This window comes from Silurus meridionalis, chromosome 10 (genome assembly GCF_014805685.1).
Source record: "Silurus meridionalis isolate SWU-2019-XX chromosome 10, ASM1480568v1, whole genome shotgun sequence".
NCBI lineage: Eukaryota > Metazoa > Chordata > Actinopteri > Siluriformes > Siluridae > Silurus > Silurus meridionalis.
This window is the reverse complement of record NC_060893.1, coordinates 6,744,498-6,888,676: the sequence shown is the minus strand read 5'-3', so window position 1 is coordinate 6,888,676 and position 144,179 is coordinate 6,744,498. Positions and strand designations below refer to the sequence as shown.

General features: G+C 37.8%; 4 protein-coding genes across 5 annotated transcripts; 2 read left to right on the top strand and 2 right to left on the bottom strand.

Annotated features, from left to right (window-relative positions):
- Positions 1-37,012: 37,012 nt before the first annotated feature.
- LOC124392501 (neuronal acetylcholine receptor subunit alpha-7) lies at positions 37,013-59,437 on the bottom strand. The gene is made up of 10 exons (XM_046859597.1): positions 59,291-59,437; positions 57,998-58,137; positions 51,392-51,436; positions 47,921-48,030; positions 47,274-47,353; positions 44,308-44,475; positions 43,188-43,382; positions 40,322-40,408; positions 39,676-39,785; positions 37,013-37,959 (listed from the first exon to the last, which is right to left on the bottom strand). Exons 1-10 carry the CDS (start codon positions 59,349-59,351, stop codon positions 37,441-37,443), a joined length of 1,515 nt encoding a protein of 504 aa, XP_046715553.1. The 5' UTR covers positions 59,352-59,437; the 3' UTR covers positions 37,013-37,440.
- A 5,151-nt stretch (positions 59,438-64,588) lies between these two features.
- spg11 (SPG11 vesicle trafficking associated, spatacsin) lies at positions 64,589-102,798 on the bottom strand. Of its 2 annotated transcripts, none has more exons than XM_046858874.1 (41): positions 102,413-102,798; positions 100,490-100,659; positions 98,876-99,103; positions 96,042-96,243; positions 95,758-95,895; positions 94,121-94,494; positions 93,891-94,036; positions 93,546-93,675; positions 91,616-91,771; positions 91,292-91,470; positions 90,796-90,972; positions 88,953-89,024; positions 88,705-88,832; positions 85,638-85,813; positions 84,839-85,049; positions 83,457-83,666; positions 83,226-83,332; positions 82,432-82,577; positions 81,961-82,125; positions 78,750-78,816; positions 77,852-78,017; positions 77,518-77,726; positions 77,289-77,397; positions 76,988-77,147; positions 75,437-75,709; positions 74,906-75,106; positions 74,639-74,746; positions 73,743-73,911; positions 73,416-73,630; positions 72,669-72,818; positions 71,942-72,482; positions 71,062-71,207; positions 70,716-70,920; positions 70,008-70,145; positions 68,902-69,035; positions 68,598-68,705; positions 68,332-68,500; positions 68,117-68,193; positions 66,449-66,604; positions 65,363-65,514; positions 64,589-65,238 (listed from the first exon to the last, which is right to left on the bottom strand). In XM_046858874.1, the coding sequence occupies exons 1-41, from the start codon at positions 102,625-102,627 to the stop codon at positions 65,058-65,060; spliced, it is 7,164 nt and encodes a 2,387-aa protein (XP_046714830.1). In that variant the 5' UTR covers positions 102,628-102,798; the 3' UTR covers positions 64,589-65,057. The 2 variants fall into 2 exon arrangements, with proteins under 2 accessions (XP_046714830.1, XP_046714831.1); XM_046858875.1 differs by having other exon boundaries at positions 70,008-70,142.
- A 136-nt stretch (positions 102,799-102,934) lies between these two features.
- On the top strand, positions 102,935-110,076 carry ciao2a (cytosolic iron-sulfur assembly component 2A). Its single transcript, XM_046858876.1, is given in 6 exon segments — positions 102,935-103,324; positions 103,327-103,350; positions 103,660-103,824; positions 107,536-107,585; positions 107,715-107,760; positions 109,687-110,076. Coding segments are annotated over 6 exon segments (471 nt in total). The 5' UTR covers positions 102,935-103,239; the 3' UTR covers positions 109,788-110,076.
- Positions 110,077-134,197: 24,121 nt separating this feature from the next.
- Positions 134,198-137,291, top strand: rxfp3.3b (relaxin family peptide receptor 3.3b). Its single transcript, XM_046858709.1, has 2 exons — positions 134,198-134,829; positions 134,917-137,291. Exon 2 carries the CDS (start codon positions 134,968-134,970, stop codon positions 136,066-136,068), a length of 1,101 nt encoding a protein of 366 aa, XP_046714665.1. The 5' UTR covers positions 134,198-134,829; positions 134,917-134,967; the 3' UTR covers positions 136,069-137,291.
- The last annotated feature ends 6,888 nt before the right edge of the window (positions 137,292-144,179 follow it).

Below are 144,179 nucleotides of genomic sequence, written 5' to 3'. Positions count from 1 at the left end.
TGGTGTCCTGACTTCCAGGAAAAGAGCTTCAGGCTCCCCTGTGACCCTGTGTAGAGTAAGTGGTATAAAAAATAGATGGATAAAATGGATGTCTGGTCAGTCATATAAGCATTCTTAGATCCATTATGACTTTGTGCAAAAGCTGTATGATATTGAAAAGAAATGAGAAGCATTAAAATATTCCAAGCACTTTCATAGTTATAGAAAATAACAGTCATTCACTTTACTGATTCAATTATAGAGAGAATGTGAAAGAGAGAGAAAGACTGTAACCAAAACATAACACAAGATAGAGCTACACTTACCTAACAGAATGGTAAAAAGGCACTCCAAGATAAATTCGACTCCAAATTTACACACACACACACACACACACACACACACACACACACACACACACACACACATACATGCCAAATGCTTGGTGTGTGTGTGTGTATATATATATATATATATATATATATATATATATATATATATATATATATATATATATATATATATATACACACACACACACACCAAGCAGTTCGCAATCTATCAATCAATAAAAAATTCTACTAGAAGAAGATAAACCTTGCTGTGTTTTAGCAGCGCAATATTTCTCAGCCTGCCATTATTACAGGGACAGTGAGAGAGCTGGCAGGCACTTGTGCTCCTTCTAATCCTTTAAATTTTCCACTCTTTTTTATTTATTTATTCTATATATAGTGGCATTATATTGTTTTATTATGTTGCTTGCAGTTTCTTTTAATCATTTTAATATATACAATTATATATATATATATATATATATATATATATATATATATATATATATATATATATATATATATATATATATATATATAAAAAGTATTGTGTTTTATTTGATTTTGTCATTGATTTTTTTACATTTTATTTCTACTGTTTGTTGCATTACTCTTTTCTTGTAGTTGCTTTGTGCAATACGAACGTACAATTCTTTCTTCCAATAAAAAAAATGAAAACTGGACCTGAAAACCTGAGAGAGTGAGAGAGAGAAAGAGAGAGAGAGAGAGAGAGAGAGAGAGAGAGAGAGAGAGAGAGAGAGAGAGGAAATCCCCACAGACACTTGATATTTTCTTTGTGTTAGTCCATTTCCCCTATTGTAGAGACTAAAAGCAGAAAATATCGATATGAACCATTTTCAGTCCTCTCCACATCCATATCTCTGCCATCCATCTCTTTGTTCAATGTAACAACGGGCATCATTATGAATCTGCACATCATTACATTCATCATCCCTACATGCGCTAAACCAACCATAGTATATACCAGATATGATTAACATATTCCCGAAAACTATACCATTAATATAATTTAATAACTATGTCAGTATGACACAGAGTCTGACAAAATATGGTGGATGAGCCTCTCGCTGTGTTCTAACTGTGGTCTAAGTGTTTCCAGATGACAATGAGGCTACAGAGTTTTTCTTCTCCTCGCTTGGACAGTGGAAGTTGACTCGGCTCCAGTGGAAACTCTCTTTAGCCACCGCTTATGTGTAAGACACTCTGTGGTCACCACTCAGCAATTTTCTCCTTAGTGTTTTCTACTCCGGGTTGTAAATACCCTTTTCTGAAGTGTTTGCTTTATAATCATGTTTTTTTTTCCTATTCCATGGAAGTGTCAATGTCAACTCTTTTAAACACCTAAATACAATAAGAGACTCTTACAGATCCTTTCAGAACTTCAGCTGTGTAATTTTCCACAGTAATTGATTGTTAGGAATGCTTTCCAGCTGACTCACCATAGATATATAGCCAGTGTTGGAGTCTGCTGCCCATCCCCCACGTCTTGAAAGAGTCAAACCCGGCAGGAGACTGAGTGAGTAAGAGTAAAGAGAGGCTTTATAGCCATGGCTCTTCTCTACAAAGCATGCGGTCAAAATGTCAGCAGAGCAGTACAGCAGGAAATGTCCCTTACTCTGGGATTAGACTGGAGGGAAGAAAACCCACAAGGCATTTTCACCTCACACAGCGAGCAATGAAGATGTTGAAATTGTGTTCGAATGGAAAGGATATGGGGAGTATGAGAGAGAGAGAGAGAGAGAGAGAGAGAGAGAGAGAGAGAGAAATGAAATTACAGAGATTTGTCACTGGATTTGGAGTGTTTCAGCTCGAGTCTTGCATGGGAGATTTTTTTCTCATGTGAGGAAGGCAGCTGAATAGCAATGCTGTTTGATGTGCTAATATAAATGACTTCAAAGTAAGCCAGGCTCTTTGTCTCCTCTTTCTCTCTTTCTCTCTCTCTCTCTCTCTCTCTCTCTCTCTCTCTCTCTCCTCGCTATCACACACCCACCTAGTACATACATTATGTATGTATGTATATACAAGCTGCATATATAGAAATTGAATGTGGCAAAGTGTGTGTATGTGTGTGTGTGTGTGTGTGTGTGAGTATATCAGGTGATGCTATGAGTTTTATAGGATTCAAACTCTTTCATTTTGCAAGGTGTGCTTTTTTTGGGTCTATAATGACATTCTTAGCTCAATCCATTTGTATCCCACTTTATGTAGAGTTTGGACGGTGGACCTCTTTGAATGTTTAAAGGCTCTGGAGGCATGGAGTAGTTCATGTTGGATCTACTATAAAGGCAGTACACTACTCTATAAGATTGTAGAAGGACATTACTCATAATCTCACACTCTGGTACTTAATGTGGTTCATTGTAATATGTATTGTTTTTAAGATTCCTCTCAAGGTTTCTTCCTCATAACATCTAAGAAATGTTTTTCTTCACTTTAATTCTTACATTTCTGTAACGCTGCTTTGAGACAATATCCATTGTGAAAAGCGCTATTGAAATAAACTTCACTCCAATCCATCACTCACTATCTATCAGTAATTGCTGTATCCAGATCTGGGTTCCAGAGCCTAACCTGTAACGTGGAAGAACTCACTCTAGATGAGATGTTAGGGCTTTATGTACACAAGCTACTTGCGTGTTTTTGGGCAGTGGAAGGAAACCGGTGAACCCAGAAAATGAATACAGCAAAAAATCTGACGTTTCACACACATTTTTACTGTTGTTTTTATATTAAATATGCAATTCAATTTGTAACTGAACTTGATGTTAAGTGTACAAGCCAAGTGGCTTTTATTGTTATTTCAACAGTGTACAGCTGGTCCAGTACACAGCTGGTACGCTCCTCCAGGACCACGGTGCTACAAGACTACACTAGTGCACGTGTGCAAACATGCAAACAACACAACACAGTATGATAAGAACAACAGCCTGAAAGCACAGGGTGGTAATTTGGAGGTAGAATGCAGTGTACAGCACAGTGAGCATTATAATAAATACTGTATATGGAAAGAAATATGGTTTAAGTAAATATGATTTTTAATGCTCTTAATTTTAATGTTCTCAAGTAGTACACTGATACCACTGAGACACACAATAATATTTTATTTATTAGTGCTGAGATAAGTCCACCATCCAAATAATATCTGCTCATATATGTTGGACATGTAATCCTTTACTGCCAATGAATACACATAAATAAAATTCAAATAGTGGAAGTGGTAGCTCAGTTCTGATCACAATGTTTTGACGTTCCTGAGCTTTAAGCAAGGCTCTAAACGGCTCAGTAAGTAGATAAGATAATCATAAGTAGTTTGGGATAAAAGCGTCTACCAAATGCCATAAATGTAAATCTAAATATGTCTGTATTTGCTACCTGAACCAGAGTTCCCTTCTCTTTCTGAGGAAAAAACTGTGTTCCTCATACTGTTGGGTTTAACCTTCTCTTGTTTACTGGAAGAAGGTGGGACACTGCAGTCCATGTTAAGGTCTTCTCATTCTGCTCTAGTGTTTTTGTTAAGCCCTGTGCTGTTGTCGAGTGCATGAACTTTTGAACGTCTGGCTCCCCGAGGCTGCTGTTTTACTCTTATATCTGAAAGGCTTTATACTCAGTACAATGCGCCAGCACAGCTGGGGAAGCTCAGGGATAGAGCCTGTGTGTGTATGTGTGTGTGTGTGTGTGTGTGTGTGTATGTGTGAAAGAGAGAGATTTGGGGTAATATACCGGCCATACTGGTCCCTGGGGAATTACTCCATAACACTAAATGGTGCTGATTTCATTCACACCAATTTTATCAACCGGTGTTTTCATTTGCACTTTCAACCTGCATGTTATTAAATATGTTCATTTAAATTCCAGAGCCAGTGTGTGTTAGAAAGCCAAAGCCATTAGCCACCTGGACTGATGACATACCTGAACACATCTGCTGACAACCCAGTAGAGCAATTTCCAAACGGCAAAAAAAATCTGTGTCTGTGTGTGTCCTCGAGCTCTGGGTCTCTGCAGGGAAATCCAAACACACCATTCAGAGCCGAAGCGGTTTATACTCTGGAATATCAAACAACGTCTTGGACTCATATAAATACGAGACTATTTTTACATTTTCCTCTCTTGGAGCGCAGCTTCTATTGTTCCAACTGCTCTTAAACGACTACACAAAAACAGGCTTTTGTGAGTTCCAAGAGCTCCTTTGCAGAGACATTTACACATGTACACAAATTATTCCATTTGTCTTTAGCGATTAATCAGGCGCTAAATAAATCTGTCACTTTTATTTTGCGCCAAGACAAATAAAATACATTATGACCATGATGAGGAGTGTTGGTCAGACGGCTTGTCCTCCTGCAGTTCAGCCAAAATAAATTAACATGAAGTGTTTCCAAATCTGACTGGAATAATACACTCAGTGCAATGGCACTTACAGCACAAACCTCTCCAGAGGCACTAGATATCAATCAATTTTAATGAGTCTGAAGCTGTCATAATGTGTGAATATTGCAGTCAGCGCCTTTTTATGGTAGACTTCATGCATAGTGTTACAGTGTGGGACAGAAATAATTAGTTGGCATTAAAAGAGGGATTAGTCTACCAGTCTAGTAGTAATTCACACATGTATAACCATTATAATAGCATTGTGAGGGTTTTTTTTGTTTAATAATGCCATCAGTTGTGTTTATTCTATAAATGCCTGAATCTCCATACAGATATATTAGAAAGAAAAAACTATTCATTTACTGTACTAAATAAATTTTCACCTCTCTAAATATGAAAAAAGGAGCAAAAAAGCCAGATTGAGAGGTATATTGGCAAGAAAGATGGTGTACAGAAGGATGAAACCAGCATGTTTTGAATGTATGTTATTGTAGAAGCTTTGGGAAGATGAATGAGTCTCTGCTTTTGTCTTTTTTCCTCTTATACTCTGCTGTTTTACTATGTAACTATGTTTTCTCTGGATGCCTCTGGGCATGACTGTTTGTTGCAAAGAATAATCCCACTGAGTTTTCCGATGCCTGCCATAAATAAAAAAAGAAAGTCAGGAAAGGAAGAAAACTCAATTTGACAGCGCAGCACACGGAAGCTATAAAGAACAGCACACTGAAGGACAGCCGAATATTTTTATCAATTTCCAAAGTTTTGGGCTTCTAGACTTTTTAGTAAAAGCTCCACGGTGCAGAAAAAAAAAAAACCTGTAGTTCAATTTTCCATCATTTCATGACAATAAAATTATGATTTTAAAACAGGGTTCAGTAATTGATTTTATTTGACAAGTATGAAATATGTAGAACAATGTAATGTAGATAAAAAGGTAAGCGCAGTGTTGCCCTCTTAGAGGTCTAGGGTCACTGATTGCACATGTTTTTCTCATGTCAGGGTCCACAGGGTTTCCTCTGGGCTCTCTGGTTTCATCCCATAAGCCATAAACATGCCAGTAGATGAATGAAATAGTATGTGCATTGGTATTGACTGTAATCTCATCCAGGGTGTATTCCTCGCTTCATCCCCAGGGTTCCCATAGTAGACTCCAGATCCACTGCAAACTAACCAAGAAATACAGTCTCGTATAGATGAATAAATTAATAAATAAAAGTACTTGTACAGTTCAGAATATTTCTGTACATTTGCCTCACTGTGAACAGAAAACAATTTTGTTGTGATCTTTTGTGTCGAAATTGACAAACGTCCACAAAGGGACACAAGTTGAACCTATGTAACAGCAATATCTAGTAAAGCAAAGCAAAAAAACCTACACAGAATAGAACAGATGTGGACGGAGGCAACAGATCGTCCGGAAATAAAGCAAACATATGCAACTGGAGTGGGTGTATTTATCTCCTACTCATCAAGTACCTGCTACTAGCATTCACACAGTTTCATGGATATAGATTCATCCCACGCCACTAAGATGTTACTGTCGTTTTTATACTCATTTCACACGTAAATGCAACGAGCGTATGCGAATTCAGACAGTTTCATTACAGTGTTTACACCTTTGCACCTTTCTGCTTATTACAGTTTGCACAATGTACATTGCAAAAAAAAACATTTGGTTTTAGCAATACACAATCGGGATGAAAAGAGAACAAATAATTAGTACATTTTATATGTTATCGAATGACAAAAATAGGCCCAAAAGGTCAAATATTAATTTTTCTTCCCTTATTAAAACCTTGCTATTTTGCAGAAAGCACTTTTTTTACACAAGTCAGCCCAACAACAGCATGTGGGTGTAATGACACCTTACTGCAAGAACCGCAATCACTTAATAAAAGTGAATTGTAAATGTAATTAGGGTTCTTTGTAAGAAGCCTTCTATTTGACCTCATTGACTGAACAAGTGACTGCATATTTCCCATAGTACTCGCACCACAACTCTTTTTTATTATTATTTTTTATTATTATTCCTTTCCTTGCCTCTCTCAGCTTGATAAATTGAGGTTGAGGGCGAGTGGTCTGTATGCCTGCATGTTAGTGCATAAGTGTCCTCCTCCCGGGGAGAGAGCAGCAGCTGTCCTGACTAATGGCACACAAGCAGCTCCAGCTGGCAGTGCACAATGCACAAAGGCTGGTCTCCAAATAAAATGGCTAAGAAATGCTGCCAGTGAAAGTGGCATCGAGCTAGGCTCTCAACACCGATCGAAATAACACCACTAATGCTGTTATGAATTACTTCAGACATGTTTTGGCAGATATAGAAACAGCCAAGGGAGGGGGTGGTGGTGGTGGCAATGGGGAAATTTAAATGTCCCATTATGTTAGCGTACACAAGCACACGCAGCAGGTACGTGTGCGAGCAGACATCCCAGTATGACGGTTCAGTCCAAACAGCAGTGTGGCAGCTTCATGATGACAGGGAGTCTCATAGAGATAGAGGACTGACTTATCTAATGCACTCCCTGTAATCACAAGCAAAGAGTAGAGTGGGTGGTGTGTGTGTGTGTTTGTGTGTGTGTCTTTGTGTCTGTTTAAAAGCCTGCATTTAGGAAGAATTGCTCATCACAGTGTGCCAGTGCCAGAGAGCCAAAGAGAGAGTGAGAAAAACAAAAGATTTCTCAGAAGCAGTCAGATTTGATCCTCTGTAGGCTTTTTGTGCAGTGGCTCACCTCCATACCACCACTAATCTCTCTTTCCCCTACCAACGGCTTTCCATCTGTGTCTCACCCACACACGGGGGAAAAAAATGAACACACCATTAAACCACAATCCCGGTGAAGACTGACAGACAAATCTTGTAGCGTTACTTCATAGGCAAAAAATATACCAACGCGAGCTCTCCAAAAACATCACGGCACCAAGATTAATAAGTAATAAATAAAGTTTCTCGACCAGAAAATCCTGTATGTACAATCATTCCGGGAATGTAAGCATGAGTGACATTGGATGCTTAGTCTCAAGTTTAAAAAAATGAAAAACACACTTCTTCACAATCCTTATGTGTAGAGTTTTCGTAACAGATCTCTCTCTCTCACACACACACACACACACACACACACACACACACACACCTTCATATATATATATATATATATATATATATATATATATATATATATATATATATATATATATATATATATGCTGAGGTCTCAATGTCTTTGTTGAAATCTTTACCATCCTATTCCACATTTAGTCTCAATTTGCTGTTATAATAACCTCCATTCTTCTGGGAAGATGCCTAGATTTTGTCCACTAGATTTCGGAGGGTGCTTGTGGACATTTGTGCTCATTCAGCTGCAATGGTGTTAGTACACTCAGGTACTGGTGTAGGTGAGGAGAGGAAGCCTGGGGTGCAATCAGCATTCACATTTCTCCCAAAGGTGTTCAGTAGGGTTGTGATCAGAGCTCTATAGCAAGCCACTCAAGATCTTCCCCTCCACCCCATGTACACCAAATCTTCATGGTGCTCGTTTTGTGCACACATTTTGTCATGCTTGTACAGGTTTGGGTCTCTTAGTTCAAATGAAGGGAATACTTTCAGCAAGGTCTATTGAATAGTTCTAGAGTGCTGAAATATACTGCCGAGGCTGAAACAAGTTATTATAGGATAGAGATATCGTAAGTTTTAATGGAGGCACCCCACTGAAGATATGTCACCATGCTGTTTACAACATCTCACATAAAATGGCCTGCCATGAAACAAAACGAATATGTGAGGACGAAATACTAAACATCGCTGATCTATGTGAAATTACTGTCACCTTTATCTCTAAACATGATCTATAACTGAATAATTAAATTGTGTAGCTCTTTGCAGTTTGCCTAAACAGGTCAGCTCAGTATAACCAGCATTATGTTTTATGCATATCTGTATACCGCAAACACTTTACTACTGATATGATAAAGTGTTTTATACTTGCAATATTCCCAACATCATAACCATTTCTGCCTTTATGAGTGAGAGTCTGAGCTGCTATAGCCCATAGCTTTTTGTGTCAGTGTTGCTGAGTCATTTAATTTTCTCTCTAGTTTTATGATTCAATGGCTTATTATAGTGTACTTTTCTTGTTAAGTCATAAAACAGAAACTAACCTTTACAACCACGTAGCAGTTTGGTTTTGTTGCATTTGGCTTGCCCAGCCTAGAATTTCTTGACCTACTGCTTTTTATATTACTGTTGTTCAAGACAATGTATCAGTTCTAAAATTTTCAAAATAAAAAAAGATCACTGAAGCATTGAAAACATTAAGAAAAAAGACCAATTACTATTAAGATTATTACTTAAATAAGCATTTAAATTCTTACTGAACTACACTGATCAGGCTTAACATTATGACATTATAACATTATGAGAAGTGGAGTGAATAACGCTGATTATCTCTTCATCTTATTAATTATTAGGCAGCAAGTGAACATTTTGTCCTCAAATTCAATGTGTTAGAAGCAGGAAAAATGGGCAAGCGTAAGGATTTGAGCTAATTTGACAAGGACCAAGTTGTGACGGGTCAGAGCTTCTCCAAAACTGCAGCTCTTGTGGGGTTTCCTGGTCTGCAGTGGTCAGTATCTATCAAATGTGGTCAAAGGAAGTAACTGTGGTGAACCAGCGACAGGGTCATGAGCGGCCAAGGCTGAGTGATAGGCGTGGGGAGCAAAGGTTTACCCGTGTGGTCCGATCCAACAGACGAGCTCCTGTAGCTCAAATTGCTGAAGATGTTAATTAATGCTGTTAATGCTCAATGGGTCAGAACTGTTTTGGCAGCAAAAAGAGAACCAACACAATATTAGAAGGTAATAATGTTATGCCTGATCTGTATAGCTGGTTGATTAAGGAGTCTGTTAAATGCAATGCAAATGATTAAAGGGCAACAAAAGCCTTACATTATCATTTATTCTCTACTACAATGCTCAATGCTAAAGAAACAATTTCCTAAAAATCTTCTCCACTGCCTGGTGACCTTCAGGTCTGTGAATAAGCTGACTCTCTCCATTTTGCCAGTATCTCCACCAAAGGGGTCTTTCTTGGCCCTTCAAGCGAGTCATGCAGTCTCAGCAGTCTCCTTACTAGTGGGCCAGTGGCTAAGAACGGCTAACACAATTATGTGGTCTCACTTAATTTACTGCCCGCTGTTGAGATTGCTATATTATCCACTATGTTCCCTTAACATCTTCTCCATGCCTTCTCCAACCCACAGGCCTGTGGCTAAGCATCTGTGGGAGGCCGCGTTCATAGCTTTCCTACTATATTAGCTGGATTGGTATGAACACACTGGGGCTAGTGCCGAGGTTCTTTTGCTAACTCCCCATTCTCTTTGCCAGGGCATTTTTTCCTCTCACAGTGGTTCATTCCCCAGCCTCCTCAGCTTCCATATGCCATGCTATCCAAAGCTTAGTGGGCCTACGGCTACATTCTGTTCAAGTGTTTTTTCCCTGCCACAATGCATGCTTTTCATGGAAGGTTAAGTTATCCAAGAACTGTTGTGCACAGCTGTGGCTTTGAATGACTAACCAGCCATAGTACAGGACTCAGACAGGATTCACAGATGCAGTTCAGTTGAACATTTTAATCCTTGTGCCACACACAGTGGAAGATTCTGCCCTCCTTATAGCCTGTGAGCTACAATCCCTCTTGTGCTCCATATACAAAAAGCATGAGAATGCTGTTTGTGGCCGTGTCTCTGAGACTGACACTTTGACAGTGATACAACATTTGAAATGTGATGTTCAACTTCAGCCTTGGCAGTGTCCAGAAATGAATCTGAATTGGCTAACCCAGCTTGAATGCACTACTGGAAGCAAACAGGCTGTGACAACCACTGTTAAAATGGTGGCAGCCTGAATTTGACTACATACTGACACAAAGCCTGTATCACTGAATGGTCATGTGCTTGGATTTCACTGTGCCAGTTTTGGACTGTATGCTACTGTGTCACAAACTTTAGCTAACTTGGGTTACACCCCTGCTGTTGACACAATTGTGTCACTAACTATTTCACATACAAGCATTATGTTCAGACATATGCTGCCCAGTGCAAAATGGACAGAAGCACATAATACATATGCAATAATGATATTTTGGTGAACTGGTGATTCCTCAAGCAGAATATAAATACAGATATGGTTCAGCAACTGATTGTACTTATGAGTTATTTTGGCAGAGGTTTTAATATTTGACCCTGAATTAACTTGGCCTCTTGTTTTTGTTCGTACAACAGTTTGTGTCTACAAAGGTTACTAGTTGATAAGTGTAAGACCTTAGAGGTTATGGACCTAGTAGGTCCAGTGCCACTGAATGGCAACTTGGAATGGTCCAAGGACCATCTGGTGGCAAATCCAGGAGAATGTAGCACCTCATCCTTTATCTCACGTGTTTTTACCCCACTAACAGTATATCTACAACACTGTATCATACAGTCTTACAAACTGAAATGTGTTTCTGTATAATACAGCCTTTAAATATATCTCAATAAAAATATGAAAAATGTAACCATAAATGATCAAAAACGTTATTTCTACTGTTATACTGAGCTCTCCTTTTTGGATTGGAAAATTGGAGATTGATACATTGGCATTTATATGGCACATGCAAGCTATTCGTTATTTATTTTGTTGGTTGCATTTTTTGACCTCTCTTTGCCTGAGCTTATCAAAAACTCACTCCTGGCAGTGAGAAACCTAGGGCAAAATAAAGGGTGCCAATCTGGTTTATAGTTGGCACAGTTCATGCTGCTAGACATGTGTAAATCAACCCTGTGAAACCTACCCTGTCTGCCAGGTTCACTCTTTAGGGCCTGTGGCCAAAAGATCCTGGAAAGAAGGGCACAGGTTTCAAAAACTAGAAACCAGCAGAGCTGAACAGACCAAGCATAGGCAAACTCACATTGTCACAGCCTGGATTTTACAATGGTTTCCAAAAGCCCTCCTGTTTTGCATGTTATTCAAACTGTACAGCCAATGGATCATGTCAGAACATTTGTACAATGCATATTTTCAGGCTCTCAATGCTCTAGGCAGTATGTTTTTTCAGGTTTGCTTCTTGGACATTCATTTTAATTCAAACTCCTAGACTTTGCACTCTCTTTAGCACCATGGGTGTTCTTGCGACGAATAAAGAAGGTATTGTTGTCTCTGATGGCCAGAGGCATTAGGATACTGTCATATTTGGACAATTGCCTCCTATATGACCCTATCTTGGAGCAGACCATTCAGGTCAAACCTACTGATCCAGCAAAGATTTACAGCATTCCCACAAGGAACAGGACACAAAATTCACTATATAACCAAAATGGCATGACCCTCGTTTTATAGCACCTCTGCAAAGATTCGACTGTAAAATTGGAAGTTGAATAAGACTCCTCCTATACAAGCATCGAATCTTCAACAGTTCACCCCAGTATGGTTCTGGATTCTGCAGAGGATGCTAGATTTTCTATCCGCAACAGTTAAAGAAATTAAAGAACTTTCTAATGGGCATTATCAGCTTATGAGATGTCCTCATCTCAGCCAAGGAGCCAAGAGTTTTAGCTAACTTGAGACATAGGGTTGTTCTCATAATCGGGGTCCCTCGGTCTGGGAGGCTGTGGTGCCACAGAGGACGAAGGAGCCCCAATTTGGAAGAAGAGTTTATCCACAAGTTAAACAGAGGGTAATCTATCTAGCTGTCAAAATGTACTTACGAGTTCTAAAGTCTACTACAAGCTTGTCCATTCAGACAACAGTTGGATATGTCAATCAACATAGCAGGATGAGGTCAGAAAGTGCCCTTTTCCTTGCACAAAGGGTCAGCAGGTGGGCACACCCACCACAGTTAGCATCATTAAGAGGAAATTGGCTTGAGAATGCAAGAGGTCAGCAGATGGTGCACTGTCAAGACATGTGCATGCCTGGGTGGCCAGATGACCTTGTGGTTGAACCCAAGTTTTCTGCCTAAAGTCATATTATGTACAGTACATTTGTTAACCCAGAATATTTCAATGAGCATGAGCATCTGGAATGTTCATTCTTACACACAATATGCAAGTACAATTAGGACTGGATGATGAAAGTTCTACTGCCACGGAGGTACGTCACAAGCAAGTCCTCCCATAAAAACAAAGAATAGTGCATTTGGTGATGATGTCATCACCTTGCACTACAGGCATGCCAAATGCCTAGCTCGTACTATGACATGCCACTGTATGTGTCTCAGTCTCATGGGAGGAAGTCTTGCTAACTGGGTGCCACTATGCACATTCTACATGGCTAAAAATCACCTTTTCCAGTAGTAACAAGTAAGTTTGTTTCCATAAGAATGGTTCAGGTGTATTGACAAATCTTTCTACTGTATGCCAAATCTTTCCAGGCATTAGCTAAACTCTAGGATAAATGTATGTAGCAGGGGAGAATGTCAAAAAAAAAAAAAATACAGTTTCCATTTGTTCTTCAATTTTATAGACTCAAATAGTCCTGGTTTGACATGAACAACCCCAAAGGTGGGAAGTAATGAGGTACAAATACTTCGTTACTGTACTTAAGTAAATTTTTCTGGTATCAGTACTTCACTATTTATTTTCCTGACTTTTTAACTTTCAATTACATTTTTACACAAATATCTGTTCTTTCTACTTCTACTTCGTTACTTTAGTTTTAACCGTTTTCAGCCCATCAACCTGTTTCCTGTCATTGCACGGCTTTTTAAACCTACCGCTGGTGTATCATTTCCTGGCTCTCACACACCACAGACAGAAGATAACAATGAACAAGGCAGAAGACAACAAGTAGGTTGGGGTTAATGTGGATGAGGCAGAGTGAGTTAGCGATGTTCTGCCTGAATACATTCATTAGGTAACAAAATGTAAAATTCTTGTTGTATTAATATATTAATATGACGCGAGGTCCAGTTACCAGCGTGACACTTAAACAGGTAGTAATGGCTTTTTTTCTTAAGTACACGTCAGAGCCCAAACTTCTTAACTTTAACTTGAGTAAATAGTGTAGTCAGTACTTCAATTTTTACCAGAGTATTTTAAAACATGAGTATCTGTTCTTCTACTTAAGTGAAGGATGTGTGTACTTCTGCCACCTCTGAACGCCCTCATATATAACTACAGTACTATGAAAAGTGAATGACTGCCAAGGTTTCAGAGGAATGATAGCTGTATGACAATTACATTTATATCAAATCCCATACAGACACTTTGTATTAGGGTCTAAGCATATGTGTATGCACATAAGACGGTATACAGCTGACATCCACCACCCCTGGCACTTACCAGTTGTTCAATAAACCACTTACATAACCACAGTTCTGAAAAGCTTTGGAGTGCATTCACAGACTCTAAAGCACATTTTGAGCTTCGTAATAAATTCTGGGATACATTTTTAGACAGTTAAATAAAAAAAAACATTCCTACAGGGAGGCAAGAGTGATGTTACACACAGGCGCACACATAGACACAACTACACACTCACATTAACGTGGGAGGGAGGATAAAGAGACAGAGAGACAGACTGAAACAGTTCATTAGCTTCTACAGCTAGAGGCAGCTCTCCATCTAAATTAGCATAAACATCACATAATTTGGAGTTTCTAGCATATTAATATTTACTGCTCAAAGTTCACACATACTGAATGATTGTAGAAGCAAAAGATTTCTTAATTCAGAAATCAACAAAGCAAATCAAGTTGAGTGATCCTGGGTCTATGTGCTCCTGGTTACCCCTTTATTAGTTGCTACAGTGTGTTAATCCATTGGCATCTGGCTATGACATCAGACATCCTTGAAGGTGTGTGTGTGTGTAAGGAGATCTTTCTCCACTTACATTACACCTTACTTGCCTGGGCCCCAGAGTAAACAAACATCTCTGTAAATTAAAACACACAGCACTTAGTTAGATCATGATGTGGTTGGACTAAAGCTCAGGTAACCCAAATGGCAAAGAGCCTCTCAGTCTCACGGTGTGTCTGAGAATAAGCTCGCCATTTTTGGATCAGTTTTGCTTTTTCAAAGTCTAACTTGAGATCACATTTGAAAGGCTGAGTTGTTAGTTGTTTTCCACATGGTACCTCTTATGAAATATTAAACTCTGCTGTGATTCTGTTTTCCACAGCAGTACTTACTCTCATGTTTCCATCAGCTCGATTGAAAGAGAAGTGAAGACTGAGCAGCAGCAGCAACAGCAAAGCAACGTAAAAATCCATATGCTAGAGGTCATACTGGCAGAACCCACACACATACTCTCAGCGGCTGTAAATAGCTCTTATACAAATAAATAGCCATGCTACAAAGAAAACTGGTTCAAGCAATGCAAAATTGGCATCTTCTAGCTTGATAGCGATGAGTCTAAAGGATCTATTCAGCTTTATGTCAAGAGAACAGAGCCAGTGATCCCCACCTAATACACACTATAGCACAGCAGCTCCACAAGCCCCCTGCAATTACAGGCCAGAGACAAGCAATCTACCCACTGTGGGGCTGCTGTTATGAAGCCGTGCAGCCAGTCAGGCTGCCTGGCTGCACTCAATCTCAGGCAAATAAAAGCGCCTCTGGCAACTGGCCTTCATGGTTCAAGGGAGAGACTGTGAAAGGAGGAGGCCCTCTTCTAGAAATAACAGGGAAGAAAAAAAAGAGCTGAAAAAGCCTGAGTGTAGAAAAGGGGCCTCTGTCAGCATGGAGACTGGGACTGAATGGCAAACATGCAGATGTGCAAATGAACCCCTGTAGAGAGTGGGTAGTGAGAAAGAAACAGCGAAAAAGAGATGGCAAGGGAGAAGGAGGGGAGGGATGTTGATTCCGCACTAATCTGGGAGAAACACTGAAAGCCCCAGAAGTCTCTGGTCACAGACGAGAAAAGCCTCTTAATAACCCCAATTTAACGTACATTAACTCAGAGGCAAACACACAACCCAAACACACAAACACACACATGCAACTATTCTTTTATTTATTTTGTAATCATGTCCAGAATATTAAATCCTCTCACTGTGTCAAATTCCCCAAATGTTATTCCATTACCAAGAACCAAAATATTCTCCTTTATGCATCAAAACCCACACAAATAGAATTGCACACTGCATATCAATTGTAAAACAGGGTACAATTTCTGGGCAAAATCTTGAAAATTCTTTAACAAAGCCTGACACTCAGAGTACATATGCTTTTGTCTTTGTTAGTAACGTTAAGGTTCTTCAAAGAGGCACGAGGGTTTTTGTTGTTGTTTTGTTTTACAATGGATTCTGTGTTTTCTTTCTTCGCCTATTAAACACTGTCAAACTGTTTCTTTTCCTGCAGTTGTTCCAGATCACTTGCTAATTCATTTGGAACTTTCTGTGTATCCAAATCATTTGCCAAGGCAGCTATGTCATCAGCTGAGCAAAACAACATTCACATGAGACAGAGGTCCAGAAATACAGACGGGTTGAGGATATGCACATGGTCCCAGTCAGCCGTAATCACTCTGGGGTGGACAAGCACAACACTGTGGGAATAAATGACATGGGTACACGCTAATCGGTGTAGCACAACAAACGAGAAAGTAGGCCATGTTCGTATTATTATAAATAGATATAATTGTTGTGCTTAGGGGTTGTGTTTTTTAAAAAAAACAATGACATTCTTGCAGCAAATGCCAAAAGGAATTCTTGCAGTTTCCCTTGTAGTGCCGACATGGTTTTTACATAGAAATGTTGTTTAACCTGGTATGTATGTATCGAATTTCAGGAGAAACATATTTCAATCCATATTTTGTGTTTCTAGCTACAGTTTGGTCCATCAGTATTTTGACAGCACTACATTAGATTTGAAATTGAGCAACCAAGATGCGATTCAAGTATAGACTTCCAGCTGTAATTATTTAGTATTTAGGAATCACAGCCATTTTTACTTTTTTAATACTTAGATTTGTAGTCAATGATTGGAATCCATAAACATCACCACCTTTGCAATCAAGCTTTTGCATTGGGTTTAGTGCAGCCTTCTATAGTGGCTGGTTGTTTTCTGGTCTTTCTGTCTTCGGTTTTGTCTTCAGTAAGTAAAAATCATGCTCACTTGGGTCGAGTTCAGGTGACCAACATTCCATTTCTTTGCCTTAAGAAGCTCTTGGGCTGCTTTTGCAGCATGTTCAGATCATTATACACCGGATCTGTAGAGCACTCTTGTGTCAGTTGTCTAAATCTGAGCAGAAACTATAACTTTATACACTTCATGATTCATTCTGTTACTTCTATAAGCAGCCATATCATCAAGGAGTGATCCAGTTCCTTCATCTAAACACACTCATGCCATAACACTGCCCCTAGTGTTTGACAGATAATGTGACATGCCTTGGATCAAGAGCCCTTCCTTTCCTTCTCCATAATTTTCAATTCTTATCATTCTAGTACAAACAAGTCTAATCTGGATTTCTCTTTTCTTCAGTGTTTGAATGGTCTGCATCCTGAAGTGAACTTTAACTCCAGACCTTTGATTTTCTTTAATTTGTCATTATACATATACATTTGAGTCTATGAAATAGCTAATACAATATTTTAACCTATTCAAACCAATTATGGTGGTGTATGTCCATATATTGTATCATGGTAAAAGATAATGTATAGGATAACTTCTTTTTAACAACTCTTTTATGACATGCTGTAGCATATTGCATTGGATATAAAAAGTCAATTCACACCTGTTGAAATAAAATGCTGTTCTGATATAATGTGAATAATATTTTTCTTCTGGACCATTAAATTTACATTACACAAAGCTGTCAAGAAAATCCCACAGAAACACAACTATACATCTTTATTTTGTAGTCATCAAAATCATTTCATTGATTACAAATGTATGATTATTACTTTGAGCAGTCATTTGAATGGGGTTCTAGGCAGAGTCACATGACCCATCATAAAAGGGACTAACATCCAGAAGATTGTGGTTTTTTTTACTTTTAAACATTTTATTTTGTTTTTACTTCAGTTTTGCTGAAAGATAAAGATCTGCTAAGATTTTTATTTTTCCCACAAAAACTAATTAGCTTCAATGACTTGAATTACCAAATGCTTTATAAAGGCCAAGTCAATTAAAGTAAAAATAATGTGTATGTATAATGAAAAACTACTGTTTTTAAGATTTTATAAAATACAGATGAAAAACCTATTAGTAACACTTACATTCACTGAAGATCACTTGCTCTTTCCATATAAGCTCTCTCTTTTTTTTCCATTACTAGGCTGCCTCAGGGGCTCGTGTTGGAATGACAGCATGAGCACCAGTGCTCTACATAAACCATGTCCTACTGGCTTCACTGTCATCATTTTACGGTGTTGAAAAAAATTACATTTCAAAGCGAAATCTGCGAATATGATTACCATTACCACACTTTATAGTTAAAAGATGGACATTAATATTTCACCATTACTTTTTTTTTAGCTTTAAGTGATTGTGTTTTAAAGAAATTAAGTTGATCTTATGCTGTTAGCTTTTGGAAAACAAGACTGGAGAAGCCTATACATTTTTTTTCTCCTTGCTGGTCTAATTTTAGTGGCCGTTTAGACTTCCATACACCCATAATAAATAACAGCAATCAATGTAAAGGTTCAATTGTATTATTAATATAGTTTATTATTTCTTACATAGTTAATTTGGGGGGGCACTCAAATTCCAGCAATGTCAAGCTTAACCCTCAGGATTATAGACAGAGACTTTTTCCCAGCAGCCATTGCACCCACAGAAGACTTTGTCGCATGTCACTAATCACTCATATATATATATATATATATATATATATATATATATATATATATATATATATATATATATATATATATATATATATATAAAATAAAAATGTTGTTGATCGTTTGGTGCTAGCCTACGGACTTTTTGAGTGTCTGCATCACGTCATTGTAGTGCAGGTTTGCTGTGAAATGCATGCCAGACAAAGACTTTCTATTATTTCCATCCCTGCAAAGGAGACAGAGTGAGAAAAAGAGACAGAGAGAGAGACAGAGTGAGAACGAGCCAGAGAGTGAGTCTTACTTGTAAGACAGTGACGGATTCAACATTTTAGACTCCTTTCTCTCCCCAAAAAATTGCACATTTAAGGGTGTTCTCCGGAAGAAATGAAACTTGACTACATGAAATGAAGGAGACTGAACAGAAAGACAAGGCTTTCTTTCTGAATGATTCACAGTAATTGAGTCACTGGCGGAGGCAGATAGTCTCCGTTTGGTTGTATTTCACGCTCCTGTGAGCTTGTGGCAGGCTGGTTCTGTCAGACAGCCTGCAGACTGCAGCCCTCGCCCAATTCTCTCCTCTACTGTGCTGCAAAATAACACGCTGAGTGACCTCCTCATGGCAAAATGCCTAGGAAAATGGAGGGAGAAACAGAAAAAGATGGAGCGAGAAGAAGGAGGGTTGGAGTGGGATGGTGGGGGGGTGGGGGTGGCCGTACTTCACTGCTGCACACAGCAGATAATGAAGCCAACTGCAGAGAAAATCAGAGAAGAGAGTGAACGAGGGAGAGAGGCAGAGAGAGAGAAAGAGACAGGGAGAGGGAGGGAGGAAGGTTGACAGAAAGAAAGCTGCTGGAAGCTCCATGAAACCTGACAGTAGAGAGAGCAGACCAATGATCAGTACATGCTCTAGCTCGACTCACGGCTGTGCTTCTTGGCTCTTAGTTAAAACTGGTTATGCTGCATCTCAATAAAAAGTTACAACATGCTGAATCCATATAAACCCCTGCCCGATCTGTCACTGGGTCCAGATATACCCATATAACCAGTAGTTTTATTATAGCTACTGAAAAAATACTCTTTGAGGCAGAATAATAAGCCGGCACTTTTTTTTTTTTTACTGAAGCCATAATCAGCGTCATGAAAAAAAAATGTAATATCATTATAATAATTAATTCAAACTTAATAAAACTAAATAACTTTTTTTCTGATTCTAGACTTTTGATGTGATGATCTTTTCCAGCAACGTGCCAACTTGAAAAAGTGACTTGTTTCTCTAAAGAAGGCTTCACAACACCAATATACTAAAGGTCACATTCAAAGTCAGTATTTACACAGAGAAGGTTCTCTGTAGGTTCCACGGTGCCCATTAAAATCATTCAAATGACCTGCAGGTAGCTCACCTGCACGGATTTTTCTTGAGCTTATGTGTTAAGAGTGAGTTTCACCTTTTAGAAATTATAGAAAAAAAAAATCCAATCAGGTGATCAACAAATGCACAACAAACCTGGAGAAGCATAGTACGTTTTTTCTCCTTTATAACTAAATGTTACTGGGCAGTTAGGGATCTATACACCAATAATAAATAACAGAACATGATATACCGTAATTTCCGGACTATAAAGCGCACCCTTGTATAAGCCTTGTTTTTACAAATATTTTTATTTTTAACATAAATAAGCCGCACCTTGTGTATAAGCCTTCACTGAAACTAATGAACTTTACACAGGGTTTACCGAAAGACAGTGTCTGTTACACGGTGTAACGGGTGAAATATGTTGTGGCTCCTTTAAGAGCAGAGCGGCATTTTGGGAACAGCACGTCACTGCATTCTTCCGGTATTACTGCGTGTGTGTGTGCGTGTGTGGAGACTGAGGATTATGTGCTCATTATTTTCTGATGCTCATTTCTAAGTTTCTTTGACTAACCCTTAACGCTGTTGCCAAGAAAAATAAAAAAGCAGGAGTTTTGGAAACCTGTCTGTGCTTATATGATTTCATTTGCAACTGGAGTTAGCGAGCTCTCCCTTCCATAAATCCATAAATTAGAACTTCGTTGTTTAAGCCGCGGGGTTCAAAACGTGGGGAAAAAAGTAGCGGCTTATAGTCCGAAAAATACGGTAAATGGTCAACCGTATTATTTGTATAGGTTTATTTATCTATGATTTCTTATTTATTTCATTTTAATGAAATGCAAAATTCAAGCTTGTGTGTTCCAATTCCAGCTTGAGTTTAACCCTTAATGGTCAGGATTGTGATCAGAGCCTACTGTATTTCCCAGCAGACACCGCACGTCTCACCTTTCACAGTCCTCTGTCTCACATTTATCTTTCAAAATTGTTGTGTGATATTTTGTGGTTAGTTTCTTGGTCTTATTTAGTTTCTTCCTCTTTATTGCTTTTTTTTATATATAAATTTGGAGTTCTGATTATTCCATAACCTCCATTCTTTATTTGTCTGTATTAAATATATAAATTATTGTATAAAAAATATAAGCATACCTTGTATATACACATTTTCCTATATGTATCTTTATATATTTTATATTTTACATAGTTTATTCTCTTTATTTATCTGCCTTCGTTTTTTTTTTTCTCCCCATCCTTTTCCCTCATTTCATAGCATTTCACTGCATGTCGTACTCTGTATGTATGTGTATGTGACAAATAACATTTTATTTCATTTCATTTGATATAAGTTGCCCAGGAGAAGGTCATCTAACAATCGTGATGCACTTCAGCTGTCACTTTTCTATATAACAGTCAGTAAGCTTTCCACCATGGGAGAGTTTTCAGGAGTGAAAAGAGTGGCAACAACTGCTTACATATATTATAACAAAGTGTTAACAAGAACTAACAAGCCTTACAGATGTTTCATAACATCACAAATAACAGTAAAGGATTAGAATACAGCATGAATTGTTCATTCATAAATACAAAAAAGGAATTTTGTGACACTGAATTATATGAGCTGAATTAAACACTTTTGGATCGTAAATAGGATTTGTTTGTCACATATATTTTAAGTAGTGTGAAATTCCTTATCTTCACATATCGCATCTTGTTAGAAAGCTTGAGATATGGTGCCTTTAGGGAAGAGAGGGTCAAAGAACTTTACAGAAGTGCCGAACAAAATTTGAAGTTCTGTGGTATGAAACCCCGACTACTGCTCCATGTAATGTTGGGATGTATAGTGAAATAATACCTTTCTCTGTGGGCCACATGCATACAACACTTTTTGTTGATTGTTTTTACAGAAGCACATATTTCAATTCAGGAAAGTCTGCAGTTCTTTCCAAACTTTGTATAGCAACATGATTATGTGAAGGGATTTCCGAAGCCGCCGTACAGTTGCTGGTGAGTGACTGGATCATGAGATGATCTCCACATCTGACAGAGATAACAGCATCCATTGAGGCATGAAGAACACCACGAAGTAAACCAGTTACAATCAGACATAAACGAAATGACTCCCCCAAACAAGATTACCGAAGCCTTTGTCGCAAAGGTCAAATCAATTCACCAGTGGAAATGTTATTGCTTTTATAATACCTAGATTCTCACTGCGTCAAAAGAATTATGCATAGCACAGCAAAACTGTACAACTGTACCCTAGGAATAAATCGATAACACAATTTGTAGCATCATATTTAATGCTGGAACTAAAAGAATGAATAAAAACAAATGAACGAATAACTCTTGCTCCCCTGAGAGCCCTAAAGGACAGATGGAGAATCTGCACAGCCTTCTAACACGTGAAATTGCCTTGGGGATTGATATTCAGTATCAGCCCTGACCTTTGACATCATGTTGTTGAGACAAGACTGTAGTAGTTTGGGCTTGATTCATGAACATAGATTATAGACCAGAATAACCGGTCATTTATTACCATTTAGCCGTACAATAAGGCATGACACGAGAGAGGAGAGTGGAGATAGATGCGTTAAGACAATTAGTTGAGCTGAGATCTTCGTTGTGTGGGACGACTGTGTGTATGATTATAAAAAAAGAGAGAGAGTCTTTTGTATGTTTGTATGTCTGTCAAACTCAGAGCTATCAAGAGCTACAAGGGAGAAAACAAGATGACACAAATCACAGTGTTTATTTTCAGCACGTAATTATTGACGTTCAGCTTCAAATGGCCACCCAGTGTGACTCAGCTGTGGGTTGTAATTGAAATTTTTTCCCCCTTCATCTGGATAAGACTAATTGTTAATGAAACGCAGAAGCCGTGATAAGACTCTGAGCGAACGCAGCGGAAGAGCAAGACAAGCTGATTTACACAAGTAAACACACACCTGGATTTTTAACTACATCGTCCAGTGAACACGCTTCTACGACAATGCAGCAGTATGCAACTTAACAAGGCAGCAAGGAAATGGCGTCGTTCTCGTTCACACACGAACATCTCGTCCATTAGGGTTTTTCCAGCCGACCTTTTTCAGTGGCGTTGGAAGGCTGGATAAATGCCTGCTCGTTCGGTTTTCCTCTCAATCGCTTGTGTTGTTGGCCTGACAGGCGCAGCAACAAAAGGCACTTAAGGGCCAGGCGCACACACTCCACTCACTGAGACTCAGACACAGATAACTACAGACAAGGATGGCTGCTAGGAGACAAGCGTAGGCGGGTGAGATCTGTGCTCGGGGGGAATGATCAGTTTATCCTTGAGAGCATACACACACACACACACACACACACACACACACACACACACACACACACACACACACACACATATATGTATGTTTACATTTGTCTTACTATCCTATCAGTAGTAACCTTCAGTAACCAAGGAACCATTTAGGCTATTATTCCAATTACTTTTATTAAATAGTAAAAAACAAACCCAAAACAAATGTTTTTCCTCATGAGGCCCGAGGTGAAACCTGATATACATTTCCGTCCTTGTGCAATCCTCACCAAGGTTCCCAACAAGATATAACACATGCACTCCCACACACACATAAATACAAGTACCCTTACAACAAGACTTAGCAGCCCAACAATACATTATTATACGAGAAGGAGGAAAAAAGAAAATCTCTTAGCGCTGTATCAGGGAAGAAAGATCGAGACAGACTGAGAGAATGTGCTGAACAGCTTCAGTAATCTGATTCGAATAATAACAACGAGGGTAATTACCCGGTGATTTGCACCTCTCTTTAATCTCATCTACTTGAGGGCTTTTAAAAAAAACCCAAAAATCACGACGCAGGTCTTTATCTAAAGAGAACGGGTTCGGAGTGTTTGCTGCGAGCACCTTCATGGCCCTACGAGAGCAGGGAAAGCTGTCATCAGCCTTCACACCCCTGGAATTATCTGGCTACGATGTAGCGAGGAGTAATCGTGTTTAAACAGGAGTTTCTTCACCCTGCCAGCGGAAAAAAATCAGTGTGCAGCCTTTAAACACATCCCTCCGGGTCAATTTGTTATTGAATCTAATGTGAAGTAGCTGCACGCACACACACACACACACACACACACACACACACACACACACACACACACACACAGAAAAAGGACAGGAGAAGAGGAGAATGCTGGGGAGGGGTTGTGTCTACTGTGTGACGGGAGCAGATGTTAAAGCTGTCATAGCCACATTTTCCAATTGAGTGAGCGGCTGAAAGAAAGAGAGAGGAAGGAGGAGGACGGGTGGATTTTCGAGAGGGCAAGGAAGATGAACAGAATAAAATGATTTTCTCTCAGGCACAAAAACTCTGCGTTCCCGCTCTTACCGACTACCGAATCTCCCCAGCACAATACCTATACTCAGGAGTCATTAAGAGGTTGAATGTATTATTTTATGGGTGGCTAATTTGTGCCTGTTATGTGAAGGCAATATCATGTTTACTGCAGTAAATAGGCTAAAGTATATAAAACTGAACCTTTTGACAAGAATGCTCAGAATCACAGCTAGAAACTATGTGGCTACTTGTAACCTTGTAGCCTTTGGCTAAGACATAAATTCTAATAGTAAAACTGTTTATTACTTGAGCTTGGTGCTTGTTTTCTGGCTGACAAGGATGGCATTGTACACACTTCTGTCACTAGCTATTGCCCTTCCACACTGCATGATTAGCACGGATAAAGTGTGTATTATCCCTAGTCTTTGTGATACTATGTAATAAGTGTGACTAGTGAGAAGCATAAATACACTTTGGTGTAAGAATTTGTGTTTCTATCACATTTTCACATCTTAAGAAGTGCCCATCTGTACTGCAAAACATGGCCGCCAGTCTCCCAGCAAAGAAAGGAGCAAATGCGCCATCTGGTGGCAAGAAATGATCAGTTGGATGTTGAATGCCTGGTATTACCTCCTGACACACAATGACTAATTCACTCAGGAAAACATAATGATGAAAAGGTGAAAACTTTATATAAGAGGTCTGGTGAAACCTGTAGAAAATGATGGCAATTCAGACTGCTTAGCTTCATTCTTAATGCCAGGATTCTGTCAAGAAACACAGGCTACGCTTCCCAAGCACCGTGCCATCTGTTTGTTTATTTGTACTTGATCCATTCTTTTCTGATAATTAGCACATGTATATACACTGCACTCCTTGTCTTTTATTTGTATTTCATTTGTCCTTGCTCTGTTTATCTTCAGGTTAACGTTCTCTTCTAAATATTTGAATTTAAAATATCCGATTGGAATGCCTGATTTTTCCAGCCATATGTAATTCTTCCCCAAACTGTTACCACAAATTTGGAAGCACACAATTGTATAGGATGGATTTGAACAAGGTGGTTTATTTGATCCCTTTTGATCTAGAAGACCCAAACCTCTTTAATGCACCTGTGCACAAAGCCAGCTCCATGAAGATATGCTATACATGCATAGGAGTGGACGATCTTAAACAGACTTCAATAGACCCTACTGAACACCTTTGGTATGAATGTGAACGCTGACTGCATCCCAGGCTTCCTCACCTCACCTACATCATTACCTGACTTTACTTAACCCCCTTATAGCTGAATGAGCACAAATCTTCCAAGCACACTCCAAAATGAGGCTGCTTACTCAGTAGACAAGAGCATGATGAAGTGTTTTATTCCCCCTCATACCATATATTACTACAATAAACCTAATAATGTATAAAATGTCATTTTATGACAAGGTACAATACATGTTAATTCCTGTCAGTTGAGCTGAAAAGTTGGTACCATGCAGTCCTTCCATAAATGTTGACTAAACGAAAATAAAATTTGACATGGATTTTACTTTGTTAAATTGCGACCCAAATCCATTATTATCCTTGTAGAGCGCAATGCATATCTCGCTTAATCAGCTGTTACTATAGAAACGATAATAACTAATATTAGAACCGTTTAACCACATGACGAGACCTCTACAGTTTCTCCTGTCCTTGTACTAAGCTCAAGTCTGAGGTGCTGCGAGTGAGCACTAATAATTTATTGGCATGTGATCCTCTCTCGGTCACACGCCGAGTCTGTTACAGGTTGATTGCTGTAAAGGACATCCATCACATAGGCACACTGCACAGCAGACACGGCAAAACCATTACAGTCTCCCTCATTTCTTACCATTTCTAAATAATGCTCCTGAAAGGACATTAAATTACTGAAGTCCTTTTAAATGATGCACTTATTTTGAATGAGCTAAAAAACTAAAAACAACATATAGATTTAGCGGATATCTTTTTCTTTGAATGGGCAACAGCGATGCATAAAGCCTACCAGCCATTTCAACCTGCTGCTAATAAATACCTGCAAAAGAAATGGGACCAGGAGCACTATGAAGAGCATCGAAGGAAGGTATGTAGCTGGGTTAAAATGCAACATACCTTCATAGCAAAAGAATCATGTTTGTGTTGAATTGTTTTCAGTGTAGACCTGAAGAGCATTGATTGTTAAAGACATGTAACAAACACATCAGAATTTTGCTTACTGCCATCGCGACTGTTGACTAAAATGCAGCAGGACATTGTATCTCTTTATAACCAGGGAATTCAGATTTGTGGTGTGAATAAGGAAATATCTATTAACATATATTATGGTAGTATCCTTGCACAATGCCACAACAGTCAAGACAGTGACTATTATTCTATCCTATACCATTTTTCTATTCTATTTAACTATTTTCTTTTAGTCTGTTCAAGTGTATTGTATTTATTTCTATTCCATACTGTTTTTTCTATTGTATTATGTTCTGTTTTTTTTTATTTTTTATTCTACATTGTTTTTTTTTTTGTTGCTTTTTTTGCTTAATACTGCTATGGGCAATATTAAGCCAACCTCATTATCAGCATGGTCTGGAATTGCATTGGCTCATGATGACTTATTAATGAATACAATTAATTAATAATTCATTATTCCAACAACAAATGACCCAAACAACCTAATTGGTCTAAGCTCTGTTGTTTTTTTGTAAAGTTGAAGAACAATTTGTTATTAGTTTCCCGTTAAAGGCTTAAATATGTTGTGATCAATGTTATATTTCAAATGTTTTAAATGTTCTGCCATGAGGTGAGGGAAGCCAAGCCCGTGGTGGACACCAAAGGCATCCGGACCCCAACCCATATTCAAGTAAAGCTAAAGAAAGTACAGGTATGTACATATACAGCAATAACAAACCATCTCTGTTTAAGCTTATAGCTTGAATAATCTTATATTAACTAAGATTAAGATGTTCTCAATTTCAAGAATATTAAAACATTTAGAAACTAAATGATCAGCTATTGGTATACAACTAATATTTCAGGCTTGTAACAAGAATAAGGAATAAGTGAATTGAAATTCATTGAGTAAATTATTAATCATAATTAATAATAATTTCATACTAAATAATTACAATTAATTAAATTAGAAATCTTGAACGAAGTATTTCCCGTTAACATTGCAATAAACTTTAAAATAAAATATAAAGTAAAATAACATTACAGAACAAAAAATATGACATTACTACTTTATTGTTACAACTTTTGAGCTTGAAACAGCTATTATCTGCCATAATATAGAAATAACTAAATTTAACTCGTGAAGATGCCAAAATGATAAATACTACTACAGGTTTCTTAGAATAATAAATACTAGATAATAGTATTTTTGACCTATCTAGCCATAGGTGGTTCTTCCCCAAACTGTTACCACAAAGTTGAAGGCATGCAATTGTGTAGAATGTCTTTAGATGCAGGAGCATTACATTTTACCCTTCACTTGAACTAAGAGACCCAAACCTGTTCGAGCCCAAAGCCAGCTCCATTAGGATTTTTTTATTTTTTATTTTTAGAGTTGAACATCTTGAGTCTCCACAACCATGCATTTAAATGTATAGCACTTGGCAGAAGCCCTTATCCAGAGCAACTTACTAATATCTCGTACAAACAACTGAGCAGTCGCGGCTTAGTAGTGGTGGGCTTTGAACTCACGACCTTCTGTTTAGACATCCAACATCTTAACCACTGAGCTACCCCTACCCTGAAAAAGTAAATACATGAATACATTCTGAAATGAATTCCCAGTATAGAGGTGTCCACAAACTTTTGCCCACAGAGTATACTGTACATTTTACTATGTTCTAAATCTTTTCAGTTGATAAATTGCTATTTTATTTCATGTACATTTTAAATTCACGATATTCTTCACACCTGGACATTTTGCTTAAACAAAGCAGTCAGTTCCTGAGTTAAATAGAGCCCTGATGCTGTTACTCTTGATTTTTATATAACTGTTATATTTTTATAAGGTTCAAGAAGAGAGACAAGCCATCATTAACAGAGATAACCAACTGCTGGCATCCAAACTGGCAGATATCCAGCATTCTAGAGGGCGAATAGATCATAGGAACCTCTATATAGAGCGTAGGTAAGAAGTATTCCTGTGTGTGTGTTACCATTGTCTTACCATTTTTTAAAAAAAACAAAAAAAGAGAGATAATTTTAGGCATACAGATGTCACTGAAGACATAGTACACATTACAGTACATTCATAATACCAGTTGTTTAAAGTATCACTTTATTATGTGACACTAGCTATGCTCTAAATATGAACTGGTTTAATGGTGTTTGAATTATCAGTAAATCCATATTACTCTTCTTTAAATATTACAGAAACATATATTACTCGTATAAATAAGAGCGCTGATGAGCTATTATAAGTTTCTTTTGTATAGTTCGAATTTTAGTTATATTTCTTTAGTTGAATTCGCTAGAATTTGTCCACATTCTTTGCTAGCAACTGTATTTAGGCTCATGATCTCTGACTTCATCATCTGAAAGTTTTTGCTGGGCAACATTTATTATTTGTTATGGCTTTTTTTAAAAACTGTAGTTACTGTTTTTTCTGCGGTTGGCTTTATCACCATTTATGATGTTTCAAAAAAGTAGTCACCAGATTGCTAGGGTCAGAGTTGGAGATAAAATAAAGTTTACTTTCCAGCTTAACAACTAAGAGTTCTCCAACTTTTCTCTGAAACATCCCCCCAGATTTTTGTATATTTGACAGGATTTGGTTTGGCCGCTAGGTCATTATTAGTTTGAACAGTCTTATATTTTAAAGAGCTGGTGTAGGTGAAGATATGTGGCCTCCACAACTGGAGAAATTAAAGCATGCCTTGGTTAAAGCTTTGTTTACAGCATGTTTTATGTTGACTCATTTCACCCCTGAGCTGTGGGCGTAAATTGTTAATGCCTCTTTCGGCAGGTTTCTCATGGATTACTGAGAAGCAGATTCCACGATGTCTAGTTAAACCCTGCCGAATTTGAACCTTTGTATCTTTCTAGACAGCAAAGATCTTACTGCAGTCTTGCACAGGCTATTAATAATATGTACGATCTTCATGGAATAAAATTCACAGAGCGTTCCGAGCTTGGGGTGAAATGATCCATAGAGGTATTAACAATTGCTAACAAGGATCTTTTGGTAATTTTTCACGCGTCTGTGCAGAAAGCTGTTCATTGTATACCGCGGAATCTACATCGATCAAAACGCTGCATGCACTGTATTTCAATCAACAGTAGTGTTTATATAAGAAGAATACTGTTGCTATTACCAGCAGATCCATGATTTTTATATGAATATCTGTAAAGTTTGGAGTACAATCATTTCCAGTTTGGTTTCCTGTTAGGTTTATGAAATACTACACTATATGGACAAAGGTACTGGAGCACCTGACCCTTGAAGCCATATCTGTTTTTTTCCCCCAAACCTTTTTACTAGTCAAGTCAAGTCAAGTCAAGTTTATTTGTATAGCGCTTTTCACAACAGACATTGTCTCATAGCAGCTTTACAGAAATCAACAGTCAAGGTGAATGGTGTGCATTTATCCCTGATGAGCATTGCCATGGCGACTGTGGCAAGGAAAAACTCCCTTAGATGTTATGAGGAAGAAACCTTGAGAGGAACCAGACTCAAAAGTGAAACCCATCCTCATTTGGGTGACATCAAGAGTTTGTTATACTACAAATTGTATACGTAATTGTACAGGATGTCTGGTTGTGTTAGCATGACATTTTCCTTTTACTTGAACTAGGAAACTCAAAACAGGAACATATGTTTTACATGGTTTGGAGTGCAAGATCTTGAGTAGCCTGCAATAGAGCTCTGACCTTAACCCTACTGAACACCTTTGGGATAAACTGGAATGCTGACTGCACCCCAGACCTCCTCACTTCACCTACATCAGTACCTGACTTTACTCACACCCTTGTGGCTGAATGAACACAAATCTCCACAAACACACTCCAAAATGTAGTGGAACATCTTTTTTTTTTTTTAGACAAGGTTATTATAACAGCGAATGTGGACTATATGTGGAATGGGATGTTCAAAAAGCACATACAAATCTTATGGTCAATGCACCACAAACTTTTGTCCATATAGTGTAAGTGTAGTTGTAAAGTATTTCTAAGAAAATAATGTAGCATTTATAGGCTTTGTAGCGATTGTGATAAAGTTTACTCAGTTTGTTAGTGGCCATGTTGGTCCTACAGTCTCAACTTGGAGAGGAGGAGGGCCGAGCTTCAGCAGGTGACTCGTGAGAATCAGGTGATTTATGAGCGGATCACAGCGCAGGAATCTCAATACAGACGGGAGCTGTGGGAGGAGGACTGGGCAAGGGGCGAGCAAAGGCGTGACAAAATTACACGCTATCCACGGGGTGTGGCTGAGAAACAGGTAAAGCACATGATTTTGTCAACCCTTTAAAAATCTGATAAAAAAAAAAAAAAAAAAACAGTAAAAAAAACAGCTTTCTTCATTTTTGTCCAAAAGACAGACATTTCAAATTGAAATCAAGCATTAGACATGTATTCAGGAGCAAGTCACAAGTATCAACAAATTAAAGATAGTTCGATATGGTACTTCTATTACGCTTGGAAAGCCATGTTGCTCACATAGTATGAGTCCACTTGCCCTGAGAAGAAGGTGTCATTGCAAATCCATAAAACTAGTTAAGCTTTAAACCCTTTAACCTACAATGACACTGCTTTCATCCTGATGGGAGAGATCTCTTCCAGGATGACTGCTCCATCCATGAGACACCATGTGATCACATTCACTAGATCTCAACTTAAATAGACATTGATGGGAGATTTTAAAAGCAACATTTTAGACATCTTTACCACCACCTCCATTATCATCATCATCATCCTGAGGTGAGGCTCAGTGATGCACGTGGGGCATGAAGGCTGGTCCGTGTGTTCCCCAGACGAGCTCCTGTAGCTCAAACTGCTGAAGAAGTTAATGATATTAATGCTTGATGGGTCAGGACTGTTTTGGCAGCAAAAGGGAGACCAACACAATATTCAGCAGGTGGTCATAATGGTAAGCCTGATCAGTTGTTCATCCTTCTGTGACAGACAGACAGACAGACAGACAGACAGACAGACAGATAGAAGCAGTATAGTGTTTTGTGTGGACATTGCTGATATACCAGAAGACTTGAGGTGAATTAAAGTGCAAACAATATCAAAGTGAACACTGTAACCACTGCAAAAACAGAAGAACTGTAAATGGCATATCTTTTTGAGAGTCTAAATTCTCCGCAATGACTTTTTTTTAATTAGGCAGATCTACAATTTATGATCAAGTCGATCAGTTCTACTGGATCAAAATACTATAAAATGAATGCTTAAACGAAGAAATGCAAGGGTGCTCGTGACAGCCTTAAATCACAGTAACACACGCCATCTTGTCTTTCGCATTACACAGAAGCTGAAGAAACGTGTCAAGTTTTCAGGAGGAGAAACAGAGCGGATGCTAAGCTCATCCAGCAAGACAGAAGATGGAGAAACTACAGACGAAGATCTCCAACATCAGTGATTGCTCATTCCTCCAATGTCCTACCACCATTAACTAAACAATGACACGCTACTATTCAGTAAATGAAGATTCTCAGTGTATGTCTGTGATTAAAGGAACTCCTGAAGGAAAGCGTTCTCACTAATTCTTAAATCCTGATGGTTTTCATAGCCAGTGTTAGTTGACCACTGGGTGGCAGTATGATTCTCTAAAACTGGGGTCTCCGACCTTTTTGTGGCTCCCAAGACCAATTCAATAATCTAAAAGGTTATATATTTGATATACTAAAAAAATATATATAATTTATTATAAAATAGATAGAAAAATATATATTTCAAAATATTTATTTGGACTACATCATATGTAGTCATGTCACCTTATGCAGTCTTGAATCTAGGTTTGTTTTACTTAGTTTGCTGTTAAGCTGTTGTATACAATGCCAATGTTGTTCTTTTTAAATTTTTCTGTTAGTAGTATGAAAAAATAAACGAAGGAAAATGAAGGATTAAAGATGAGGCAGTTAATACTATGCCTTTGTCTGATTTATACCTTTTTCTCCAGTGGAATGACCTGGGGTTATCAATAGTCTGTTAATTGAAAAGGCTTGAAGGGCAGGTAGAATCTTCTCAACCTTTCAGCTGCTCCTGTTAAGGGTCGCCACAGTGGATCGTCCGTCTCCATCCGTCTGCCTCTTTTAAACCAACCGCCTTCATGTCTTCTCTCACCACATCCATAAACCTTCTCCTTGGCCTTTCTCTGCACATGACCAAACCATCTCAATCCAGCTTCTCTCAACTTGTCTCCAAAATGTCCTACCTGCTCGGCCCCTCTAATAAACTCATTTCTAATTTTGTCCATTCTCGATGAAAATCACAGCGTCTTCAACTCTGCCACCTTCAACTCCGAGTCCTAACTTATAGTCTCTAAACCATGCAACAGTGCAGATCTCACCACCATTTTAGAAACTTTCCCTTTCACTCTTGCAGATACTCTTCAATTATAAATCACTCCTGCCACTCTTTTCCTCGCACACTACCCTGCCTGCACTCTATATATATCTGAATTTCAATTGTTATATACTGCATAACAGGAATTAAAATTCCTGACACCATTTTCCTCCAATATCTGCTTGTGTTGATGCTCTCATTTACATACTGTGTGTTTTCTATACAAAGTGTTTTTTTTGGATGGTCATTGTCATCACACGTCCAAATATTTAGCTCTAGCTAATGCGCATGATGTTTTTTTATTTAGATTTCATGACCTTCATGTATCAGACCTGGATTGGATGAAATTAATTGATCGTTCAAATAACTGCACTCATGAAAGGCGAAAACTCTCTGTAATTCAACTCTCCCAGCTTTTGTTATAAATATGAATACCGTATTTTTCAGACTATAAGCCGCTACTTTTTTCCTACGCTTTGAATCCCGCGGCTTAAACAACGAAGCGGCTTATTTATGAATTTTTCCTGGGTTTTTCCCGGTTTCACAAACTTCAAGCCAAAAAACTGAGCAACATAACATTAGACCAATGAAATTTTCGAACGGAAACGAAAAAACGCCCCTCACCTTTGTTCTGAGCTGCATGGCATCGGGAGAAAAAACTTTTTTTTTAAACGCACGACGATGCCAAAAGATAAACTCCCGAGAGAAATAGTTGTAAAAGGAATGAGAAGGACAGTAAACAATGACTTTCTTGGTAGGCTACTGTTTAGATACAAGCCGTTGTAGCGCGTTGAGTCTGGGTGAAGGGAGAGCTCGCTAACTCCAGTTGCTACAGAAATCATATAAGCACAGACAGGTTTCCAAAACTCGTGCTTTTTTATTTTTCTTGGCAACAGCGTTATGGGTTATTCAAAGAAACTTAGAAATGAGCATCAGAAAATAATAAGGACATATTCCTCGGTCTTGCACACATGCAGTAATACCGGAAAAATGTGGCATGCTATTCACAAAATACCGCTATGCTCCTAAAGGAAGCGCAACATATTTCACCCGTTACACTGTGTGTAACGTGTCTTTCGTTAAAGCCTGTGTAAAGTACATTAGTGTGGACATGTAGACAGGTGCGGCTTATTTATGTTAAAAATAAAAATATTTGAAAATTCAGTGGGTGCAGCTTATATATTGGTGCGCTTTATAGTCCGGAAATTACGGTAAATATAAATATGATCTCCTCATCACTGATTTGTGTCCCAATCTGCCTAAAAACATATGCTGTGAAGTACAAATTCAAAAGCTGAACAGCTGGACGAATAAATATTCTTCTGATATTGGCATCTTCTTATTATGTGCTTGAACTTCTAAGTGTCTCTCTGACCTTTTGTGATTTGTAGTGTCTCACCAGGGGCAGAGTGTCAGGAAGAGGTCACACCTCACCGATTCGGGCATTATTTAATCAAACCAGTGAACGAGATGAATACTTGAGCAAGATGTCTCCATAGAAAGGCACAGATCCAGGTTCTCCAGGTCCCCACACTGCTGTGCTATTAGACACATGTACCGGAGAAACAAACAATATGGTCACGCACTTGAATACTAAGGTTTTAGACATGACCTTTGTAACACGAACAATGGAATTGTTCAGAGACATTCCTTTTGACATTTAGAAAAATACATTTATTGGTAAAGGGCATATGATAACACAATAGACAATCTCTTAAGCCTGTGAAGTAAAAAACATGAAGAGGTTTTTAACTCGGTGTCCTTACTATTATAGTAATAACATTTAATCTATGAAGCTTTCTGAATTTTATCCAGGTTTTTAAAGTTCTTTGAAACATTTTATTTTATATAAGGTTTTAGAAATGATCATAAAATGACACATTTTATTTATAGGAATATTAAAAGAATCTTTCCCATACAATTAGTGTTTTATTTAACAGGAAACATTAAGACATACAAATATCACATATAAAACATATAAAGCTCTATTGAGCAGGATTGATATTTTTCTTACAGTCAAATATTTATAGAACTTCTAATTACATTAGTGAATTTCCCTTATATGTCAGTCTCTTATAGCTGGAATTTCTTTTTACCTTCTTTGCCAGATTAGATTTAGACAAACAATCATTAGTAAAACGATTACCGTGCATTTATTGCACTTATTACTATTGTGTAATAGGCCATTTATAATTGTTTTTACATTAAAACCACTGTGCTAAAAAATAATGGTGGAAATGAAATAAGTGGGAAAGTTTCTATATAATATATAACTTGTGAACATCCTGCATAAATGATTTTGCTTATTGCAATAATATGTAACAAACATTATGCATTATTATAAATATAAGTATAGGTATAAATATAATTTAAGTATATAACATAAGTATAAAATAGGGATTAGAATGTTTCCACTTTAATAAATTCAGGATTCTACGTACAAAATTCAGGGGAAAAGAGAATTTAATATATAACAGTTGTCTATTAACAACTTTAAGACAAATTTAGGTTAACAGAGACTTACAGTCTGGACAAGTGTTAAACAAATGAATTAGCACACCTAAACTATGAATATTTAAATTTCTGTATTTAAATGTATTGGTTTTTTTGCCATAATAATGTAAGTAATTATTTAATAATTGAATAGTCTAAAGATAGTGAAAAGAATTTGTGCTATATTTAAATGCTGTGTGCTATATTTATACTTTACTTCATGTGAATGTACATACAGTATATACACAAACACTGACACGCTGTGGCCTCACACAGTGATGAACTCCACCTATTTCCACCATGAAATCTACCTTGTGAATCCACAAACCTACAGAGCACACAGTGACGTCGATACTGACAAGTGAAAGAACACCTTTATATTTTCATTCTTTATAATATTTATGTGAAGTAGTATTGGGATTCCTTTTAAATGAATGTGTTCAACAAAATCTCTACTTACCACACACACACACACACACACACACACACATACTATATTTACAAAAGTATTGGGTCACCTGTACGGTATGTGATTTTTGAGCAATTTGCTCTTCTGGGAAGATGGTCCACTAGATTTTGGAGTGTGCTCATGGATATTTGTGTTTATCAGCCACAAAAGTGTTACAAAAGGCAGGTACTGATGTAGATGTGGAGGCCTGGAGTGCAGTCAGCATTCCAATTCATCCCAAAGGTGTTCAGTAGGGATGAGATCAAAGCTCTAAAGCAGGCCACTCAAGATCTTCCTCTCCAAAGCCTGTAAACCAGATCTTCAAGGAGCTCACTTTCTGCACAGGGGCAGGTTTGGGTTTCTGAATTCAAGTGAATGCAAAATTTTATTATACTGCATCCATAGACATCCTATAAAACTGAGTGCCTCCAGCTTTGTGGTAACAGTTTGTAAAAGAACCACACATAGCAGGAAAGGTCAGGTGACCCAATACTTTTGGCAATATAGTATATATATACAAATATAGATTTGTAAGCATTCAGCCACAGGGTTTTAGTAAAGTCAGGTACTGATGTAGGTGAGGTGAGGAGGCCTGGGTGCAGTCATTTCAATAAGGTGGTCTATAGTAATATCTTTATGGTGACGTCTTTGTGCACGGGCATTGTCATGCTGGAACAATTTTAAAAAGTCTCCTAGTTGAAGTGAAGACATTCTATGCATCCAAAGATATTCTATAAAATTGTGGGCCTCTAATTTTGTGTCAACAGCTTGGCGAAGAACGACATATTGCTGGAAAAGTCAGGCGCCCCAATACTTTTGTCCATAACCCATTTCTAATTGAAGTATAAGAGATGGCAGATGTTGCCTCTAAAGGTCTTTGTAAATTAATTCAAACATCTGCATTATTCTCTAATAAATCTGTCTGCTTTATTACAGAGTAACAGATTTGTATGTATATGTAGAGAATAGTTAAGATAGACACAGAGCCCATCCCAGAAACACTGGGAGTAAAGCAGGAATACACTTTAAATGGGATGTAAATACATTATCGGACTGATTACATTTGGCTCTGTGCAAATACTAAGCACAGACATGGTATATAGAGATTACTGTATTTTCCGGACGATAAGCCGCTACTTTTTTCCCACGCTTTGAACCCTGCGGCTTAAACCAATGAAATTGCCGAACGGGTTCCAGTAAACCAATGAAACTCTTTATATTAAATCAGATGCGCTCTCACTGAATCGGGCCGCACCACATCATAAATATGGATGAGGTTCCTCTGACGTTTGACCTGCCGCTCACTCGGACTGTCTACAGGAAATGCGAATCATTCGTCACGCTGAAAACAACCGGGTATGAAAACACGCACTTCACCTGTGTTCTGAGCTGCACGGCATCGGGAGAAAAGCTTCACCGATGGTGATTTTTAAACGCACGACGATGCCAAAAGATAAACTCGAGAGAGAAATAGTTGTGAAAGGAAGGAGGAAGACAGTGAACAATGACTTTCTTGGTAGGCTACTGTTTAGAAACAAGCCGTGTAACTGTCTTGCATTAAAGCCTGTGTAAAGTTAATTAGTTTCAGTATAGACAGGTGTGGCTTATTTATGTTCGAAATAAAAATCTTTGTAAAATTCAGAGGGTGCGGCTTATATTTGGGTTTATAGTCCGGAAATTACGGTAGTTTAAAAGATGTGCGATTTTTCACCTGTATACTTACAAAAACACTCATGACTGCGCATGCTAGTGTTGTGGAAGTAACGGTGCATTACAGAGATATAGTGGCGTGTGTATAAGAAACATTTGAAAAAATAGCTGAGCGAATATGGATCTTTTTACGAACTGAAGAAGTCTTTAGAGATCGCCTCCACGAAGTTGGGAGCAGACATAAGAATGCCAAAAGTGCAGAGTATTGTGAAGAAAGAGAACGCCATTAGACACATGCGATCGATAACTGCTGCGGCGAACTTCCACTCATTGCACATGCTCGCATTTTCATCCCGGCTCCGGAATCTCCTCGTGATGTACCTAACTTCCTCTAGAATTTTTGTTACATCAGTCACAGCAGGCCCTCCTACGATACCTCTGGGGTGCCCGTCTCCAAGCCTGGCCCCTAACGGACCACAGATCAGCGCTGGCTCAGCTGAGCTGGAGCAGTGAACTCCCTCTGTGCCTCTGAAGCCGATGAACAGTGAGTTGGTGTTGGAGGTTTGCACTGTTCCCTGGTCAACACACAGCTCCACACTGGAGACGCTGCTTCTGTGAAGCGGTTTGTTGTGACAGGCTGATTGATGCTCACCCGGGCGTCGCATACGTAGGAACCAGGCACACCAGTTCAGCAGCACCACACGAGTCTATACGCAACAGCAAGATAACACTGAATCAAGCAGGACATAAGGAATGATGATAATTTTACTACATATTTGGCAACTTTTAAGAAAACAAAACCAATGAAGGTCAAATATGCCGTATGTGCGATTAAATGGCGTAATTATAACATTGTGAATTGGTGTTTGTTAAATTCAATTACAGTTGCTTTGGAGCATTTCTTGAATTATTCTTATTATTTGCAAACCAGCAAGTGCATTCTCCAAACTATTTGTACAAACAGCACCACACATTGGATTCCTTTAAAGAAGCCTGTACTTTTTGCTAAATCCTTAGTTCATCTCTTAAAAGTAAGTATTTGTGTCAATCAACAAATCATCGAAATCAGAACTGATTGCAGGAGACCTGGCAGGATTCACACTTTTACTGTACTGCACTAGTGTTTGTTCATTTCCTGGTTGTTCATCAATTTTTAGAAATTGTAATTCTGTGTTTTGCTATGTCTATATATGCTTGGCAATTGAAGGTTCACAAGATTCATATTTGACCGATTTTGGGAAACTAGTTGATCATTGGTTGATCTGATGCCGTTGACTCGCCTTTCGAAATTCGAAATTCATCTGCACAATTGATCAATTCAAGACATGTTTCCAAAAGCCTGGGTGTTTTAGGGGTTAAAACTATTCAGGTGAGAATCAGCTTAATACATTTCAATCAACTTGATAAACAATTGATAATATGGGAAACGGCAAACAATTGTACATAATCAAATGATTGTACTTCGCAATTTATTTTCTACGCAATCAGAAACGGAGAAAAACTATACGAATATAGATTCGAATTTTTTATTTATTTATGGATTCATTAAAGGCATGCTATGCCTATATGAATAAATACAAGTTAAATGTGGTGAATATGTATTGTGTTGTTTTTTAAATGTTGTATTGATGTGATACATGTTCATTCCAAATCAGTACAGGGTAACTCTGAAATCACTAAAAGGTCATTTCGAATCAGTACAAGCTACCCCTAAACCAGTGTAAAGTAATTCCCAATCAGTACAGATAGTCCTCCACTTATGATGGAGATACGTTACGACGACCCCATCGTAAGTCCAAAATATCGTAGATGGTATTATGACTGTGACAGTCTTTCCTGCTTCATGCTAATTTATAATTTATATTTTCTCCTCCAAACTGATGGCTTTCCTCTTCCAGCAGGAGACATACTTGGGCACTTTTTTCTATATATTTTTTTCAATAACTAAAAATACTGTTTGAAACTGTTTAAAACAGAAATAAATACACATCTTTATTCTGTCGACTGCTAGTGAGAGTGGTGAGATTCGCTCATCCCAGCTGCGAGTCCAACTTATCGTACATCCTACGCTGCTGCCTGTGGCACGAAATTGTAAATATTTTACAATTTTGTCGTATCACTATCATCATCGTAAGATCGAAAAATCCTAAGTCGAACCATCGTAACTCGGGGACCATCTGTATATGGTAATTCTTCATCAGTATAAGATATCCCTAAATCAGTGTAAGGTTATTCCCAATCAGTACAAAGAAAATGTAAACCAGTACAATGTAACCCTAAATCAGTACACTGTACCTCTGAAGCATGAAGTATCTCTGAATTAAGACAAAGTGACTTCAAATCAGTACAAGATAACTGAACTACTGTGTATAAAATAATTACTGTATATAAAAATAATGTAAAGTTTTTTATAAAATACCTACCCATTTTGGCATCTTTCCACCTTCTGGGTCATGGAAATGATATTGTAGCACAAGTACTGTTGCAATAACTGAGAGCCCAACAATGACCATAGTGGTGGCAAAGTACTGAGCTGGAATGATACAAATAATACAAACACACGAAAAATATAAAAAATTGGCTGTGAAATAAATCATTGAATGTGAATAAAGACTTTCTAAAGCAGGTTGTTGAGATTTTTGGAAGTGACTAAAAGCAGTTAAGTTACGCTACTCTTTCATGGACTTTTACTATTTATTCTTTGGTAAATGCTTTATTCAGGTCATTGGATTTGGAGCTAGGTTCAAGGCAGGAATTCATCCTGAACGTGCCTCTGATCAACTGTCAACTTGCTAATAAAATAATCAGTGCAATCTTAGTTTACTAGGAAGCTCTTGAACATTGGAATAATGGTAATAATTTCAAAACCTGAACTTGAAATGGAAGCTGATTGCGTCTCATAGAAAGTCATACTGGTCCTTCTAGGAGTGACTGAATGCGTATATTTAAAAAAAATTGCCCACAGAGGTTGACTTTTACTGCTTCAGATGAAGAATGAGGCCTCTTGGGAATCTCAGTTCTCAATAACAGAGGCTGGAAAGCGAGCAACTATTGGAATATTTTACTCACCAATCAGAGGCACTGAATCTGATGTCGCTGGCATGATTTCAGCTACAAGCAGCATAAAGACAGTCAGCGACAGCAAAACAGTGATTCCTAAAAAAAAAATTAAAAAGGGTAAGTATATTAAATTATACAGTAAAGCCAATTTCAACAGTTCAGTTTAAGAATAATAGCTGCATCACACAGACACCTCACATGTTTAACCCAACAGAGTGAAAAAGGTTAAGCTCCTGCTTTTGGTGATGCTTGAAAAGCATCTCAAATGAGCCCAGTGGATCAATAAACCTCTAGAAGCCCATACGATAAAACTGATAGAGTGACTTCAGCTCATTTAAAAGATAATCTGGAGCAAAGCAGCAAGGTCAAAGACACACAAATTCTCACACCCACCCACCCACATCTGCATATACCATATCTATGTAAAGTATGTACACTAGAGTTATGGCAAAAAGAGTGTAGAAAAAAAGTGACAGCAGCAAATTAATATTTAATTAATTTAATAATTGAAATGAAAATTGCCATTTTGACCCCCCCTTCATATGACTGAGTGGAAAAACACACAAGCATTTCCCCCTTGTTCCTAAAAGCATAAGCATTGTAAACTTGCTGAGTCAGCACAATACACTTGCGTCCTTATACAGAAATCCAGTGCTCTTCTCCCCTAGTTCATGCAGCCTATTCTTGGTAAAGCACATTGTGTTTTCCTATTCACAGACACATACTCTCAAGTGAGATGCTTCCCGACTGCTGCTTCGTGAGCCGAAATTTTCCTCCCCCTCCACTTTTCCCTGGCCACATCTGTACCCATTAAATTCCCAATCACTGCAAAGCACCACATTTACACCTCATGAAGTTAAGCCACTGTGAACACATAATTATGGCATGAAATGAAACTTCACTTAGAGAAAAAAAACAGGGTGTCAGATTGCAATATTAGAGGGTTGAACACTGCTCTACATGTTCACGTCTCTATAGCTCGTCTTCTCGTGACCAATGCCTGAATTTTAAATACTGGAGAATGCAAATGAAGTCTGGCAATGAAGATGATGTTATCTTATCCACTTCTGCTCGGAAGGTCATGGGTTTAAATCCCAGCATAACCAACCTGCCACTTTGGTTGGTAAGGGCCCTTGAGCAAGGCCCTTAACCCATAATTGTTTAGCGGTATATCTGAGATAACTGAAAGTCGCTGTGGATAAGGGCGTCTGCCAGATGAATGTAACTCCTTGCCAGCTTTTGACTAAAGTTCAAACATTACTAATCAATTTAGGATCAAGTACTGAGAGCTCCAGCAGTGGTATTTAAACTCAAATAATCAAAAATTCAATTTATGAAGGTTACCACATACACTTGTACTGAAGAAGCTTTTCACAAAGCTGAATAAAAGCTTCTAGACTGATTTTGACTCAGTAAACACACCACTCAATCTGTCACAAGTGATAATTCAGTCTTCACTTCATTATAATCCTAAATTCAAATGAGTTTTTTTTCACTTTTGCCTTAATTAATGTTTCATACTGTAATTACATCCAAGCTGACCTGTTGGTTTATTAGTTACAACATCTAGCTTTACACAAATTGTACATTCAGGAATCACATGACTGCTTGCTAGAGGTCGTTCGATTAATCGGTAGTTAATTGTTGGAACTAGCGGCTATCGGTCAAAATCTATAACAATAGTTTTTCCCGCTTTACAATCTGTTTGTTTTTACACGTGAGATGGCGTGCTGCACGGAGAGGACTATATTATAGTTATTTATAATGAACTATATTATTATTCACTATATTAACTATATAATTATATTAATTAATATATTTCTATTTATTTAATTTAGCACATTTTCATGATTCAGTCTAGGTTTTTTTTTTGGTTAGTATTATTTTACATGGAGTGTTTTTTCTCTAGAGTAGAGTAGAGTAGACCTCTACTACTTGCTTTTCTGGTTTGTAGCACAAACAACAATTGTAAGCATTCGTTAAACATAGACATGTGTGTTAAAATGAGCAAACAGATTAAACCTGAATGTGGCATATGATATGTGCCGAATGTTTATAATTTGGAGAATTTTATACGCAATGTTTCCAAAGTTTTCCAAAAATGATGCAAAATAAACAAACAAACTAATGTTTTGAATGCAGAATGCAGAGCTTATTAAACTTTATCTGGACTGGGCTAGTAGCTGTGAATAATTGCCAGTACCTTCAAAAAACGTTCATCTGAGGAGTGTAAAAAAATCAGCCGAGGCAAATCGAAGTTTCTGTTGCATTACGCTGTTTGAATAATCCGAATAAGCCCCTGATAACAAATGAAAAACATCTAAAGAGCACAAACATCTGACTGCTGAGCAAGTAGGGGTAGATTATCCACATTTAGATAGACACTGTTAGTCCATTAAATCACAAGCAATGAATTATTACCCAGTGCTCCATGATAAACACCATAGTCCTATTCTTTAATACTCAATTTCTTCGGTGACCTGCACTAACCACAGAACCCAGTAGGCCAGGTCTGCAAATTTATGCTGTTCTAAAGGTCAACCAGTTGCAAAATGTTAAGAGATACAGGTGTTGCTGTATAATCAACTGTCAAATCACTATAGACCAGGAATTGGAATAATTACAATATAAAATACACACAGAGTCTTCCGAACTAATTGGAAAGGCAGTGCCACAAGTAAATATCAGGAAATGAAAGCTGAAATTCTGAAACCAAACAACTGCAGTGTATGACGACGAATGCAAATCAAATAAATACACCTTGCCGTTCCAATACTTTGAGAGGGAACTTTGTCATAGATGTGTTAGAATGTCAAAACATTGTGTTTGTGTGTGTGTGTGTGTGTGTGTGTGTGTGTGTGTGTGTGTGTGTTACCTAAAGAGATCTTTTCCCCTGAGTCAGCAGGCAAAAGAAACACCAGCAGTGCGAGGGTGGAGATGAGCACACAGGGGATGAGCAGGTTCAGGCCGTAGTATAGCGTTCTCCTTCTCATCACCAATGTGAAGGTAATGTCAGGGTATGGCTCCTTACAGCAGTCATAAAACCTCTCATTCCTCCGTCCTGGAACCTCTAAGATAAGCAAGAACTCTTGGTTTACAATGAAGCAAAACTACTACAAAACAAAAAAAATACTACACATACTAACATGGTATAGTAGATACCTAATTTTGAAGATGTAAATGAACAGATCCCAGGCACATTAGACCTCTATTGCGTGCCCACTCACATTGTGTTCAAGGCAATGGAAAATTAAGTTTAAGGCCCCACAATTACTTGTATTTTCAGCAAAATTCATCAAGGGCAAACGCTCGGACCATCACAAAAACAATATAAAAGAGGAATAATCTAATTTTCTCCAGTGGATGCTTGTATCTCGAGATGATTTTCAATTATGTGGGTGTTCTTTGGTTCACTGACTCCAGGCACTTGTTCCTTCTCCCTCCCTGATTTCCCTGAAGAAATGAGGGTACTTTATCTCTTGACTTAACCACAAAGCAGGATTCCAAATCTTTATATCCTATTACTATTAGCCCCCTCATTAATGTATACATGACCAGAAAAGTGGATGAAAAATCAATCAGCGGTAGAAAAAAAACCCATTTTCAGCTTGTCTTTGATTTTCCTTGAACAATTGGTAACGGTTATTGCATGGAATGTGTTTTAGTGAATAAAGGGACAGAGCATGTAGGACATTTTGGAGACAAAGTGAGAGAGTCTAAATTGAGATGGTTTGGACATGTGCAGAGGAGGGACATGGGGTATTTCGTAGGAGAATGCTGAAGATGGAGCTGCCAGGAAAAGCGGAATGCCAAGCAGGAGGTTTATGGATGTGGTGAGGGAAGACATGCAGGTACTTGGTTTGAAAGAGGCAGATGTAGAGGACAGAGTAGTATGGAAACAGATAATCCGCTATGCTGACCCCTAACGGGAGCAGCTGAAAGAAAGAAGAGGGTCCTAGGGTCCTTTTATAGTCTATCAATCTGTATAAACCTACCCACTAGATCCCACTCTCCGTTAGCTATGTAGCCTGTGACATCTGCTTCCATCATCTGCAGATCCAGAGACCAGCCTCCATACGTCCAAGATCCAAACTTCAAATCACAACGTTGGACATCGAAGGGGAACCAGCGCACATCGATGTAGCAGGTGCTCTTAAATATTCCTGTAATTGAACCAATAAAATAAATATTATCACTACTGTACATTATTACTGTAGTCACAAGCACGGTAATACAAATATTATATAGTAATATATAGTATTATATATTTAATAACACAATGTGTGTTCTTCAGAACTATTGGCAACCTTCCTTACCAAAATTTTTTATTTATAATAAAAAATACATACAATAACTTCATTTCCCACTTAAACTATGCATTAATGTATATTTTCAGTCGGTAAAAAGACCGTCTAAGACCATGACATTTTTCCAGCCATTAGATCTATGAAACCTACAATGAAACCAGGCAATGAAGAGGAAGAACACACACACATATACAAGCCACATATTTATAAATTGTGTAAAATCAACACTGGAAGAACATCCAACTCTCAAATCAATTCAATTCATTTTTATTTTTATTGCGCTTTTAACAATAAACATTGTCTCAATGCAGCTTTACACAGATAATGTGGTAATAAAAATGAAAAAAGATGTTCTTTATAAGTGTAAGTTTGTTCCTGATGAGCAAGTAGATGTCTACTGTGGCAAGGAAAAACTCCCCGAAATGGCATAAGGAAGAAACCTTGAGAGGAACCAGACTCAAGAGGGAACCCATCCTCATCTGGGTTGCACCGAATGTCCATTTATGTTCAACTCTATTTCCCAGAACACACCATGTCCTACAACCACCAATATGGCTGCCAAGAAATAGGTCATCCACAATTTCATATACCGTAATTTCCGGACTATTAAGCGCACCCATATATAAGCCGCACGCACTGAATTTGACTAAGATTTTTATTTTGAACATAAATGAGCCGCACCTGTCTATAAGCCGCAGTTTCCTACATTGAAACTAATGAACTTTACACAGACTTTAACGAAAGACAGTGTCTGTTACATGGTTTGTATCTAAACAGGAGCCTTCCAAGAAAGTCATTGTTCACTGTCATCCTCCTTTCTTCCACAACAATTTCTCTCGAGAGTTTATCTTTTGGCATCGTCGTGCGTTTAAAAATCACCATCGGTGAAGCTTTTCTCCCGATGCCGTGCAGCTCAGAACACAGGTCAAGTGCGTTTTTTCATGCCCGGTTGTTTTCAGCGTGACGAATGATTCCCATTTCATGTTGACAGTCCGAGTGAGCAGCAGGTCAAACTTCAGAGGAACCTCATCCATATTTATGATGTGGTGCGACCCGATTCTGTGGGAGCGCATCTGATTTTATATAAAGAGTTTCACTGGTTCACCTGAACCCGTTCTGCAGTTTAATTGGTCTAATGTTATAGGGCTCAGTTTTTTGTCTTGAATCTTGTGAAACTGGGAAAAAGCCAGGAAAAATCCATAAATTAGCCGCTTCGTTGTTTAAGCCGCGGGGTTCAAAACGTTGGAAAAAAGTAGCGGCTTATAGTCCGGAAAATACGGTAATGTCATTTTCACATACTGTAGTTAACACCTTTAGAAGATAAATGCTCATGAATCTAATTTGCTCCCAACCACTGAAGAGCTACACAGCATTTCAGAATAATTTTTCTTTCCACAGTGTAGTGCTTGCTCCTCCATAGTGCTTTTCCAAAGCTATAGTTTTCTCTACTCTCACATTTCCTGCAACAATTACTCACTTGCATGCATCCCATCATGCATTACTGATATGAACGCATTTAAGAATTTGCATCTTCAACGCTCTAGAACACACACTAGCAGGAGTCTAGAAGGTTTAGATGCGTGGTACAGGGTGAAGTGTTCCTAGATAGGAATTCGACCAGATAAGATGAGCCTGATGGAGGATCTCAGGTTAGTGTTATACTCCCTATCCCGTATAAGTGCATGATGGGTATTCGCTACTTTTTATTACTTTATATGGGCACTAAACTGTTTCAGTGTATTGTGAGGCTCAGTGAGGGAACTTCATATTCTCCATTATATCACTGGATGTGACGCCGACATGGCAAACCTCCCAACGGTCCACAACATTTACATACATTACATCGTTTTTCTTACAAACATGAACATACATTGATAAGTATGATTTTCAGAGGTAAAAAACAAGATACAGTAATGATTACTAATGTATTCAGCCACAAATTACAGATACTGGCAAATTAAAGTAATCAGAATCAGGCTTATTGGTCAAGTGTGTTGACACACACCAAGAATTTGGTTCCAGCCGTTAGTGAAAAGTACAGACATAAATAACACTACACATCTAGCTTGGACTATACAAGACAAAACAGACAAGGCAAGACAAAAACAGACTATACGAGACAATAGAGACAATGTGAGACAATATAGACAGTACTAGTATTAAATAGAGATACAGGGTATCCCTATCCCAGAGTATGCAAATATTGATGTTGGAAATTACAGACATTTATATTAAGAAGTAAATCACTTTTGCAGAATATTGTTGTTTAATATGGAGGCCCATTTCTCTTGCCATATTATCTTCAATTTTCCAAATCTATCTTTCCTTTATATTCGAGGTCACACACTTGTTCAAACATCCATCTTCTTCCCCGATTGTTTCTTGGCCCATGAGATTAAATAAACCTGTTTTTTCTTTTCTTTTATTATGAATACATTTGTATGTTACATCAAAGTGAATATATGCACAAGGGGTATGTTAAATAACTAAAACTAATTTGTTAATACTTGTTTCCCCTCACAATATGAACAAGTTACAGAACACACCTGAAGATTACAGTGTCTACATGACAGAAATGTCTACATGACACAATCAAACAAGCAAAAAATAAATAAATAAATAAATGAAGAATGATTGAATGTACCACAACTTACCTGGGGGTAGATATTGGCAGTAGCCAGATGAGTTGACCAGCACATTGGTATGAAAAGTGGCATCAAACCTCTCATCAGCACTAGGCAAAAACAGTGTAAACTAGTAAACTAGGATCAGTAAACACTTAACACGTGCAAGTCTCTTTCAACCAGCCACTGGATTGAAATATTATTGTATACAGTAACACAAAGTTCTCAATCAGCTATAACAGTCAGTGCAACTAGGATGCCTAACTACTGCAATTTGCCTTCATTACTAAGTGTAACCAATTAATAGCTATATCAAATTTCTTGGAAATATCGCAAATCAGTGTACACATATATCCACAGTACATTCCAGTGTGATAACTATCTCTACAGTATATGCAAACCATCTGAAATACACAGTCTTTACACTGGACCTTTTTGTCAGACAGTATTCAATTGTTTCAAGATCAAGAAGTTTTGGCGCCGTGAACATGTCTGAACGTGTTAGCTTTATTATTATTTGTCGTTTAATGTAAGGCAGGACAGCTTGTGCCACCATTATGTACAAAAGTGGGAAAAAACAAAGTTTGATAAAATTATAATGTGACAGAATAGAGAAGATCTTGCAATAAAAATGTGAACTGTGGTCTCCAGTAAGAAACGGTTAAGAAAAGTTCTACCTGTTATAGAGCAGAATGTCAGGTCTCCAGATCTGATTATCAGGAAACCTTACATTGGACACTCCGGGATAGTCACTCAGGTTCCACTGCAGATAATAATCCGTCCAGTACTGAAGATCCAAACAGAGGGAGTTTTAAAATATCATAAATTCATAATTGTCTCAGAAGCAAAACATTGCTATACATATGACATATTTGTTTTCATTTTTTACAGTGAGATCTTCAGATTTATATTTTTTTACTGAAGAAGTGGAAGATTTTTGGACATTTTCTAAAGTCAAGGCTAATGATATTATGTTTATTTTACAAAAGAGAACTCAAAATCTCCAGTGGCTCGAGCAGGCTGAGGTCAGTGTAGAGTGAGTGCACCATTGCCTCAGCAACCATTTTGATGGTTATCATATTAAACCTCCAAATCCTGTGCAGCATGACCTCAACCACATACTCACTCCACCGTCATCAACTGTAATCAGGCTGAGGCATCGGTTCCTAGCAGAGGTCCGATCCAATCCAATTTCTTTAATATTGTTCCTAATTACATAATGTGCATCTGGTGTTCTGTTGAAGGGGAAAAAATGGGGGTCTGGAGAAGTTCAGGTATTTGCTAACAGCTCATTCTTTTGACACAAGTGAGCTGTCCAAATATTATCATGAAGTCTAATAATAGAACATGTTTATTAGACAGACAGTGCATGTAGGACGTTTTGGAGACAAGGTGAGGGAGGTGTGATTGAGATGGTTTGGACATGTGCAGAGGAAAGACATGGGGTATATCGGGAGGAGAATGCTGAGGATGGAGCCGCCAGGAAGGAGGAAGAGAGGAAAGCCAAAGAGGAGGTTTATGGATGTGATGAGGGAAGACATGCAGGTGGTTGGGCTGAAAGAGGCAGATGTAGAGGACAGGGGGGTATAGAGACGGATGATCCGCTGTGGCGACCCCTAATAGGAGAAGCCAAAAAAAGTAGAAGAAACATCAGCATGTGTGTTTTTTTGTTTTGCTACCACGTTCTCTAAATACAGTGGTACCTCGGGTTACGAGTGCCCCTGGATACGTAAAATTCAGGTTAAGAGTCGCAATTCATAAAAAATGTTGCCTCTAGTTACGAGAAATTTTTTAGGATACGAGCGTTGCGCACGGAAAAATCGCAGGCAGGTTAGTTTTTTTACGTATCGCCACGTGCTCTCGCTGCGCTCTCGTGCAGCACATACACATCTGCTCGTTGCTCTAACAGTGTGGAATTACTGAACTTTAAATCGTATTCGTAATTTGTATCGGGATACAAGCTTTTCAGGTTAAGAGTAAAGTGATGGAACCAATTAAACTCGTAACCCGAGGTTCCACTGTACTCTATACTGCATGAAACTGGGATCCTGAGTCTCTACAGCAACAGACACCAACACAGCTGTAATATCTGGATAGACATTATATTATAGCGGTGGTGTTGGACAAAAAAGTAGAAGTGGTAACTAGATAATTGATCCAGCACACTGGAGCCATAACTGTAGCATTGCAATGAAGAAATATAAACCCTTAGGCTTAAATAAGTCATTTTCACAAATTAGGAGAAGGGCTGCTTCCCAAACCACAAATATTCACAGGCAATTAAACTAAAAAAAGAATGGATGGAAAGGAAGGCTATGGGAATGAAAGCCTGTGAGAGAAAAAGACTGTGTGTGTGTGTGTGTGTGTGTGTGTGTGTGTGTGTGTGTGTGTGTGTGTGTGTGAAAGAGACAGAGAGAAAGAGAAAATATAAGAAGCTCAGTCATATTAGCTTTATTTTGACAGGACCTTTTGAATGTGTCAGAATCCGGTTTTGTGCCTTGCACACTGAGAGGACCACTGATAATAAAGTAATTAAATTCAAGCAAGTGTGTCATTTAGGAACAGGTGCTATGAACTAATTTTTTGCCTGTGGCATTTGTGTATATGTATGTTCTTGTATAAAAAATTAATTCTCACACTGGCCCAAATTGCCATGAATAAAATATCAAAACACCATTCACGCACATTAATTCCTTTGATGATAAGAAAAAGCTTGACCAGAACAATGCAATAATGCGGAGGTTGAAAACACAAAGAGCTGCATCTTATCTGGGTAAAGCACATAGCAGGCTGCATTAGAGAACTAAACTGTACACAAAACTAGGCCATTCGGTTATTAGGAAATTTAATTTTAGCCTTTTTGCATTCAGTTCATTAAGCCTATGCTTCTTCTGGGGTAATCAGTAATGAACCCCGACTATGAGCTTAATGTTCTGAATGCAGCTACTCATACTTGGTCATTAAGGCCTGGACAAAGAAGACCTGTCTAAGACAATTAATTTCTTCTTTAGTCCATGCTACTATATGCAATAAAAAAAAAAAGAAAAAAAAAAAAAGAAATCACATTCTCCGATCAGCCAATCAAGTGACAGCTGTGCAATACATAAAAATCATACAGAAGCAGCTCATGAGCCTCATGTTAATGTTCACGCCAAACCTCTGGATGAGAAATAAAAGCCTCCATGACTGTGACCATGACATGGTATGGCACTCATGAGACCACTGAGTATTTTAAAAACTGTTGATTTTTTTGCAATTTCCACACATTAAATTCAGGAGGGTTTAACACAGAATGGGCTTAAAAAACATCCTGTGAGCAGCTGTTCTGCAGGTTGTTGATGAAAGAGGTCACAGGCGAATGGGCAGACCTATTTGAGCTGACAGCATAATACAAATAACCTTTCAAACCCTATCAAAAGGCCAAAACATGGGATACATGGGATAAAACAGCAAAAGACAGCAGTCAAATAACTGGAACATATGTTCAATGGGCACAGGCTCACCAAAAATTTGGAAAAATATTGTCTGTTTTTTTTCTTATTCTTCAGCTAGAGAATGTTGTGGATGAAAATCCCCAAGATATCAGCAGCCTCAAATATTCAAAGCAGCCAACAACTACTGTCAAAGTCACTGTCAAAGTCGCTGAGATACCTTTTCCTCATTGCATGATGACGCATGATTCAAGCGCGATTAATGCAGCGTGCATTTCTGTGACCATTTTTAATGCAAAATATAAATAAATAAATATAAAATAAGCTAAATTAAAATCTTCGACGCCACACACACCTTTTCACGACGTCCTTTCTTTACTCAGATATATATAAAAAAAACTCCACCGGAAATATTCTTTTAATCACTAAACATTTGTATCAGTGATGCGCCAAAATCCCAAATCAAGCACCAAAAGCCGCCATGATGTACATATCCGGCAAATAAAACCGTCCGTGTGGAAACAGAGCAAAAGTTCCCTTTGGTGTCCTGATTAAGTATTAACTTGAAAAGTATTTATAAAAACGTGTGATTGAATATTTTATTCGATTGAAGGCCTATATATAAAGAAAAACACACAAACACAAATCCATATATATAAACATACATGAACAAGAACATAAATGTGATGTAATGTTTGTGTGATTAATGAAGCTTACCAGTTGCAACCAGATGTTAGTTGTTAAAACCTGATTCTTCTCATCCTGGAAAACACAACGAATAAAATAATAATGATTTCTAATGCATGTGTTCGTCTTCATGTCACTTCAGTACACATAATATATTGAGCTGCCATTTTACAATTGTTCAATGCAGAGCAAAATCATTACACCCAAGGTTTATCAATGAATGTCTGAAATGGGGGAATTAGACCAAAATATTTTTTTCCATGAAACACATGCTTGTCAGCTACTTTAATGTTTGTTCTTTCAGTAGCTTCAAAAGTAGCTTTGTTAAGGTTCAGTCGTGGTAATGTTACGTACTATAAATTCTTACTGACGATGCTTTTCAGTGTTGAAAATATTAACATGTATTTACATTGGATTACATCTGAATGCTGTATCTTATTAGAGTGGAATTTATGGCTAAGAATCGGACATTTATTACATGTTATATAGAGTGTTCCTTTTATTAAATCCCTGCTTATATTCGTAGTCGGAATAAATGCTCAACTCGGTTTAAAGATTCAGTTCCAAATAAAAAAGGCACTGAACTTGCACTCGGACAGTTTCGTCCTAAAGGAAAGCAATGATGCTTGATGCCGAGTGAATACAGAGGAAATTAATTTAAAACGAAGATACTTATTATAGTAACACAGTTTTAGCAGCAACCATCAGGGCCTTGTCTCCTAAAAGCATTGCATCTTACTGTTCATTGGTAGAAGCGAGCAAAGAGAGCAGGATTATATTGTTGGAGCTCTTCATAAACCGAAGCCCTACCAGTGATTATGTTTATCCAGATCAGCAATTGAATATAGTCAGTTTGCATGTTATTTTGCTGCTGATCGTAACATCTGCATCAATCCCCACTCAGCGTGCAGTCAGCAGAATGACATTAGCGATGGATTCTAGACAGCTGACGAGCTCTGCACCGAGACACGAGACTTACAAGCAAACTTGTTCTCATTCCAAGTGATCGGACTTCTGATTGCACACGGCGCCTGGCAATAAGCTCCCAAGCTTTCCTACGTAATATAACGTTTTCCTTTCTGTACTGTGTAATCACATTTGAATCGGAATCAGAAAGCGCTTGATTGCCAAGTATGTTTACACAGAAATTTGTTTTGGTGACAGAAGCCTCTTGCTTACATCCAATTTTTTTTCAATAAAAGATAACCAAAAGTTACAAATAAATAAATAGTATTAGTGCACAGAAAATTACAAAGATAAATAAATAAAAAGTGGCATTGCACATATTTTTATTCCACATTGTGGCGAGCATTGAACTGTTTAAATATCAATAAAAGTCGATATATCACCCAAAAAGTCTTTCTGCTTGGTTGAAGTAAAAAATCCTTAACAATAAATACACAAAGAGAAAAATGGGACCTTGATGGCACATTGCACTAATGTTTTTTTTTCTTCCTTTTTTTTTTTTTTACATTTCGTACATAAATGCGCATTTTATCCCGCAAAATGTAATTTTTTTTCTCCCTAATCGCTTTTTGTACCATTTTTTTCCAAAACATGACTGGCTCATGTAAAACACACATTTATTAGCATTTTGTAGAGGTTTTAGAAGATCCATTTCAAACATACAGAAAATTTGAATAGAAGCCATTTCTCCTGAGCCGTCTGTTTTGCTAGTTGTCATCCTTGCCTTATTAAGCAATAGATCATTAAGTCGCACACACACACACACACACACACACACACACACACACACACACACACACAACAAGACTCCCTTGAGAGCAAAACCAGTAATGAGTGCAAGGAAAAACCTTGTGTAGGTAAAACCAGGATCACCAGGAAAATCAATTCATACAGTTTTGGAATATAAATATAATTTTTTATTTCATTTTTAAAACAATTATTCTTCTTACCAGTAGTAACTTTTACAACGATGCTTTTTACACCATCGTTAAACCAAACACGTTTGTTTAATACAGCTTTCTTGTGTTCAATTAAAACCTTCATGCAAAAGATAATGTTTGCATGTTTGGGATTTTTAATTGTGTGCCATTTTTGACCTTGTTTTGACACCATTCACAGTATCTTGCCTAGCTTATGCTTGCTAATCGCCTGTTTGCCTTCCCTAGTAATATTGGCATTGATTTCTCTTAAAACCTTTACTTGAATCCCTCGGCCATGACACTGACTCCGATCAGACCAATATATAGCTGGGTGTGACTGAAATCGATGTGCTTTCTGCAGTTTTATTACTGAAGCCATCAGTTAACAATTCAGCACTAATTTTCATGCAACTGCTCTGGAAGGGATCTGCTATTGTGAACATATACAGTGAAATTTGGTGAATTCTATGTACAGGATGACCCATTACAGTATATGAACAGCGTATTGATTTTAGTGTCATTCTAATGAAGAATATCAGATTTGAAATTCTAAGGCTGGGTCGTTTGTATGTATGTATGTACCCAATATGGCACAAATATTAGGACACCTGACATTTCCTGCCATACGTTTTTTTCCCCCCAAACTGTTACCACAATGTTGGAGGCACCCAATTATATAGGATGTCTTTGGATGCAGTAGCATTATATTTTCCCTTTTGAACTAGAAGACCCAAACCTGTTCCAGCATCACAATGCCCCTGTGTACATATGGTGTAGATGGGTTTGGATTGAAAAACCTTAAGTGGCCTGTTAAAGAGCTCTGACCTCAACCTTGAATACCTGTTGGACGAATTGGAACACTGACTGAATTTATAAATGTATTACCTACATTCAGCAATAATTACCATGCTGTTATTGTGAACATATACACTGAAATTGGGTGAAATTCTTCCTCTGTAATCGAAAGCACTTTGGATTTTATTTATTTATTTTTTTCTAAAGAATGACCCATTACAGTATATGAACAGAGTAGTTACATTAGTGCCATTTATGTCATTTCAAACCAGGAGCAGCTGAAAGAGAGGATCTTTGCGGTGGGTTAACTGTGTCTAATCGCTTCCGAGTCGGTCAGACATTGCGCTTTGTTGCGCTGTCAGGGGGCAGCTACAGCACCATCTCCTTTCATCCACAACACAGCTGCGCATACACACGCATCTAACGAAGAATATCGGACGTAAAAATCTGAGGCTGGGTCATTTGTATACTGTATACTGCGTGTATTTTATGTAAAAAAAAAAAAAAAAAACTATTATCACAAAGCTGAAGGCACACAATTGCATAGGATGTCTTTGGATGTGGTAGTTTTAAATATTCTCTTCACATGATCTAGGAGACACAAACCTGTTCCAGCATGGCAATGCCCCCCTGTATAACGCGAGCTCCATGAAGATATGCTTCACATGGGCTGTATTAGAAAATCTCCTTCTATAAAGAACTGATCTTAACTCTATTGAACATCTTTGGGATGTATTAGACTGCTGACAGCACCCTAAGCCTCCTCAACTCACATCCTTGTGGCTGAATGACCACAAATCTCCACAAGCACACTCCAAAATCTAGGAGAACATCTTCACAGAAGAGTGGCGGTTATTATAACAGTAAATTGGGACTAAATATTGCAGTCAGATGTTCCAAAACATTTGTCCATAAAATGTATGGATGTATGTATATATGTATTCATGTATATTACTGTCAGGGATCCACCAGCCACACCTTCACCTACTCCACCTATCACTCCAAGCAGCTCACTTACCTACTAATCATCCACACCTGGCACTCATCAGCCCCCTCGCTATATAACACTCGTTCACCCACCAGCTTATTGTCCGTTCTACAGCTTAGGCTGATGAACATTGCTGGACTACCCAAGCTACGGATACTACGTTTCTGGTTTGGTTACTCTTTGTTTGCGGGACTCTGTTAGTTCTCACTTTCTGGTCATAGCTTTCACCAAGTTTAGTAAACCTGGAGTTTTCGTTCTGGTTGCCATTTTCTGCCTTGCCCTTTTGTTCTTCATTAAAAACCTTCCTGAATTGCACTTCGGTTTCCGTCACGTTCTTCCGCCTGACAATTACATAACGTGCTTATTATGTATTATATACTAATACAAGGAGTATATTATTAACTTGAAGAGGTTCAGTATATGAAAAATTTACAAAGCTCAGTTGACTCTACTAAGCAAGACAATTATGGCCAGAGATGCAAAAGTACCTTTTGAGGAAGGTTAACTGAGACATATTAATTTCCATCACAGATATGTATATGTATATTTATAATACACCGAAACTGCACCTTATATCTAAAAAAAAAAAATGCTTCCTCGTGTCTTCTTTACTCTGCTGAAATTGCGACCTTGTGTTATGACACTGCAAGAAGCATGGCAGCCTTGAAAACCAGTTGTAGCCATATCTTATTTGCAGCGGTACTACATGTGGTTCGCCATTTGGCCATATAGAGCTGTTTGGTCCTTTGGGCAATTATTAACAGAGGATCGTTTATTTATTTGACTATAAATAGGCAATTCGTGTTTGACATTTTTGACATTGATTATCTGTGAAGCAAATTCTTATAGTGATGAATTATTGCAGGAAATTGGCATTTATCTACTAAAGATACCATGTACAATTTTTATTTATGGATTTATATACTGTTTATTTATTATACTGTTTATTTACATTACTGTAGCAGCACATGGGAGGTACATTTTTACAAAAAAGTTGTAAAACATAGCTTTTACTGGGGTTCTTGGGAAGATCAAGATCATACATTTTTTAATATATGCAATTTTATTCTCCTTTTTTCTATTTAATTTACTATTTACTGGCAGAATCTATCATCCAAACACTTCCATTCTTTCATTGTAGTCCTCATTAGAGTGAGGCTGGATTCTGTAAAAAAAAAAATTGTCATCTACAATAAAACGTATCTACTCATGGCTACTAAGGTGCCAAGTATTTTTCAGCACTTATATTCCTGCTTTTTTAAATTAGATTATTTGTAGCAGCAGCAGGCTGCAGCAGTCATGTAAATGGCTACTTTAATCACTCTGCAGAATTGCCTTTCATTTTCTCTTATGACCATCAGATCGCAGGTCATGCGACCTTATAACACGTACATTTTAAAAAACCTCCACAGGGCTAGTTGTTTTTTTTTTTTATATGGGACGTGCTTGATATATATATTATACAGGCAAAAGTTTGTGGACACCTGACTATAAGATTTATTAGCGATTTTTGACAGTGGGCCACTCTAGATCTTCCACTCCAACCTATGTGGAGCATATCTTCATGGACCTCGCTTTGTGCACAGGGGCACTGCCATGCTCATACAGGTTTGGGCCTCCTAGTTCATGTAAAAGGATGTAATCCGACATGCATCCATGACATTTTATACAACTGTGTGCCTCCAACTTTGTGGTAACGGTTTGTATAGTATATTATATGAAACATTTGGTTAGGAAAAGTTATTTTCTTCTCCCTATAAGTGGGTGTTTGGATAATCTTTTTCAATGATTGAATTATTCACAGAATTTTCTTGGGTTTTTTTTATATGTAGACTCAACATGCTTAAAGTGAGTGCATAGAATCATATGGTACTTTATCCTGTTCAGGATTGTAGTAAATCCAGAGCGAATTCTATTGATACAAGTGTGAGAAAACCATACACATACACCTTTACACCTAAAAGCAATTTCTATATGTATGTTTTGGGAAATTGGGAGGAACCTGGGATCCCGAAACCCAGATTTGTTGAGTTAATGCCATCAAATGTAATATAGTGTATATACCAGGTGTCTCCGAACTACGGCCTGCCCCCAAATAATAAATGGTCCTCTGAACAATACTAGAGACGAATTTTGAAAATTCAATTTTAAATATATGTTTTTACTCATATCATATCTGTATTTGATATTAAAGTTTGGCTTTCAAAACTTACATTTCCCTTAGTTATTAACATAATTATTTGTTAGATTCAACCACCAACCAACAGAATGGTACATAAACAAAAATGTAAATGTTTTGATTTCACTAGCAAGTTATATGAGAAAAAAAGTTATGATAGTAAAGATGCTCTTTTAATAGCCTATACATCTCTTGAAAAATGTACGATCATTTCACGGTGTAAAACAAAATTGTAAACTAATCTAGCATTAGGAGGCATATTAAATACATTTAAAATCATAATAAAATTTCCACAAATAATAGTCACTCTGGCCAACATAAATCTCTGTTACAGACGGACCAGGTCAACCATTAAAGAAAGGAAAAACCATGTGGCCCTCACAGAAAAAAGTACGGGGACCCCTGGGTATATACTATCATATACTGAGTTAATCTTTGGAATTTATGAACTGTAGACTTGTAATAATTTGGCAGTCAGTCTGTGTACCTAAAAGAATGTTTTTTTCTAAAGATAAAATCAGTTTCCACATGCTCGTCATGCCTGTGTGGAACTCCTCACCCACTAGAAACTACAAAAGGTTTAAATGGTATTTTTATGTTTCATAAATTTCTGATTGCCTTCATTTTGCCTCAGTTTTTCACAGCTCCTTACTGTAAGTGTTTCACCATATCATGTACAGAAAATGTTAACTACTGTAGCTGCAATTCATGGGGCGTAGTGTGTATGTGTGTGTGTGTGTGTGTGTGTGTGTGTGTGTGTGTGTGTGTGTGTGCGTGCTGCAACTCACCACATCCATGATCTGCATAAGGCTGAAACTGAAGTGAACTGTCAGGGAGTGAGAGTCGTTGTAAACAGGTCTCTCCAAAGGATTATAATGCTGCATGAGATCCTTATATAGACGCCGCTGGTGCTCCCCTTGCAAGGTCACTAAGGTCACAGGACACATATCAAGAACAAGGGAATGAAATCAAGAACGAAATCAGTTCATTACATGGTTTATGTTAGATTACATTTTTAAAACAAAAAGAAATAAAACAAACCTTGAATTTTCAATTAAATATGATTGCAATAACTTTATTCAGGTGCACAAGAGCTGCAAAGCTTTCTATAACCTGCAAACCGAAAATTCTTCAGAAATACCGTTAGCAACTTTTGCGAGAAAGGTATTGACCCTGAGTATATTTTCTGAATGCGAGGGAGCGAAGGGCGTACAAATCAGACAATGCACATCGTCTGCAGTCAGCCCAGATGGCAACATATTGATCTGGGAATTTCATCAAGCGTCTCCCGTCTGTACACTTGCCCACATACACAATATATATATATATATATATATATATATATATATATATATATATATATATATATATATATATATATAAAATGGCCCAAATGCAAGAAAATGTGTATGTTCACTTCAAATACAAGTTACATAACCTTACTCCTCTGTACATTCTCTAGACTTTTTTTTCTTTTAGTCTTTTTCAATATGTTGCATTTATATCTCAATGATCATTGGGGTTGTGCATCTCGAGCACTTCGGCTTCTCATACAGCTCATAAGAGCCGAAGAAACACCTTTCTAAACCCAAATCCTAAAATGTCCAGATAAGAAGAAACGGTGTGTTTATAAAATTTAAAAATAAATAAATAATAAAAATGTATAAAAAAACATCAGTACTATAGATTTCAGATTATGGTTCGAGGTGGGAAAAAAGAAGGCTAAATTGCATATAAGATAAAACTAATATTGACATGTTTGTAGATCATTATTGGTTCTTGTTACGACAAACAATGGTTGAATTTATGAAAAGAAGAACTTCCAGAGCATCTCAAGGTGTCCTACAAGTCTAATTTATAAGGTGTGTCAATTTCTATCTACTACAATCCAATTCAAAATTGCAGTGTTTTGGTAAAAAACAAAAACAAAACATAATACAAATCATCTATACAACAAAAGCTCAAATGTATTATAAATAAATGACATTTATATAATATAACCTGAAGCCTGCATTTAAAACACTGTAGTCCAAACTGAAACTGAAGAGACCTGGACTACTGAGCACATCATAAAAGCTTACCGTGGACCAGGAAGGCAGCAGACACCAAATACACTGTCAAAGGACTTCTCCCCATCCTCATACTGAGAGAGCAGAGCGTGCAGGTTCACTCTGTGGAGAAGGAAAGTCAGAGAGAGCGAGAAAAAAAAAGACTCCACCGCGGAGCTGCCAGAGACACAGTAACGAGCAGAGACTCGGGAATGAATCGACTCTTTTTGAACAACTCTTTTAAATGGTTCACGCCAATCGATTCGCAAAATGAGCGATCGATGGATACATGTAGATAGATAGATAGATAGATAGATAGATAGATAGATAGATAGATAGATAGATAGATAGATAGATAGATAGATAGATATTATATTCATAAATAAAAAGGGGATGGAATCTGAGCAGTTAAAAATGTGCAAAGTTGATTTATTTAAAAAAAGTTGATTTATTTTAGTAATTCAATACAAAAAGTAAAACTTGTATATTATATTGATTGATCACACACAGACTGATATATCAAGTGTTTCTTTTCATTTTGATGATTATGGCTTACAGCTGATGAAAACCCAAAATTTAGTATCTCAGAAAATTTGAATATTACTCAAGACCAACAAAAAAATATATATTTAAACACAAAAATGTGAAAAGTATGGACATGTACAGAACTCAATACTCGGCTGGGGCTCCCTTTTCATGAATTTCCGGAGAGCAGTCTGTGACGCTGCTGACGTGTTATGGAAGCCCAGGTTGTGCTGATGGTGGACTTCAGCTCTTTTACGTTGTTGGGTCTAGTGTCTCAAATCTTCCTCTTTACAATACCCCATAGATTCTCCATGTGGTTTAGGCCGAGCGAGTTTGCTGGCCAATCAAGTACATGGATACCATGGTACTTAAACCAGGCATTAGTATTTTTGGCAGTGTGTGCAGGTGCCAAGCCCTGCTGGAAATTCAAATCAGCATCTCCATAAAGCTGGTCAGCAGAAGGAAGCATGAAGTGCTCTAAAACTTCCTGGTAGACGGCTGTGCTGACCTGATAAAACACAGTGGACCAACACCAGCAGATGACACGACTCCCCAAACCACCACTGAATGTGCAAACTTTACACTGGACCTCAAGCAACTTGGATTTTGTGCCTCTCCTCTCTTCTTCCAGAGTCTGGGACCTTGATTTCCAAATGAAATGCAAAATGTTCTATTCTTTCATCTGAAAAGACGATTTTGACCCACTGAGCAACAGTCCAGTCTTTTTTGTCCTTTGTTCTGGTAAGACACCTCTCTGGTTCAGGAGTGGCTTGACACAATGAATGAGTCAGTTCTAGCTCATGGTGGCTCTTGAAGCACTGACTCCAGCTGCAGTCTACTCTTTGTGAATCTCCCAAAAATTCTTGAATCGGCTTTGTTTCACCTTTTTCTACCACAATTTTTCCTTCCATTCAACTTTCCATTATTGTGCTTGGATACAGCACTCTGTGAACAGCAGCTTCTTTAGAGATGACCTTTTGTGTCTTACCCTCCATGTGCAGGGTTTCAATGATCATCTTCTGGACAACTGTCAAGTCAGCAGTCTTTCCCCATGATTGTGTCACCTGAACCAGACTGATACACCATTTAAAGGCTCAGGAAACCTATGCAGGTGTTTGGATTTGATTAGCTGATTAGAGTGTGACACCACGAGTCTCCAAAATTTGAACTTTTCACAGTATAAACATTTTCTTAACGATATTTTAATTTATTGAGATGCACCTGTATGCATATATGAAAATAGAAGCACCTAGTATTTTTTTTTATATTTTTTACACCAAAAAGGACAAAGCGTGAAAATACTCTTAATTGTAAGAAAAGTGTGACCATGTAGATACATAAGCGTGGGTTCATGTCAAACATTATTTGCTGTTTGTAATAACCTCCATTTTTCAGGGAAGGGTTTCCACTACATTTTTCTTAGCATGACGCTGTCGATTTGTTGAATTGTTTGTGTTCATTTGCATCACTTTTATATTCAGCTTTGACAATATTGTTAAATCATTTAAAGCCAATGAAACACTATTAACTGAACTAAACTAATAAGATCACTCATTGATGTTGGTGAGGAGATCTGGGGTGTCATCAGCATTTTCTGTTCATCCCAACGGAGGTTGAGGTCAGTGCTCTGTGAAAAAACTTGGCATAACAAGTTTTCATTGAGCTTGCTTCTGTGCACTGGGACCTTGTTATACTGGAAGAATGTTTTGGCCCCTTAGTTTCCCAAAGGAAATTGTAATATTACAGCATATCGACATTTTGGATAATTTACTGCTTCCTGCTTTATGGTAGGAATGTGGGAAGAGCCAGATACATTCAAAAAGAAGTATTTTGTACAAAAAACAAACAACAATGTAGTTTTCATTTGAATTTCAGAAGAATCCAGTGTTCATGTACTCCACCTGATGTTACCTCATGAAGCTGCTTGAGAAAAGTTGCAAATAGAAACGTTAAAAATGCAAAATGTTGAACACCTTTTTTGGTTGTGAGATAATCCTATGAAGTACATCACAGTGTTGATGTGTTCATTAACAATTAATCCTAGAACATAGTCAAAAAAATCCACTAAACCCTTCTGTGAAAGTATCCAAACCTTTTACTTTTAATGTGCCTCACTTTATCACTCCAAGTTCCTTCGAGAAGCAGCTTCTAAAGAATTCAAGATGCAATTTCACTCACAAAAGCTTAGACATACTGATTTCAAGCTCATTTCCACTCTTCATCTGCTCACAGTCTTCCAGTCAAACCTCCTGTAATGAAAAGATCCTCTTGAAGCCACGGGAGTCTCTGTTTCTTCTGCTGAACCAAACTAACATCATGCTGATCTGAGATCACTGCCGTCACGGCTCCCCACGCAGAGAAATGCATTTCAAACGCACATTCTCTCGAGAGCAGTGCAAGCTGTATCACGGGTGAGGCTAATTGTCTGTGAAATACATTTCTAAACCACAAATATGTGCTTTGAAACACAATGGACACATGAAGAGAATATAAAACACTGAGATGTAGCTGTATCATATTCAGAAATTAGAATAATTTCACACTGACAAATTCTAAAGAAAACATAAGCCATGAGAATGTTTTCTTGGCACACTTTAGGCCTAACCTGTCACCAGATCTGAATCCAATTGAACACCTGGGGATGTGGTAGAACGTGGAGCATGGAAGCGTGTCTGAGATATCTGTGGAAATTGCGTGATGCAATCAGGTCAACATGGACGTGAATCTCAAAGAAATGCTTAGTGGAATCTACGCTATGAAGACTTGAGAGTAAACCCAGTATTACCTAGTGAGTATCAAAAGATAAAACGTGTGAATAAAATGTAAAAAAAAAAAACATGTGGCTGAACGGCATGTTTTATACACTGTATAACTGAAATTATGTGTACACCTGACCCAGAAAGCATTTTTTTTGTTTGCATATTTGTCACACTTACAGATCATCAAGCACATTTTACAGGTATTATTTATTATTATCTATTATAAATTGCCCTTAGTAAATAAAATCATCATTTAAAAACTGCATTTTGTATTTATCTTTGCGTAACAAACTTTGCGCAGTGTGTTGGGGTAGCAGAGTAAAGACAGTCGATGACAACAGACTCAATAAACTTATAAGGAAAGCTGGCTCTCACATTGGAGTGAAGCTAGAGTCTCTGGTGGAGGTGTCCCAGAGGAGAATGCTGAAGAAACTTCTCAGGATCCTTGACAATACGTCCTACCCACTGTATGCCACACTGGTGACCTGCCGGAGTACATTCAGCAGTAGACTCAGACCACCGAGAAGTACCACAGAATCTCACAGGAGTTCTTTCCTTCCTGTGGCTATTGAACTTTATCACTCTTCACCCGTTTGTATCTTATCTAACATTAGAATTTGTTTGATATCTCCTTCTTCTTTCGGCTTCTCCCATTAGGGATCGCCACAGCGGATCATCCGTCTCCATACCGACCTGTCCTTTACATCTGCCTCTTTCAACCCAACTACCTGCATGATTTCCCTCACCACATCCATAAACCTCCTGCTTGGTCTTCCTCTTTTCCTCCTTCCTGCGACTCCATCCTCAGCATTCTTTTACCGATATACCCCATGTCCCTGCTCTGCACATGTCCAAACCATCTCAATCACACCTCCCTCACCTTGTCTCTAAAGCCTTGTCCTACATGCGCTGACCCTCTAATAAACTAATTTCTAATACTGTCCATCCTCGTCACTCCCAACGAAAACCTTTAGCTCTGCTACCTCCAGCTCCCCCTCCTGCCTTTTACTCAACGCCACTGTCTCTAAACCATACAACATCGCAGGTCTCACCACAGTCCAATAAACTTTTCCTTTCACTCTTGCAGATACCCTTCTATTCACAAATCACTCCTGCTATCACTCTTTTCTTCACTTCATTTTCTTCACAACACACTACTTTGCATTGTTGACCCCAAGTACCTGAACTCCTCCACCTTTTCTCCCTGCAGCCGCACCCCTCCACTGCCTTCTCTCTCATTCACACACTGTTTTACTCCTACTGACTTTCATTCCCCTTCTCTCCAGCATGTACCTCCACCTCTCCAGGCTCTTCTTAACATGCTCCCTACTCTCACCACAAATAACAATATCACCCGCAAACATCATGGTCCATGGAGACTCCTGTCTGACCTCGTCCGTCTACCTGTCCATCACCACTGCAAACAGGAAAGGGCTCAGAGTCGAACCTTGATGCAATCCAACATTCCACCTTAAACCAGTCTGTCATTCCTACTGCACACTTCACTGCTGTCACACTGTCCTCATACATGTCCTGCACCACCCTCACATACTTCTCTGCCACACCAGACTTCCTATTAGGAATACCAGAACTCCTCTCTCTGCTGTACGCTTTCTCTAGATCCACAAACACAATGCAACTCCTTCTGACCTTCTCTATTCAACATTCTCAAAGCAAATAATGCGTCAGTGGTGGTTTTCCTCGGTATGAAACCATACTATTGCTCACAGATGGTCACCTCTTCTCTAAGCCTAGCTTCCACTACTCTTTCCCATAACTTCATGGTGTGACTGATCAACTTTATTCCCCTATAGTTACTGCAGGTCTGCACATCTCCCTTATGCTTAAAGATCAGTACCAGCACACTCCTTTTCCATTCCTTAGGCATCCTCTCACCTTCCAGAATCCTAATATAATTACATTTCATTGTGACATAAATAAATAAATAAATAAAAAATGAATAATCTGGAAATACTTATAGACAGTAATTGCTTGAAATGATGAGAAATTGGTAAAAGAAAACATGAAAAGCAATTTGAGTACTTTGTTTCTGATCGTTTTTTTTTTTCCTGTTTATCAAAATCCAAAACACTGTCATATTTTACATTTTAATAAAATACATTCTAAGAAATACTGACAAGGCATGAAGAAAATGCACCTGCTGGCTCTGGAAATCATTTCAGTGATCTTATAAACAATAAGAACAGCATCTACAACAGTAAGTTCAACAACACGGATGCATTGCTGCTAAACATAGATCAAGATGTCTGGTGGCTCAGTAGCTCATTACAAACAAGAACAGAGCAATTAACATCTAATCAATTAGCAAAGTTATATTTAATAAATTTTTAAATATGTACATTTATGTCACCATGTACATACCTTGATTGACATGATTACAAAATTAATTTGAAAAAAGCAATGTTATGGTTTGTTATATTCTATTATATAATATATTCTATTATATTATAAGGGAAAGCAGAGGAATGCGGGAAGAAATGATGTTAATTGGATCGTCAGCTGCTTAATCGGTCATTAAGGTAACTGCTTGTTTTGGAGTCATGTAGGAGCATGTTGGCCACGTCGACAAAATCATGGTCGTACGCCAGCTTGTAGTGGGTATAGACATTTTTACAATACTGCAGCAGCTTCTTCATGTTCTGACTCACAGTCTTTGGCGGCTTGTTCACTATTAGTCTTTGGAGGGGGAAAAGAAAATACATAATCAAAACTGCAGAATCTGTGGCAAATATTCCAAGTGTATGTTTTCTTCTTGACAGAAACAAGAACTCGAGTAAAGAATGAATGAAATGAAGCTTACTTTTTCGAGATTTCTTCAAACAGACTTGCATGAAGTGGTCTGTGCTGCTTGAACTCTTCCAGATAGGAGAAATCTCCTTTCAGAATCACCTTCTGATACAGAATCTCGGCCCAGTCAGGACTGTAATCATATGCCTCAGCCACTATAAATGTCTAAACGTCAAAAACAACAGATTTGATTACAAATCCACGTGCCTGATTGTTCACTGGAATACTTTTCACTATTAATAATAACAGCGAATAACTTAGTAGCATGTATATTGTTATATTGCCATATAACTTGTTTACATTAATAAGCAGATTTAAAACATTACAACAGTAACTGTTAGAATAAAAAAAAAAATGTTTTTGGTACACTACTGAGGTATAAGAGGCATAAAACAATTCAAGGTGTGTTGAGAAAAAAAAAAACACTTTGTGGTGGTAACAGTAACTTTACACATCAACTTGCCATTTTTTCCCCCTATAACAGCACACCCACTTGTAATATACCGTATTTTCCAGACTATAAGCCGCTACTTTTTTCCCAATAGTTGTGAAAGAAAGGAGGAAGACAGTGAACAATAACTTTCTTGGTAGGCTACTGTTTAGATACAAGCCGTGTAACAGACACTGTCTTTCAATAAAGCCTGTGTAAAGTTCATTAGTTTCAATGTAGACACCTGCGGCTTATTTATTTAAAAAATACAAATCTTTGTCAAATTCAGAGGTTGCGGTTTATATTTGGGTGCGCTTAATAGTCCGGAAATTACGGTATTAGTTTAACAAAATATTAGACAGCAAAAAAATATTGGTTAACAGACAGGGATGTACATTACATGGTACTGTGCATTTTGTAGGTCAATTTGCATAAACTCAAATTTGTAAAGCAAAGTTAAAAACAGGCAATAGCAACACGAGTAAAAAAGTCACCTGATTTGGATCTAAAAGTAACGAGTTTGAATCCCAGCCACGACAAGCTGCCACTCCTGGGCCCCTAAGCAAGGCCCTTTACCCCATAACTGCTTAGTTGTATAAATGAGATTAATGTTAGTTGCTCTGGATAAGGGTATCTGCCCTTAAAATGCCATTTAAAATGTAAATGTACCTGATAACAGCGTGGCAGAGTAATCATGGCACCGAGGAGTTCAGATGGCCGGAGGTTGACTACACGATGGTCCTGTCCGTGATTGAGAAAGTGAAGCTGCAGGGTGATGAGTTTTGCCATTTTTACGCACCGCAACGCTTGCCGCATGCACGAGTCCTAAAAAGGTGCGCGCACACACACACACACACACACACACACACACACACACACACACACACACACACACACACGCACATTTATACCATGCATACAGTGTATACCATATACTGAACAACCCAAATTCCAACACCAGTTGGGATGTTGTGTAAAATGTAAATAAAACCAGAATGTAATTCGCAAATCTCGTTAACACTTTAATTTATTTACAAGAGAACACATGAAACAGATGTTTAAACTGTTCTTTTTAAGTAACCGCTTTAAGGAAAAGATAAGGTTGTTTTGAAATCGATTACTGCAACACATCTCAAAAAAGTCAGGTTGGGAGCAGCAAAAGCCTGGAGAAGTAGATGGTACTAAAAAGAAACAGACGGGGCAATATTTCGCCAGTTAACAGGCAGCAGGTCAGTATCTTAAAGAGAGGCAGGGTCTCTCAGAATTAAAGATGGGCAGAACTTTACCAATCTTGGAAAAAAAAAATGCATCTACAAATTGTGAAAATTTCTAAATACTGTTCCTCATCATAAAATTGTGAAGACTTAAAATATCTCATTATTTACTGTAAATATCATTAAAAGATTCCAAGAATCTGGAGAAATCAATACTGGATGCCTTTCATCTTCAGGCTCCTGGCAACAGGCATGATTCTTTAATGGAAATCACTATTTCTGAACACGGTCTGCCGTTTCATCCACACATGCAGGATAAAGCTCTATAATGCAAGAAAGAATCCATGTGAACATGATCTACAAATAATGCAGTCTTTTCTAGACCAAAGCTCATTTAAAATGGATTAAGGCTTAGTGGAAAACTTCTGGGTTCAAATGAACTAAAATTTGAATTTTTTTTTGGAAACTTTAGATGCCACATTCTCTGGACTAAAGAAGAGAGGGACTATCTGGCTTGTTATCAACGCTCATTTCAATTGCCTGCATCTCTTGCACATCTGGAAAGGCACCATCAATGCTGAAAGATATACACAGGTTTTAGAGCAACATATACTTTCATCAAGACAATGTCTTTTTTAGGAAAGGTCCTAAATATTTCAGCAATACAAAACTAAATCAGTATGGCATTTTTAGTAGGCCTGTGGTCCTTTCACAAACTGAAAACATTTGGTGCATCATGAAACAATAAATATGACAAAGAAGACCCAGGACTGCTGAGCTGCTAGAATTCTGCATCAGACACAAAGGGCACCAGCAACTAGTCTCCTCAGATTCCAGATATATAGACTATGTTATGAGTTGAGATAATAAACTTGCACTGTCCCAACATTTTCTATATGTGTTGCATTATCAAATTCACATTATGGTACATTTCCTCAGTTTAAACGTTTGATATACTGTTTATGTTCTATTGTGTATACTTTTTTTTTTTGTTTTTTGAGATTTGAAAATTATTGCATTAATTCATTGCATTAATTCATTGCATTTACACAGTGTCCTAACTTTATTAGATATACATCATAAAAGATATATATAATATATAAGTCGAAAGACCAACCAATACCTTCGAATAACTTTCTGCAGCATCTTTCAGCAAAAAGAGGACCTTCTCTAAGGCACTTTTGAGCTCTGGGGTAACCGCTAATGTGAGAAAGAAAATCACAAAGGACAAATATAAATTTTTTATTTTGAAGAGTAAAAACTCACACTATATTAAAAACTATTTCACATAAAACACACTGAGCATTGCGTTTTAATAACACTGCTCTACTTGCTTACCCCATGGCTGGGACTCGATAAGTTTGAGCTGGGTTCGAGCGGCTCCTTCGTGATTCTCTCCGATCTCTCGCCGCATGCTGAAACACAGCGCCACCATGTTGTATTTCTCACTGTCCCCTGGTAAACAGCGCTTAATGTAGTCCAAAAGAGCTGTCTTTAACCTAGTGTTCTGTAACGCATACACAGAATTGCACACTTGTTAAAAAAATAAATAAAAAGAAAACAACACAGATACGAAGTCGGAAAAATTTTCATCTCCACTTTACCGACTCCACTTTCTTTCTTAGCAGCATCTCAAAACGATGGTTCTGGTTTAGAAGGTCAAAGATGTATGTCATTTCGTTGTACCTTCCAATACCAGTCAATAATCGGACCTGAAAAGCAAAGGAAAGGAAAGAAAGATGCTCCATGAACAAAAATCTTTCCACTTTTATCCATCATTGAACAGATAAATGAGTGTCAAATTAAATGCCCAATAAACTGAAACATTTATTCATTTGGACAAAACAGCAAAAAAAAAAAAAAAAAAAAAAAAAAAAAAAAGCACTGAGAACTGAAGAACCTCCTCACCAGCAGCCCATATCTCTCTCCATGGGCCAGATGTGTGTGGCTGAGATGTCTGGCTGCTTGCAAGACCTTGACAATGCCCTCCATGTTACAGGTCAGACTGAAGCAGTCATGTGCCAGGATAAGCAGCTCCACAGCTACAGGAAACACACATCACACACCCAGCTATTTTAAACAGTGCATTACTATAAGACATTAAATACACAGCAGTACATGAGTGTGAAATGTCACTTAAATGCTGCCTAAACCCAATCAACAACGCCACGCACATGCAAACTTGCATTTCTCCGAATACAGATCGTGTTGCTTTTTGTTGCCTGAGGACTAATATGTCAAATTAAGTTTTTATGGCAAGTAGCCAACTCAAACATAATGCATGTATACTGTGTAGTATAGATGACTGGGTCCAAATATCTAAAACCTCAATGAAAAGCTGGGAATATTTAATTATTTTTATTATTCCAAAATATTTGTAACAATCAAAGAAAATATGAATATTCGAGACACAAGATTCAAGGTTCTCGTTGAATTCTACATTATTAAGTCACTGTTTAAAGGTAAGCAAATATATATATAAATTATTAATTAAAAAAACTGTGCAGAATTTAAGCTTTTTCTTGAGTTGTATTAGACTTTAGGACCCCAATGTTTTCACACGTCTTATTCTATTACCAGTACAAAAGATATTTAAGTGACACACAAAGAGTACTACTGTATCTACTACAAACTGTGTTTATTATGCTTACTTTGTACTATATCTACAATTATCCTTAAACATCTAATAGTTAAATACTACCACTGAGACAAGGACAAATGTCCTGTTTGTGCTGTCTCTCTAATAAACTTGTTTCTAATCCTGTTCGTTCTCATCACTCCACAGGACCTTCAGCTCCGCCTCCTGTCTCAATGGCACGCACTCTAAACTATATAATAGCAGGTTTCACTACAGTCTTATAAACTTTTCCTTTCACTCTTGCAGACACCCTTCTATCACAGACCCAATCTACAAAAATAACCACTAAAAATGTATATACTTGCATTAACACTTATTTGTGGTGTCAGATGTGTCGATTCTAAACGAGAATACAGTGTGTGTATATGTAACTTACTGCATCCCAGTTCTACCAGGGGGACTGTAGGAATGATGTCCAATAACTTGATGCCCACCAAGTTTGGATCACCGCACAGTTTAGCCAGTTGCAAGAAGGCCTCTTTACCTTCTGAAGGACTGAATATATGGCGCTCTGCTGTAAAATGAGCAGGAAATCTTTTTTCAGGGAAGCTTTTAAAATGTGATAATACTCAAATGTATTTTTTGTGCAATTTTCCAAACGTTTAGTAAAATATAAAATCTTGGAAAGCTGATATTACAGAAGGAGCCTTGATTTTTATTGCAATTATTTATCAAGGCAAGTCCCAGGGTTTTATAAGATATCAAATCTTATAAATCTGATGCTTCAATGTAAGTATAATGTGATATTACATGATTTTTATTGCAATTATTTACCAAGGCAAGTACCAGAGGTCAAACCATTTGGAATTTGACATAATGAAAACGAATTTGTGAATGAATTTGTCAATTTAAAATAAAAACATAAAGAAAAGTGGCAGGAATAAAACTTTTCTTCTAAGGAATTCCCAATCTAGAGACTGCCTTCAGCTGGAAGTTCTCCGTATATTTAAGGTTGTTTGAATGTACACCAAAATCATGCATTTTACAGCACATCTGATCAACACATCTGATTAACACCAGAGACAAAAAAAATAATCTGAAAAAACAAAAACACAAACAAACAAAAAAACTTCTATATTGGTACCTGTCTCTCTGTCTTGTGAGAAGGCCAGCAGTCCATCCAGCACTGTAGAGGTGATGAGCTGTGCAACAGACTCAGGTTTTAAGCCCTGCACACTAATAAATGCCTGCGCTTTCCTAAAGCGCTCAGGCTGCTGGGAAAGGAGAACTTTCCGGAGCACTGCCTCTGGCTCTTCAGAAGAGATCTCACTGTAGGAACAACGCAGCTCCTGCATTGAAGTGAGAAATATGTAAACGTAGGATGTATTCTTCACAATTTGTTCAAAGGAATGCGGAAATCTGGCTTTGGTTAGCGGATAACAATGTTTGAAAAATAATTTTCCATAGTAGCAACAAATATTATACTGCACCTTGGAGAGCTCGTAGAGACCGAGGACCTGCTTGCAGTAGCTTTTGCCGTGACGGCACTGGTCTACTAGAAGTTGAAGCTGAGAGAGAGCTTGGTCTTCAGGTGAGGAAACCACAACGAAAGAGGACAGGCTTCCTGTGCTGGAGCCTGAAAGGAGAAGAAACCGAACACATAGTGTTGAAGTGTAACCCAATACCGAATAGTGTGTATCCTTGCAAATATATTGTATACGGAAATACTAAACATAATTATGTTAAGAAAAAAAAACATAAGTGTGTGTTAACATGGAAAAACCCTTCAAAAAAGTCAAATATCTTTACATTTTTCTACACTATATAGTTCTAAAAAGTTTCTTCTAAAATTAATTTATCTCAACCAGCAGTAAAATGAATGTATATCACTGACCCAGTTTTATTATAATAACCAAAATTATAATTGGCACCAATTTCCCCATCATCTCATTGCTTGCAGGAAAATTCACTTGTGGCATTCTGATAACATTTGCTCAAATTTTTATGTGGAAATAATCAGTGTGTTCTGTTTTTACAAATTTTCCTGTTTATTCCATTTTGCTATTTTATGCAGCTATTCAAGAACTTGATCAAGACTCGCATGTGTTTAATAACAAGCTAGCTAGCAAAATGCTAGACAAGACTGACTGCTTTTTTAGCTGGGTTTTAAACAAGTTCTTTACTCAACTCTGAGAGGAAAAAAGGAGCTTAAATTATTTTCATGATTTGATTTTGGTCAGAACCTTTCAATATTTTTGACTGTTTTCCAGAATCCAGATGCAATAACACCTGCCAAGTTTTAACCGTCCACCACACAAAATTCTAGTTTCACACAAACCACATTCTAGACTTTAAGCACAACTTCCTTACAGCTGGGCAAGCTCCTCCTGTACTCTTGCTCAGGTCTGAGAAGCTCCTGCAGTCCTGGCTGGATTTCTCCACAGGCCAAACCCCGGCATTGCAACACCAACCAGACGTCTCTGTGCAGCAGGTCGAAATATCGACACACTCTGCTTGCTTCGTGAACACTCCCCTCGTCCAGCAGCTGCCCAATGAGCGTGGACAGTGCCTTTTTCTCTGGTTCCTCTAACAAGCAAGCCTCCTCTGTCGTTGGAAGAACCTCAATGCTCAAATATGCTTGATCATCCAGGATGGCCATTTTGGAAAAAGAGAATTCTTTGAGGAGGCTGTCAAAGGCATCTGGTCCAGTGGATGGAGTGAAGAGGCTTTGCTGTTCCAGGGCTGTGTTGAGGACCATCCTGCGGATACGCCATTCCCATTGTCGCTTCTCCAGTTCAGCTAAACGTGTCACTGAAGAGGGGCTGCACTGGCAAAGCCAATGAGCAGCTAAAGCCAGAAGAAGGCATCGCTCCTGTACCTGAAGCAGCTCTGGGTCTCTTTGCACAGGATCCTAGATATAGCAAGCAGAACGTTTTACTTTAAAATCATGTGTAAAAAAAAAATAAAATAGTGCTATACTTGAAAATACACGATAAGAACTCCTATAGAAATGACCTGAATTCAGAGGCTAATTGCATAAGCTAATTGCTAATAGCTAATTGCTAATACACTGGAATAAAAGAGGATAGAATATGACCTCTGCCTGGGACAGGAAAAACTGGTAGGCTGACTCTGCTCCAATGCAGTCTGCCTTAAACTGCTCTTGACACTTTCTCCAGAAGGCCAATCGAGTTTCCTGTCTTTCCCATTGACGTGTTGCCTTTAGCACCTTCAGATCCCTCAACAGCTTCAGGATATAACAGAGAAAATAGCAGTGGTTATGATAGGTTGTTAGATTTTTTATTATGCTGAAAAATATCTATTCTTAGAGAGCTTTAGGAGAGCTTTCTGATGCAATCTACGATGCCCGCTGTGTCTTTTCTGATCACTGAAGCATCACACAGCACACAGAATGGCGCATATGCTTTTCTTCAGCTTAATGAAGACAGCAAACAAGTATATATACATACACACACTGGGCCAAACCTGAGCTAAAACCTTTCCTGATTGGTTAAGAAGATATGTTTACCAGAGATGTGTAAGCCCAAAGACCTTACGTCCTCGCATCGTAAAGATCCTACAAACGCTGAACAGACATAGGAATATGTGTTTGGAGAACCAGTGCGAGGCCCATCTTACTACTCACATAAGTAAAACACCAGAACAACCGTATTTAAAATAACATTAGAAAAAGAAATGCTTTTGAAACCTTCGTCTTAACATCATCATCTAGACAAAACTGCAAATCAGGAAAAAAAAATGATTGGAAATAGTATGGTCCTCATCTCACCAATTAGATTCCAAGCAATCCAGAATCAATTAAGATTCATCAATATTTGCTCACCTCATTTATTATCAGGCAGTCAAAGGGCAGCCCTGCTAGTTCGGCCACTTTTCTTGCCTGACAGAACAGAGAAATGTCCTGCAGCTCCTCAAGCATTCTTTGGCACTCCCTCTGCAGGCTCTTAGTGGTATAGTTCTCCAGAAGGCACGGGGACAAAGGCACTGGTGTCTCTGCCAGGATTTGGCTCAGCTGACTCAGCTTTTTAAAGTCTGGACCTTCAGAGAAAAAGGCAAGAATGAGTTGTGGGCCATTACAATATTCAGAGTGATTCAACGCTCGTATCGCTCCATTCATGTGTGTAGCTTTGTTTTTGTTGCTGATTTTTACCATTAGATTTAAGCATACGCTCCATATCAGCCAGAAGCTGCAGCAGCCTGCACAGTTCATACTGTGTCCCGCATTTCTGCAACAAGGTGAGGAGCAGCACAGAAGCCTGAGCTTCTACCCACTGAACCGGGAGGCAGTCAGAACCAAGGACACTACCACTGTTCCTTATCTAAAAAGGGAGAAATGACCATTAAAGACCTAAAGGCATTATAGACTCATTAAGTGGTGTTAGACAGCATGTAGTGAAAATGATGCTTATAGTGAAGATATCCATTCACTCCCAAAGCCACTTCTTTAGTTCTGGTATATTCTGGCATTGCATTGCACAAAAAGTAGGGCCTGTTTATATCAATAATTATTCAATAAATCCATGTCTGATTCATGCATGTTTAACAACTTCTTCTTCATCTTCTTTCGGCTTCTCCCATTAGGGGTCGCCACAGCGGATCATTCGTCTTGATACCCCCGTCCTCTACATCTGCCTCTCAAATCAACTACCTGCATGTCCTCCCTTACCACATTCATTAACCTCCCACTTGGTCTTCCTCTTTTCCTCCTTCCTGGTGGCTTCATCCTCAGCATTCTCCTAACAATATACCCCATGTCCCTCCTCTGCACATGTCCAAACCATCTCAATCTCGCCTCCCTCAACTTGTCTCCAAATCCTCCTACATGCGCTGTCCCTATAAATAAACTCATGTTGATCCTCAACATCTTTAACTCTGCTATCTCCAGCTCCACTTCCTGTCTTTTAGTTAATGCCACTGTCTCTAAACCATACAACATCAAGGGTCTCACCACAGTCCTATAAACTTTCCCTTTCACTCTCGCAGATACCCTTCTATCACAACATGCATGTTCAACCGCATGGAAAAGAGAACAGTCATTTTCCTCACATTAAGTAGGCATTTTTGGAATTCCTGTAACTTGTCTTTAGCTCCTTCGTAGTTTTTGTTGTCGTAGCAAAGCTCATACATCTGCAACATGTGGATCAGGGGAGATTCCTAAGTTGAAATAAAAGGAAACGGAGGGCAGGTAGTTAGCAATATAAGTAATCCATACAGCAAAATAGAATTTATGGAGGACAGAAAAATAAAATTGTTGTTATTGTGAGAGGCTTGTACAGTTTCTAATGGTAATGGAATTGCATCAAAGTGCCTAACCCTCTGAAACAGCTGAAAGCCCCGAATCAAAGGTCTGATCTTGCACTTCTCTAGAAGGACCTTCCACAGGATTGACAGGTCATAAAGGTTCCAAGTGTGGTGGTTAGGACTTTCGTTGATATGGGCTGTAGCTTCCTGGGCAATGTCTTCATTGACAGAGGTCAATATCCATACACACAGGCATTGTATGAGCTCAGCATCCTGTCAATCAAATCATCATAAGATTCAGTAATAAAGATAATAAAATGTGATATTCACTGTACATGAACAGAATTTACATGTGAAGAATTATATATAGACTAAACAAAAAAGATTAAGACACTCACATTATCTTTTCATATATGTATAACTAGTGGCATTTGATATAGTAACACACAAATATAGCTAGCGTTGGACTTCCTACAGTTACATCATCACGGAGTACTCGCTCCAGTATTGGGACACTTTGCCGCCTCAACTGATTTTTTTCGGAATTTCTCCTCAGTAATTAATCAATGTTTTCATTATTTTATTTGTATGAACTTTCCCTACCTGGTGACAAGCAGCCAGTACTGTAAGTGGTGGATTGTGCAGTGCAACAGCTTCTGTCAGCAGGTACTGCCAGGGGTTAGGCTGCTCCTGGCTATAAAACAGGACCTGGAACAAATCCTTGGGGAATTCTGAGCTTTCCTCCTTTATTGGCGAGCAAAAGGAATCTCTTTGGCCATCCACGGATTGTTGAGAGTTCACTAGCTGAAGGTCCTGGAAGGCCAGGAAGAGGTGAGCTTGCAGACATGGGTTGAAGCTGGCTGCTAGATATCTCACCTGTTCAAAAGATACCGCTTTCAATGAAACAAACGTGACATAAAAAAACAACAACCAACATGATTTATGATTAAAAAAAATCATCAGTTCATTAATTTATACATTCTTATTCTGGTTAGTATGAAAACTTAAAAAGAAACATAATTTTTAGTTTCTTTTAATACTCCAGACCAAACCTACGGAAAAACAAGTCTCCCAGTTTTTTCATGGATACATGGGAACGGAAATCATCTAAAACATAAAAATGCTTGATTTTTATGTCTAATTGCAGAACTGCAGTAGCAAAACATCACAGTTCCAAATGTTTTACAATGTTTTACATTTCTTGCTGAAAACCCCACTTTCCCCCTATATTTATGCACCAAGTACTCTAATAACGAGGCGGACGACATTCCTTTTTTTTCACCATCTCCAAAACCATATTAGATTTAGGTTTCAAGGCCATTCTTGATCAAACGTCATCTTTGATCTTCCAGCTATCTAGACCCCTAATAAGAAGTCAATTTCCTGTATTGTGAATTAAAATGGTAATTTTTCTGTTTTAGTTTCTTTTGATTTTCTTTTCCTTGCATCCATGAAGAAACGGGAGAATTACTCGTTTTTTGGTAGTTCTATTATTATTATTATTCTATTCTATAAAAAAAACAACAATAAAAATACAAATAATGTTTCTAATTCTCTTTCTAAAATAAAAATTGAATGACTAGAAGTACACAGATCAGCTAAATAGCCATGAAAAAAACCATAAGATTTGAAGCCCTGAGGTGGCAATAGTACAAAATGTGCCTCAAACCTTACTGTTATATTATATAATCCAGCAAAGCATTTGAAAATGACAAGATTAGCAAAAGCAATTAAAATGACAACCATTTAAAATCAGATAATACTGAAAGCTGGGCAGTGTCCAATATTGTTACAGAACACAGAGTGACATCTTTAATGTCTCCCAGCCTGACACTCAAATATCTCATAATAGGAAGGATTTGGATGGTTTAATCCTCCCTTTAGGAAGCTGCAAAGAATGGAAAAATCACAGCGAACTAAAATGAACAGGTACGACTTTAGTTAGCTACTTTGTTGCTAAAGATGAATCTGATGAGAGTGATGAGATAAGGATCAGAGTCGGCTTTGTAAACGTAGGTTTCCAGGGATTTAAGAGATCCCAGGAGACCTACAGAAGTCTGCAAAGGGGCCTGCATTGGGGCCTGCAATGGAGCCTGCAATGGGGCCTGAAATGGGGCCTGCAATGGCTTGTATTTGGAAATAACCATGGACCACCTGTTGTGGAGGGTAGTGATGTATCTGTACGAACAGCAGGAAGTTGAGCCATTGGCCATCCGTGGCACAGTCTTGCAGGTACTGTGTGCTCAGGGGCAAATCATGTAGGTGGCAAAACTGAACAGGGAGAGCCCACTCCTGTCCGGCCTCATATGAAGACCTGAAACATGATTAAAAATAACTTGAATCTTGTATTGTAGGACTCAAACAACTCTTTGTTCAAACTATTTACTAACACTCCGTCAATGCAACTTCAGTTGAGATTTGAATTCGTTAAAAAAAATTCAGAAGACTTTTAAACCTGCTGATGGCTTTGCTCTCCACACTGTCCCTCACTGCTCCCTCCAGATGCAACAGTATTTCCTCTAGGGTCTGTCTCTCTGCTGCCACCACTTTATTTACCTTCTCCACTGAGACCGAGAAAAGACAAAGACAGAAACACAGCACTCACACATAAATAAAAGTAAACCTGCAGACACCCAAAACAAAATGCATAAACTCGCACCCATCTTCATGCTTCCTTGCCTTACCCAGAGACTGTTTAAGTGATGCCAGGCCACTCTCCTCACAGTTCTGACTCCAGAGCTTGAGAATAAGATTGAGAGCTTTAAGATCCACTCTCAGTTTCAGACTGCATACACCCAGTAACTCGAAGAAGCACACACATGCTGAAGATATAGATGGAGAGCTGAAATTCAGAATGCCCAGAGAGTACGCCTGCTCCAGAGCCTGACTTATCCTGGGTAATGTTAAAAAGTAATGACACAACATAGATCAGTGCATGTATCATTCATTAATTCGCTCATAAAAATAGATAGCATATAAAACAAAGCAGCGCATTAACAAGTCATAAAGAATGCTCACTGCAGCTTGGCACTGCTGGAATCAGCCAGATGCTGAATAATGAAAATTCCATATGCAAAGGAAGGTCTGCCATGTTGGAGGTAATATAAAAAGTCCAGGTTCTCAACGAGTGCAAACTTATTAACCAGGTGAGGGCTGGAGAAATGAGGCAGCTCTGATGAGGTTTCTATGAAAGAAATTAGCATTTGAGTTTTCTGCAATGGCCGAGAAGTGCAAAACAAATCCGAAAACAAATAAACAAATTCGAAAAAAAAAAAAAAATTCCAAAACAAATGAACAAGGTCAAAAACAAATGAACAAATTTGAAAACAAATGAACAAATTAAAAAACACTAACAAATTAGAAAAAACAAAACAAAACAAAAACCCATTAACAAATCCGAAAGAAAGAGAAAAATCTGAAAACACGATGACAATTCAGAGAAACCGAAAAGGTAGGTATATTTTGCAAATGGAATACTCACCACTCATACGACAAGACATCGGTCATTCAAGATATACAGGAAGTGCAAAAGTCGTTTGTAAAAGTGTAAAAATATTTAAAGTTGCACTATTGAAAAAAATATGTGGTTTAAGGTAAACACAAAACTCAACACATGCACAAGAAACAAAGTTTTAAGATACATAATTTCCTACGTCCTGTATACCTTTAATGACAGATGTCCCGTCCAATGAGCAGCAAGTATTTTATTCACAGATGATACCTATTGTACCTTTTCCGGTTTGTCTGAATTTGTCTCACAAATTGTGTTTTCTGATTTATTTTGTTTTCGGATTTGTTATTTTGTTTTGCTCCACTCAGCCACTGTAGTTTTCCAACAAAATATTCAAACTACTCACATTGGAAACTTTGCAATAACGGATTTCTCAAGCAGTGGATGAATTCCTGAAATGCCTACCTGCGGTGCCCAGTGTGTTCGCAGACTGCCACCCAAACAATCTGGAGGGATTCAGTGGATGCAATGACTGCATATAAAACAAACAAAACAAAACAGATTTTTAGACAAAATAGAGTTGAAAGAAAGAAAAAAAAAAAAAACACAGAGGAAAACCTCTATCTAGTGTGGTATCGACACTAGAAACCACACTAGATGGAGGTTGCACATTCAGGTGGCACATGTGTATCTACACTAGAAACCACACTAGATGGAGGTTGCACATTCATGTGGCACATGTGTATCTACACTAGAAACCACACTAGATGGAGGTTGCACATTCATGTGGCACATGTGTATCTACACTAGAAACCACACTAGATGGAGGTTGCACATTCAGGTGACACATGTGTATCTACACTAGAAACCACACTAGATGGAGGTTGCACATTCAGGTGGCACATGTGTATCTACACTAGAAACGACACTAGATGGAGGTTGCACATTCAGGTGACACATGTGTATCTACACTAGAAACAACACTAGATGGAGGTTGCACATTCAGGTGGCACATGTGTATCTACACTAGAAACCACACTAGATGAAGGTTGCACATTCAGGTGGCACATGTGTATCTACACTAGAAACCACACTAGATGGAGGTTGCACATTCATGTGACACATGTGTATCTACATTAGAAACCACACTAGATGGAGGTTGCACATTCAGGTGACATGTGTATCTACATTAGAAACCACACTAGATGGAGGTTGCACATTCATGTGACACATGTGTATCTACATTAGAAACCACACTAGATGGAGGTTGCACATTCAGGTGACATGTGTATCTACATTAGAAACCACACTAGATGGAGGTTGCACATTCATGTGACACATGTGTATCTACACTAGAAACCACACTAGATGGAGGTTGCACATTCAGGTGGCACATGTGTATCTACACTGGAAACCACACTAGATGGAGGTTGCACATTCATGTGACACGTGTATCTACACTAGAAACCACACTAGATGGAGGTTACACATTCAGGTGGCACAATTATATCTACACTAGAAACCACACTAGATGAAGGTTGCACATTCAGGTGGCACATGTGTATTTACACTAGAAACGACACTAGATGGAGGTTGCACATTCAGGTGGCACATGTGTATCTACACTAGAAACTACACTAGATGGAGGTTGCACATTCAGGTGGCACATGTGTATCTACACTAGAAACCACACTAGATAGAGGTTGCACATTCAGGTGGCACATGTGTATCTAACACTAGAAACCACACTAGATGGAGGTTGCACATTTTCTCTAATTTACACTAAACTTAAATCTGGTCAAGTCTGCAATAAAGCTTAAGACACAAGATTCTTGTAAAACAAATTGGCTGATGCTGACCAATTTACATATAACGACCAATTTGCATATGTCCCAAACTATCACTACAATCATATGATCAAAGTAACGGCCAGATCTTGCTGTAAATTGTCAAATTATTTCTTTATTTGTTTCTCAAACTCTCCATAAACTCTGGATGTGCTTAAACTTTTTACACCCATAGCTCATTAGTCTGGAAAAAAAAGCACTAAGAGCATGCATGGGCCAATACAACTACAACATTTGATTTATTTCATTCAGAAGTATTTTTGTATAATTCTTTGTAGCTCTGTGCATACTTTACCAAAGCCAGTGGCTGTACAATACAGACCCAGCTTCTTCCTTTAATGAGAACACTATTTGCTAGTTAATCAATATCAACACACATTAGAGTATGGATTTATGAGTATTAATGAGTGGATAGAAATGCTGGGAAAAGCAAGTGGTCATATACAGAGCCAAAATAAATAAATCAATCGTATATATAAAAGCCAATACAATAAAAAAAAGAGAAAGTTTAATATTTCCACTAATACACCAAATTTTCCTATTGTTTTGATTGCTGTCTCTTGGAGTTCACAGTTTTGGGTCATAAAATCACGTTTCTTCTTATCAGCACTGTCCATCTACCTTAATTTCTTCACTGATTTGGATTTCAAAAATATTTTGGATTGTCCTGGGAATGCAAATCCACTACATAAAAAAAAAGCTTGAGGACACTTGACCATTGGATTCACATGTGCCTTTTTAAACATCCCATTCCAAATTTAGTTCTCATTTGCTTTTATAATGAGCTCCACTCTTCTGAGAACTAGATATTGGATTGTACTTGTGGAGATTTGTGTTCATTCAGCCACAATGGTGTTAGTAAAGTCAGGTACTGATGTAGGTGAGGTGAAAAGATCTGGGGTGCAGTCAACGTTCCAATTCATCCCAAAGATGTTTAATAGGGCTGAGGTCAGAACTGTGTGGTAACAATATGTGGGGAAAAGAAAAACAAATATGGCTAGAAATGTCAGGTGTCACAATACTTTTGTTCAATATATATACAGTATATCCATCTCTCTGCATAAAGCTCAACCTGAGGAGCATCTAATGGCTTTATAGCTTAGTTAACCTAACAGACAAATCGATCCAATGTCCTGATTTCAACTGAATGGCAATTCATGCAGCAGTGCTTTAAGATACTTCCTGTGAATTTTTTTTTTTTTTTTTTATAGCAGCTTTTTTCTTTTTGATAACTTAACCTCCTACAAGTTAATAGGCGGGATTTTCATTATCCGAAGAGGCTGTCTGGTTCATTAGCCACTATCGCTAGCCCGAGAGTGAAGCTGCCAAAACTGTACAAAGTCTGTGAGACCGACAAACCTTAACGTGGGACTGCTAATTATAAGAGTGTTACTGAATGTCTGCTAACAGTTAGACATAATGAAAACGATGCTGAAAGATGAAAGCTAAATCTCTTCGACATGAGACTCATTTTAATTAATCTAAACCATGCTGTACCTGGTGTGCTCTTTGAACCTCAGTGAACAGAAGATTCAGTCTTCTCTTACTTTGAAATGATCCCGTTGCCAATTCATTTTCGTCTGTCTGCACCACATTGACAAGGCGATTAGTAGACCTTTTCCACACAAACGCTAATTGACAACAGCCATTAATTTAGAACTCCCAGGGTGAGGGGTTTTCTTAAAAATTTCTTCCTACATTTGAAGTTAGCAATATGTGAGGGTCATTTGAGGTTAAATCCATCTGCGGCGTGTTACTCTGTCTTGTAATTCTATGATTTTTTTTTGTAATGTATAAAAAAAAAAACACTATATACTATAAGTATGTACCTGCATGAGGTGGTATATCGATACATCACAAACTGATGTAACTCTTGGGCCAATCTGTGGAAAAAGAGCAGCTTTGAGTTTAGGGTATGCACTCAGAGCCATCCTCAGGAGCTGCGGGTCCACTCTAGACAGGGCGTCTTGACCTTTATCGCCCTCCTTCACCACCTACGTAGAGACATCAAATTATAGTTAATCAGAGCAACAGCATTCATCCAGAATGAGTAAAAGTTTGTTTCTGTGTTGGCTGATGAATCCTTAAGCTGGACAAGAACGAAATAAATGTAATTCGTTACTATACTTAAGTAGCTTTTTCACTAAGTATTTCCATTCCATTTTCTTTTACAAGTCAAATATCATTTTTTTTTTACTCAACTACATTTTGCGAAATCAGTCGTTCTTTTTTATTTATGAGTGGATAAATATGTAACTGTGTTAAATGGTAAGAGCTGAAAGATACTAAAGTGCTCCTACCTGATCAATGCCCCCAGGTGCAAACATTATAGTGGAGAGAGCAAGAAGGCTGTGCCCCTCCAGTAGCATGCTGCTAACACTAGCCTGACTGCCTGGTAACAGCACCTGCGCACTTGTCAGACTTGCCTGAAACACCAGTTCCGGGTCTAAAAAAAAAAAAAACGCATTAGGAAACTTAATACAGTATTAGTTACAAGTCATTCTAGACACATTCTAGACTCGTAAAAATTATTTTTGCTGATATAAAATCTAGAAAACATTCCTAATAATCAAGAATTAATATCCAACAATAATAAAATTGCCTCAATGTTGCAAATCTCATTATATCTATGATACCGTGTTTAACCCCAAAAAAAAGCATCAGCATGATTTTTCAAGGTGCTATAAAATATTAAGATTTATATAATATTAATTATAGTAATATCATATAAAATATAATAATAATTACATAATATAATATTAATATAATACCTGTAATATAATTATAATTACAGTATTTGTAAATACCCAAGTACCCTTTGTACGGGAGGTACGATAAACAGATGACCAATCAGAGTACAGGTCGCAATATGAAGTGAATGATATATAGTTGTTTTTTTTTCTACATTATTCATACATAAATAAATGTACCGGTAGATTGTTGTTCATGAAAATATAAGACATCCCCCGAAAATAAGCCCTTTGTATAACATTTATATAAGACCCGATCTTATTTTCGGGGGAAAACAGTATATATTATGATATCTTTATTTACTTTGAAGTTTAATGACTAAATTACTACTCTACATACTAACTTTTAAGATCTCTTGTAATGTTCTGCAGTTTGACCATCATCTCAAACCAGGGGTAGCTCTCATACAGATCTCGGTCTCCGACTGCAGGACAGTTATCGGGGGTCAATCTGATTGAGAGTGATAGAAATGTCAGGGGGGGGAAAAAAAGTTCGAGCAAAACATATGTCTGTGTGTTTTTTTCGTAATAATATTTCGAAATCATGCTATTGATTTTTTTTTTACTTAACTTACCTATAATGCTGCAAGTAGGTATAAAGCAGATAATGTAGATTGCTTTCCAAACAATGCTGAATAAAGCAGGTATGAAAGTCCTGTCCTTTGGAAGAACGGAATTGTGGGACAGGAGTGCGATTGACGTCTTGCATAACGCCTCTGGCCTGAGCTAATCTCCACAGCAGCTGCTCAAAGTCAGACATTTCTGACTGCACAAACACTTCTTGCCTGCGAAGCACAGAAACAACGAATTGCTACCTTTTTTTTTTCAGCAGGATCAAATGTTGCTAGCAAATGTAATGGAAAAAATACATTAATGAATAAAAAAAAATCCACCCTCAATAAGAACAATTGAGAATTTAATGATGAAGGGACCGCGTAGTGTTTTGAACCATTCCATAACAATAAGGATATCGATTCTCTCTCTCCTTCTTTCCTTCGCTCTTCTCTATCTCTGTCAAGCTACACATGCTCCTGAGGTACCAGTGACCCTGTCCCTGTCATCTTTCCAGATCTGCCTGATTCGTCCTGATGCACTACTTCTGGAAAGAGTTATCTTCAATTAGAAACCATTTACTGAAATTAAGGATGGTTCCACATAAACAGTCTAAAGATCCATGAGGTAAATCTGGAACCATAACAAAAGGATTTGGACTGTAATTATTATAAAATCTCTGCTACAAATTTCCCTTATTGAACAGTTAACTTCACCACTGATGGGACTTTAATTAATGGACATTCGTTGCCACCCAAAATAAGGTTGGGTTCCTCTCAAAATGTCTTCCTAATACCATTTCAGGAAGTTTTTCCCTGCCAGTGTCGGCTTTATTAGGGATGATATATGAGCAACAGGAACTAATTTATGATTCTCAAATTTATAGTCACATTCTATTTAATCCTTTAAAATGCAGCTTTGAGACAATGGGACAATATCTATTGTTAAAAAGCGATGTACATATAAAATCGAATTGAAGTTATTTTAACAAAATCGAATCCATTTACAACTGTTCTATTAGTTCCATCTTAGCTGTAGCTCAGTACATCCTTGTCGTATAGCAACGTGGAACTCACTAAACCGATGTTTGAGTTCTGATTTATGTCAGCACGAAACATAACTAAGAAATAGTGAGTGAAAAAATAACTCCTCCTTGAAAACTGTTTAGCTTGAAATGATTCATATTTTCTCCCCTTACACAATGTTGTCAGTGAACTTGGCATATAACCACTAACTATTAGAAATATTTTAATATAAAGGACATTTGAATATATTTCTGGAAACCCGTGATCTTCTTTTTGTGGAAAAGGGAAACGTTTTTTAGTTAAATAAAGAAGCTACGCAAATCTTACAAATCTCATACTTCTAACTGTTAGCTATAATTTATTTTGCTCCATATTCTAACCTGGCGAGCATGTCCAGAATTTGGTCTTTCATATAATCACTACAGTAGGTGTTTCCGTCCACAACAGCAGCAGTGAACGCAGGCCACTTAGAGGCAGCAGAGCTCTTGCAGTCTTGTGTGGCTGTGTGTTTCAACCACGCAGTAACTCTATCCTGGTCATGTAGGGAGGTGAGGTATGACCACAGCACAGCTGGATTGCAGGATCCCAGTACTGAGTGAAAACAGCAAAGTAGCTTTAAGACCTGATTTACACATAGATTTACACATTACACATGGTCATTGTTAAAATCGAAACACAAAAAATTCAAACAATAATCTTTTACACATTTAGAGATACTTTAGTTCAGGGGTCCCCAATTTTTTTCTGGATAAAGATACTGGATAAAAAAACAAACCAAACATAAATATAATTATTAAATTATGAAATTATAAATAATAAGTAGAATATAGTGCTCTATGTGCAGCACACAGTAGCTTCAGTGATTTACCCCTAGCTCTTGTAATCACAGTGGACCGGAAGCCGGAAAAACTATCGGTAAGGAATCGACTGTCGTGCCTCAATCTTTATTAATAACTAAAGAAAATATTTGTTTAAAAGTCAACTTCTATTATAAAATAAAGATATGAGTAAAATATATATTTTAAATTGAATTTTTAAGATATGTTTCTAGCGCTGTTCAAAGAGCCGTTCCAAATGTGGAGGTGGGTCTTAGATTGGGGACTCCTGCTTTAGTTCTTTAATAAATAATTAAACAATACATTATTAAGAGGTAATATTTAATATTTTTTATGCACTCACTTTGGTCTGGGAGTCGGGAGAGCAGGACAGATTTCTGTGTGTCATCATCCCAGTGCCTGACCCAGTCCAGATGCACCGAGCCAACCAGAGACTGGATTGAGCAAGACAAGGGCTTGGGTAATATCTCCTGAAGCAGGTTTTTACTTACATCTTCCGGCTGGCTTCTTTGAAGAACCCTACACATAAAGAGATGCAGGAGGTGCACGTTTTTCGCACAATTTTCTTTTAAAATTGTATACTTTAAAGTATTAAGGGAAAAAAAAGCACAAAACTTTACAATTACAAACAATAAAAGGATGACAGGAAGACAAATCCCTGTAGTAATCGCTATACAGATTTACATCTAATTACTTGTAATTACATGTAATTACAAGTAATTGCACAAATAACTAATTGAATAAAGATAAATACCATACAATAAATTAACAACTGACACATCCCTCTCAACCCTAACAAGCAGTGAGTGCTATTCAATACAAAAAGTGGAGTACAGATAAAAAGCAAAACCCTTACATTCCAGAACTCAATCCAGCAGTGCTATGAATAATATATAAAAATAATAATAATAACCATTCCATAAATAAATAATTATGTACTAGGATTTTTTTCTATTGCATTTACATTGATGGCCTTTGGCAGATGCCATTGTTCAACGCATGTTACATTTTATTCCATTCATACAAATGAGCAGTTATGAGGTTAAAGGCCTTGCTCAGAAATTATTATTATTATTATTATTATTAGTAGTAGTAGAAGTAGTATTATTATAACAGTCAAGCTGTTGCAGCATCAATGTAGAACATGTATTTTTCAGAAACTCCAAATACATGGAATATTTTAGCACATAGCAAAGAAACATGGGTAACTGAGACATTTGGGAGATATGTCCCAAAATAATTCCTTTTTCTTAGAATAATTTAACTAATGAACAAGAAATCTGTTCAAGACAATAACTAAAATTGATGGACTTCATTATAATGCCCTCAAATCTCAATCCACACCCAAAATTACCTCAGAGGCAAATTTCATGTTCTACATTTATAGCTGTTTTGGACCTTTCCAAACCATCACATTAAAATCACATGATCCACATACAAAAAAAACAATGCTGTAGCCTATTTGATAACCGTCATAACAAGATGAGCAGTGTTGATCTGAGATTGGAAATAAGCACTGAGTCATCAAAAATGTTCAAGTGTAATGTTGAAAGTTACCATGCAAATATTCTATTTCTATTTTCTTAGTTTCATTCAGCACTATACTTATTTATACCAGTTGGAATATTTAGATCTAATAAACAATAAAAAACAAAAGTTATTGGACAACTGACTATGATTTGTATGTGCTTTTTGAACATCCAATGCTGCATTTAATCCCCCGCACTTACAGTAACCTCCTCTCTCCTGGGAAGATGTTCCACTAGATTTGAGTGTGCTTGTGGAGATTTGTGTTCGTTCAGCCATAAGGCGTTACTGGAGGCAGTAATTATGTAGGGTGTGAAGCCCTGGGGTGCAGTCAGCGTTCTAATTCATCCCAAATGTGTTCAATAGGGATAAGTTCATAGCTCTCTAGCAGGCCACTTAAGAACTTCTACTCCAACCTATGTAAACCATATCTTCATTCAGTTCACTTTGTGTCATGTTGGAACAGGTTTGGATCTCCAAATTCAAGTAAAGGGAAAATTTTATGCTATAACATTCAAAGACTACGACCTCCAACTTTGTGATAACAAATTGGGGAGGAACCACATATGGCTGGAAAAGTCAGGGGGTCCCAATACTTTTTTGTTTTTATATAGGAAGTGCTATAGCAAGCAATTTCTTCATATGCTTTTCAAATGTAATTAAATTTTTTTATTTTTGCCTGCGAACTGTATTAAATATACAGGTACCTTACAAAAAAATATTTGACTTATAAAAGAAATCTGACTACTGTAATCTACATACTGTAATTTCCGGACTGTTAAGCGCACTCAAATATAAGCCGTACCTACTGAATTTTAAAACGATTTTTATTTTTAACATAAATAAGCCGCACCTGTCTATAAGCCTACATTGCCTACATTGAAACTAAGGAACTTTACACAGGCTTTAACGAAAGACAGTGTCTGTTACACGGTGTAACGGGTGAAATATGTTGTGGCTCCTTTAAGAGCAGAGTGGCACTTTGGGAATAGCCTGCCGCCGCATTTTTTCGGTATTACTGCATGTGTGCAAGGCCGAGGAATATGTCCTTATTATTTTGTGATGCTCATTTCTAAGTTTCTTTGACTAACCTGTAATGCTGTTGCCAAGAAAAATAAAAAAAGATTTCTGTTGCAACTGGAGTTAGTGAGCTCTCCCATGACCCAAACTCAAAACAATAAACAGTAGCCTACCAAGAAAGTCATTGTTCAATGTCTTCCTCCTTCCTTTTACAACTATTTCTCTCGAGAGTTTATCTTTTGGCATCGTTGTGCGTTTAAAACTCACCATCGGTGAAGCTTTTCTCCCGATGCCGTGCAGCTCAGAACACAGGTGAGGTGCGTATCTTCGTGTCCGTTTGGAAATTTCATTGGTCTAAAGTTATGGGGCTCAGTTTTTTGGCTTGAAGTTTCAAAGCGTGAGAAAAAAGTAGCGGCTTATAGTCCGGAAAATACGGTACTTTTCCATGCAGTGCTTAAATACAAAACAGTATGATTTTTGTAGAACTAAATAAAACACTGGGACAAGAATCATTTAAATAACTCACATGACACGAGTGTTATTTAACTGTAACCCCTCAACTCAACTCAACTCAACTCAACCTTAAATGTCATTCTTCCACATACACTGTATACAAAAGAATGAAATGTTGTTGCTAACGGATCGAGGTGCAGTGAAACAGCAATAGTAAACATTAAAACAAAACAGAGCTAAACACCAAGACACTAATACAAAAAATGTGAGGTTGAAATGTAAGTAATGAAAGAACAAGAGTAAAGAGGAAAGTATGTGACGAGGTGCATCATCAGTGGCCTGTATACTGGTGCTAGCAGCACATAGTAAAGTTTGATATGCTGATAAAAATGAAAAATTTATTGCCTTACCTGTTCTTTTGCAAAGGTTTTTTGCATCTTGTTGCTGGTCTAGAGAACAAGTTTTCCATCTGCTTAAGGAACTCCACTCTTTGTAAGTCTTCAGTGGAGAAATGATTAAGTCTTTTCAACTCTTCGACCTGTTTGATTAGCAAAAGAAAAAAATCTTTTTTACATCCCATAATTACAACCAGGACTGTTTTTAATTATTAAATTATAGTCTGCAGTCTGTTTTATTGTTTAAGTACAATTTTACTCACCATAAAGGACCTAAGGTCCTGATCAGCCGTGTAAACACAGATATTGTGGAGCTGCTCTTTCACATTGAATCCCTGAAATAGAGTAACAGAGGAAAATACAGGAAGGAATTATGAAAGAATCAAACATAGGAGACAAAAATAGGTATGATTTTTTTTTATATTTATTTCTTTAACCTTTTAGCCTTCACCACAGCTTTTGGGACTCATAATTGGGGCTGAAAATGCTCTACCTAACTTTAAATGTTAACAGTTCCTGATAAAAGTGTGCTACATACACAATTTAGATATCTTTGGAAAGAAGACACTTTAAGCTTTACTGTCAATCATCAAAGTTGATATTGCTCAAAAAGATATAGATGATGAAGTACCATGAATATACATTTCCTGCATTGAACATTATTTTTATTTATGTATATATCAATACATGAAATCAGTCCTGGAGCAATCCAGAAAAGTACTGGGTTAAAAGCCACATGTCTCATGAGTTTATATTTTTAAGACAAATGAGATTCCTACAAACATTTATCTGCGACTATGTCTGATCCTTTTCTCCCTCCCCCTGTTTAAGAGCCACCTGCTAAACTCAGGTGGCCAGTCATACTCTATTTTTACAGTCTGCATAGAAATAAATGGCTGACCTTATGTTTGGTTATTGATATTGAATTGACATTCATTTTGATAGCCAGGTAGCCAGACAAGCTATTGTTTTACAGTCATGGCCATTCATATTGATGTCCGGCCATTCCAATCTTAAACGTATAAAACTGTAAAGGAAGATATATTGTAACTTACAGATATAAAATAGTCTCCATCCAGGATTTTTCCAGGAAGTTTCTGTTGTTAGTTACTCCTCCCCCAAGAATATTTTCCACATTGTGCTTTGTGCAAATCTCAGATAAAACAACTATTTTGACTGTAAATTTAATCTTTGTTTTCTTTTTTTTTTTTGTTGTAAACAAGGTCCAGTTAGCACGAGCTATAAACAGCTGTTTGTGCCAAATTGAGAGCTGAATCACTTCCTGGTATGTCACAATGCACGTGTGCCGTTTGACCATTTAGTGAGTTTGTAAAGAGTAATAAAACTCCACCACATTAGGGATAAAATCCTTCCATATATTGTTAAAATCCTGCACTCATTGGCTTCATTTTCCCTCAATGATTTCGTTTGTGTAATGCTACTGCATGGAAATAAAAGGTTTGAAATGATAGGTGGTGCCCAATAAAACATCGACACCTGCTTATAGAGTGTAGACTGAAGAGCCTTTTTTTTGTGTGTGGTCTTATTTGTTTTGTAACACTATATTCTACCAGCCATATTTTATTTATTTTTTAACCAGCAAGATGTCATTTTTCATGTGAAAGTTATTCCGAAACACATACATAAACACCAAACCGAAGTACTGAGACATAAACAAAAGAATAACCATCTGAATTACAACACTATTGTTTGGTTGGAGCAACAATGCTTTACGGCATGTTGTTCACTGGACCCTTATCTTTCCTAATAAACCAGGATTTGCAGCAGTGGATGTGTTTGTGACTCGTTATTACAATAATAATGTAAGTACATCATTTATTATGCACGTTGTTTGTGTGTACTGCAAATACATTTGTCATTGAAAAACATTTTGAAATCACTGCTTGAGGCTTAGAGCTTTAGACTGATGTATAGTTGTATAGTCATGGTTACTCTTGTCCCTTTTTATTTAATCTATTGCTAAACATTAACACCTGAGAACAATGGGATATTGGTCTAAGAGGGTTTAGAAGGCTAAGAGGTCAAACGGTATCTCAAATCAGTCTGTCCAAGTGTGTAGATGTAATGGATGATGCATTGACGTACCATGTTAGTGAGAAGTGTTGTGGCCTGCTGCAGGTCTCGGTGTGTGAGACAAGTGAAGGCCAGTCTTAGGCCGGTTTTCCTCAGCTCCTCCAGCTTCTGCTCGGGACAGTTGCGCCTGCGTAGATATGCTTGTGCACGTGGGAGCTCCCTGTTTAACACTGCACACTGGACAACCTCCTAAAACATGTCCACAATCCAAAACACAATGAGACACACATACACCTTCAGAGGTGTAAACTGTACCCGATCTGTATCTGATTTGAACAGTGCTTGAATTTTTGACTCATAATTAACGTAAGCTCAAAGATGCACTAGTCCTAAACACCAAGACACGTGTTAGTGAAAACTTAAAAACAGTTGATTCGAGAGGTTGAATTTTAAGGAAATAAAATAAATACAACCTCTCAAATTAACTGTTTTTGGCTTTTCACTAACACGTGTCATGGTCTTTAGGACTAATATCCAATAGCAGTGGTTTAACTATAAAGGCCCCTACCTCAACAGAGCGGTTTTCCCATTCATCCTCATTGGCCATATCAGGGACAGGGTCAGTGTCTGAGGCAGGTGTCTGGCTCTCACCCGTTTCCCCCCATGGGTACCTTCTCAAATAGGTACGCAGTTCAGAGATATACCCACTCAAGATCTTCACACACTCATGCAGGTTAGCATCGAGCTCTACAACAGCAGAATGACAAACGTAGTCAATTAACAAAAACATGCACTAGAGACAAACGCTTCAAGTTACATCTCAATATAGTACACATTCCGTCTTCTCACACAATCTTTAAAGATATTTGCGAATGAACTGTGTGAATGTAACCTGGAGTGCCGGTTAGAATGACTCGGATTTGTGTATGGAGGAAGTTGAGGGTCATGCTGTGCAGCTGCTCGCAGAACTGTCTGCTCTGAGCCTCGGTGTTCGTGTCTCGGATAGCAGACAGAAGCAGATCCAAGGCTGGACACAGATCCTGGACGTCTTTTATAGACACAAATAATGAAATATGTATAGATATGTAATACACAGAATTGAATATGTATAATTGTTTAGAGCAACTATGGCTGCAAGTACCATTAGCATGGCAACCAGCGATTAAATTCCATACTGAATTATAATCACACAACACATTACTATACAGTTCATTTAGAATTAACCAGTAAAGAATCTATCTATCTATCTATCTATCTATCTATCTATCTATCTATCTATCTATCTATCTATCTATCTATCTATCTATCTATCTATCTATCTATCTATCTATCTATCTATATCCATCCATCCATCCATCCATCCATCCATTCATGTATCCATTTATCCATCCATCCATCCATGTATCCATCCAGCCATCCATTTATCCATCCATCCTTTCATCCATCCATCCATCCATCCATCCACCCACCCACCCACCCTCCATCCATCCATCCATCCATTTATCCATCCACCCATCCACCCATCCATCCATCCATCCATCCATCCATCTATCCAATTTATCTAACTTTTCTAGTGTCCAACCTTGCTACCAACTATATATAAACTAACATATCGTTCTCTGTCTGTCTGAGGTTTTTTTGTAATACATATTTATGGGACACAGAATCAAATGAATATTGTATGAACGTTAAAAAAGGAATACTGAACCAGCACTTACACACAAGTTATCTAGTTCATCTACATATGTCTTCACAGAGGCAGTTATCAGAGCGCACAGCTTTCTCCGTTTCTCTTTTATTTAATGAAGCACACACGCATTTCTATCCCATCCTACTGCACTTCGAAGTACAGCCCGTCTAATCGAATCATCTGTGGTATATTATGATTAGGTTTGTATGCTTAATCATGTGAGTAATTACCATGCTCTTTCCAATTAAAGCGCTTCATTACTCACACTCACTACATATTTAGGGCTGTCAGAACAAATTTCACTGTTCAGCGACTGTTTATAATCCATATTCAGGACACTGACCAGGGTAAAGTGGTTGATGAAGATCAATGAATGAATAATGCATAATCATTACATAGGAAGTCTACGTAAGGTTCGAATTTGCATACACGTGCACTGGGGATGTGCATCTCTATAACTGAATTAAAGAGACACAAGAAGCAGCTACCGATGTGATACAATGCGATCCCATAATTCACCCATTACGATGCAGTGTGATCCGATTCCCGATTTGATTCGACGCAATGCGATTCAATGCATTTCGATGCAATGAAAAAATATGATGCTCTGCAATTCACTATGGATATTATATATAATACTACAGATATTTTCTTTGCTTCAGACAGACAGCAAATCATAAATTTATTCCAGGAAGATGCAGCTCTACCTCTGCCATGTTAATCTGTATTCTAGGTGACTCTCAGGACACGTCATATTCGAGAGAAACAGTTTAGCGAGGAGAAATCAACCTGCATTTTTGATATTGGTCACAATTTATGTGTCACTTTCTAAATAATAAAAGTAGAACGCATCGACTGGTAATTACATTTAAATAAATATATTTTTTTGTTTTAACAAATTTGCGTTCGACAAAAAAAAAAAAAAAAAAAAAAATTTGGGTATAACAATAGTAAATGGGGACTATATGTAAAATGGGATATTAAAAAAAAAAAAAAAATCACACAAACCTTATAAACTTTTGTCCATACAGTGTAATAAGCTAGTTTATTAGAAAGAACAAAAGGTTTAAGCTTAATAAATTGGATTCACTTTATGCAGAGAATTGACAAAAAAAACACCAAAAAAGCTCACTTTTCAGCTGCGTCTGCGCTGAAGTGGGGGATTGTTCAGGCAGACTGTAGCCTGTGGGTGAGCAGAGAATGTTCTCTTTACTCTTCAGGAAGAAATCTACCATATCCAGCTGTCGGTTCTTTAATCCTGCCTAAAAAAAAAAGGTTAAAAGAAGTTAATTGTATATACTTTTAATCTATTATGCAATTATACCTTTTTCATTACACCTAAAATCCTAGGACTCTGTTTCCAGGTCAGAGATTTGTGTTATTTCAATAATAACAGTTTATTAAAATGACTGCCTATGATATATTTTTTAAATGTTATCGTTGTTCCCATGATTGCATACAAGACGACGACATGCACCTGCAGGGAATGGATGGGCATTGAACAACGTCCCCAGGCATTAAGATGGCACAGTGAGTCCACCACCCCGGCACTTCCAAACACCATCAATCTGTTCAGCAGCTCGTCCTGAGAAACCGTGAACAGCACCAAAGACAGGCCTGATGCTAAAACACACACATCACAAAAAACATTCTCCTGAAGAAGTGTCAGTAAAAGTTTTGCGAGGATCTGATTTATCTGGCACGTACCTTTCAGAATCAGAGAAAGGTGTTCCTCTCCTGACCAGCAAACAGGCAGGGCCGGGGCATCAATGCAATGATATGTAACAGTGTGAGACTCCAGGTCCCAGTACGCCAGGGTTGTGCTTTTGTTTCCCGGCGTGGTAAAACTAAGCACTACGGAAAATTCGGAGACAATTAACATGGTTGGCGTGGTCTGTTCCGTTACAGTGAAAGACATCACAGCGCCCCCTGGTGATAGAGTGGAACGACTGATTTTGGCGGTGGCTGCTGCTTGACGGCACTCGGAGCGAGGGAGGTCTTTGTACCACGGCAGCTGCGGAGCTGGAGGAGATGGTGCTTTAGCTTGCTTATAGAGCAATGCCAGCCTTGTCTCCCATGAGCTGTACACACAGAAAGATGGCTATATATTAGAGGTGACCCCGAATAGTCACAGTTGCTTCCACAAGAGGATCCTGATTCGACTACCAATCTTCACAGAGGTGTTATGAAACGAAGATCATGGCATTGTGGTTATATAGGGGTGCTCGATCTCTGATTTCACATGAAAAAAAAAACTACTGTTTTTCTCCCAATAAGTTAATGTACAGCTTATTATGATAATGTTGTAAAAAAATATGCGAAAAGAAAGACATATTTCTAACATGCGTGAATAAATCCGACTACCCGTGACAGATTTAAGTTTCACTTTTCATGATCCGTGACTGACACAGAAGCATCTTGGCGGCAGGGACTGAAATTTTCTAACAATGTCTGGGATATTCTTCAAATTCTAAATCTAAATCTAGTTCTAATCGAAATCTGTTATTTAGTTTTTGATAGTTTTTCTCTTCAGTAATAACATACCTCTTGGTTACGAAGCATATACACTATATATCCACTATATAATAAGTATTGGGTCACCAGGTCATAAGTACGGTATGTGATTTTTGAGCATCGGATTCCACATTTAGTCCTGATTTTCTCTTATAATTTCCTCCACTCTTCTGGGAAGATGGACATTTGTGTTGATCAGCCACAAGGGTATTATGAAAGGCAGGTACTGATGTAGGTAAGGAGGCCTGGGGTGCAATCAGCATTCCAATTCACTCCAAAGGTGTTCAGTAAGGATGAGTTCAGAGCATCTACATCAGGCCACTCAAGATCTTTCTCTCCAAAGCATGTTATCCAGATCTTCAAGGAGCTCACTTTGTGCACAGGGGCACTGCCATGCTGGAACAGGTTTGGGTTTCCAAGTTTAAGTGAATGCTAAATTTTATTCAAGCGCATCTACAGACGTCCTGTACAATTGTGCGCCTCTAGTTTTGTGGTAACAGTTTGTAAAAGAACCACAAATACCAGGAAAGGTCAGGTGACCCAATACTTTTGGAAATATAGTGTATTTCATAAATCATTCAAATAAATTACACATTCTACATATCTACATCTATAAAAGTAATATTTCTATCAGGATACAAAAGAAACACTGGGAGCGTAGCAATGCAGGATCCACCCCAATAGATGTAAATCTGTTTTTTGAAATTCAGAGATCCCCACTAAATCAGTACCAACACACAATTATGACATTGAAGTGGCACTTAATACTAGATCAGATAGCACACTCTAAAAAAAACAGAGGTGCCTATAGTATAGTATTGCTGCCTTACTGATCGGTTTGGAAGTGTGTACCCAGTACACACTGGCTGTACATCGAGTTGGCAATGCTGTCCTGATCACAAGGTTTTGGGGGTAGGAGAGGAAGGGGTCTGGAGTCCTTATGACAGTGCAAGTGATTTGTGTGAGTCCTGTAAAGAGCAAAAAATAATGATAATGAAGGAACTGAATGCAAAGTCAATACATATACATGTATTATGTATATGATTATAAACATCCTTAAAAATTTCTTTACAAAAAGACAAGCAAGTATTGTGTAACTGGCTACTAAACACACCTGAAGTAATCATTGAGATCAACTGCCAGTGCTTGGTTTTGTGTGGTGGCAGCCACAGCTGTGCTGAGATCTTGCGAGATGTGGAGAAGGCAGAAGGAAGAGAGAGATTCCACAGATTCTGCATCTCTTGATCGTCCTGATGCGTAGTATGCAGGAAGATCCAATGTAGCAAGGTGCTCTCCATCTGCACTGTCAAAAACATCTGGCGTATACAGTTAAGGAAAAACCCATTTGAAATAAATCTTAAACGTTGTCATGATCTGCATCTCGTCCAGTACCTATGTACATGAAATTCCAGTGCTAGTATGTCTCAAATGCAGAAGTAGTGAACAACCTCAGGATAGTTCCAGTAGCCATTTTTTGTGTCCAGGTATAAACTTGTGCAGGTATCTACAATTCTGACCAAGGAAAGCCGACAATAAAGAGCACATCACTTTCATTAGTAACGGTAGCCCAACTGTATCTATTAGAGATGGTAAGATTACTGATTGACATCGGCATCAAAGTTAACGTGGTGCACTGATTTGAAAAAGTGTGAATCGGATACAAGTTTTCATCTCAACATATTCGCATCGGTAAAATAAAATTTATTTATGTATAATTACTAGGAGACGTGTTATCATTTTATTATTTAGAAAGTGACCCATAATTTGTGACCAATATCTAATATGTAAGTTGCTTTCTACTCGCTAACCTGCTGCTACGTGAATACGACCTATCACAGCACTATGCAGAGCGAGGCGTGTCCTGAGAGTCACATAGAATAAAGATTAACATGGCAGAGGTAGAGCTGCATCTTCCTGGATACAGAACAGGAAAAGAACATCTGGCTTCTATTATTTTTTTCTTTCCCCTACAACACCCTAATTGTGAACGGGCCAATATGATTTGCTGTCTGTCAGAACCAAAGAAATAATAGCGAACCCTCTGTGCCATATTGAATCGCAGAGCACCATATTTCTTCCTATTGAATTGTATTGCATTGAATCGAATCGAATCACACTTCCCATCTTAATAGGAGTGAATCAGATCGCATTGTATCGGTAGCTGCTTCATATGTATCTTTAATGTATCGGATCGTTGGTTATGCATTGAGATACAAATCGCATCGGCCTCAGTTATAGAGATGCACATCCCTAGTATAGATATAACCTGATTGGTTAACATTGTCAGGCACAGCAGCAACACTTAGACTTTCAAACATTGCATACTTATTGGCCACTGTTAGAAATAATCTATATGAACAGAGAATTGGGACACCTGATTTTCCCAGCCATATATGGTCCTTTCCCTACCTGTTATCGCAAAGCTAAAGGCGCACAATCGTTTAGGGTGTCTATGGATGCAGTAAAATACATTAAACCCATGGATGCATGACATTTGACCTTCCACTGAACTAGGAGACCCAAAACCTGTCCAAGCATGTTAATACCCTGTGCACAAAGCAAACGCCATGAAGATGTGCTTTACATTTGATGGAATTTAACCTTTGGGATAAATTAAATAGAATCTGTATTGTTTAATGATTTATAATTACACTCTTGATATCACCCAAATGAGGATGGGTTCCTCTTTTGAGTCTGGTTCCTGTCAAGGTTTCTTCCTCATAACATCTAAATTTCCCCACTGTGGGACGAATAAAGGTATATCTTATCTTATCTTAACCTCAAATGACTGTAAAAGACTGTAGAAAGGACATTACTCATAATCTTACATTCCAGTGCTCATGTTAGTTCTCACTCTCCAGTGTTCTGTATTGTTTAAAGACTAGAATCACACTCTTGATATCACCCAAATGAGGATGGGTTCCCCTTTTGAGTCTGGTTCCTCTCAAGGTTTCTTCCTCATAACATCTAAGGGAGTTTTTTCTTGCCACAGTCGCCACGGCTGCTCATCAGGCATAAATACACATCGCTCACCTCAACTGTTAAATTCTGTAAAGCTACTTTGAGACAATGTATGTTGTGAAAAGCACTATAGAAATGAACTTGACTTTACTTGCCTGACTGCACCCCAGGCCTCCTCACCTCACCTACATCAGTAGCTGACTTTACTAACATAATTGTGTCTGAATGAGCAAAGCACACTCCGAAATCTAGCGAAACACCTTCCAAGAAGAGTGGAGGGAAATAAAAGGGCAAATTGGGACTAAATGTGGAATGCGATGCTCAAAAAGAACATTCTATACTTATGACCAGGTGTCCATAAACTTTTGATAATTCAGTGTCTATTCTGAAGCATGTTGTAGGTTGACACTTACAGACTACAGGTACATTTCTCTTGCCATTTGTTTCGCTGTGGTCCGTTCCTCCCCGCAGCATTGTTATTGGGTGAATGTTGTTATGCTGACTTCAGCGAAAGGTGCTTTACCAGTGCAACCTGACACTACAATGCCAGAACTTTGTTGAGAGTGTTTTGTGACAGTGGTGGTCCTATAGGGTACTAATTGCTAGATATATAGCCAAAATTATGTAACCCATATGTGTTCTTTGGACATCGCATTCTAGATTTTGTCTCATCTTATCTTCACTTTTCTGGGAACGCTTTACACTAGATTTCAGAGTGTGGGGATTTCAGTTCCCAGGGGTTGAGGTCAGGACTTTAATATAATAAGAGAGTCCCCTTTTTACAAACACACACATCAAATACACACATTTTTAAAATCATTAAAATCTATGAGCAGTTAAGAGCAACCAGTCCACAACCAGAACATTGTAAAACATTGTAAAAAAAGCAACACAATTCACTGTACTTATCTACAAACCCTTTCTCAATGTTTTACCCAGACAGGAAAGAGTTGCATGTGAGCAAATACCAACAAAAAAAAAGGATACATATAAATCCGGAGCTTGTTAGAATAAATAATTCGCCTTTGCAGAGCTGGTGGTCACTAAACGTTTCCTGAGTTTCACATGGCAGGTTAAGAACACAGGAGGACAGCAGCTCTGGTTCAGCTGAGCCCTCCTGCCACACAAGTTGTACCAGGACACATCCATTCAGCAGGAGAATGCAGACACCATCAGTGAAAGACAGCAGTTTCGTAGAGGCCAGCTTACTTCCATCTGGAACAGTGATTGATGGGAGAGGATCAAGTTAGGATTTTTAGCAGCAATAGTAGAACTGAGAAAGTTAAGTCCTTCCTCCAGATAAACAGTTTTAAAACTGGATCTAAACGATAGGTAACAGTCTGCAGGGTTCTGGTTCACGTTCTTATATCACACACTATTGAAACATCACTGATCCATAATATAACAATTACATACAGTGTCTGTATATTTATCATTTTTCTATATATACATTTTGGAAACGTCTAAACGATTCTGCAAAAAGACAGGACATTTCTTCTGTAAGACAGAGAACAGGGGAGAAGATGTTATCAAACTGATTCCCCCCACTGTTAAACATGGAGGTGGAAGCTTTTGGGGTTGCTTTGGAGCAGGGAAGATTGGAGATTTATTCCAGGTGAAAGGAAAACCAACATGGCTACCATGCAATTCTGTCTGGACTGTGGCTAATTGGAACTGATAACACCATACAACAAGCGACTTAAATTGTATGTCCATTCTCTGGAAGTGTTATATAGAGAGTGAACAGTCTTCTGGAGTGTTATCTATTATAAAATGGCCTGCCCAGTCACCACACCTAAATCCTACTGAACTGCTCTGGGGTGAACTGGATTGCAAAGTCAAAATGAAATCTCCAACTATTGAAGAAAATCTTTGGTAAGTTTTACAAAAGGCACAGCAAAGCATTTCAGCTAAATGTTTAAATGCCAAAAGTGTGTAAAGCTGTTCATCAAGCTAAAAGAGGATTTTTTAATGAAAATAAAATGTACCGTATTTTTCGGACTATAAGCCGCTCCTTTTTTTCCCCACGCTTTGAACCCCGTGGCTTAAACAACAAAGCAGCTAATTTATGGATTTTTCCTGGGTTTTTCCCGTTTTCATAAACTTCAAAGCCAAAAAACTGAGACCCATAACATTAGACCAATGAAATTGCCAAAAGGGTTCAGGTGTACCAATTCAACTCTTTATATTAAATCAGACACGCTCCCACTGAATCAGACCGCACCACATCATAAATATGGATGAGGTTCCTCTTCGTTTGCAACAGAAATCATAAGCACAGACAGGTTCTCAAAACTCGTGCTTTTTTTTTTTCTTGACAACAGCGTTACGGGTTAGTCAAAGAAACTTAGAACTGAGCATCAGAAAATAATAAGGACATATTCCTCGGTCTTGCACGCCTGTAGTAATACCGGAAAAAAGTGGCAGCAGGCTATTCCCAAAATACCGCTCTGTGTGTTTGGTCAAAGTAAATCTTATTACCCCACATACATACATTACCCTAGTTTGTTGCATATTTCCAAAAGAAAATTGCATGTGTCACTCAAAAACCATAAAAAAGCTGGGTGCTTCCAAACTTTTGACGGGCTTCGTAACACTCACTTAAGTCCTTATCGACCAGCTGCAAGAGTCGATCTGTAGAACATTCGAACACTGGCGTCAACTGCCGCTCTGAATGAATCTCATGGAGTCTGAGATTACAGGCTGGTCTCAGAGTCAGGAGTCTCGGCTTGTCGACTTTATTTTGCTCTGTAGACACCTCCCAGAGAAAGCTAGCAAACAAGATAAGGAAAAATACTGTTCATTGTAAAACATGGCCGAAGGGAAAAACAACACGTAGGAAAGTTTTACGGAGTGTAGATGAGCAAAAGATAGTAGTGAAAAAAGTAGAGTTCGATAGTGAAATCTGTAGATCCAGCTTTGAAGGTTTTCCGGAATATACATGTAGGTCTAGCATCACAGAAGTAATGATTCTACTCAGAAAAAAAATACTGATTGCTACATAAATGCAATAAAAAATCCTCCTATTATGCTCTGTTTATGGAAAACCCTGTACTCCAGATCTATACTGATCCTGATATAACACAGCACTTACTGAAGACTGACAGAAAGACGGACAAGCAGAAAGAAATGTGCACAGACAGAGAGATAGATCAATAGATAGAGGAACATAAATAGACTAAAACAGACAGTGACAGATAGACACGTGTTGACAGACAGGCAGACAGAAAAAGATGTATAGAAAGATGTACAGATAGACAGAAATGCAAATATACAGCCAAACAGATAGAACAATAGATAGAGAAACAGACAGCCAGCCAGTGAGAAAACAGAAACATATATACAGACAGGCAGACTGACAGAAAGATAGTCAGACAGAGAGGCTGTTTTTCTGTCTATCTGCTTGTCTGTCTGTCTATCTTCTGCCAGTCTGCTAATATGTCTATATGTCTATCTTTCTGTCAGTCTGCCTGTCTGTCTATCTTTCTGATAGTCTGCCTGTCTGTCTATATGTCTATCTTTCTGTCAGTCCGCCTGTCTGTCTATCTTTCTGTCAGTCTGCCTGTCTGTCTATCTTTCTGTCAGTCTGCCTGTCTGTCTATATGTCTATATTTCTGTCAGTCTACCTGTCTGTCTATCTTTCTGTCTGCCTGCCTGTCTCTCTATATGTCTATCTGTCTATATGTCTATCTTTCTGTCAGTCTGCCTATATGTCTATCTGTCTATCTTTCTGTCAGTCTGCTAATATGTCTATATGTCTATCTTTCTGTCAGTCTGCCTATATGTCTACCTGTCTATCTTTCTGTCAGTCTGCCTGTCTGTCTATCTTTCTGTCAGTCAGCCTGTCTCTCTATATGTCTATCTTTCTGTCAGTCTGCCTGTCTCTATATGTCTATCTGTCTATATGTCTATCTTTCTGTCAGTCTGCCTATATGTCTATCTGTCTATCTTTCTGTCAGTCTGCCTGTCTGTCTATCTTTCTGTCAGTCTGCCTATATGTCTACCTGTCTATCTTTCTGTCAGTCTGCCTGTCTGTCTATCTTTCTGTCAGTCAGCCTGTCTCTCTATATGTCTATCTTTCTGTCAGTCTGCCTGTCTCTCTATATGTCTATCTTTCTGTCAGTCTGCCTGTCTCTATATGTCTATCTTTCTGTCAGTCTGCCTGTCTCTATATGTCTATCTTTCTGTCAGTCTGCCTGTCTCTATATGTCTATCTTTCTGTCAGTCTGCCTGTCTCTATATGTCTATCTTTCTGTCAGTCTGCCTGTCTCTATATGTCTATCTTTCTGTCAGTCTGCCTGTCTCTATATGTCTATCTTTCTGTCAGTCTGCCTGTCTGTCAAACAGAAACATATATACAGACAAATAGACATACAGACAGACAGGCACATAAATAGACTCTGTCTGTATGTATATATGTTTGTTTGTTTGTCCGTCTGTATATTTGTTATGTCTGACAGACTGACAGACAGACAGACAGGATGATCAATAGTTGAAGGTTGTGTGTACAGACTGTGAACTCACTCTATGCAGGACTCCTCCAGTACATGACCGAGAGCTGCAGTTTCAGAAACATCACTGAGCCTCAGTTCTCCGTGATCAGTCAGGCAGCAGAGCAGCGCACAGCCAGCAGCCATTCCGGCTTTTACAGCCTTCTCTGTGTCTCTCCATAACCCAGTGTCAGCTACAAGTGCCACCTCTAATGCAGCCTGGGCACGCGCTTCAGGCCTCCTCAACATGGTGCCAGGGCTTTAGAACAGATCTAACAGTGCACCAGGGATCTCAGGAACCTGATGCTGGCTGGACCGCGCAGTAAAGTCTCCTATCATTGGCTTTCAGAGGAACTCAGAAAGCTGCCTTACCTCTGGTGTTGGTCAACAGGAACATAACGAAACAACCACAAAGCAGCTGACAATCACGTGCCAGGTTCCGTCACGTGGTACATTTAAGCCAATCAAACAACAGCATATTCAGGCTCGGTTGAATCTAGACAAAAAGACATTAAACAGATAAAATTTCGGTCTATAACAAAATATACAATTGAATATATTTTTACACACTATTTATTTTATAAATACAATCTTAAAAGTTTTTTTTACTAACGTCTTTATTTTGAATATCAGTTACACAAAGCTTGAACATCAACGCGGAAGTGAAAGTTTAGGGTCGCGTTCCAAAATCGCCGTGAAGTGCACTAGGGAGCAGGTTCAAACCATTGTGTCGTAACCTACATAGTGTACTTGTCTAACGAGCAAGGAAGCCGTTTGGGTTGTTTCCATGGAGCCCAGTCAAATGCAGCTCGACTTTGGAGTGTGAAAGTCGGAGAGCGCGATTATGGAGGCGTTCAGAACATGGAGCTCATTTCTAGTGTTGTAAATAAGGTTTTTCAAATCTCCTGGCTTTCTGGTGAAAATAATGTACGGAGGTGTAAAAAAATGGAGAGAAAGCTTTAGAAGTCTATGGTAAGTGGAGCATGGAGGGTTGTTGAATGTAACAGAGGAACAGCTGGGACTGTTCCCTATAGAAACAGGAAGTGATAGTTGGAGTTTTAACTGTTACTCATTTTGACTTTATTAAAAAGAAATCAATGTATAGCACTTGGCAGATGCTCTTATTCAAACTAACATTCATCTCACTTGAGTTAAAGGTTTTGATGAAGAGGACAGCAGTTGCATCTTGGTGCTTCTGGGCTTTGATCTCACAACCTTCTGCTTCTGGATCACTAATCCATATCCATGCCAGTAATTGTTTGATTGTGTTTTGTCTTTCAGATGTTATTCGCACCATTCAGGATCCTGAGAAACCCAATACTCTGGAGGAGCTGGATGTGGTGACCGAAAAATGCGTGGAAGTTCAAGATCTTGGGGACGATGAGTACCTCATCATTATCAGGTTCTCCCCTACAGTGCCGCACTGCTCTCTGGCCACACTGATAGGTGGGTCGAAAGATAAAGAGAAGTTAACGGCTTTTGTCTTTTTTTTTTTTTTTTGACAAGCATAGTTGTACAGCTGCTCGGGATTTGAACCTTGCAACATGCAGGTCTCTTGTGAAACGTGAACATTTGTGCATTTGCGAGATGCCACTTGTATTTATGTCATTTATACACATGGGCAGCTGTGTGCTGTGCACAGGGGCCCACAAATGGCAGCTTGGTGTGGCTGGGATTTGAACTCACAACCTTCGGATCCAAAGATTTAACCACTAAGCTACCAATTCAATAGACAATCATTTAGTTAATCTATACACTACGTATATGAAAAAAGGTTTATTTTGGAAAAAATATATGAAAAAAAAAATTGCATAATTTAAATCAAGACAAATGTGACTCAACTGTTACATTCTGTTTGACTGTTTGATTAAAAATAATAATAATAATTTTTTTTAAAGTCACAGTTCAATTTTGGTACAGTCAGGGAAAAATGCAAAACATATAATTGCTTGTCGTTTTTTTTTTATTAATATCATTATTATAAACATTTGTGAACACATTTTTGAAAACAATAATAATTAAAAGAAAATCCCTGCTTGGTTGAAAAATATATAAAAATAGAATCAATTAAGTGAATGCTATACACTTTATTCATTAAATTGTATTAAATTGACACAAATTAAATTGATTAAATAAAATGTATTAAATCGAAACATTTATTGAAGTTGTATACATTTGTTAGACCCCATTTGGGTAATGCAGATGTGTATAAAAGTGTGTGTGTGTGTGTTTACATTTAATATTTCATTTTCTAGATATGGTCTACTTTACTGTTCAACTTACATCAGCATACTTTAACAAATGTCTGCATTAAGGAAACACGAGATTCAACCAAGTTATTTATACATTTTTTGAATTCAAATGATTTATTCATAAATTCATTCCTATCCTTCCGCTGTTCATTCATTCCGTTCGATATGCACAATTCTCAGGAATTTCTCCTTTTAAGAGAAATTCTTGAAGCTGCACATAAAAAAACGCGAAAGAATATCCATATCACTAGACTGTCGTAAAAAAAACGTTGCGATGACAGGAAGTGGCAAAGATTTTGCACATGCGCAGTACAAATTGTGTTTCCAGTCAGGATCGAGTAGTACACACGTGCACCGAACCAAAAGTCTTAAACTGGATCCAGAAGTCTGAGAGCATCCCTTTAGTGGTGGCATAATAGTTTAAGCTCTGGGTTACTGATCAGAAGGTCAGGGGTTCAAGCATAAACCCCTTTCTGCTCCACGGCTGCTGTATCATGGCTGACCCTGATATGAGAAGAAAGAATTTCATTGTATATGTAGCAAGTAAATGCTTGCTACATATGTCTTGAATGACAGTGTGTACTTGAGCTGGCATGGGCTCCACAAGATTATTCTAATCCTTATTAACCGCCTTATCATTGTCGTCTGAACACACTTCAACAGAAGCAATTAGACATCAGGAAAATATAGGAAAATATGATCTGGATCACATATTTGCCTACATTTAAACAGGGCTCAAGAAAAAAAACAATCTCTCAGTCTGAAATATTTCACAATTTGGAGAGCTTGTGTTTATTTCCAAATTGTAAAATTTTGAACGACCTCTAAAACACGAGTTCTTTAAGTCGGAAGTGTGTTATAGGCGATCTAGGTTATGGCCTGCTTTTTTGCAGTTTGCTGAAAGTTAGACACAAGAACAACCAGCGGGGGATGGGAATGGGAATGACGAAATGAATCCTGAGAAAGGTGGTGATTATCTGGAACAATGCTTTATTGTCTGTAATTTGCTGAGGGAAGTCAAACACCTGTGTACTTGTAATTTGACCTGTTTTGTTTTAGGCTCTTCATGGAGCTCAAAACCTGACACTCCACCCCTATTTATCTTGTGTGATACTATTCCAAGGGTTTTTATAACTTAAAACTCAACCAAATTTCAAATGGTTTTCCTACAGTATATTATACCACACAGGCACTTCTATAAGGAGTATGGAGCTGCTTATTGTAGTAAAAATCTATTTAGGAGGTGGTATCAAAAATCTTCAAGACTAGTTTTGTAACAGCCCAACAGATGGCAGCACAAGGCTGCACGCACAGTCACAGGGAGCACCGACCTCCATAAATCAGTGTGCCAAATGACATCGTCCTGTGTACATCGGAAGCTGTGCAACGGGTGCTTTTCTGACCACGTGAGCACCACGTCACCGAGCTCTCCTCACACGCGAGTTTCTCGCCAGAAACAACACAGATTTGGCTACTGCAGACTTCGCCCTCTTCCCGAAGAGGAAATGCAGCTCAAAGGTCAACGTTTTGACACCGTTGCAGAGATCCAGCGCGAATCTCAGAAGTTGCTTGACACAATTTGAAAAGAAAACTTCCAGGACACATTCCAGAAGTTTCAGGAATGCTGGGAGGTCTGTATTGCTGTGCAAAGGGACTATTTTGAAGGTGATAGTGAGTAAACATGGATAAATATAGAACAGAGTCAGTGTCAACTTTTTGATTCCACCTAAAATTATATAAAAAACTTTTTTTTTTTCTGTAAACAAATATTTATTAAACATAATATATATTAATATTTAATGTTGTTTTAAGTGGTATCACTCCTCTCATTTTAAATCTAAATTTATGTCATAGAGGGAATTACGTTTTTGTTTTCTTATGCATTCTGCAAATTTATTCACACTTAAATGGTAGGTTTTTTTTTTTCTTCCATACTTCTTTCTTTGTACTCATTTTACAGTCTAATAAGCAATTTCCTTACTCGCCAGGGGAGGAAAACATTTCCCTTCCAATGCGATCTAGAACTGACATTTCGCTGTTTGCACAAATGATTGGTGGTGCTGCTTCATATCGCATGGACCCGTCTGAGTCTCAATTACTACAGCCAGACTTGAATCAGCGGTTATAGGTCGCAGCTGGAGCGTAGAGCGATCTATCTGGATGAAATTAACTCGCATCACTGAATACCCATCAAGATAGGATGCCTGTCTATCACAGGACACAACACATAGTCGCACACTCATTCACCATTTTTGGCCAATTGAGAGTTTGATATCTACAGTAGCAAATTTTATACCTTGGTGGGGAAAAAACAGGCAAGGAAATTACTGAATATAACAGGAAAGGTATGGGTTGTGAATTTGAAACGATAGAGGGAGTGCCAACTTGCATAGTCTTATAGTTTTTAGTATGTTTCCTGCATGGGATTTTCAGCACGGTATTCACAAAAATGACAATATGCTATTAAACAGTAACCTGTGTTTAAATGCACTGAATACACAACCTAAATATATGACAATATATGTTCAAACAGCTAAACTATAGTAGACAGGAGTGTATATCTAGCCAGAAAAAGAGCTCCAAAGGTGGCTAAAATGACTGGCTTCTGTGGCCTGTTTCACGGGTACTACAGATTGCAGAAATGTGGGGTAACTTGGCCAAATGACTTTGGGGTATCAGTTACTGGATAGAAGATTAAATGTTTTTGCTATAGCAGCAAACTGTTTTAAAAAAACTAAAACAACATGGAGTGCACTTTCTGTGTTTTTCTTTTTTTGGCAAGAGGATTGCAAGAGATATTGTAGACTATTCTACTTTATTGCCCTCACTAGCAATAAACATTAACTACTGAACTATTCAGTTTTTAACAGACAAGATTGACAGTTTATAATGATTTGTGTTGCAGGTCTTTGCTTACAAGTGAAACTTCAGCGATGCCTACCTTTCAAACACAAGGTAAAGAGTGATGCAGGTTTAAAGCTTTACATTCGTATTAGATGATCTCAGTACAGCTAGTCGTTCTTCCCCTAGTTCTATGGCTTTACATGATTAAAGTTTTGTTATTGTTTTTTTATCTGTTCACAGCTCGAGATTTACATTACTGAGGGAACACATTCAACTGAGGAAGACAGTAAGTGTGTACCAGTGGACATATTGCTTAAAAGAGGGTGCTGACTGGTGCTGGCTAGGGTCATTGACTGTAAATGACAATAAAGCCACTGGACCCTGTGGCAGGAAACATTTGACCTCTGTATAACGGTAATCAAAGCTGGCAAATCGCATAAGCAGGACAAGAACCATAGACGGTATGGTAATGCAAGGTTTTCTATTGCCAACCTGCCGGTTTTGTCCTATTTTACCTTTTTCAAATCCCCTGAGAGAATATTCCCTGCAGCAACAGCAACATCTGACCTCCTTTCTTTTTGTGGTCAGATGCCAGCACTAGGAGCAGAGATCATTTGGCTTTTAAGAACAATGACAAACCAACTCTCAAACAGATACAGCAATTGGATTGATTCTGTAGGTGTAAGGATGGTCAGAGGTTTTCATGAGGTCAGATTAAAGAGATCCTCTCCTCAAATTAGAAAGTTTATGGTTTTGTTGCATGGCAGTTCTCAGGGTCTGAACTCATATTTTTGCAGATGTCAAAAAGTTTTGTTTCTTGCACAAGGAGAGGATTCTGTCTGGTTGCTCTGCCATAAAATTCACATCAGTGGAGTCTCAGTGATGGTTGACCTTCTGCAAGTTTATCTTTTCTTTGGTTCCCAACTTAAGTGGCCACCAAGTTCTTGGTCACCAATCCGATGGTTTTGCTCCTGCTGGACAACATTCAAAGTGTAGAAACATCTCAAAAATGATCCAAAGAATTAGGTTGCACCTGAGCTCGATTTCAGGTGTCATTGCAAATGAATTACATATTAATGGAATGCAATACACTTCAAAAGACAGCTTTTTAAACTCAAAGTACAGATGTAGAAATCTTCTAAAACATATCAGGAAAAAAAAGATAAAAAACATTAGAATGCTTACAGAACATTAGAATGAAGGACTAAATTGACTCTGTCTGTCCATATAGATATACAAATATACACTGATATACACTGGTGGCATGACCACCTGCCTCATATTGTGTTGGTCCCCCTTTTGCTGCCAAAATAGTCCTGATAATAACATGAACAACATTAACTTCTTCAGCAATATGAGCTACAGTAGCTTTGTCAGTTGGATCGGACCACACCGGTATCAGCCACCCATGACCCTGTTGCCGGTTTACCACCGAACCTTCCTTAAAACATTTTTGGTAGATACTGACCACTGCAGACTGGGAACATCCCACACGAGCTGCAGTTTTGAAAATGCTCTGACCCAGTCATCTAGACGTTAAAATTTGGCCCTCGTCAAACTTGCTCAAATCCTAACCCATTTTCCTGCTTCAAACACATCAACTTCGAGGACAAAATGTTCACTTGCTGCCTAATTTATCCCACTGACTAACAGCGTTATTCACTTCACCACTCATAATGTTATGCTGGATCAGTGTATAGATACATACAGTGGGGCAAAAAAGTATTTAGTCAGCCACCAATTGTGCAAGTTCTCCCACTTAAAAAGATGAGAGAAGCCTGTAAATTTCATGATAGGTACACTTCAACTATGAGAGACAAAATTAGGGGGAAAAAAATCCAGAAAATCACATTGTCTGATTTTTAAAGAATTTATTTGCAAATTATGGTGAAAAATAAGTATTTGGTTTATTTATAGAATAAGTATTTGGATATTTTAAACAGTAAATAGGGACTAAATGTGAAACAGGATGTTCAAGAAGCACACACATCTAATAGTCAGGTCTCCAGAAACGTTCGTTAGGCTTTAAATCTTTCAAAGATGAATTTATGCGTATATTAATTGTTTATTTATGTATGAATATGAAACCATGTCCAAATCTGTCCTTATCACGTCTCAGTCCTTATCTGGCTGTGAGATAATGTGTTAATAGAATGGAGCCTGCTGGATTTAATATAATCAATTCATGCGCCTTTTTTTTCCCCTCTTGCAGTTAACAAACAGATCAATGATAAGGAGCGGGTAGCAGCAGCGATGGAGAACCCTAACCTGCGGGAAATTGTGGAACAGTGTGTTACCGAGTCTGATGACTAAAGCCTCGTCTCACACAATGTCCTATACACAGTCTGATTTAAAAATCATGGCCTGGAACACGGCGAAACGTTTTTTTTCTATTTTCGTGCCGATTGCTAGCAAGCTGCTCCGTTGACTTTTTTTCCTCGGCAAGTCCACAGTTCACACAACACTGTGATCAATAAGAAAGCAACAAGCCTAATTGTTGTAGTGTTGAGCGTCCTTCAGAAAATTCTTTCGTGAGTTAAGCCAGGCAGAAAATATCAGAGAGGTTTCAGAGCAGAATAAATCGGTACATCTTGAATTATAATTCCATGTGTTTGCTTTATTATTATTATTTTTTTTTTATCTTTTCAGTGGAAATGTTTGAGAATGTCTCAGCAAAAAAAAAAAACGGATGGGATTTTCAACTTTATTCAATACCTTTTATCCTATTATCAGTCTGATATTGAAGTAAACATCCGAATCAGTCATTCGTCACCAGCCTTTATTATATTATGAAATAGGTAGCATTAAAAAATTCCCAGTCATAATTTTATACAGCTTGCTATTACTTTCTGTGTACATCTCAGGCAGAAATTTCCTGGATCAGCTCTCCGCTTTGATTTGTGTTTCTGATTTTTATCAGCTCACCTTCCTTATTAAAGTCAGTCTAGACTGCTTTATATCCTATGCTAATATGTTTGTGATAGTAAAATATTTAAAGAATGAAAATGTTACAGGTTTTAAAAAAACTTGCACATGCATTATTTTACATGCACTAGTTTATATCACAGGTCTTCAGACCTGCACATCAATACTGGTGTATTGATACTTGTATTGTTGCTATGTTATAAAGGTTGTTTGCTCAAGAGTGTGGACAGTGGAAAGACAAAATTCTGTAATCATGTAAATATTTACTTGGTAAACTTTTAATACATTTTGCTTCTTGTGTAGTAGTGATAATTCGTTTAAGGTTAAAGTGATCAGGAATGTTGGTTAGAAAAACCATGTGAACATGGTGACAATAAAATGAGTTTAGGTCGAATATTTCTCATGGCATATTTGGTGTCAAATCAAATCTGTATCTCATGCTGAATAATCAGACATTTTAAATATCATATAAGTTTAGCTACATGAAGATATGGTTTACATGGGTTGGACTGGAAGACCGTAATTGACCATAAATAACAACATAACATTATGACAGGGAAGTCAATAACACTTCATCATGGCACCTGTTAGTGGGTGGGATAAATTAGGCAGCAAGTATGTATTTGTCCTCAAATTTAAAGTGTTAGAAGCAGGAAAAATGGGCAAGTGTTAGAGTTTTAGTGAGTTTGACAAGGGCCAAATTGTGATGAGTAGACGACTGGGTCAGAGCATCTCCAAAACTGCAACTTACTGTATGTGGGGTGTTCTGCAGTGGTGAGTATCTATTAAAAGTGTTTCAAGGCTTGGTGCACATGGGGAGCGAAGGCTGGCCCATGTGGTCCGAACCATCGGACAAGCCACTGCAGCTCTAGTTGCTGAAGATGTTAATGTTGTTAAAAGTCGATGGGTCAGAACTGTTTTTGCAGCAAAATGAGGACCAACACAATATTAGGCAGGTAGTCATAATGTTATACCTGATCTGTGTATATAGAAATAGTGTTAAGAGGTGGTTCCTGTTGATGATGGTGGCAGAGGTAGATCAGGTGTAGATTGTTTGCAAGCAGAGCGAGGTGCTTGAGGCTAGAAGGATAATTAATAATGTGGCACACCTGATCCCATATATTTATGTGGCTGTTTTTGTCTGTTGAGTTAATTGTGTGGTCCTGAGCAAGCTGTAACTTGGCCATGTAATTACTGGTTTTCTACTGTGCACATGCCCAAATTAAAAGATAAAAGTCTAAGAATCTGGAGAAACTGTACTACTTTTCATTTCATGGCAGCATAAAAGAACATAAATGGGATTACAAATAGGAATACTGGAGTTATAAGGTGGATTGAGGAAGTCTTTGTTGTCACAAGGGGGTTTAAGTAGGTCTGCAAGGCCACACAGGGGTTCGGGGAAGTGTTTGACGTCACAAAGCCAGATGTGGAAGTCTTCCAAGGGCACACACACACACACATCGTGTGTATATATATATATATATATATATATATATATATATATATATATATATAATCACTATCTCAAAAGTGTGAACACCTAACCTACGAATAAGGTCCACGTGCACTATTCAGATTTGACACCACCACAAACAGAGGGAGAAGAAAAACACCTTAAAGGTATGCATTGTGGTTCTGAGAGACGTAAGTCTTGCTTTTCTCTACTTGCGAATAATTGCCTTACCAACACTTCTCCGGTCCCTTTCTTTTTCTACCTGTATACAGTGGTGTGAAAAAGTGTTTGATTTTTTTTTTTTTCTTCATGTTTGTCACACTTTAATGTTTCAAATCATCAAACTAAAATATAAGTAACAGATAACACAAGTGAACACAACATGCAGTTTTTAAATGAAGGTTTTTATTATTGAGGGAAAGCACAATCCAAAGGTACATGGCCCTGCATGAAAAAGTGTTTGTCTCTGAATCCTCAAAGGCGAGCTAAAACTAAAAATACAACACACTTTTTATTTATTATGCTAATGATATTTTACCTTAAAACGTCTTATGCAAATTATGTTTTTCTTCTGCTATCCCTGGAAGACCTCGAGTTGCCAGATTGTTGCCAGATAATTTGGAATGATGACTGCATCCCAGATTTCCTCACCCAACATCAGTACGTGACTTTCATATTGCCTTTGTGTCTGAATGAGCACAAATCTCCACAGCCACAATCTAAAATCTAGTGGAACATCTTTCCAGGAGAGTGAAGGTTATTGTAAGAGCAAATGAGGACTAAATGTGGAATGAGATGTTCAAAATGACATATCTTTTAGTCAGGTGTCACAAACATTGTCCAATGTGTTTCGTCTTCAAACAAATACACACACATTTAGATAATGGTCTGCATAGGATAACTTTTGCCCACATCTTCCCACTAAGTGTCTTATTTATAAAAATTAGTTTGCAAGAGTTTGGGAAGTCTTTGAGGTCACAAGGTGGGTTAGATTACATCATACAGAAACTTGTTGCTTTGTATATTTCCTATATTGTAAATATACCACAAAAATGAATCCTATTGCCTTCCTGCCTAATCTTCACGCATTATCCATAATGTTAGGATGCTTTTAATTCATAAAATCTGCTGTATCCATTTAGTGAAAGTATTAAATACTTTGCTGTATCAATTGCTGTATGCAGCTAAACACTTTGCGTTCAGTTTTTTTTATATGCATGCACACACAAACACACTTGACCACACCTGATTAACTTATCTGGGCAATCAATAACTAAAAGACACAATTACACATATACATGCACATACACATTGATTTCACAAGGTTTAGTCAATCACATAAAGTTGATGGGATGATATCTGACAGTGTAAGCCAGACACACACACTGTGCACAATCTCAACTGTCTCAATTGTCTTTGGAAGCCTTGATCATTATTTGGTTCAACTGTATTATAGTAGATTATTTTTCCATTGGTAAATTTCTAAAGATTTAAAAAAAAGTATACAAAAAGCACAGAAATCACAATTAGAGCCAATAGAATAAAATCCTGTAAGACGAAAGAAACATTGCAGATTTTGACAATTCATCCTGCAGGCACATGATACATACAGGTGGGACGTCATAGAGAATCATTACCACACCGAGCTCAAACCCTGACTAAACCGGAGAAAGGGGGAAGGAGAGGGTTCACATCACAATCACAGAGAAATCACAATATACAACCCATGGACCTCATTAACTTATGATAATGTCAAAGTCACTGAAAAGCAGCAGTTGATGAAGAGAACTGAACTGACAGCCGTGCCTGGAACATCTGATTAAACTGGATAGACCTCTGCTCTAATTTTACATAATTGAATGCCAACAGCTGATGATTTCAAAAGCTATTGTTATGAAGTCAAGGTAGAAATAATTTTTCGGGAGTGGGATTCGAAGAAAAATGCTAGTTGAGTCTGCAAAGCAGTGATAATTTCTTAAACTGTTCCCTAAAAAACAAACAAATCCATTTACAGTGAGTTTTTCCATATAACTATCAACAGTGGCTTTTTCATTTTTTTTTTCATATGGACTGATTTTTAAATAAAACAAATATATATATTTTAATCAATTTCATTCTATAAAGCTGCTTTGAGACAATGTCCATTGTTAATGCACCATACAAATAAAATTCAATTAAATTAATTTACATTACAATAACCTGTAGATAAGGCCTATGCAAGTGCACAATTTTTTTAAGTAACATTCAGCCACAGAGCCACAACAGTGAAAACAAGTACCAGATCTAAAAGATAGACTACTATGCAAAAATACTAATATATTTGTTTTAAATAAACACTCATAGAATATATAATGATTTCATTCTTTATAATGGGAATTGTATTAAGTCAAGTCAAGTCAACTTTATTTTTATAGCGATTTTCACAACAGACATTGTCTCAAAACAGCTTTACAGAATTTTAAGAGTCAAGGTGAACTCTGATGAGCAGCCGTGGCGACTGTGGCAAGGAAAAACTCCCTTAGATGTTATGAGGAAGAAACTTTGAGAGGAACCAGACTCAAAAGTGGAACCCATCCTTATTTGGGTGACATCAAGAGTGTGATTCTAGTCTTTAAACAATACAGAACACTGGAGAGTGAGAACTAACATGAGCACTGGAATGCAAGATTATGAGTAATGTACTTTCTACAGTCTTTTACAGTCATTTGAGGTTAAGATAAGATAGGATAAGATAAGATATGATATACCTTTATTCGTCCCACAGTGGGGAAATTTCTTTGTTACAGCAGCAAAGGAAAAAAATAAAAATAAATATATAAAAAGAATATACACATACTATAATATACAGTATATACACAGTACAATGTATAAATACAATAAGAGAAGAATGGAACCAGGAGCTACTGAGCAACTCATAAAATAGCTCAACATTTGGGATCATTATAGATTCAACACCAGCTTCTCCATGCCAGAGCCTTTAAACACTCAAAGAGGTCCAATGTCTATACTCCACATGAGGTGGAATCCAAATGGCACTGGTACGTCTCTAGATGGTTCTTCGGGATGTTTGCGAGTTCCGCATCTACTTCTTTAAAGGTCCGTAATCTTCATAAGGTGGGACACGACTGGAGCTGGCGCAACCTCAGGATGCCTCGGGATAAGTAGAGAAAGAGAAGCAGTGGAGAGGAATTAGCTAGCTGGTGTTCATAATATTAACAAGCACAATGTGCATGTGATCAGGTACTGGAGCACAAGGTTATAATGTGATGAATGTTATGTGTAGGATTTGGTAAAAAGATACGTCTTTAATCTATGTTTAACCTGGGAAAGTGTGTCTGAACTCCGAACACTGTTAGGAAGACTATTCCAAAGTTTAGGCTAAATGTGAGAATTTCCTACCACCTTTAGTGGACTTTGCTATTCTAGGAAATACTAAAAGTCCGGAGTTTTGAGATCTCAAGGAGCGTGACGGATTGTAGCGTGTTAGAAGACTGGGTAGATACATGGGAGTAAAACCATTTAGTGTTTTGTAAGTAAATAGCAGTAGTTTGTAGTCGATTTGAAACTTAACAGGTAGCCAGTGTAGAGACGATAAGATTTTTGTTATATGGTCATATTTTCTCGACCTTGTGAGAACTCTGGCTCCTGCATTCTGGACTAATTGTAGCTTGTTTATTAATGATGCAGGACAACTACCTAGTAATGCATTACAATAGTCCAGTCTGGAGGTCATGAATGCATGGACGAGCTTCTCTGCATCAGATAAAGACATGTTTCTTAGCTTAGCAATATTTCTAGGGTGGAAGAAGGCTGTTTTTGTAATTTGATATTCAAAAGACAAGTTGCTGTCTAAAATAACTCCCAGGTCTTTTACTGTTGAACTAGTAGAGTGTGGGTCTCTAATAGTAATCTGTTGCCTTCCATTAGTTGCATGTTATGAGTAGTGGATATGATTAGGGATCATTAAAACATCATTGGGAACTTGTAAATCATTAGAACACCATTACGCATCCAGAATCTAATATGTTTTCAAATTGGTGCCTTTGGTTTGATGATAATCATATAATGATGCAAATAAACACAGTATGACATGGAGAACATTGGGTTTAATGGTTAAAAGTTGATAGTGTATTATGGCATTTGTAGTGGAAACCATGACTTACATGTTTTTCTTATTCAAATAATTTATTTGAACACAAATTGTATAAGAAAAGTTAGCGCTAAGGGTTTGGGTGCAAAGTAATGGAGAGTGTGTTAGAGAAGTGAAGAAAAGAGTGCAGGCAGGGTGAAGTGGGTGGAGAAGAGTATCAGGAGAGATTTGTGATAGAAGGGTATCTGCAAGAGTGAAAGGGAAAGTTTTAGGACTATGGTGAGACCTGCGATGTTGTATAGACGTGCTGTGGGCGTGTCTCCGTTTATTCAGGTCTGTGCGGCAGTAATGGCGAGTCGAGGCGAGAGCAAGACGAGTTTCTCAAAGTGGAAATATGCTCATTATTTCACTTTATTTGAGTATAAAGACAAAAACTTTTAAGTCAAATTTAAGATGTGTCTTTCTGGTTCGAAACTCGTATCTACTGCGATAAACAGCAACTTCAATCTGTTGAAGCTCCTCCAGGAACCCCATGCTAGAAGCTAGAAGCTAGAAGCTAACCCGGTGTTCTGTTCTACATTGTTGATGGTTTTCATACTTAAGCTGTTGAAGGAACATTTTTAAGAGCTCAACACAACAGCTTTTATGATGCAGAAGCCACTTTAGTTTTTGATTGTGAATATATTATTCAGCTTGTTTTGTTATTTATTTCAGAAATCCTTGTGATATATTCAGTTTTGCTGGTCTGACTTCAATAAAATAGTGTTTAAAAATGACTTTGTGTTTAAGTCAGTTTTGTGTTTGTATAGACCTAAAAGGGCATTAATGGGAACATTAAAGAACGTTCTTTAAAAAGTAACTAAAAAGTTACTTTTAATAGTAATGCATTACTTTTTGGTGTAAATAATCAACAAAGTAACTAAGTTACTTTTTGAATGAAGTAACGAGTAACTATAACTAGTTACCATTTTTTTAGTAACGAGCACAACACTGGGTATAAGGTGTTTTTATGAAATAAGATGCTTGACCCCATACAGACCCCATTCTTGAGCTACGAGCCTCCTTTACTTGAGAACTGCTGCTGAGGATGGTCCCAAATGGATAGATTACATGCAGATGGTTAAACAAAAGATGATCTAAAGACCAAACTTATCAAAAACAATGTATGTCCAAGTCTTACGTGTTATTACCGGATTACTTTTGTTTAGAAATAAAGTACTGTTCGGAAGTCAGACGATTGGCAATCAAGAGTAACGTATGCCAAGCAATATCATACACAATCAGTATTTTAGTCGGTAACGAAGAGGCAATACAGATGATCAAAAGCTTGGTAAACGTAAGCAATGTTTTGAGTGTGAATATATTAGAAATATGTTAGTAATATAGTTAATAAGACCTGTGCTCAATCAATCTGAGGGAAAGTGAGAATAGGAAAGTGTGGGTGTGCACTGGGAGTCCATTTCATATATGTTTGTATGCTGTAGAGAATGCAGGGATCTCTAGTGTCTACCTGACTGAAAGCCGGCATGAGTCTGGTTCCTCTCAGTGTTTGTTTCTCATGGCATGAGCCTTTTTTCTCCCTTGCCTCTGGATTGCTCATTATGGATATGAATCTACATCTGGATTTTTGCATCAGCATTGTAAAATAATGCAAAAAAAAACTTAGTGCTATGTAAATAATTGGAATTGAATTAAAGCTTGTTGCTAAGCAACAGATGGGCCAGCAGGAATGGTGAACAATCTGTCTTATTATAGTATAAACCCAATTTGTTTTGCGTATATAATATAAAATGATACAGAGTAGCAATTGAATAAACAATAGAAACTAAGTGCCTAACTAGTCCCTCTCAAATCCTAATTAAAGAAGATGAGAGCTTTTAGACAGGGGAAGTATTACAAGTGATTTCTAAATTGTTTCAGTAACAGTACTTTTTAACAAACACCATTAAACTTAATTCATTTAATGTTTATTAATAAACATGCCTCTGTTTAGGATATTTAAAAAAAAAATGCTGAACTTAGAGGTTCATCTTTTCCATCTTTTCTCCTATACTATAAGAATTTCACATAAACTTAAGTGCAATTGGTAAACAGCAAATCTTAATGAATTTCATTCAATTTCAAATGGATGAATCACCAGTGCTGCTGTTTTTGTTAATCATGCAGAATCAGTATACAGTATGTTTAAATAGTCTTCATCCCAGTGATCATCAGTGTATAAACTGTGGCGTGACTAGGGACCGATTTTAAGTGGAATAAAGTATACAAATACACAAAACAAAAAATCTAATCAAAATCACAGTGTGATCAAGACAATTATATTGAGAATTGGGTTGTGCTTATATTTTGGAAGGATGCCAAACAGATGTCGGAATAATGCTCATGATGATGATGATATTTATTATTTTAATAATGTAGTATACAGTCCCTTCATCTCAACTCGTCATATTAATAATGTTGCCAAAAATATCTCCATGTTAGTTTAAGTGAAAACCATTTAATATGTATATGCTGTTAATAAAGGGAGAATGGCAAGAAGGTTGAATTTTTTGTTCTCTTTATGTAGTAAACTTTGAGCTTTTCTTTGCTTGCCACCTTGAAATCCCTAAACCAGAAGTTAAGTTAGCATGGCTTTCAGCGATTAAGGAAAATGCATTATTTCAATATAGGTTAATCCTGTTTCTTCAAATATTAGACAATAAAATTGGACTAAACAGAATAAAAAACAGTAACAAATTAAATAATTATTTACAATACTGACTATGACTATGTTATGTCATATAACATATAAGGATGCTACTTCCTGTATTTTCCTCTATCTATCCTATATTACATAATCCGGATAAATTAGATTAATTCATTAAGGAACTGGAACCATCAGCAATTGGCAGTCTTAAATGTGAACAAATGAAAAAAACCTCAATTCACACATTAAAAACAGGCGGGTTTATGTAATGCTTGTGTAATGAAATAGACAATTGTTAGAAGAGAGAAACAAAAAATAAATAAAAAAAGGTGATTAGCATTTTATAGGGAATGAAAGAGATAAAGGAAATTTAAGAAGAGATGTGATGGAGCCACTTAAGATGTAAGGAAGCCTCATTTTATTAATTACAAAAGGAGAAATTTGCCTGTCCTTTCCCCCAAAAGCCTGTGTTCCTTTCTCTTCTTTGCTTTTTTCCCTCATCAATGCATGCTTCAGAGGCTTAATCTTATCTAATTTGTATTCATTTGATGCAGTAGATTCGAGCTCACAGCCCTTTTTATATAGCATTTGATCATTCTTTATTGTTTTTTAGTACATTTCATTATTTTTTTATATGGTTACTCAAAAGCAACTAAAAAAAATATTCTCTGTATCATGACCCAGCCATTAGGGTTTTACAAGCCAGAAAAGCTCGGATTAATGTGAAGGGTTGTGTTAGGAAGGGCATCCAGCTTTAAACATGTGCCAAGCCAAATATGCAGCCTGGGTTACCAAGGACCGCCACAGGTATTGTTAGCCAACAGGGTACCGGTGGAAATTGGGCTACTGTTGGCCGAAGGAGAAGAAAGAGAGTGAGAAGATGTCTACAGAGACGGCAGGTGGGTTTAAACTGTTCAATCATGGTATGGATGGAAAGAGAAATGGTGTAGGGGTGATTCTGAAGGAACAGTACAGTAAGAGTGTAGTGGAGGTGAAAAGAGTTTCTGATAGGGTGATGAACATGTTATTTAGAGGGACAGCACATGTAGGACGTTTTGGAGACTAGATGAGGGAGGCGAGATTGAGATGGTTTGGACATGTGCAGAGGAGGGACCTGGGGTATATAGGTAGGAGAATGCTGAGGATGGAGCCACAAGGCGACCGTAATGGGAGAAGCCGAATAAAGATGAAGAAGATATCATGAAGCAAATGCAGACATTTACATTTTACTGGAACATTTTCAAGACAGTAAAATCTTGCATATCCCAGCAATGTGGAGCACAGAGGGTTAAGGGCTTTGTTTCTGCTCCCAAATAGTGGCAGATTGGAAATACCGGGCTTGAACCCAGATCTTCCTATCAGTAACCCAGAGGCTTTATCACTGATCTACCACCTTTAAATTTTGTTATTAAATTAATGTTATGAGGCACAGTGTCAGAGCAGGTCTCTCTAAGTAACCGTTCCAGGGTTCCGGTTTACTTCTAATTTCAGTATACAGTCTCTGAGGAAAGTTTTCATGCATTTTTAATGGTTTCCTTTAGGTTTTCCAGTTTCCTCCCACATCCAGGACATAACTATTATACCACTTCCCTTCTACAGGATATAATACTCTTTAAGTTGACTAACAGTTAAGCTAGATATCTTAGTAAAATACTGATCACTTTATCACAGTAAGGGTTGTGGTGGATCTGGAGCCTATCCTGGTAATACTGAGAACAAACTGGGAAAAATTACCTCAGACAAGATATACATTTACCATGTGAGAAACAACTTAGTTTTACCTAGATGCTTGTTTTTGGGTTACGGGACTGAGGAAAGAACTGCTATGCCACTGTGGAAACTCCATGAAGATACTGTATATAGAAGAGTTGGGGTTAACTTTACTTTCCATAATAACATTCTTTGTTTGACATTTCTTTCCTAAAGTGGGATCTTATTAGTATATGATAAATGTCGTGATTTTATGAAACAGAACTACACTACACGGACTATATGAAAGTCCATATGTGGTTCTTTTCCTAACAGTTACTATATGAATAGAGGCACAAAATTATATAGAATAATAAACTATGAAGGTATGGTTTACATGGGTTGGAATGGAAGATCTTGAGTGGCCTGCTTTACAGAGCTGACCCCAATCCTTATTGATTTAATTAGCACAAATGTCTACACTTCAAATTCTAGTGAAACACCTTCTGGAAAAGTGGAGGTTATTATAACAGCAAATGGGGCCTAAAAGTGGAATGGGATGTTCAAAAAGCACATACTATCTATAATATCTTATGGTCCGGTGTCCACAAACCTTCTGGCATGGTCTCATAAGAGATATGAAACATTATTATATTATAATGATATACTGTATTGCTGACAACAACTTATGACTTCATTGTGACTTTTTATGACACAATTAAGTCAGTTGTTATGTGAAAGAAAGTGTTAATGTTTCACTATTGTAAACAAAAGACACTGTGCAAGAAAATATCTTAAAGACCAAGACAAAAGAGTTTACTGAAATTGTGTTTTGTAGGATTGATCTAAGAATTATAGTCAGTAATATAGATAGAGGTTTCAGGGTCACTTGTAAATGAAATAAGGCAGACAGATAGACTAGAAACTAGGACAAAGACAAGTCTATAAAAACACACAGCTTGGTAATTTATACACACAGGGAAACACAGAGGATTTCAACATAAAAGTGTGAAAACGCAACAGGAGAGACCAGTTAACAAAATCATCAACAGCATAATGTGAACAGGAATAGCTAAATATATCAAAAGAACTTGATACTGTAGACAATGCACGGAAGATCAGATGGACAGAAGCAAATGGGCAGAACGAGGACTGATGCTACAAATGTATAAAATATTTACTTACCCTGCTGCCATAAAGTATTCAGAAGCTTAGAAGGAGACAGAGTACAACAGAGGATACAACTAAATGCCTTTAGTTTTATTCACAAACACATCTACAATGACTAAGACTATTTCAATATAGCTAAATAGTATTACATTCCCAGCAGGAAAACAAGTGCTGCATTGCATCTATAATTAATGCTGACATTCTCAAGTGTTAATTGCTGAAGTGCACTGAGGTTAAACAGAACTAAAAGCACAGACACTGTTGGGATTAACTGTTGTCAAAGTTGTCACTTGTATACAAAATGAAGGACGTCATGCACACCAAAGCAGAGCTGAAGCACTGAAACGGAATTTTCCACACTTTTGCCTAATTACCAAAGTATTTTAACACAAATAATCAATGAATTACCCAAACTCAGACCAAAGTCTTTTTGTGCCTCAAGAAGAAATGATTCCACTGCATGTTTTAGTTTTCTTGACATCCAAGCTAAACTTTCAAATTTACAAATGTCAGTTTCATTAATTAAATTTCTCAGAAATGTAACCTGACATGCCAAGTAATAAAAAAATCTCTGAATCCACCAGGGGAAGGATTAAATAGATAATGTGGCACAGAGATGAAGATTAATTTGACTGCAATTCCCTGGTGGATTGAACTGATTGAACTAAGTTGTTTATTCAGTTATATATATATCTCGTCCGGCATTGTGTGTTTGTGTATTTAGAGAAAGTGTAAGACAGGGTGCCGAGAGAGGAGTTGTGGTATTGTATGAGGAAGTCAGTTGTTTAAGAGAGGTATGTGAGGGCGGTGCAGGACATGTATGAGGACAGTGTAACAGCAGTGGAGTGTGAAGTAAGAACGACAGACAGGTTCAAGGTGGAGGTTGGCTCTGAGCCCGTGAATTTAATATTCATTTCTCTACCATAAGTTGTCATTGTCGTAACCGACTTAAATGGGCAAATGTAGTAAACGGTGACATCTGTGGCATTGTGCTGTGTATATATACTTTTATAGAAATATTGAAATTTAATGGAATAAAACTAACATCATGCATTAGCATTTTTACTATGTGATTTATGAAAAAGTTTCAGACTGAATGGATTTTTTTATATTAAGTTCTTGTGTAGAACTTTAGAAAGAACTATAGGAAGAAGCACAAAGTAGCCAGAGATGTATAGATAGATGTATAAATACTGTAGATTAGATTAGATAGATAGATAGATAGATAGATAGATAGATAGATAGATAGATAGATAGATAGATAGATAGATAGATAGATAGATAGATAGATAGATTTCTCACCCAGACTTTTTCTGAGATTCTGATACACCATTTGCTTCAGCTCCTCTTTTACCGCACTGCCTGGTCCTAATTGCCGACGCCTATATCTCCAGTCCTCAACCTACACCCCTCAGACAGCCTAGCGTGGGGACCAGTCGGATATAAAACACTATGAATAAAAGATTCCCGGGAATAGATTGAGGTAAGATTGCAAGTCAAAACTGTCTAGTGCCATTTCAATTGTTATCATTAAAAAAAAGTTCAATCTCATTCAGGTTCTTTTTTTATTCAAGCCCCTCGTAAGAATCTCATTTAGATTCATGAATATCTAAGCTCCTACTCTGGAAGAGAAATACAAAAAGGATAAGAGGGCATAAAATGTGAGAGGTATTAGGGCTTCACATGCAAAGCATTAAATCTTGCATCAAAAGAAAGATAAACTTTGTCTGACTAATAGAAACCCCGTTCAGTCAAAATGTAGGAACAGATAGATGTGTTACAATGATAAAAGGTCATAGATGATGGTATTGTTTTGCTTAAACTGGTCACTTTATGATTCTTAAAGATGGAGGGATGCTATAGTTTACCTTTGAGGAACGTAGCCTTGATATAACCGAAAACTGTTATCATGTGAGCCTTCGGGTTCTGAAATCAAAGTTATTTGCACTTAAATGATGAGCAACATTTTTTTTAAACATTTAAATGTAACGGTGAGCTACAGAAAAACTGCTTGCCCATGAAATGGAAATGAGGAGCTTGGAATGTGTGAGTAAAGAAAACTTATTGAAAGGATAAAGAGAGAGAGAGAGAGAGAGAGAGAGAGAGAAAGAGAGAGAATGATAAAAAAACTAATTGACAAATTGATTAAATTTGGAACACGAGAGCAGAATATTTCGGTCCTCCAGAAAATCAAAAATGGCCCTTTCTATGCTAGATAAATGAATGAATAAATGAATATTTTCATTCACTAAGTTCAAATGGTACAAGCAATTCTTTAATGTGCAAAATTGCATTGAACAATTGATATGACCTTGTAGTATTCAGCATTGACAAAAACAGACAAGATTAGAACAAAACAATAGACAGAATATCAAGTTTGGCAATGACCAAAAACCCAGAATTCACTGAATCCAACATTAATTTACATACATTTTTTGAATATTGGATTTGGACACACATGTGCTTAATCAGTAAGAGGGAGAGTCAGAGCAGGAAAAGGTGTGTTCTGGGAATTGGAGCTCAGAGCGACCATGCTGCAGTGCTGGGAGGGGGGGGGATTAAGCAGTGACCTAACACTACATTTGCATGGCACATACTCACTCGCATCTCACTGACTAATATTCAACCATAAGAAGAAAAACAAGTGATGATCAAGACAACCATAAAAGACAAGTGCTAATTATTGTGAACGTGATGGTGTGAAAACCAACACGACATTGTCCCACAACTGGCTGATGGGAAATATATAATAAATAATCAGTGTCGCTGATCTGGTGCAGTAACTATTGTGTATAAGAAGAATATATATTTTTTCTTTTTTTAAGAAACATTGTTTCTTTTCTGTTTTTTTTCTAACCAACACTTAAATTCATAGACCATTCTGAACATTGTGAATGAGGATGTGCAGTATTTGGTCCAATACAGAATATCTGAACAATGCTTCACTGGGCAATAACACAGTCACTGGGAACCATTAGAATTGTGTTACTAAAGTGTAGAAAAATCTTGGCTATTTAAAAAAAATTATAATTTTGGCCTTTAACTTAAGACATATTCTACTTAACCCAAACTCACTGACTGGAGGGTGGATCAGGGTTTTAGGGCATCCGTTCAAATTGAATAAAATAATGCCCCTAATGAAATATGAAATACACACAAATGCAGAAATCCTGTTTTTCAATCGAGTACCATGTAATGTATATATGTATTAGTATAATTCATAAAAACACTGTTCTTTCTATAGTTTGTGTTTTAATTATACAGTTACAAATGTATTTCCCTTTGAGTTTTCTTGAAAACCCCCAGAATATATGGCCATTTATTGTCCTCGTTTTTTTTTTTTTTTGCTAGCATTGCTAAGAATACTTTTGCTGCATATGTACATTATCATGAAGGAATAAAAGGAATGAAAAAAAGACGACCACATACATGCCGACAAGAAGAAGTAGCGCTTATAATCCGACTGATTGTATACAAGAAGTATTCTTGAACTGCTGACAATCACAATCAGTTGGATTCTATACAACTGAAATTTATATTTACAAATTCGATGGCTTTACCTTCCAGAGTACTTAATTAAAGATTGAGAATTTTGGCTGAAATATTCAAGCAGATACATTTAAAAATCTTAGGTTGTGGGGATTAAACAGCATGTTATAGATAGACCTATGTTAACTATACATACAGTATATGTAACATGGCATCCTATATTACAATAACTGAATATGAATGTATATAATTATGATTATAATGTGATTGGATGATTCAAATGATGATTCAAATTAGCGGGACTGTATATCAATGGTTTTAGGTTCAAGTGTTTTCTAGATTTAATGGATTGCACAGAGGGGGGAAATTAAGCCAAAAGAATAAATGGTCTAACATTTTGATTCTGCTCTAGAATACTTGTCAGATTTTACGTATGACCTTTACAAAACATTTAAGCAGTCTCCAAAAACCCTGGTGTAACTCCAATTATTAAACAGATGCACTATAATAATCTAATCTTCTTTTTGCACAGTATGACCTTTTTTTCTTACTGAGACAGAACAATATATTAGCAGGGCATTCATATATTATCTTATACATATAAAATTTTACAGCAGAACATAAAGCAAAGTGCAGCTGAAGTTAGAGCCAGCTAGGAACTGTATTACATCACATACACGAACATTTGTATATCTACATTTATAAAAGGCAAATGGTAGTAGGCCGTAGGTGTCTTTATTACATTCGAACGTACATACAATTTATTACATTTAAAAACATTCGAGATTTTACAATTATTATATTTCATTATTTACCCCAATGTAAAGAAATAGTTTTGGAACATAACATTCTTTGCCTGCAGTCTAAATCATGAGTCATAAGACAAACAGAGAACAAGAGAGAGGAAGAAAGTACCGGAAAAAGAATGATACGAGGGGTCACATTAAACATGTGAGAGAAAAAAGGGAAAACTTTACTCAATAACACGGAGACAGAATTGTCTCTCATGGGACCACAATGCAGCACTGGCTGTTTCCACTAATGATATTTACAATTTTTTTTAAACAAAGCACCATTGGCATAATTAACTTTCGCTCTGCAATGCATAGCCATGTTGATAAAGGATCTGAAAGAAGAAGAAAAAAAAAACCAGGAGTATTGGATTAAAAATTGGAAAAAAAGATTTCACCATTTATCTACATTCGAAAGGTTTGCGAGTGAAACAATAAGACTGTTCATTAGATCCTATTTACTGATTTCTTTTATGGATATGTTTGCTTTGATGTATCATATACAGTAGTGATCAGCAGGCAAATATTTACATTCATATTTGACATCAGTTCACTGACTGGCTTGGTTTTCAGCAATATAATGTTATCAGAGCTCATCACTCCTAACAGGAACGGAGACAATATGGGGCACAAGTCAATTTCATGTCTTATCAGAGAAACAGTGTACAGGAGCCTGATCTGCTGCTATCTTCTGCTGTCAGCAATGAAAAGGTTAGTATGGGGTGAATTTTTAGTATCTTTTACCATTTGGGTCTGATGCTCTGGTAGTTTTTTGCCCTATTTGATATGTGTGTGTGTGTGTGTGTGTGTGTGTGTGTGTGTGTGTGTGTGTGTGTCAATATTTGGATCAATATTTTAAATATAAATGTGTGGAAAGCATAAGAGCAAATCAAAAAAGCTTTGTATCTAATCTCAGTAGCGCCCACTCAAACCCACCCAGACACCTCCTGAGCTCAATCCACTCTTCTATTTCTTGATCTACACCTTCTTGGAAACGTGCAGGAATTAGAATTATATCTTAAAATATCAATTTCACAAAAAAAGAGGGCAATTGAAGTGGCTTGGTGTTTGTTTTAATGATTTAATAGATTCAAGTCATGGAATAGGATTCTTTTCGGTTTCTTTTACATAAAGTTTCTACCTAATTGTCATAATTTTGTTTAATTAATACGAGACATACAAGGAGAATCAGAAATCAATGATAATAAGGAGATATTATTCATATAAATGTATATATACTGTGCAACCTCGATACGTTCTATGACCCGTCGCGAGCAACAAAAAATCGCAAGGTTTTGACTCTCCTTCTGATGGTTCCTTTTTGACTTTCGAGCCACTCACGACTTCTCGCGGACTATCAGATTTCTCGCGAGTTACTCTTAGTCCGGCTCCAAATTAGAAGTCACAGACTATCGAGGTCACGAGTGTCAAGGTCGCGAGTATCGAAGTTCCACTGTATATATATATATATATATATATATATATATATATATATATATATATATATACACATACATACATTCATACACAGTACACACAGATGTAAGCGGACGATTGATTTATTAGCTTTGAGGCATTGGTGCACTACAAGAGAGACTTAGAAATCATGTTTAGGGCAAATTTTAGGTGGAATAAAGAAAAATATACATAAAGATATATAGTGTAATAAAAAAGAACAGGTTTAGTGTACAGTGGTGTTTCTGTGGTTTAGTCAGTGACACATGTTGGATTGGAAGAACATCACAAAATGAATCACGGTTGCTGGACTCTTACTTGTTGTTGCGCATTAGTCAAAATAAAACTCAGTGCCAACACTCCTGTGTTTCCAATCACCCACTGATGTGTAGACTGAGAGCATAGCGAAATTGAATTAAAATAGCATTCATCTGTTCTCTGTGTATGTAAACAGGAGGTTGGGTGAGGGCTAATAATCCTGATTGTTGTCATATTAGTGCATTAATCTGTTTTTCGTGGGAAACGAGATGCAATGATGGAACAGGAATAAGCACTGTCTCCTTCTGTCTAAGAGATAAGGGATTAAGAAGTGTCTGCATATGTGTGCGCAGTGTGTTAGACGGAAGTCAGGGGTGAAATAATAGAAAGAGACAGAAAGAGTCGTTTTTAGGGTGCATGGACTTTATGCTCAAATGGTGGCAGAAACGATAGTCATCCACTGTCTGTCACATATGAAATTCCCTTAGTGTTCACCGATGAACAAAGGAAAAACATATAGTCTATCTCCTGGTATAAAATATAAGTTTTATTTGGTCCGATTTTGCCTTTGTTGTTCTGCATGCACTTTATAATGACTATACAGCTCTGAATAACTACTTAAACCCTTTGAGTGCACACACCCATGCCAATTTTCTCTTTACTTTCATTCAGTCAAAAGACTGGGTTAAAAACACAAGAGCAGTGCTTGAGATTAAAAATCATGGAGGTGCATTCATAGGTTAGCAAGCACATTTATTATAAAATAACCTTGAGCTAAGCCTTGGGCTATTTCATTTTGTACTGTTGAACTTTGAGCTCCCTGAGGTTGAACTTTAAATTGGCTTGCTAATATAACAACCCTGCTTCCTAATGTAGCCTGCCAGGTCATGTGCATATCAAGTAGGCACAGGATTATTTTTTTATTCTAATTTTACAGCCATAAAATCCTATCTTTCATTTTTTTATTCACATAGGTTCTTAGAGATTTGCATTTAGCTGAATAGTTTTCATTGCCACAATATTTTGAAGTTGAAATTGATTTATTCCCTTCAAATTTAAGTACAAGTTTTTATTATATTTATTTATATGATGTTTAAAAAGGGGCTATGATGCACTAATGTTACTGTATATCAGCAAAAGTATTTTAATACTCTACTGAACTGGATCAAGATGGCTGCCATCAATGTCCTTTTCAAGTATATGGGTTAGGGTTAGGGTTAGGGTTAAGGTTTGGGTTTGGGTTAGGGTTAGGGTTAGGGTTAGAGCAAGGCCCTTAACCCTCAGTGCTCAAGGTACGCTGTAACATGTTTGACCCTGCACTCTGACCCCAGCTCATAATATTGCTAAAATATGTAAAGAAAGAATGTGACAATATAAAGCACCTTTCTTAAAACACTTCACATGGACTCATGAATTAAAGATTCAAGAGATAAGTTCTTCCTTTGCTTTTCAAGGCTTACACCTGAGAGCTCATGCTGAACAATTACAGCTCATTTACATCTCCTTGGAGGTGCTTAAGCTTCACTTAATCATTCCGGAAAGGTATAATTGACCCTTGGTGAATACATAGTATTCTTCATTTGGTGTTTTCACTTGTTCACCTGCACCCCAATTACTCTATTCCTGAAACTTAAAGATATTTGGTTATATAAGTACTTACCATAAAAGCATTTGTCATACCCAAGATTCCGTTTGAATATTCAATTTATTTAAACAGGCATTCTGGGAAATGTTTGTTTAAAGACAAGAGAAGGTTGGATGGTGTGGAGATGGTGAAGCAGGAAGTGGATAGGATTAGTAAGGAGGAAGTGAGAGCAGCGATTAAAAGGATGAAGAGTGGAAAGTCGGTAGGACCAGATGACATACCGGTAGAAGGATGGAGATGTTTAGGAGAGATGGCAGTGGAGTTTTTAACAAGATTGTTTAACAGGATTTTGGAAGGTGAGAGGATGCCTGAGAAATGGAGAAGGAGTGTGCTGGTACCGATCTTTAAGAATAAGGGAGATGTGGTATTGTATGAGGAAGTCTGGTGTGTCAGAGAAATATGTGAGGGTGGTGCAGGACATGTATGAGGACAGTGTGACAGCAGTAAAGTGTGCAGTAGGAACGACAGACTGGTTTAAGGTGGAGGTTGGACTGCATCAAAGATCGGCTCTGAGCACTTTCCTTTCCTGTGGTGATGGACAGGTTGACGGACGAGGTCAGACAGAAGTCTCCGTGGATCATGATGTTTGCGGATGATATTGTTATTTGTGGTGAGAGTAGGGAGCAGGTTGAGAAGAGCCTGGAGAGGTGGAGGTACGTGCTGGAGAGAAGGGGAATGAAAATCAGTAGGAGTAAGACAGAGTACATGTGTGTGAATGAGAGGGAGGGCAGTGGAGTGGTCCGGTTGCAGGGAGAAGAGGTGGAGAAGGTGGAGTTCAGGTACCTGGGGTCAACAGTGCAAAGTAATGGAGAGTGTGTTAGAGAAGTAAAGAAAAGAGTGCAGGCAGGGTGGAGTGGGTGGAGAAGAGTGACAGGAGTGATTTGTGATAGAAGGGTATCTGCAAGAATGAAAGGAAAAGTTTATAGGACTGTGGTTAGACCTGCGATGTTGTATGGATTAGAGACAGTGGCATTGAGTAAAAAACAGGAGGTGGAGCTGGAGGTAGCAGAGCTGAAGATGTTGAGGTTTTCGTTGGGAGTGACGAGGATGGACAAGATTAGAAATTAGTTTATTAGAGGGACAGCGCATGTAGGACGTTTTGGTGACAAGGTGAGAGAAGCTCGATTGAGATGATTTGGACATGTACAGAGGAGGGACATGGCGTATATCGGTAGGAGAATGCTGAGGATGGAGCCACCAGGTTGGAGAAAAGGAGGAAGGCCAAGGAGGAGGTTCATGAATGTGGTGAGGAAGACATGCAGGTGGTTGGGGTGAAAAGGAAGATGTAGAGGACAGGGTGCTATGGAGACAGATGATCTGCTGTGGTGACCCCTAAAGGGAGAAGCCGAAAGAAGAAGAAGACATGTAGGACATTTTGGAGACAAGGTGAGAGAAGCTCGATTGAGATGATTTGGACATGTAGAGAGGAGGGACATGGCGTATATCGGTAGGAGAATGCTGAGGATGGAGCCACCAGGTTGGAGAAAAGGAGGAAGGCCAAAGGGAAGGTTTGTGGATGTGGTGAGGGAAGACATGCAGGTGGTTGGGGTGAAAAAGGAAGATGTAGAGGACAGGTGGGTATGGAGACGGACGATCCGCTGTGGTGACCCCTAAAGGGAGAAGCCGAAAGAAGAAGAAGAAGAGATCCCAGGTAGTCGATATTATAAGTCAAGAAAGGGAAAGCTGCTAACACATTGGTTGTACTGTAATTCCATCATGGGTTGAATGTGAGTTTACAACTGAATTAATTTGCTTGAATGGGCAAATGTACCAAAAAAGGGTACTTTAGCTGCTTATCAAGTCAGTAGTCTGTTAAGATCACTAACCCATTGCCCATCTCATAAAAAATGCTTCTCACCTGCTTGTTTGCCATGGCGCTCAAAGTCTAGTGTTGATTCTGTGTCAGCTGATAGCTTCACAGATGATGAAGTAGGCAAGCAAATAACATTTCCTCTCATCCTGGTTAAAAACCCTTCATTGCATTCATGAGTGAGATGATGAGTCCTTGGGCAGTGAAAAGCAGTGTTAAGCACTATTTCTCTAATCATGCATACCAGATCTCTCCATACAACTTGCATTACTGTAATTGCATTGTTGTAATTCAGCCACATTGGAGGGTTTTCGAGCATGAAGCGCCTTTTTTAAGGTCATGCCACAGCATCTCAATAGGATTCAGGTCAGGTCATTTTGTTTTTCTTCAGCCATTCAGAGGTGGATTTGCTGATGTGTTTTGGATCATTGTCCTGCTGCAGAACCCAAGTTCACTTTAGCTTGGGGTCACGAAAACAGATGGCTGGACATTCTACTTCAGGATTATTTGGTAAACAGCAGAATTCATGGTTCCATTTATCACAGCAAGTCTTCCAGGTCATGAAGCAGCAAAACAGCCCCAGACCATCACACTACCACCACCATATTTTACTGTTGGTATGATGTTCTTTTTCTGAAATGTGGTGTTACTTTTACACCAGACGTAATGGGACACACACCTTCAACTTTTGTCTCGTCAGTCCACAGAGTATTTTACCAAAAGTCTTGTGGATCATCAAGATGTTTTCTGGCAAAACTGAGAGGAGCCTTTATGTTCTTTTTGCTCAGCCGCGGTTTTCGTTTTGAAACCCTGCTGTGCAGACGATTTTTGCCCAGTCTCTTTCTTATGGTGGAGTCATGAACACTGACCTTAACTGAGGCAAGTGAGGCCTGCAGTTCTTTGGATGTTGTCATGGGGTCTTTTGTGACCTCTTGGATGAGCTGTAGCTGTGCTCTTGGTGTAATTTTGGTTGGCCCGACACTCCTGGCAAGGTTCTCCATGTTTTTGCAGTTTGTGAATAATGGTTCTCACTGTGGTTTGCTGGAGTCCCAAAGCTTCACGAATCGCTGTATAACATTTTCCAGACTGATAGATCTCAAGTACTTTCTTTCTCATTTGTTTCTGAATTTCTTTGGATCTCAGCATGCTGTCTAGCTTTTTGAGGATCTTTTGGTCTACTTCACTTTGTCAGGCAGGTCCTATTTAAGAGATTTCTTGATTGTGAACAGGTGTGGTAGTAATCAGGCCTGGATAGAAAAATTTTACTCAGGTGTGATAAACCACAGTTTTCAGAGGGGGGCAAAAACTTTTTCACACAGGGCCATGAAGTTTTGGATTTTGTTTTCACTCAATTACAAAAATCTTCACTGCATGTTGTGTTCACTTGTGTTATCTTTTACAAATATTTAAATTAGTTTGATGATCTTAAACATTAAAGTGTGACAAACATGCAAAAAAAAAAGAAATCAGGAAAAGGCAAACACTTTTTCACACCACTGTACACTGTACACACCACTGTCTACGAGCTGCCATATTTATGCTTACAAATTCGCTACCAGTTTTTACCAAATACCCCTGGCACAGTGCCGATTGAGATCACTTTTACAGGACTGTCTGTTAGGTAACTTCAGATTTACATGCTTGAGATTGTTTGAACTCCCATGGCAGTCTGGGAGATGGTGTTCTGTTCTCTGTTTATGCACCTACATCCAGACAGCAAGGCATTACAGTAGTCCAACCTAGATGTACTTTAAGACTAAAGCTTTTTTCCTGCCTTTGAGTTTTACTTGCTGTGTTCATTTTGTAGCCAGAAAACGTTTTAGTAAGTAAGCCATATAGCACAAATAATTGTGCTGTTGTACTAAATATCCAGAAAGACTGGGATTGCAACTGCTTGAATACCATGAGTGTGATTTCAGTTTATATTAGCAATCGATATCAAATAACTGACACTTCATACCTAATAGGATCAAATATTTAATTTGTTATATTTTTTGTATCATTAAAAAAAAAAAGGTTTCTACAGCTGAATAGGTAAATCAAGGATATTTTGAATATCCTTGCATTTACTGCATTATCTGTATCTTGAATATGTTTGTTATTTCACTTACTGACATACGGTAACTTTATAGTAATTTTTTTCCATAATGCATATGATGATGAGATTTTTCTCAACTTTGCCTATTTGATTTCTGATTCATAAATCTAATTATTTGTATTATATGATTATATAAACCTCAAACTCCCATGACCCAATAGAGGAAACAGGGTTAATTTATTTTTCTATTACTCCTACTGTTATAGTTTTACAATAGTAAATCATCATAGTTGCTTAGCAGTCATTTGGCTCTCTTGTCCACAATCTTGTTCCTAATTAAAGACGTACTATACCGCATCTTCAGCACAAGACGATGACCTTTCATAAATGCTACAAACTCTATGTACTGTATAATGCATATTAGAAATATTTGCCTATAACAAATTAACTTCATTTTTATTGTCTGCCTAAAAACATATAGCATAAATCATCCTATTTATTGTGACATAAATGAAATATCACTATGCTGGCAACACAGGGCAAATGTTATGTTAATGTGCTTAGTCGTGTCTGAAAAGTAAAGATAAGCATTCAATTTAGGTACAGAAACCATTAAAAAGAAATTTTATCATAAGCATAAACCATCCTTTTATATTTTAAGCCCATTTATTACAATTGTACAATTTATAATTTATTATATTATTATTTATTAGGGCATCGGAGCTTTTTTACATTAGGTCTGAAGTGAGAGATACACACCGACCAGACATGACATTATGACATTATACTTTTATGGTGGAGTGAATAACACTGATTATCTCTTCATCATGGCACCTGTAAGTGGGTGGATATAGTAGGCAGCAAGTGCACATTTTGTCCTCAAAGTTGAGTTTGAAGCAGGAAAAATGGGCAAGTGTAAGGATTTGAGGTAGTTTGAAAAGGGCCAAATTGTGATGGATAGATGACTGGGTCAGAGCATCTCCAAAACTGCAGCTTTTGTTGGATGTTCCGCACACCCTTCACACAGCACCCTACAGTATCAATATCCATCAAGAATGGTCCAAGGAAGGAACAATGGTGAACAGGGTGTCAAGGCTCATTGATGCATGTGGGGAGTGAAATCTGACCTGTGTGATCTGATCCAACAGAAATTGCTGAAGAAGTTAATGCTGTAATGCTCGACAGGTCAGTACTGTTGTTTTGAAGCAAAAAAGGGGGACCAATACAATATTAGGCAGGTGGTCATAATGTTATGCCTGACCGGTGGCCATAAACTTATGCCTGGTCAAAGTATATTTATACATTTAATTGTTTTCGAGTTTCAAATTCAATCCATTCTTTGTCCATTTTAAGCCAATGATAGTAATAAACTATACAAAAATCAATATTAAAGATATTGAGATTATAAATATAATAGCATATTATAATATCTCTTTTTTGGCCTTCAAAATAACAAGTATAGTGAAGAGATCAATGATTAAACAGTGGGCGTGTTGAGTTGTTGGGTCGCCTCAATCAGCCAGGGTCGAAGTACATCCTCTGGGTTATAAGAAAGGCAGTGCTCTGCTCATATACGGGACATGAAGACTGCAACAAAGGGAAATGCTCTTTTTTTCCCTCCCTCCCTCCAACCAGTCGCTCCTGTTTGCTTCTGCTTCTGCACGCACACCTGTATAAGTCTTGCTGAATGTTGCGAGAGCGCGCACGCGTTAGGGGATTGCGCGCAATGGGAGCGGCAGCCGCACAAGAGAAAAAGAGAGAAAGCCGAATATTCAGTGTACAATAAAACACCCCAAGCTGTGCCCCCGGGGGGACACCTGTAGAGTGAACTATCGTCGCTGAGGAACCAGATCCAGGTGTGTGATGTGCAGCTCCAGATGTTTTTGCCATAATATCGTCGTCTTTCTATTGGCTCACATGTATTTTAAACTTTGTGTTTTCAGACTTGATGGTGATTTGCCACTCGTGCATAAGCAGGAGCGCTCTTGGAGACGATGGAAGACTATGTGAATGTGAACTTCTCCAACTTTTCCCATCTGGAGAACTTCGGCTCTACGGGGGGATCACCGGCGCTGCGCTTCTTGATCTCGCTCGTGTACTCGTTCGTGTGCGCCGTGGGCCTGGTGGGCAACCTGCTGGTGTTCTTCCTGATGAGATCGCGGCAAGGACGGAGGTCGTCCACGATCAACCTGTTCATCCTGAACCTGGCGGCTACGGACTTTCAGTTCGTGCTGGTGTTGCCCTTCTGGGCCGTGGACACCGCGCGCGACTTCAGCTGGCCCTTCGGCCACGTCATGTGCAAGGTGGTGCTCTCGGTCACGGTGATGAACATGTACGCGAGCGTGTTCTTCCTCACGGCGATGAGCATCACGCGTTACTGGGCCGTGAGGTCGGCGCTGAAGGACCGCGGGCGGCCGTGCGCGTGCTCGGGCCGCCTGGTGAGCGCGCTGCTCTGGCTCCTCGCCACCGTCGCCACCGCGCCCACCATGGTCTTCTCCGCGCAAAAGGACGTGTACGGCGAAAGCCTGTGCCTGATGAGCTTCCCCGGCGGGGACCGCTGGCTCGCCGTGTACCACCTGCAAAAAGTTTTTATCGGCTTCGTCTTCCCCATGTTCATCGTCTGCGTGTGTTACGTGCTGCTCCTGCGTTACCTGCGCCTCCGCAGCATGAACAACCACTTTCACAGGCGAACATCCAGGGTCACTCGATCGGTCACCGTGGTCGTGCTATCATTTTTCATCTGCTGGATACCGAACCAAGCCTTGACCCTCTGGGGCGTACTGGTCAAGCTGGACGTTGTGCACTTTGACCAAGACTACTACATGGTCCAAACGTACATTTTCCCAGTGACTGCTTGCTTGGCGCACGCCAACAGTTGCTTGAATCCGGTTCTGTACTGCCTCACGAGAAGGGAGTTCAGGAAGATGCTCAAAGACTTGTTTTGGAGGATTTCCTCTCCATCCATGGCCAACAGCTGCCAAATTCGCCCGTTTTCCGGTAGTGGTAAAGGAGAGCCTGATGATAGTCAGGCAGTCATTCCACTCAATATAGTAGAAAGCGAGCAGTATAGACTGTCTCTGTTTAATGCTCAGTGAGACACCATTCCTATTTCCTACAGCTCAGGACTCGCTGGCAAGGTAAACCCAAGGAAACACTTATCCAGTCTTGCACTCAAGATTGTCGAAGTATTGAAAGACCTAACTACTCTAGAGAAGCAGTCCATAAATCCATGTAACACACACACACACACACACACACACACACACACACACACACACACACACACACACACACACACACAGGCTATAACTTAACTCATATGAAGTGTGTGCATGTGTCCACATTGAGTATTAATGGCTTATTGCTGCTTTAATATCATTGATGTGAACTTTGGGTTATATGTAACTAACACTACACTCATGGGCAAAAAAAAAGCATAAAATGACAGAAATATGAATATTTTAATGGTCTCGACGACAAATCACTGGTCAGGACATAAGCAAGAAATATATATATATATATATATATATATATATATATATATATATATATAAATACATAAACATACAAACATTACAAATACATAAATATACATAAATTGACTTTCTATCTGATAGCTTTTCCCTTTGGTTTCTTTAAAACTCGTGGATAAGTTTCCTTAAAATGTCTCAAATTTGAGCACAGCTTTTTTTCTACATAAAGAAGAGTAAATAATAATTTTACCTTTGCAAAGAAAAAGATATAAAGGTGAAAATAGGTGAATTTCCGTTTCCACCCACCCCCCCACACATTAACACACAGCGTGTTATTTTCTGACCAGTGATCGTAATATTTTGCCATGTCTTTTTGTATATCCTGTACATTTTCCCCAGTTTTGTATACCCAGATTACATCTACCACCACACACAAAAATGCCCAGCACCATTATTGTTGTACATTGAAATCTGTCATGTTGTACAGTGTAACATTAAGAATGTATCAGTGTCATGCTTGAGCTCAGAGGCGTCGTGTACATGACCTTTGTATTCGGAGGAACCGTTTACTAACTACGTCTGCCGAACAATTCTCTTCAGTTGTTGTGTAAAAGTCCTGACCTAGCGTAAATTAGTGTCCTGGTGTTTTCATAACATATTTTGTCTATGAAATATGTTCTTTCAGTCTTTTCTGCTTTGAAAGTGTCGTAAAACAACAACAACAAAAAAAAATGTGTGCCACTTGCTCTTAATAATCTGCTGGTTTTGCCCCAAAGGAAATGAATGTACACACTCTGACCAGGCTTCTGATTGTAATGTGAGTAATAAAGTCTTATCTTATCGGAGGGCAATGTTTGTTTTTTCCATAAATTCGATTAAATCGTGGTTACTAAAGGCTTTCGCCTAAATTGTTATTCCATCTAATTAACATTTTCCACAGAGCTGTGGTTTTAATGGACTGAATGATAGAGTGCACATTAATATAGATATGGTAGTTTGTATTGACATACATATTATAGCCAGAGCACCTTTTCAGGAAAAAGGGTAATGATGTAAAGTATGCATTATAGCAATAGTTGAAGAAGAAAATATGGACTTTGTATTATTGTTAGCAGATACAACAATGCAGAATATAATATTATTCTATACCACTAGAAGGCTTTCATCATCATCATCATTATAAATTTGATCTCTTTGAAAAAATCTAAGCACTAAAAACTTCTTCTGACATTGCACAAACATTCAAGATCCCGATTGTGATTTCCCCTTTACAGACCCCACGCTCCCACGCTTGGTGAATAATTTGACCAACCGGCTTCCTGACAGGTACTTATCAGTAAAAGTGTTTTTGTTCATGTGTGTCTATTACACATGGTATTTTTACTGCCATGATTACTAGCATGTTGACAGTAATGTGATGCCTGTTCTAAGATTTAGAGCTTTATTAGCGCTGTGCTCTCTATTAGAGTTTGATTTGTGTCCAGTTTTGCTTGTATGAGTAAAAAAAAGGTCAAATAAAAGTGTTAACATGATTTATCTTTACAAACAAAATAGCAAAGGGGTGATTTTGTTTTTCTACATTCCCTTTATCAGTTATTTACACTCACACCTGGATCGCCGAGCATGCACAGCTGTCTTTTTCTACAAATCACATTGAGAACCAACTCAATGATTATAATGGTTTTGACACGCATGCACCCCCACACAGTATTTCTTATATACTCATATATTATATTTCCGATAGTCTAAAATATAATACTGATATAAAAACATTTATACATTATTTATCCTCAGTAAACACTTTCCGCAGGATCGTTGTCCAGATCCAATCCAGAAAAATCCTGCGTGGGATAAGATATGACAGGTCTCTATAGTGCAGAATTCCATATACAAGAAAGAGAAAAGTCCTAAAATATGAATTGACATAAATAGATCAAGTGCAGTTACAGTACAAATACTGCCCACCAGCTGTCCTTGTGCCTTTGAGAATGTTGCCAGCTGAAATTTTGTATTCAAATAGATAAAATTACACAGAAACCTGAACATTTAAAGAATGTAAAGCAGGGTTTTCAAATAGTCACATTTCACTTTGACACACTTTCAAATGTTTCAGACTTTTGGGTTTTCTGTCTCTCAATGTCATCATATGTACTGTATATCTTCTCAGTAAGTCTTTCATTCTGTTCCTGTCCCTGATTCTCTGAAGTCTGGATAAACTTTTTTCTTAGACTTTTCTCCTCAGAATATGCATTCATATTCATCTTCTACTAGTAAGAGGATCAGACCTATAATTTGCTTTGGTTTAGTGATGAGCGTTCAGATGTTCTGCTGAAATTGCTTACTTCTGCTTGGGAAAGTGGGACAAAGTTGTAAGAAGATTAGCATTCCCAAAATAGTGTCTATTCAAATCCTACATTAACTATGAGATGCCACATTATTTCTATTAAATGGACGCTGAACTTCATAATTCCAGTAGAGACCGATGACATGAAGATTTTCCAGGTTATTAAATATTATGATATTATGATAAAAAAAATAAGCTTTAAATGTTTGTTAAATAATCTAACATTAAAAAATGTCTAATATAGCAGGTAAGACATGCAGTCGAGAGAAATGCCATTTAAACTGCTGTCAAAGTGCAGAGTGTTTGCTGTCTTGATAGGATAATAGTTGTTTACTTTTCCACAGCAAGAGAACTGCTACGTTTCCGTTCAGGGATACACATGCTATCGCGTACAGGGGAAGGCTTGCTGAAATTAGAGTACAAATTTTGACCTTGTTTATGAGTGACAAGATAATTATTGTTTACATCATTTAAAAATACATACGGCTCCACTACACCGATAAGCGTTTCTATGGAAAAACCTTACTTAGGTTTATACTTAAACACTAATCTGAGTCACTATCCTTGCTTTCTTTTGGCAAATAGAACATGGTAGTATAGTAGCACCATTTATAGTTCAAAACTCCTAATGATGTTTTATGACTAGTGACAGGATGTTGAAAGCAGTGGTGGACAATACCAAGCAAATTTAATTTGTTAGTGTACTTGAATAGTTTCTTCGAGTATCTGTACTTTACTGAAGTAATTTCAATTACTTTAACTTCACTACATTTTAAATATCGTACTTTTCACTCTACACATTTTGCAAAATCAGTTCGTTCAATTTTATTTACGAGTGGATAAAAACTTTTAGGACTTTCTGATGAATGCAGTAGTAATTGAATGAATGCAGGATTATTTTATTTACTGGTGAACAGTAATGGAGTAAAGGTAATTCGTTACTGTACGTCAGCAGCTTTTTTGTGTATCTGTACTTTACTGAAGTATTTTCTTTTGGGGAGACTTTAACTTTACTACATTTCAAACTCAAATATCTTTTTGCTCAACTACATTTTGCAAAATCAGTCGCTCCTTTTTATTTATGAGTGAATAAAAACGTAACTGGTCAAACACACAGCAAACCGCCAATCAGGGTAAAACTCATGCTCTGTTTTGAACTCAGCATTAACATACAGTTCAGCATCAGTTCAACAGCAAGCAGAACATTTTAAGAGGAATAAAGGATGAAAGAAACTCCTGACTCGAAATTGCTCCGACACCAGTGGTTTTGGGCTCATGATAATTTTAATAGATACAAATCAGTGTTTAACAAATTAATACCTTTTTATTAATAATTGTCCTAATAGGCGTGTGAAAAGACCATTAGAGTCTTTTCACATAAACTCTAAGTTAATTAAGCAAAGAGTCGTGTGATGAAATTATAATAGGAACATTATAGCCATGATAAATCACAGTACTTCGGATACTTAGGTACATTTGAAGGCAAATACTTTTGTACTTTTACTCAAATTAAAGTTTAAAGGGAACACTTTTACTATTATTGGAGTAATAGTTTGCCTAGTGTAGTATCTGTACTTTTACTCAAGTACATGGTTTGTGTACTTCGTCCACTACTGGTTGAGAGATGTACATTAAGTGTTTTGATCAGCTGTATGTGAAACACCTAATAGCAGATCATGATATTCAAAGTGTCTCTTATGATTTGATCAAATGCAGGAGATGTCGTACGATAAAAATCCCATGGTTCAAAGATATTGCAGGAGAAGGAGAGGTCATCTGAGATCAGCAGGCATTTATGAATGACCTTTGATTGTTAACTGCTTGAAGCACCTCAGTGAAATCTGTTTAATTCACATGCTACTTCTGACCTCCTTTCTCTACCTTGAAACCCTTGTGCAAGTGCTTTTATAAGCCTTGTTTTAAACCCTGATAATTTGAAACTGCGTTTCGGAACTCGAAAATTTGCGGGTTATCATTTGGAATTGAACTAACAGCAAGTTGCGGATTATCTACAAATTCCTGGGAATCCGTAGCGGGACCGAATGTTCAGGAACGTTAGGAATTTTAAACTATGTATTTGGTCTATATGGTCTAACACTATTAAGTTTATAAGGTGACATTCTAGGGAGTGGTAGTTCAGTGGTTATGGTGCTGGATTACTGATCGAAAGGTCGAAGGTTCAAGCCCTGGTATCGCCAAGCTGCCACTCTTGGGCCCTTAAGCAAGGCCCTTAACCCTCCAGGCGCGCTGTATCATGGCCAACCCTGCGCTTTGACCCCAGCTTCTAAGCAAGCTGGGAAATGCGAAGAACAAAATATAACTATGGTGTAATCTATATGTGACAAATAAAGGTTATTATAATTCACTAAGGTACTATAGGGGCTGCCGGGGGGTGTCCAAGATTCGCAGATTTTCGGAACTCGCTTAAAACGTAACCCCCACAAGTTCCACTGGACCCCTGTATATGATTTAAAAACAAGACAACTTTATTTTGTCAGAATATAGCTGCATCAGGTAAATTCAGAAGATGTTAGGATGTCGAGTAAATTCTAAACTTGAAGTGTTTATTCAGCAGTGCAAACATACTGACCTTTACTGAGCTTCTGACCTGAGAAAGTTTACTAGAACATCTTTTGGGGAAAACATCAACATCAACACCCACTTAAAGACATGTGTGCACTAGCCTGATAAGTATTCTCAGATTGTTTTTAGTGTGGTAGGTCCATGCTTTTGTAATGTGGGAATTGAGTCATATATTCGAGTCATCTTTCCCTTCTATCTGGTATGTTGAAACTATTATATTCCAGGCACTTAATAAGACATAAAAAACTCTTTAAAAGCTTTTAAAAGATTTTTTTTCTGGTATACGCATTTACATGTACAATTATGGCATTTCGCAGACATTATTATGTAGAGCTATGTACAAAAGTGCTTTGAGTCCTAATCAAGGAATAGATCTTGATGCTGGTCCATTAGGGCCCTGACTGAGAATACCTGAGTTTATAACTCTGTTTGGGAGAGAATATGCGTAGAAGAGCAAATATATTTTTAATAGGTGAAGCCTTTACTTACAAGTCCCTTTGAAAAATGTAGGGCTTTAGACATCATTTGAAAATAGCTAGTGACTCAACTCTTCTGACATCTAGTGGAAGTTTGTTTCTCCATCTAGCTGCCAGAAGAGAGAAGAATCTTGAAACATGTCTCCAATGTACCCTGAGAGATGATGGGACCAGTTGAGCAGTGATTGAAGATTAGAGAAAGTGTTAAACACTGCAGGGTGAGGTAAATGCTGTGAGGTAAAGGGGTGGTGGTCCATTGTTGGCGTTGAAGGCAGGCATTAGTGTTTTAAATCTGATGAAGGCAGCTACAGAAAGCCATTAGAGGATACAGAGATGGAGTGGTGTGGAAGAACATTGGGAAGTGATATACATTAGAAATATACATTTTCCAGCCAATCTAAAAGTACCTGCTGATTGGTACAGTTAGTCATCTTATTTTTACAGCACAATGCATAAAATCAGGCAGATACATGTAAAGTGGCACAGATCATGTTTACATCAAACAGAATGAAGAATGTGATCTCTATGACTTTTATTTGGTGCTGGATGGCTGGATAAAGTAGTTTAGAAATGTCTAATGTCTGTGGATTTATATGCACAACAATCTTTAGGGGTAAAAAGAAACATCCAGTGAACAGTAGTTGTGCAGCAGAAATTCTTTGTTGATAAGTAAGCATAAGTAAAGTCAGGCGGTGATGTTGGGTGAGGAAGTTTGGGATGCAGACAGCATTTTAGTTTAGATAGGGTAGGACACTTGAGTTCTTTGACTTCCAAGTTTTTAGAATATTTTAGATATTTACTAACTCCACAGCAAGGTCAAATGTCTAAAAAATATTAACACTGACCCTGTTTGGACACATTCCAAAAGCAAATCAGTTCATCTGAAGTTCACAATAATAATTCATTAGAAATCCTACAAACAACAATTTATATTGGAGAGATTTTCTTCACCCCCTAGTGGACAAGGGATAAAACTACACCCACTGAGCACCCACAGTGAGTGTCCTTCCTTTGCTCTCAGAGGAGCCTGTATTCTTCTTGGCATTGATTTTATACAATGAGAGAAACATTTCTTCAAAATTTGGTTTGAATTCATTTTGAGGTGATTGCAATTTCTATTTCTTCAGGTACACATTAATGTCAAAAGGCCCCAAAGTATGCCATTAAACCATTCTTCAGACTATTCCATCAACTTTAGCCTGGACTGTTGGCAAGGCAGGTTAGGACCAAAGATTCATACTGTTGGTCCAAAATGCTTACCTGACTATCTGTGTGCGTTGGGAGAAATCGAGATTCATCAGACCAGGCTATGTTTTTCCAGTCTTCAGCTGTCAAATATTAGTAAGCCTGTGCCCAATGTTCAAAACCGCCCACGATAAACGAAAAACCGCGATAAACGGACGCCACCCAAAAATGCTAAATATTTGATGTATACAGTACTGTACTGTACTAACATTTTACTTCATTTTATAATTAATAATTATATTTTTTGATTAATAAATGTCATTATTTCAACATAAAACTCCATAAAAACAATTCCCTATAAGTTTTTTGGTCCATTGTGCTATCCGCAAGAGTCTGGGAAAATCAGCTAGATGCTGTTTTGAACTCAAGAAAAGCGAACTACTTATCGTCTTAAACTATAACACACCATGTTATGAATTTGACAAAACTGTACTTCATGATTTTGCTGTTGCAAGAAGCGAGAAGAAGTGCTCATGAAAAAAATGAGTGTGCTCTGAGAAAGCAAAGAAAGGAAACGTTAAAATCTTTCTTTTTTTTTTTTATACTTCAATCTGTTAGATTTTTGCAGTTTTGTTTTCATTGTTTATAAAAATGTGAAACAAAGAGCATTTGCATTTCTACATTGACTGTAACATTTCCACATACATGTCTACATTTAGTCAATTGCTGCCTTTATATAAATTCAGCTGAACTTCTCAAAACCTGTACTTTTCATTGCACATTACGAGTTACGGTTGTTAAAAAATGAAACACTTTTTAATGTGACATTAGAATTGTTTTTGAATAAAATTGTACATAAGTAGGTTAAGAAAAACGTGTTGGTATCGGAGATTAATTTGAGCATTTAATTCAAGCAAAAAAACACTTGAAATGACATACACTAGGTGGTAAGTACAAATATTTTGAGCGTCCCTTATAACGTCCCCCATTTTTTCTATAAAGAACAAAGTTTTTCACTTATGGTCCTTTGCGGAAGTTGGAAACCCTGACACTTTTCTCAACGTGTGTCAAATGTGTGGCTTGTTTATACATCGTTATCATCATTTGCATTTTAGATATACTGATTTTAATACTAATCACATTTT

Coding starts and splice junctions, on each gene's coding strand:
- LOC124392501 (XM_046859597.1), bottom strand. CDS start 59,351: ATGAGGATGGGGAGAAGTCCTTTGACAGTGTATTTGGTGTCTGCTGCC. Junction 51,437..57,997: donor TTATGCAGATCATGGATGTG/GTGAGTTGCAGC, acceptor TGTGTTTTCCAG/GATGAGAAGAATCAGGTTTT. Junction 43,383..44,307: donor CGGAGAGTGGGATCTAGTGG/GTAGGTTTATAC, acceptor TGCTTATCTTAG/AGGTTCCAGGACGGAGGAAT.
- spg11 (XM_046858874.1), bottom strand. CDS start 102,627: ATGTTGAGGAGGCCTGAAGCGCGTGCCCAGGCTGCATTAGAGGTGGCA. Junction 91,772..93,545: donor AGCGCAGACGCAGCTGAAAA/GTGAGCTTTTTT, acceptor TGTCTATAAAAG/ACGTCCAGGATCTGTGTCCA. Junction 71,208..71,941: donor CAGGAGGAGCTTGCCCAGCT/GTAAGGAAGTTG, acceptor TTCTCCTTTCAG/GCTCCAGCACAGGAAGCCTG.
- rxfp3.3b (XM_046858709.1), top strand. CDS start 134,968: ATGGAAGACTATGTGAATGTGAACTTCTCCAACTTTTCCCATCTGGAG.